The sequence below is a fragment of the Diadema antillarum genome, unplaced genomic scaffold, assembly GCF_040938485.1.
Source record: "Diadema antillarum isolate AM-2024a unplaced genomic scaffold, OU_Dant_1.0 scf00000036, whole genome shotgun sequence".
Taxonomy (NCBI): Eukaryota; Metazoa; Echinodermata; class Echinoidea; order Diadematoida; family Diadematidae; genus Diadema; species Diadema antillarum.
The window spans coordinates 4,730,059-4,874,237 of record NW_027270925.1 but is presented as its reverse complement, the minus strand read 5'-3'; the positions used below and the strand labels follow the sequence as shown (position 1 = coordinate 4,874,237).

Below are 144,179 nucleotides of genomic sequence, written 5' to 3'. Positions count from 1 at the left end.
TTGGAATCATACAGTGCAAACACGAGTCAGTTTCTCTGCTTGAGGCCTTTTATCAGCAACTCTTTCACAGAATGCATAGTAAATTTCACCTGAATAATTGAGTGAGAGAAATAATTGGGCATCTTGTTTTTTTCTCATCACATGAACAATGGCAAAGTCATACTGCTGCTGTACAAGAACTATCAGTAGCGTAGCAAAATACATAGCAACACTGTAGATACATTGTACGGTCAAAATCTCAAACTGGAGTCCCCCCCCCCCCCCCCCCCCCCTCCTAAAAAGGAGATGATTCTACCTGGTTGGGTTTTTCCAAGTGAAAAACGGTAACATAATGTCAACAACCACAACTGCTATCAAAATCACAAAATCACTACACCAGACAGACAAGGCACAACAGATGCTGGACAGAGCCCTTTTACCCTGGGCATGTGTGGCCTCTTTTTTTTTTCTTTTTTTTTTTTGGCGGGGGGGGGGGGGCAGAAGGTTCCCATGTCTCCATCACTATCAATGCCATCTCACCTGAGGGAGGCTCAAAGTTTTTAAATTAGTCAAAATAGGTCTTTGGGATTGGCAATATTGGTGACAGTGATACACTGTGAAAATTCAGTTGAAATAAGGTAGATGACTTTGTCTTGAAAACAGTCAATTTGATTTTGGCTCCGGAACCAGCTGAAATTCCACACAAACTATTCAAAACCTTCCATTTTCTTCCACTATCACATCAACATGAAGGTACTGCACAGCACCCACACCCAGTTTCAATACAAATATGTGCCTGTTTCCACAAATTGATAAGAAAACTGACAACTTGAAAATGCACTCGCACCTGCTGTACAAGAACTGTTCCACACACTCCTACTTTGTATCTGAGTTGGTACTCAAGATGTTAGGTCCTTCTAAACATGGTTCGAAGCCTTTTTCTTTATCATAGATGCAACTTCATACTATTTTATCCAAACAGAGATCATCTTTTTGAACAAATCAATTATTCTGTTCCCATGCTATTGCTGATTTGAATTTTGCATGACAGGAGACATGTACAGAAGGTACCAGTATTACATAGGAAAACAATTTTAAATGAAATAACGACTCATCTGCCTGACTACGAATCACTTGTTTCACAACAATAATTACAACGATAAATCTCACCTCTGCCATCAACCTTTTCAGTCCCTCTACCTCACCCTCACCAGCTCCTAGCTCTCCTCCAGGTCTGCAGTGAAAGTAATTTATATAATCGAAAGGTAATAAAGGTGGGTCCGTAAAATGGTTGGAGGAAAGATATTCAGCAACAAATCACGCTAAAATGTGACTGATCAAAGGAACACTTTCAATGTAGAATTACCTCATGTGTCTTTCACAACTTTTTTTTTTAACAGAAAGTTAATCACATACGTCAATTCATCACCATAAAAAACAACAATCATAATCTTTTCGTCCAAAAGTAAAAAGACAAAGAATCAAACTTGTGATGACCATAAAATTTAGGAGCATCATTCCATCCACAATCCATGTGGTTTTGCTCTAACATCACAAGCACGTACTGACTTCCAAATGTCATCTTTAGAATAACTTAGCAGACATTGGATGGTGATGCGAGAGACAGTTACTATCTACAATGGCTTTCTGATGCTGACAACCATAATTTCATGGCTACGTACAACAGCGCAGGCAAGAGAAAAATATAAACAAACTTCATCAGTTTTAGCAAGAAAAAATAGCATGTACAGTACAAATGGTCATGGATGGAAACATCTATGTGCTAAAATATGAACCTGGGTATGTGCACTTCAGAAAATGTGAAGAGGGAACCAGAAAGTCACTCACAGTTTGAAGAATGTTGTGCCAAGCTGCAGAAGTACATGGGGAAGATCATGCTCGTGGACAATGAGGACGCCCTCTACCGACCGCCGAGTGCCAATCTTTTGGAATTCATCCTGCATTCGCTGAAACCCTGCTGGCACACTGGAGTCCTTTTCATACAGGGGCCCCTTAGTCCCAAATGTGTAGTTGGGTAAAGGGTACCTGGAAAATAGTTGGGTCATTACAAGCATAGGAAGAAGTTAACATTTTTTTAAAGAGCAGAATGACAATAACAATAATAATCATAACAATGGTAACAATAAAATAATGGTAAAACTTCTCTAATTATCAGCTAGATAAATTACCCTTTGAACAACTTATCTATCACCTGTGTCACATACAAGTTGTAAGTGCTACATGTATGATTTGATGTATTATTCTGCAGAACATTAATTATTTCAATTGTACATAAATTAAAAATTGGGATATAACGTACTTCTTTAAAATTCAACTTTCAAATGCTGAACTCTTGCAGAATAAGGGTGATTGAAATGATTTCTTAAGTCGGTGAAAGCAGATGTCATGGTGAAACTAGAAATGTCGCTAAGGCGACTGGTGTGCCTCCGCCATAATGCATGATTCTCCTAATAGGGCAGTACAGGTACCCCCAGTGCATCCATCACCCAAGTTTGATTGCCATTGTAGCAACATGTGTCAAGTTACGTGTGATAAGAGTCTTGCAAGTAAACTTTAACGTATGACCTCAAATGCCCTTTGACCTTATCCTGTGACGTCCAACGGCACCATAACATGATGGTACCCCCAGTGCATCTATGACCCAAGTTAGGTTGTAATCCAAGCAACTTATGTGAAGTTATTTGTCAAAAGAAAGTCTTGCAGGTAAACTTTAACATAGAAAAGAGAGTCTTGCACACATACTCTTTAACGTCTGACCTCAAATGACCTTTGACATCATCACATGACCTCCGACAACACCATATGAAGATACCCCTAGTGCTTGTAACACCTAATTGTGGCTGCCATTGCTGTAACAGTTGCCAAGTTATGCATCATAAGAGAGTCTTGCAGGTAAACTTTAACATTTGCGACGGACGACGGACAACGGACGGACGCCATTTGGATCCCTTAGTCTCGCCTTCACGTTCGGTGGGCGAGACAAAAAAGTACATAATTGCTAGATTAAATATACATGATACGTTATGTGATATATGTGTCTAGAGGAAGTGACAGTGCATGTTGTTTACTTTGTATCTTTTTCGATGAATTTGACAGCATGCACAATGTGATGTGACCTGAAAGAGTACCAGTATTTATAGCTACTGCTTTAGTGATGTATGTTGACTTTCCATCCAGTGCATGCTCATCAAAGAATTAGTTTTTTAACAGTGTTGCACACAGAGATGTGATTTCCTAGATCTTTGTTGAAAGTACAGATTTTCGCTTTCCAAAACCATGCAGTTGATGTAATGAATGTGGGTGAAGTTTCTGTTTTGTTTGTTTTTTGTTTTTGTTTTTAATTCAGCGACCAAAGCAATGAAAGGTGATGGTGTTCAGTATGTAGAGGTGCTAGTAAAATTGTGGGGTACCCAGTGTTGAACAAAAGTTGCTTCTAGCAAGCTACTACCACACAAACAATCACAGAATCAATGAGTTCCATTGACATATTCATGATATTTGTAGCATAGTCAACTGTTCAGAAGTTGTTGAGATGTACATGTATGTACAATGTATATACATTGCAGCAACAAACAAATAATTTGGACTAGGTATACTCGTAACTTGGTATTGTATGCCAGATGAAATTATATTGCACCTATCTATTAATAAACGAATTAATCGAAATGACAGCTACTAGTATTTTCTGCTTTGCTGTAAATTTTCTGCAGTCTCAATTTGATAGTGATACTGGTACCTTCTACTTCTACTTCTACGAAGATACTCAGCAGGATTCATAAGTCAAGACGTAGTGCTAAGGAATTGAACTTAGGTGCTCATTTGCAGTGTATGCTTATTGGTGCATTAAAAATATATGGTGCGAGTAAAAAAGTCCAGTTCCTCGGTCTAGATGCCGAGTGGAAGAGCTCCCTTGAAGGCCTCCAATGAAGTGGCTTCAAGGGCGTTTTTAGGAAGCCCATTCCAAGTAGTTATTGTGCACGGAAAAAAATGAGTTCCGATAGAGTTGGGTCCGGGTAGGAATCGCCAGCAACTTGTTTGGATGGTACTGTCGTGTGTTGCTAACAATCATGGGTGATGTGTAGTGCTGTGCATTGATGGCTGCCATGTTGCGCTGAATTTTGTACCTACATGTAATCACTTACGATGACAATGATAACAGCATGGCAATAATGACGTTACGATTTCAAAGTAGATTTAAATGTATATAATGTACTGTGTTTTCATGTGTCACTGGTCAAAGAAATGATAGAAGCAGTAAGAATACAAAACACATCCCCCCCCCCCCCCCCCCATGATTCATTGTACCGGTACGGTATATAATGACATTAATGTATCAAGGGCTAGCATAAGAATACATTTACATTACACTTGCATACAGAGTTGTGCAGTCTTGTATAGTAACATGTGCAATCCAGTCTTTTTTAATTGGTGGAAGTTTAATTGATTGTAAGCTTGTGACAGCAGTAGCACAATACTGGCTGTATACAGGAAGCAAGTAGTCAAAGAAGCAAGTAGTTAACGACATAACAGATTCTGTTTCATCCCCAATACGACTGTTTGCCGATGATTGTTTAACGTATCGGGTAATAAACAATGATGAGGACTGCAGAGCTCTCCAGAAAGATCTTGATATGCTGGACTCTTGGTCAGCTAAATGGCAGATGAAATTTAATGCAGGTAAGTGTCATGTAATGCAGATCTCTCACCGACGCAACAATGTTGGCTTTGACTACCATCTTGGTGTGGATCAACTCTCATCTGTGACCGAATATCCGTACTTGGGTCTAACCTTCATCTCAAAGCTCACATGGAAAACTCATATAAATAACATCACTTTGAAAGTAAATCGGATGCTAGGTCTCATCAAAAGAAATCTCAAACGATGTCACCCACACTTAAAGGTGCATGGTCCCGGTGTTTTAGTCAAATGCGTACACCTGCGCACGGCGCAAGTTTCCTATACAGACCTACGCTATCGACTCCTCTTTAGCGCTTACGCTTTGGCCCACTTCCCCGAGTCCGAAGAAGTCCGATCCACTGTAGTCAGTGGTCCCATCACAGTTCGGCTCATGATTCGGCTGAGGGGGATGACAGCTTTAGCAAACCTCTTTTGTGATGTCATAATAACAAGCACATATGCACGCACCCTGGCATTACTACAGACTGCGCGATGCGCAGAGAAGACAACGAAGGCAATGTTACTTAGCAACACCTACACACTTTACTCTTGACGACAGCTCAACTTCGGTAATCTTCGTATCAATGCAAACGGTGATCGGCAGTATCATCAACAGCGCCCTCTACACTGCCGGGACTATGCCCCTTTAAAAGAACAGGCTTACGTCACTCTAGTACAACCACAGCTGGAGTACTGCTAAACTGTATGGAACCCATACCATCAGACCTCCATCAACCAGATCGAAGCCATAGAGAGAAGAGCTGCCAGATTTGTGAAGAACATCTACCAACGTACTGAGAGTGTAACTGCAATACTTGACTCACTACAATGGGCTCTGCTCCAATCCAGAAGAGAAAACGGCATCAAAATCATGCTCTATGTATAAGATATCACACAACCTCATTGCAATCAATAAAGACTAGATCTACTAGTACTGTTACTATCTCTCACTAATGTCCAACACAAGATTGAGAAGTTATCGTCCAGCTAGATTTCAGCTTCTAACAACATACTCCACCAAAAAACACAAAGATGTGTTTAAATACTCTTTCATGCCTACAGCTGTGAGGCTGTGGAATGATTTGCAGAGACTCCAACCCCAAGCTCCTTCTGATCTGGAGATTCTCCCGCCCGAAACCCCTAGCAAACGGGAGACTCCAAGTTGATGTGTGCGAAGCACGAAGTTCCTACCCCTGGTGCTATCTAAGGCTTATTTTTTTTTTTAACATACCATAGCAATAAGTGAGAAATCCTTTCCACCGGGAGACACAGAGCCAGAGCGGGAGAAATCAAATCTCCAGCGGGAGAACGGGAGATTTGGCAAAAATGGGTTTTCGGCGGGAGATCTCCCGTCGAAAACGGGAGAGTTGGAGTCTCTGGATTTGCCGGTAGACGTCATCACAGCTCTATCCGTGGACGTCTAGTCTTCAGCACAGGGCACACATCTCATCCAACTACAAGTAGCTCCAAGGGATGGTTTTTTACTTGCACTTGTAGTTGTAGGGTTGGGGGTACCACCTATCGTCACCCTATGAAGGATCTGTAGCTTGTTTATTCTAAAAATATAACACAAATCCGCCTAATTCTTACCTCAAATATGCCATAAATACTGCAGTTTTGAATGTCGTGACCGTCTCGTTGATTATGAATCTCCGTTTTAAAATAGCGCAATTTTAGTGTGTGCATTCCGTTTTCTTCGCGCAGCTAAAGAAAAAGGGTACCTTGCGATCGGCACCCCCTCCCCCTCCATAGGTAATACACGTGAATTTCACAGCATAAATACACGTGAATTTCACAGCCATGCATCAGTTACTGAGTGGATGTGTAATTTTTAGCTTGGTCTGTTTGAGTTTGATTTTCGTTTCTTTGTTTTTATTGTCTTTATAGCTATGACACTTAATCCCGCGCATACCTTTTCGTTCTATACGCAAACAGCCATATACGCAGGGTGCCGATGGGAAGGTGCACTGCCGATAGGTGGTGCCCCAAGGCCAACCATACATATTATGCACCACCGGCTTCACATGCACTCAAGTTACACCTTGGCGTAATATATACAGTCTTGGACGTTGCTGAGTGTATCCACGTAGAAGTAGAAGTAGAAGTGGGATGAATATTGCATTGGCACACTCCTTTGATCCTCCTCCCTCTAGTCTGCCCGCCCGCGCCCCGGGCCGTCCCCGCCCCGTCGCGCTCCGCAGCCCCGCTCCCGCACAACGACTGCACTCCCCATCCGGGCTCGAGCTCCGAGATTTGAAGTGTGAACGCTACCATAATACAGTTTTTTTAAGGATATCTGTTTTGCTCTCATATTCATAACTAGGGCACTTACAAGATCGCAGTACGATCACGAGGAACAGCACCAGCATTCAGCTTTTGGTTACCGGAATCTGAGATCGACCTGCCGCTGGACCAACCAGCAGAACTTCGCTCACGCGGAGTAGTAGCCATTTTTCTTTTGTTGATATCGCTACAACTATCTAAAGAGGGACGCTGATGCAGATGCTGTGCGACCTCACTTTGACGCGACTGTTAATGACAACAATAATTTTATGTATAGGATGAACAGATGAATAAATGACTGAATAAAATATAATAAGAGAAAAGAGCCTTGATACTTGTGCATTGAATATCTCTAGTTGTATTCATGCTAAAACGACAACATCTCCCAAGCGGTAAAAACATACGCGATAAACAAACAACAAACACAAACAATCCTGAATCTAAAGACCACTGAATCTGGTCTTTAATGAGGCCAGCGAGTTCTTTAGCCCTTTTGCTCGATTTCACACACTCAAAGAATGAAAAGAGGAAAATATCGACATGATTACAAGGCTAGGGTGGAGTTTCGTAACAGTCTCAAGTTTTCAATACATAGACTTTCAATGACGAAAAAAAATCTATACCTTCCTATAATCACGCTCAACGGAAGCGTTTCGTTTATCCCTATGGGCATTTCCATTGAGATCTCTAAATCTAAACACAAACAATACAAACAAATAAACAAAACAAACATTGTTGGAAAGATACCTCGAGACTGATGCCAATAATACATGATATCGTCATTATCTGTTTATTCTTTCATAATGATGTGGAGTATGACAATTGAAAACAGAAAGAATGATAGAACAAGTCATAAAAAATAGGTGGTAATTAGTCATTGAGGTAATTGTAATACTTTGTATATAACAGATATAATATGATTTGTGGAAAAAAGTATTCAAATACATAAGGTACTCTAAGATAATTTTTGTTTGGTCACTAGAAGTAACCCTTTTCTAAATTGTAAAGGCAGGATTGAACTGCCTACATTGTAAACACACAATAATCCTGCCCTTGTTACTATCCTATCACAATACAATACATGTTGCAGACAAAAACAAACAAACAAACAAACATTTAGCTATACACCTGTATTGCTAAAATTTTGAGTTGAGTCGAACGAAAGAAAAAAATACTACTTTCAAATGGATCGCATAAGAAACATTCAGTAATATCATAGTCGTATTTAGGCGCACGCACACACACACACACACACACACACACACACACGGCACACACACACACACACGACACACACACACTCACACACACACACACACACACACACACACACACACACACACACACACACACACACACACACACACACACACACATCCACAATATCAAGGTGAAAATCATTTGCGGATAGGACATGTATGATTCCAGAGATGTTTAGCAAATGTTTCACGAATAGAGAATAAGAACTAAAATATTTTAGTGCATGTATCAGTCATCATATGTTCATTTTTGTTGTTGTTGTCGAAGATTTGTTGTGCCTTTTTTTCTCTCAAAGATACCCATGCAGACATAACTTTATTGAATATATTCAAATTCTCTGTAATTTCTCACAAATCTGTTTTTCTGTGACTCGACTACTGAGTAGAGTTATGGTTCTCATTTTGTGTTTCGTTTGTTCCATTTGTCTTTTTCTTTGTTTTTTTCTCTTTACCTCTTGACAAGTCTTGACATCAGACACATCCCCATGTCGAACACTTTATATTTTTTTCTCTCTCTCTCTCTTTGGCGAAAAATTCACCTTCATTACCGTCATTTCTGCAATCTGTTTGGTTCTCTGCTGTTTTTTTTACCCTCGCCAGCCCACTGACCTTTTTTTTTAAAAAAAAACTTAAGACGCTTGTATCAATATTTATTCCATTTGCTATATGATATTGCATGCTATGGAATGTTATACAATATTCATTTGTGTTACAGGCACACTCGTCCCAAGTTTTTCTTACTTACAGAGATATGCCCCAAGCATTCTTTTTTTTTTCAAATTGATCTCATGTTATTTGTACTTATTTATGTTTATATTTGCTGTAGCAAAAAATACTGCTGAAAACGGCTTATCCAATAGCGGCGAGCCAATGGAGTAGAATGGAGTCAAAAGGGGCCTGAGCTTTCGATCTTAGCAGAATATTCGTCAGAGGAAAAAATTACCTACTAGTATTTTTGCCTCTGACGAAGATTCTGCTATAATAGGATCGAAAGCTCAGGCCTCTTTTGACTCCATTTATAGTTGCTGAAAATAAATGTCATTGAACCTGAACCTGAACCTGAATACTAAGTATTGAAATCAAACCTTGCTGGCTGGAGAAGAACAAAACTGATAAAACAATATCAAAATTAAAACATCAGCAACAACAATAATTCATGTGCCATGTCAATCTACAGTGTATCTCAAAGTAACGTCGTTCATCCATAATCTCTCCTCTGATATATTCGAGGTATTTATCAAAGTTCTAACTCCACTATCTGTCTGTAGGCCATTTAATTGTCCTCATCTCTCCTCCCTCACTCTTTCCCTCCCTCTCTCTCTCCCTCCCTCTTTCCCTCCCACTCTCTCCCTCTCCCCCTCTCTCTCTTTCTCTCTCTCTGTCTTTCTCCTACACCAACACATAGTCAAATACCATGCATGGGATCGAAGTTTACTGGTAGACATTTCTTTTATTCCACACAATGTAGAAAAAGGCACTGAACGTAATCATATTAAAGCTGATTGTTCAAGAAATACAATGATATAAATACACATACGTACTCATCAATCCAATAAAATCTAGAAAGGCACTTGACGTACAAAGAAGGCAAGTACAAGACAACTTTTGAGGCTGCAGTAGCTGTAGTACTATAGAACATGGTACGACCATAATATTGATCTTATTTTTTTTTTCATCGAAAGACGGAAATAGTATCCGTTGTCCTTTGTGAGGGTTTGCATGATTTACTACTTGCTTTACATTCCTGCATTGTGAAATTAAAGAAGAGTGGTATAAGTACAATGTAAGTGACTTTGATAATTTATTCGAAAGAACACGCGCACATGCACACACACACACAGCAGCAGCACACACCGTCACGCACAAACCGCGATGATGTAAAAATGACTATGATAAGTAACGTTTGAATACATTCAATTGTCCGTGGTCATCGGTACAATCTACCTAAGACCATCAACATTTTCCCCTGTTTCAAAACACCATTATTTTCTATGTCTACCTTGCTCGTTGCATAGTACGTGTTGAATTACATTACCATACTGCGACAAATTCACTCGCAATCTATTCTACATTTTCTTACTGTAACTATAGTTCTGTACATATAAGGCACTCTTGCCGGCAAGATGTTGTGGCAATTGCTATTTTCCAGATCATTTATCTCAAAAAAGAAGACATAATATTCAAGTTTTAAAAACAAAAGATCTAGAATCACAATCCACACAAACAACAATCGCGTTCACGACACGCATAGATGTATATGAGACACTAACTCCATGTAAACATGACTATGACTCCAGGTATACATAAAATATACAGTTGCATTTTCGATTTTTGATTAATCGATCATGACACATAAATAGTATCTACAGAAATATTTACAAAAGAAGCTCGCTATTATTTATATGTTGCAAGAATAGGCTCTCGCAACGGAAAGTAATTCATATGTAGGAACGTCAATGGATATTCATGGAAATGGTTTTTAAAGTTTTGACAAATTGACAAGATTTGAAACAATATTTGACAGAGCGATACAGCAACAGTTTATGTAAAAGAGTTTTGCTTTGCTTGGATGTTCTTATTGTCATAATTAGCGAATAAACAAGCACCTCAAAACTGTATTCAAATTTAGATGTTATCAAGATCCCCAAACTACCAATCTTAAACGATATTTTCCTCAGCTCAAACTATATATATACGTATATAAAGTAGCAACTCACTTGAAAAGTTTAGCTCTTAAAGCTATGATCACTGGTGTGAGAGATACAATTGATTATAACTATGTTTGAAAAAAAGAGGAATAGTTTAAGTATGATTTAAATCTATGAATGCAACGACGACGAAATCAATTAAAATAATTTATGCCTTTCAACAGGCGTGTGTTTGCATTTCTTCTGGTCCAAAATATGTCCACTGAAGAGCATAGATTAAGAAGTTTTGTTGTTGTTGTTGTTGTTGTCTTTCAAATCGCATGCCCTTAAACAGGTGAGTGTATATTCGCTATAGTGTGCATGTTTACCGTGGTGAAAGCTCATATTGATTTTACTCTGATCTACATAATACTGAAGAAGCATGCCTGTAGAAAATGCTGCATGAAGCTTGCATAATTTCTCAGACGAAACATCAGTATTTCCATATGAATTCAGCGTATTGATGGCCTTAAATGAACATAATAACTTATCAACCTGAAGTCACTGTTTTGCATAGACCGTTTAGACTTCCATCGGGATTTGCCACGGATTTATCCTGATGCCATAACTGAACAACGGTAATTTCGCCAAGGAATCTAAAATTTCCAGGTAACAAACTTTACCGGATGGTTCAAAAGGCACTTTGAAATAGATAAAACTGGTATAACCTTGCTCAACTTTGTGCATAAAGTACACAATTCCCTGCCAAAGATTGTCCGAGGAGATCGTATTATAGACACACATGTGTTTTGACAGTTATGTTGTGCTCGAACGAAGCTCTGAAAATCATGCTAATTTACAATGACTGGATCTTTGTTTATAATTTGAGATGTGATGGTCAGATAGATGTGTGTGTGTGTGTGTGTGTGTGTGTGTGTGTGTGTGTGTGTGTGTGTGTGTGTGTGTCTGTGTGTGTGTCTGTGTGTGGGTTTGATTGAGAGAATTTTGAAACAGCAAAGAAACATTGTATCATTTATTATGCATCAGTTGGCACACATTAAGTTGTGCGGTAGCATGCCGACTCTACATGCTTGTACAGGTAACTTTTCAGCGCGAAAGCCTTGTTGCACTTCTGGCAGACGTACGGCTTGACAGTCGAGTGTGTTTGAATGTGCGCTCGCAGGTTGGACTTGTCGGCGAAGGCCTTGCCGCACTTGGGACACGCGAAAGGACGCTCGCCCGTGTGCGTCCGGATGTGGCCCTGCAGCAACCACGGACGGCTGAAACACTTCCCGCATATGTGACACTTGCAGCCAAGCTTGTGGGTCCTGAAAAAAAGGGAAAAGGAGATAAAAACATTAAAGATTAACTTTGTTGCTTAGCATATTATCAGCAAAGCGGTGTGTTGATTTTGTGTTCCACAGACTCTGTAGTATGTCCTGAAGTATGAAATCGAAACCGTAAAATCGAGTGAATGTTTTGTCAACATTTTCTTTGACGCCTCTGTTCCATGGATATTCGTCACCCTGTCGGTTCTCCAGGAGCTTCATTTGCAATTTACTCAAGTTTGCGCTTGCAAGACGTATGATTTAGGGCGTTAATGAGAATGAATTAATTTCCTGAAAATAATGCATCATTATACGAAATATTGGGTTATACAAACTAAACCACACCTGACGTTCGTTCACAAATCACAGGGTATTTATGGCGAGACAGTTTCGTATATATGAATAAACTAGTTTCACTTATCTTCGCAGTTTCCATCTTCCCTCGCCCATAAAAACCCGCCGTACTCCATTAACTCTGAATTAGAAGTAACTTTAAATTTGTTTGTAATATATTTGAGATTGAAACTGTCTTCCAGTCAGCCAATGAAATGTCCAACAACAAAATTGAGGACTGTCCTGTTGATTGTCTGCCACGAATTACTACCTTTTTTAATTGAAAAGCTAAAATTGAAAAGCTAAAATTCTGGAGTGAATTTTATGCTTACAAATATTATGTCATATCTTCTTCACTTTCATTGACTAATATGTCTACAACATAACCGAAGATCCAGTACGATGAGGAAATACCGGTTCGAGCCCCTCCTGTTGGCCCTAGACTTCCCCATGACGCTTGCACAATTTAAAGATTTTCCTGATAGCTATCCCCGTAGGTGCAATGTGATTTTATTCCAAGGTAATATTGTTGTTGTTGTTCATGTACTTTGATCTTTTACCACTCTGACAAGAGACAAGTACCTGATGTGCATGCTCAGGGCAGGCATCGACACGTAGACTTTGTCACAGTGGGGGCACTTCCGGGCCTTTTGGTCGGTCACGCTCCGGTGGGTCTGCCTATGCCTCGCCAGGTTGCTGGAGGTGCTGTAGCTCTTGCCACACTCTGGGCAGGAGTGGCCTGGCATCATGGTGGCCCCCATCACCGGCGATGTCGCCTTCGCTTTGGACTCTGCCGACATCGGACTCACAGGCTGGCTGTCGATCTGAGTGGCAACGATCATACTCGAGGGAGATGTGGCCTTGATGGGGCTGGATGGGGTGGTGGCGCGGTCGTCTCTCGATGGGACCGAGCCTTCGGCAGGCTGAATGTTGCTGCCTTGGGCAGTCAGCGACACCGCGCCGAAGTTCAGCGTGACATTTGGCTGTCGCACGGACGATTGGCTGGTTAGTCCGCTGATGTCGCTGGGATAGAAGAGTCCATGTGCTTGGTCAAGGTATCGGCTCTCAGAGTTGTTCATTTTCTCTGCGAGACTGGAGAGGATAAAGAGTCCGCTTTGTGCCGAGTCCACTGTCTTGAGCAGACCCTCTGGTGATGGGATGTTGAGGGTCGTTATCGCAGTGGAGTGGGCCCTCTTTTTGCCGACAGCATCATTCCTAGGGCGCCCTCTACGTTGCCTCGGTTTGGTTGTCTGAGTTGGGACTGCGGCGGTGGCGTGGAAGAGGAAAGGTCGGCTCCGCGGCGACGGTACGGACATGATGGGAGTGGCAGACGGTATTTGAATGACATTGGAGTAACCATAGTAACCTAGAAATAGAAAAGAATCGAAATGGGAGACGGTTAATAGTCAGAAACATTGATTGCTCTCGATTGCAATAACAGGTTAAACCTGCAACACATGCCGATATGCTAGTGACTTTCCCTTGTTTATATAAAGTTGGACTCCCAGGGTCTGCTTCAAATACGAAGTCGTAACCTTCAAAATATATCTGCCGCCGACACTCATAACTTCAGCTGTTATGATTAGCCGAGGCGTATGTGTCCATGCCAGGAAAATCTCATCCTAGAACAATGCCTTTGAACCGAAAACTGAGGCACAAGACTATTAACCAGTTTTAAAAACAGGTTGTGATATAGTGACATCGTCACCCATATGTAACCAGGTTGAGTAACGCTGCCTGCTTGTGATAAACCTGTGCGATTTTAAGACAACACACAATGCTGAGTGGAAATACAAAGAAAAGCATGATCAGATGAACCTAAAGGGGTGTTTTGGGCAAAGTGAATAGTAACTTCCTAGTAGCTTTACTGTTTTTTTAATTGCCCTTTGATATACTCGAAGTTAGCTTTTTGCTGTAATTTGACAATTGAGATTATAAACCTGTGTAGGTAAATGACGGCGTCAGAGTAGGATAAATTCCATTGAATGAAGCTTGTAACTTATGTTAATCATGGTCAATCTGGATATTGATAACACTTTTCTGGCTAACATATCCGCAAAACCGGCGTGTAAGTGAATCGAGTTGTACTGTTTATAAGCCAATAGTTTTTCGTCTTGCATTGAGATAAATAGAGAGAGAGAAACGGGAATGTGCATTCTATCATGCTCAAATGTCACGACGAGGTTTCTGATCAGACGAGCGAAAACAAGCCATGACAACCACGAAAGTTTCTGTTTTGCCCGTATAATTCTCGCTGCTCCGTGGGCGGTTCTTCGATTGATGACGGGAGAGAGTCGGCGGAGTTGTAGCAGCGGGACCGCGCGGGTGTTAATCAAGCTCGCGTGCCAGCTGTCAGGAGCGTGGCGCTGCGCATCAATCAAATACACCGCACCCAGAAAACAAACTCCCCGGCTCGCGAACTAGGGGTCAAAGTGGGAGCCCTGGCAACGACGGATCGAAAAAAAAAAAGACAGAGAAAAAAAAAATGGATGGAGAAGAATAAGAATAAACCGAAATACTCGACATTCCATCGTTAGCAATAAACAAGGCGTATGATCCCTGCGCAGTGATTGGTTGAGGGGAGATAACGGTGATATGGGGGCACGCGAGTGGAACACGTCAGTCCAGAGTTAAGGGACGTCCCCTGCCGTATCTTACGGGGTCGCCCTGGGCAAAAGGGCCGTAAACTCTTCCCACTGTCCAGGTGACAAGGCGGCTTTCTCCTTTCTGTGTGACAGCATCAATGAACGAGTGTCGATAACATATCAACTCATCCGTCCAATGAAGGCAAAGGGGGAAGAGGGAGAGACTTATTGAAAGAGAGGGAGAGAGAGAAATGGGGGGGGGGTGGGACAGAAGAGTAATAAAATAGTGAAGCGGCGAGTTCATGCGACTTTTTTTTTCCAATATACATGCTGCATATTAAAACTTTACCAGAACTTTAACATCCAGCGACAATGGACGAAACGTTTCAGGAAGGTTGTTTATTTCTACGTCAAACTGATGAAGGTGATCATACAGCCAGAGCGCTATGAGGACTCAAAATTTTGTCCGTTCTGTTTACAGAGATGAGAAGAACAAAATTTAATTTGGGTTACTGAATTAAATATTGGAGTACACCTGTATCTATCTCGAATCCGTCAGGGTAAAGAACAAAAATCCATTATTTCTGAAATGCTTTGAATAAGCGTCAGAGAAAGTAGAGCTGGAGCAAATGTTGGCGACGTTATTTTGCTTTGTAGAATGGTTCAGAATGCCTCCGACGAATACTGTCGTTCCATTGCATTCATGTTTTGTTTGCCCCTTCCCTTTATAGTTAAACGCCAGAAATGGTCTGTTAGAGTTCAATGCTCTTGTAAGGTACGTATGTTTCTGTGATTTCATACTCAAAAATGCTCAGCACGCTGTATACATTTTCTTGATATGTTCTTCCTCATTGAGTTAATCGTTTACTCCTGTCATTTATGTATACATTGTGTATCCATCTTTGTTCATCTATCACACACACAAAGTTATATCATGGAGCTAATCTCTTCTAGCTCCGTGGCTATATTCTACACGTGATTATGGATCGTTATGTCCCAAGGAGATTGTAAAACAATGACGGACCACAGCCGATCGATTACTACGACTATAATTGCGATTGCATTAAGACCTGTGACGTTGCAGTGGTGTACCTACGTCACAATGCCGCCGGCAACCCTGTGTCTGATGTCGACGTCGATTATTCCCCCCCCCCCCCCCACATCCTCAAGCAAATCTGGTAAGTAAAAGCGACTATGACGTAAGCATCGACAGAGGGAGCTGTGTCGAAGGAGTGAGAGTCGGACACACGTTCAATCATTAGCTACCCACTACCCACTGCCATCTCGTTAAGACGACGAGTTCTCTGTCGCTCGTTAGGAGTTTGCCCTTCTCTCCTTTCTGCTCGGTCCTCCCGTTATTGTTGTTGTTGTTCTTTTTAGTGCTCTATAGCTCTCTTTCTATCATTGAACTGCATGCTGATACTCGACGATGCCTGGTTTACGTCACCGAAGGAATCAACTGCGCAAGCTCCCGTGACTTTCGAGTGGGAAGATTCAATACGAGTCGCACAGCTGTTGGAAAGGTTGATTGCCGAACCGAGGGGACCCAGCAAGGGGAGGCCGAAATAGAAAGACAGGAGATAAACATCCATCATCATCTCAGAAAAGATACATGGCTTCAGATGGTCTACTTAGTCTTAGAGTCCACATCGGCGACCATCTCGCCATCTTTAGTAACGACCGGTTTTTGAACAACTGTTTCTCATTAACACGCAACCCACTTGTCTCAGTTTTAACGAGTCAAGGAAGAAAAAAAACATATCTCCTATTTAATATCATGATAAGGTTCTCAAATCATAACAATCATGCGTTTGGCCGTAAGCGACGGCACGCGACTAAAAAGCCGAGACTATTGTTCTCTGTATCTATCCCAGTTGGCCCCAGCGCCCACCATCGCTATCATCGCGGTCCACCGTGGCAGACACCAGGCTGATGGACCTCGTGCCGTGGCATTCCAACCAACTGATGCTGCAAGCTCGTTGGTTGTCGCCACTTGTTAGGTCTTGCTTGTAGAATAATATCAAATCGTTTATTGCAGTGCCTGCTCCTTGTATATTACATATAGGAATATGTACATGACACGATAGCGTGAAGATAAAACAAACTAGACCCGTCTTGGGATGTAACACTATGTTTTAACAACAAGGTATTGGAAAAGACCATCCGGTAAGTTGGACGCCAGAAATGCAGACGTGATCTAGCCGATTCTTTCTCTCTCAAGTAAAACGCTTCCGTTTTTGGCCTGTTTTCTCTTCATGCGCGATTCTGCTGAAAAATGATATTACAGATGACTGGCAGTCGCAGATGGAACATTAGACCTTCCGCGATGCGTTGCTTTGGTATTTCCTGTGTTGCTCTTACATCCTAGAATCATTCACATTAACTGCTATCAAATCTCATAATCCATAACTTTATGAATGCTCGATTTCCATTAGAATTTGAGAATATTGCAAAGTAAATTGTGATTCAAGTGTCCGTGATTGAAGGTTATCATAAGCAAGCAAACGAGAGTCATCGCAGCTGCTTGCATCTGTAGTAGTTAAATCCTCTTGTACACTACCGAAAAGATGATGACTCACCAAACAAAATTAACAAAGAACAATTCATGAAAGAAAAAGGATAGCCCGCTTGTCCTAAAGATGATAGCTCCGTAAACGTATTGGCATAGACAAAAAGAAAATTTTCAGCCGGAATTTGTTAAATGTATCCATTTTGAATGCTGCCTGTTTCATACACGTCCGTTTTTAAAGTGCATTTCATCCTTAATAGATTAAACAGACAGGGGACTGATTAAAAGGGTTGTACTTCATTTGCATGAGGGTGAAAAGGCTCGTAATGGTGATGTTTGAACATTGCTTGAACTGTACGTACGTCAAAGCTGTTTTACGCATAAAGAGGCATGATTTGCGGCTGGATGGCCAATTCATTTGAAAAATTACTTGTTTTGATTTTACTTCTGCCTCAGTCCCCCGGCACTCACCATTCCGTAACTTATTTGGCGGGCAAGGTCGCGCGAAGTACAAGAGACAATATTGTCCCACAGAATACATGCAAGTTACATCAGGGTTCCAGCGGTGGCGCAAAAAAGCGTGTCAAAATGATTATCGAGCGCGGTTCGGCTGCACGTAGATGTCATTAGGTCCAAAATGTCTGATTGGAATTAATTTAATGAAACGTTTCCGATTGGAACCGGGCCGACCTCGTAAAAATGCCAACAAAGACACAAGTTGTTACAGTTACGAGAAGGGGAGGCACGTGGACACAGAGAGACAAAGTTATGGGATAGCTGCTTGTCATTATCATCTAGACATTTTCCATCGGCGAGACTGTCTTGATCTTAACGGGGGAAAGAGAGTAAAAATTACAATGAGCCGATGTTTCTTTGGAAGGAGAAGACACAATTTAGGGTAAGACGAGAAGGAGACGACGTCATCATGACCACCACGTCGCCAACAGTTCAAACGGGGATGATGGCAGAGACGTTAAAAGACCCGATTTAGGAGGATGCCGGAAAATATGTTGCGCAGACAACGCGGCCGTCGGATCAAGGACTTAACTTGAAGCTCTGGTTTTCAGCCACCACTGGCGCGCGCCGGTTGTACCCAAATATGGTCATGCTTCTTCACAGCCACGTGCCATGAAAACATAACCACACGCACATATACACACACTCACTTTCCATCTCTCTTCCTCTGGCTCTCTCCTCCTCTCTCACCTTCTCACTCTATCTCCCCTTCTCTTTCGCCGTTAACTTGTGTTCTCCTTAACGTAAGCAATCTCTCCCCAGCGAGGGGGGGGGGGGGGGATGGTAAAAAGTGACTGAAGCCATGACAGCGATTCTTCTTGCTTCTTTTTTTTTTCCATAACTCCTAATACGAAATTGAAAGCATGGATTGGGAAACACAGACTCGTTGATTGTCTGACAGGCGCACATATACATTTCACGTCACATTTAACTCGCAGATATCATCTTAACATAGCGACGGAAAGCGGCTCTTTGGTTTCACATTTCGCTCATCTTCCCTTCCCATTTGTGTCTCCCTTCATGCCCCAGCCCCTCATACTCCGAACTCTCTTTTAAGGTTGAGTGAGACAGGGGGTGGCGATTTTGCGGGTGCCGTTATTTTGAATGTCAGCAAAGGTTAGCGCGAAACACAAGAAGAGCGAAATCTCCCTCCTCCTTGAACTAAAAATACGTGGTGATATTTATTTGATCTGATTGATAACATTTCTCTGCCGGTCTTGGCAGGGGCTTTGGATGCATATGTGACCATTAATTAAAACATGGAGAAAGCTGGCCCCTCGAGAACTGATGAGATAAGCGCCCTTGGTGACAGATGAAAAAGTTTTCGGCGGCCAGGGAGTGGCACAGGCGAACGATACAGAGAGCAGTAAGCAAGGGCAACTGGAAACGCTTTTTTTTTTTGGTACGCCGTCAACATTTGCACGGTTTGGTAATCAATTCTTTAGACTGATTAATGTTTTAAAACCAGCTTACAATTGGAAATATCTCAATAAGAAAAACACTTTTTCTGTCACAAATAAAGTGAAACTAAAGTCTTTTTGTAATTTCTGTCACAAATAAAGTGAAACTAAAGTCTATTTGCAATACATGTTTAATATTCCGTAGATGTCAAAAAAAAAAATGATAGCTGACGATTGCTGACCGAGTAAACATTCTGGAACTAGTTTCCGTGCATGCAGCAAGTTTCTCAATGTAAGCCCAATATGATTGCACATTCCATTATCATCTTCAGCGGCAATTCATACTTGGTAATCGCTTACACTGAACGGCAAGTTTCTGTGTCGTGTGTGTTCGATGATCATCGTCGCTTAAAGTAGAATATCTTTGACTGCTTTTTTTCTTCTTCCTCTTTTCCAAAATCATTCATGAGTGAAGGACAAGGCTTCTACTGGAAGTAAAGCGTATCATCAACCCAGCTCCTTGAACTGAGACTACCAGAGTCTGTCCCTTGGCTTCACCAGTGCTCACTCGTGTCGTGCAAGTCATCGGCTTTATCACTCAAAATTCCATCTGACACCAAATACCGCTTTCTCTCTTTTTGCTCCATTACCATCGCAGAAAACAATCCATCTTGAGATTATTGACCGTATTGCGTTACGCCTGTCCTCACTTGACTTTGGAAAGAATCGTTTGGGGGATAACTGGTTTCGGGCACAAGTCTTCCACTTCGTTTTTCCTTCTCTCTTTTCTTCTTCTTTTCAACCGATGAAGAAGGGCTGAATTATTTTTCTGGACTTTTCTTTTAATCGTACTGTATTTCACTGGTTTTTCTTTCACTCTTGATATGGTTACTACTTGGTCAATTGATCGAGTGTTTGGTTGCCTATAGCAGCAACAAATACTAGTACTACTACTTCTACTTATATACTACCCACTGCCACACATATTCTCTATTGTAGTACCGGCGTGCAATTTTGTCTATGCACCATTCTACTTATCATATAATATTATATCCATTTTACAACCTATCACTATGACAAAAAAAAACTTTAATAAGGTTTATGACATCATATATCTCTTTTATTTCTCTGATTTTTCCTGTATAACTTACAGTCAGTTGTTTTCTTCCTTTATGCCACTTTATCCATTCCTCCCTTCTCTTCTTCTTCCCTCTCTTCTCACCGCTCTTCCTCGGCGAAAACCGACCGATGCAATAGTAAATACAGTCCCCTCGCCTGCCGTCCTTTCTAAACATCACTCCTCAATTTGTTCCTGACTTGTCCATGATTAGCTTGACATGCCTGACCCCGTGACCTCTGAATTTAGCTTCACTCTCTCGCGCGGGGGTCACGTCGGACTTTCAGTTTGGGTTTTCATTCATAATTTTTCCTCGGTTGTCGCTGTTTTCTTTGCCACTCCTACCCCCTCCCTCCCTACCTCACGCTAATTCGTTCGCCTCACAGGTGGTATGCAGGCCCTTAGGTTACAGAAGAAAGACGCTATAGGAATCTACATACCGCATAGCGTACGTCTGTGCGACTTCAGGCGTCTTGATATCCTCATAAACACGTTATAATCGTGCTTTTATTTGTTTCTTTGATTGTAGTTGTGTGTGTGTGTGTGTTTATAATTAAGGTCAATGTAATTGCCCAAGTCATATTTGATTCATGTCCATTGACTATTTTTTGTTGTTTGTTAAATAAACGTTTGTTGAAATAAGGATTCCTGCACTATATAGTTCTGTGCCAACAATATAAAAAGATAACTTTGTGAGATTACTAAAAGCCTTGCGATATGATTTGTGCGTCGTATGAAAAGAGACACCTAGTATTCATTCAAAGAAAACTGACTTTGGATGAACTCACATGATAGGAGTGACCAGTGACAGAGATTGTCGTTCATATGAATATGTCCAAGATAAACACCATATTGACAGTTTACTCGTATCATCATAATCTTAGCATTTCATCTGATTTTGAAAACCCGCGTAACCAACGCTCGCGCGCGTGCCTGCCATGGGTCGAATCAAACGACATGCGACTGTCGCGTGTCGCATTTCCCGCCCTCCCTCTCCCACACGTACTCGACCTAGCAACGCTCGCTCGCACAGGCGGAACAAAATTGGCCTATCGCCTGCTCGGAAGGACAGACATCGGTTTTGAAGGAGTTGATGGTTGAGGGCACCTAACTCCGTTTGATCATAGTAGCTCCATGGTTTGGTTTAGGTTTGTGCTGCTGATCAAAGGGCGTTATTTGCTACGGTTCACTCTTTATGATAAATTTTAAGTGCTGACAGTTTGTAGCATGCATTCAATTACGCTTCAATGGTTTCTTATCACTAGCGAAGTTTACTTACGTTTTATTTTAGTCACCGTAATTGACGTTGTTGGATTCACTACGGTCTTTTTAACTGTACTTTAACCATGGTGTAAAAGATGCTATCTAAAAAGATGACATTGGAGCTTCTTTATAGACCTTAATTTCTTGCTTTTATCCTTATTCTAGTACGGTGAAGATTTCCCGAAATAGCGACAATCACTGACAAACACAGAGATATGGCTACACGCAAAATATACATCAAATTTCACCATGTTCAGCATGGAAAATCAATTCATCACCACAATAGTTATCATTGCCTGAACTCAGAGAGCCAGAAATCGCAGTGGGGAGGGGGGGGGGGGGGGGGGAGGGAGGGGAGTTGCTCTGTTGAACTTGCGTGACAAACTCATAATCAGTGAAAGATGGGCTTGATTTTGAGTTTCCCTACGGGGTTTCTTCAAAAAGCTCGCAGCACTGGCACTGCCCAACACCTGTCGTACTCAGTGACGTCTGGCGAAGGGGCCCGCGAATCACCCAATCTCTGCTCGCACGAATCCCAACACGTTACCGGTAGTACAGTGGTAGAGCAATCCTATACACCTTTCAGCGATGCATGTCTTTCCCACCTTATACCAGGCTTCATATTATGTAGAATCCGATACATCATGAGGAAAGACACACTAATGATCGCGATTAAATTTGCTACTCAAGTCGTATATTTACAAGCAAGATGACCAGGGGGCACCTACGTTGACCATTACTGAACAAGTCTTGACAAAGACTACTTATCTGATTCTAACGTAATTACCGGACCCACGCGACAGACCATATGTATCTGTGGTCCCATCTCTGCTATCCAAATTCAATTTATATTTGTCCATACCTCCACCCCCACCCGAACCTTCACCACCGGTTGGTTCTTGTTTTTCTAACCCTCCATGCTACTCAATAAAAAAGAAAGTGTGCGGCCCGTCTCACGGCGTGATGTGCGCGTTGACAGCCATCGAGATGAGAAGCACGGGATAGCGACCGGAAGTCATGTGACGTGATTGACAGCGGACGCGTGCGCTCTTGTCAAAGCGTGGAAGGACGCTCATCAAGTTCAGCCGGCAGGTCCCGATTTTTCTTTCCCGCTCAGCACAAAGTTGATAGTTAACGCTGCACACCTAATGACAAATTCCTCCAACTAAGTTATAAACATTATCGACGAGAAATCGGACAGGTATACATCGCCACTGTGAACAATTTTCTTCGCTTGTCTATTCTACGTGAGTTCAAAATATTTTCGTTAAAACAAGAAAACTGTCGATTTTGCACTGAATTGTCTGGTTGGGTAGTCAAAACAAGTGCGTTATTCAAACGACTTTATGCCGACATGATGCTATATAGGGGGAGGTCACTGACTCTCGGACGTGACTTGAAACCATCGCACATTGCATGGTGCGGAGAGTGAGCTGCAAAAGGGCAGAAGAGTTTGATTCCATGCCTTGAATCAACAGCGCGGTCTGGTGAAGCTCGAACTTTTGTCGAGGTGATGACGAAGTTGCGCTCCCCAAAGGGGTCGCTGGGCGAATCGATACTCTTCCCCCTTTTGTCTCAAGACTTCGACCTCAATTTTGTCCACCTATTTCAAGCGTCTTTGTATATAATCGGTTTGTGTGGAATCAAGGAGGGGAAGAGGAACAGCAAAAAAAGGAAAAAAGAGGTGAAATGGGTGATTTCGAAATACAAATGTCTTCGTTCTCGGAATAATGCGCTGCGGAAGAGCTCGGATAGGGGCCATGACAGATTTACTGGTTTGGTATTTAGGAAGGAGGATTTCTGATCGTTGCTCTGGGACTGGAGGAAGTAGAGCGATTCAACAGCTAGGTACATTGTATTTGCTAACTCTGAAAATAAAGCAAACCCTCTAAAAATGCACACAGAGCAGACCCGCCGAAACATTGGCTGTATGATGAAACACGGAGGCGAACGGCGGTATGCATCTACCCTATGATGTATAAGAGTAATGGATTGGAAGGAGGGGGGGGGGGGGTTCAGGCGGGATGGAAGAGTTATATACCAACACCTTCACCAAAGTGCTAGCTACAGTTTGTTTTCGAGAGGGAGGATTCGATTTGCTTCCTGGCTTAGCCCAGTTCTGGTGCTGCCTGAAACCGACACCTGGAACCAAATTCTCCTTCGAACTGATAGTTACATACTAACCAATAATTATTTTGTCAGGAGAGTGCCATTTCAGGCTCATCTACGCTCAAAGCTAGTCGTCTTTAAATGTGAAGAGAAATAGGGCAAACATGAAAGTTTTTGTGACGTTTCAACAGGTTATATTTGAAGGGACTACTATGCTGTACAGATAATTTGTGCGTCTTTACGAGACTTTGAATGAAGCCGAGTAACGTGTACATGATAAAGATTCTGGCCATACCATTATTATAGTAATTTTCAATTTCATTTTTTACAATAATAATAATAGATTTATGAACATACAAATAAATAAACAAACAAACACCGCAACAAACATAAATGGGAGATGTGTGAGCAGAGGGAGATGAGTGACGACAATCTGTCGGGCGGTCCATCCTCCCCCACCAGCCACCACCCGTCGGCGGCCTGCTCCCCTCCATCAAAACGGCAACGAGGAGATGAGATGAGCGCATCAGTCGCTCGGTGCAGTGGCTGTGTGTTTCTCCCCCTTCAGCAGACAACTTGCCACGCGACCAAATGACCAAATATGGTCACAAGCGCGGCCACCCGTCCTGAGAGTAGAGTGCGTTGGAATCTAACAGGCCGTTTTTTTGCCGCGCCGCCGCAGACGATTCGATTGAGCGAGTGAAAAGCCTTCTAGATTTCTTGTTGTTTTGTGGTTGCTTTTACTTTCGTAAATGTCCTGTCCTTTTCAAAAGGGAAAAAAAAAGTGTGATGGGTGGAAAAACATGGGCTGAGAATAGAAGAGTAGAGAAAAGAAGGGAGAGGACCCTAATGTCAGTCAAATCCAAGATCTCATCAGCGAAGGGATTTGGGAGGAATTTTAGACTAAATTTATGGAGCCGTTCTGACGACTTCTTCACTCTCCTCGTTCGGTTACCTCGCAGTCACGAATTCCATCACCCAACCCACACGACGGTAGCTTTCGCTTACCATACCCAGGACGAATAAAAAGAAAAAAAAAATGATTCATTCGCGGACAGAATGGTTAATGCAAGTCTTTTCATAGGATATAAATATTTCAACATGCTTTTTCGCTTCTCTGGCCCAAACGGCGTATTCGTTATGTGTTGGTAAGCTTATAGTGAGATCATCTTTCGGCTCAAACAGGATTTTCTTTTTAGCCACTGAGTGCAAGTGTCGGCTCTGTTTGGACTTAGTATATTGTACGTGCAAATATTGTTTTTCCCCCAAATAAACTTCATGCACCTTGTAATGATTTTCAAAGATGCGAAGGGGGCAAAGAGGTAGTGGATGAGTCCCCCCACCCCCCCCCCCCCCCCTGTTCCCTGAATCAGTAAGTCAGGATCAGTACAGCACTGGAAAGATATTACTCCATTAAAGTAACTTGGATAGACAAAATATAGTACAAGAAATACGCAGGACCTCCCTTAAAATTATGCATTGAACCACACAACCCCCCTCCAAAAAAACAAAACAAAAAACAAACAAACACGAACAAACATGAAGTGACTTATGCACTATCATCCCACAGGAATGATCAAAGAAAAGTCACTGATATTGCTAATGTTTTCACGAACACGTGACACCGCAGAGCCAATCAAGCATCCCATCGATAAGATTTTCACATCCCCATCAGATATTGTACACTGCTCACCAGCGTCGCCAAGGAAATGACTTAACTTATGAAATGTATGATCATATAAAAAGTTCTCATGGCATTTCGCTCCGTGTCTATTTCCCTGTGGCAGCATGACAGTAAGGGGAAGACATGGCATGAAAACTGGCCCCATCTTTTTTTTTTTCATGTGTTTATGAACTGAAAATAATTAGAGCAACATCTTCCTTTTCGGAATCCCACTTGATACATCATCATCATGTCAGAGAAGATGCGGTTGCCAGTGGCAACGTTAACGTCAGTCTGAGAGAGCGAGTCAGCATCATCATCTTGGCCCAATGCCACGGGAGCACCACCGCCTTTCAACCTGCAACCGCTCCTCCTGGTGTCATCTTCCTGTAATCTCCTCCGCATCTATTTAAAGTTCTTCCAAGAAAGCTTTGGTTGATGAAAGGCTTGATGACGACACCGCAGTCGTATCAAGGGTTTTAGAGTTTACTCCTTTCTTCTTCTTTTTTGCTACCTTTGTTATCTCTTTATTTATGTCAACGAAGTCCAATGTCGAATGCCGATAATGTTGAATGAATTACTCTCGGTATAGCTCCTGGTCTAGACCACGTGATTTAGCAATGATTCTGAGGCAAAAAAAAATGTTTTTATAAAATGATGATAAATTAACTCAAAGGCCTTTTCATCCAGGTTAGTCTCTTCAACGTCCCCACATCTCTGTCGCAATGCCCAAATTATCATTATTCCCTGTAGGTTTGTGTCACCCATGACTTTCTGTATACTTTCCTCTTGGACAATAAGAGCATCTCCTCAACGCCTTAAAATCCACAAACTAATTCAGAATTTGAATGCTACCGCCCGAACGTGAGTGGAACACTGAGCTATAGGCCTACATTTCAACAGTTTCATTTCAACCATGAGCGCCCATTTCTTTGGAACCCAAGCCCTGCCGTTACCCCCTAGGTGACTCAATAAAGGGTTAACTAATCGTAGAGTCTCCTCTTACATCTTATGCAGCGATGAACACCAGTGGTATTAGGTTACAGAGATGAGAACAGATACAGTGAGCTAATCTGCAGAGATACGAAGAAGACTGCCCAGTCATATACCACTGAGGAGAGTTGATTAAATGTATCATTCGTCATTAATTGGTAAATCTTTCCTCATTTCTGTAAAATATCATCTGAAGACAGAATAAAGTATCGGCAGTGATCGGGGAGAGTCACAAATCAAAATTGAGACCAAACTTTATCCCAACTTCACAACAAAGTTCAGCAAGCCAGTCTTCAAAATATATGCCTCTACTGTGAGCTCGTGATAATATGCCATACATTCCACCTGCCATTAAAATCTTGAACATCATAACATATATTATGATGTCTCTGACACAGTGTTTTCATTCTCTGTAGTAATTCGAGCGTGCATATAGTTGAATTCTTTTCAGGATGACACATTTCGAATAAATTCTGCTTCTGTATATCAACATGATAAAAGAAAAGACCCGATTTACACTGCGAATGACTGCCAAGGAACAAGGCTTTTTTGTAACGTCAACATGGTCAACAAGGGTATACGGAGAACAGGTATAGATGCATTGCATTTCATGTACAAGCGGAAGAGGAATTCAAAATGCGACATCGAGGTCAAGCGATAAAGGCGATTCATAGTCATTTCGAAAGGTTCACTATATTGAAGTGTCATTCCAGAACTTTGTCTGTCTCCGCTCGTTGTTCCGTTATTTCAATGTGAACTGCTTTGGTTTAATATGAACGCTTGTAATTGGGCGTATTTCTCTTAAAATGGCAACCATAAAGAAGAGCAGGATGATGTAAACGAACTTCTATTTGCATACAATCACGGGCAAAGAGGCTCTTGGATGGTGTTAGACATAGAGGCCAGCCTTTGTCTTCTTGAACGAGGGGAACTTACTGTTGGGACTGTCATTAAGGGAGGACACTCGCCAATTAAGACCCCTGCACAGTCATTAGTCTTAACAGATGGCTGAAATATGTTGTCTGATTGCCAAGCCGAGAGATGTATGTGGTAGAATCTTGCTCTCTCTTTTTACTCTCGCAAAATGCAGTTAGATGCAACTCACAAGCTGTTTGTTAAGAAGGGTCACGTGTGCCTTTTTAAAACCTTCGAGACGTCTTAGAATAAAAGTGCGCACAGAGACTAAAAAAAAAAAAAAAAAAAAAAAAAACCTCGACTCTAAAAGGATAGAGTACAACTTCGCTGTAACAATCGTATCCAATGAAATGGCCGTTGGAAGTTTTGTGATCACATTGGTAAACTCATCACACATCGAGATCAGTATTACATCGTATCTTTTGCTTCATATTTGCACTTATTTCTGTGCAACATATTCACTTGGTACTATGTGTTCCCGCTGAATAGGAAGTATGACGTTGTTCTCAATCTTTATTATTTTTTTAGGTTCTATTTTTTTTTATAGAAAGAAGACAACGTTTTCACTCTGATATCATGCAGTTTCACTGCAAATATCACGAGTTGTTATGATAACTGATGCCTAAACCCACAACAATTTATATCACAATCCATGCAGTATAATGAATAGATCTATAACCTGACTCACTCTATGCGGAGATACCAAAGAGTTAAATGTCATATTATGAGCAATACATGGCTACCAACTAGAGCTCGGAACGAGTAGAGAAACGAGTGTCTTTAATGGTATTTAAGTATGGTATGCCTCTGTAACGTCAAAGTATATCAAGTAACCACTTGTAAAGAGTTATAAACTGAACGTTAAGCTTGAATGTTTCCCTGTATAGGCCCCTGCCCACTGAATTCAGGCAGCCATGGCAATAATGTTTCGTTGACAGTTACTCGACACACTAAAAAAATCACAAATACCACAACAAATGGATCCTCTTTGTTGCGCGTAGGCCTATCCACGAAAACACGGGGGGGGGGGGGGGGGGGGGGAGAGGACCAGAGACGCGGACATCGGCCGCGCATTCTCACCTATACCATGCCCACATCAACCAGGAGCTATCGGTCATCAACCAACTGCGCTGTTCAAAATAGTGCTTGTAATATAATATGCTCCCATGATTCATAGGTTCTGACCCAATGCTCAATTTTATCCCAATGTTGAATAGCAATGAGACATTGTTGAAGAGCTTTTCTCATGAGTAATCAGTGCATTTGGGATGATTAACTATTCAGGCATTCACGAGCTGAATGACGATCGTTAAGAGAGATAATGTCTGCTTTCTAGGAACGATTACACATGCGTTAGTTATAATATTACAAATGTCTTCGTTATTTTGGCGGGGGGGGGGGGTGGTCGGGATGGCATCAGCGCGCCTGACGGTGGTTACGACAGGTGCGCATGCGCATTTATTGTGCCATTCATTGTTTTCTCCTTCAACAGCACTTGGTGGCTATAAAGCAACTCCCCTTGGTTATTTCATGGTCATTGGAGCATCGTGAAGAATCGCTGTATTTACGAGGTTGTTGAACTGAGAGAGGTCATTATTAACACTGATTCCAACTTGCTGTCGTTGTTTAACGTTTGATATGTCGGGTGAATCTTAAATTTGTCTATGTAAACCTTGCCCTAATCATAGTTGGTCGTACACTATATAGGCCTATAACGTATTTAAAATATGGACATGAATTATGCAGACAGCTCATGTGCTGAACACATCGTGATAATAATATAAGACTAAAAACAAAAGCAATGGATGACATTTGAACACAAATAGGTAAACAGCATAGTATTTACTGGCAGTTTTAAGTGTGGAGAGCGCTTGTGGCATTAGACAAAATACCTTATACCTTTGTTTAATAAAACGCCGAATATTTGCTTTGGACTCGTTCTCCTTTTTTTTTTCTTTATTCCTTTCAGTCTTCCTAGCCACCCGTCGAGAGAGTAAATAAGACAAAGTAATTTCCCCCAAAGTAAGACGCTCTCCAATAAACAAGAAACGCCTTGAGAGGAAGCCAAAAGCAAGCCCAGAGAGAGGGACGTGCCGATCGTAATGTTAAACTCAACGGCGCGATGCTTTCAAGCCCGATTCTTTCTGGGTTAAGCATTTTCGACCCGGAGTAATCAAGGTTTGGAGACGAAGTTAGGCCGGCGATCACGTCCATTTGACACACACGATTTGCCGAGATAAATCTTTTAAAGCGCCGCTCCTCAAATTGATTTTGATAAATAATAATACTAAAAGAGTTAAATCAAATAAGCACCATGGCAGAGGTTTTAGAAGACTCGCACCTAAAACTTAGAAAGTTATGGAATCTTTAACTTCCCAAGTTTTCACGAAACAGTTATCAGAGTTACAATAACATATACTCAAATTAGATGAGCTGATTACGTCACGGCCCCACTAGTCTCTCATTTACATAAGATGATAACATCTCTTATTTTGACATGGAATAAACGACAACAACTATACAACTTGTTCCTGTACATCACGGTTTGTTGTGTTGCGATAACCGATGGCAGTTATATGGCTTACATGGGGAAAGGCTGTTTTTGTTGCTAAACTTGTTGACTTGAAAGCAAATCTTTTCAAATGATATTTTGTGCACATGCTAATGAGAGAGTTGATGTGAGCTGAAGTGGTATCATTATCTCTCCTGAATTACATTTGATTTTATTGTTGCAGGTAATAATCACTATTCAGGGGGAAACATGTTAATTAATTATATAAGCCCAAACTTCAGTGTCCAAATTTGACGAATCTCCTACAATTCTGTTCTGTTCCTTTTACTCCATCACTGCCTTTAGCCAACGGAACCATGGGGGTATGTGAAACTGCGCTTAAACCTCTCTCCTCCCTCCCCTGGACAAGCTCGATAGTGGTACTTTATGTGTCCCCTGCATCGGACGCTCTCAGTCCACTCCACTCTACTCCCCCCCCCCCCCCCCCCCCCCCCCTACTCCCTTAGGACCATGTGTCCCCTCAGAGCTCGGGTCAAATACACTTGTCATGAACCTGTAAGGACGCTAGGAGGGAGGGGCTTCTGTGTCTGTCCTTTGACTCAGGTGCCCCGAGACATGTCACGAAGGGGGCTCGCCCAGAGACGCTTGAGTAAGAAATAACATAGGACGCGAGTGAAACTAATACATTCCTTTCCACCTGTTTTGTATTCAGGCGCCGCGTGCTAGATCTGACGCCCGTGCACCAAACGGGGGGAGGTTAAGTGCTAAAATACTCCTTTCGCACTTCTCGCTCCACTTTCTCTGACGAGGAATCAATCAATTGAGAGTTAATTCATTCTGACAGGTCAAAGGGAATAAATAGGGTGTCGAGACTTCGCTCTCAACTCCAATAGGATAGTTCTTTCTTCAAAAATTTTATCAAATAGTAGGCCTACTGCGAAGACACTTCACGACTATATGCGTTCACACTGTCAAACAATGAGAAATAAATCTCCTTTATGATATTCCATCAAAAGTAAATACTTTAAACCTTTTTTTTGAAGTTTTCATCCATTCTTTGAATTCTTTCATTTTGCTCTTCTTACAGCACTCCGTGAAATAGTAATTAGAGAAGTTTTGATCGTAAGACTGTCATTAAAGACGCATCCCCAAGCGCTGTTTAACAAGCATTTCGTGCATATTCCGGCTCTGACATTACTGCATAGCTATAGATGACTATACAGTGAACAAAGCAACTGCTTTTACATTGTATGTTGGAGTGTTTGTCATCCCTTGCAGACATGGTGTCTGTGGAGTTCTTAATTTGTTATATCTGTATTCATAAACAGCAAATCATTATTGATATATTGACGTTTTTCAAGGAAAAGAGTTTAGCACATTACCATGGGCGGATGATTATCGATTTACGTTGAGAAACAATGACGAGTTTAGAGACAGAGGCAAGTTGAAAAATTTACCAATGGAGAACACAGTCATTTGATTGGAATCTATGATTTGCAAAATGAAATAACTACTGCAAGTAAACAACTATACGGTCAAGAATGACTGGTGTAAATGTGCATGACCACCTAGCTGGGTGGAGTAATCGAGTTACGTTGAGCGCCACCGGTTGGCTATTGTAAGTGATTGGTGAAAAACTGTCGCAGTTGTATGATGACAACAAAATACAGTAAGGAGAAACGAGATTATGACGCAAATGTGTTGGAATGTCTCGCTTTCTTTCCTTTTTTTTTTCTTTTCCTTTTTGCCCAAGGTGTAATCGCTCATTACACGAGAAGTTTTCTCACTTTTCAAAGCACTCATTAGGTCCGTCAAGGTGCACCCGTTCGGGCTCGCCCCAAAACGAACCGGCTCCCGGTGAGACCGCTAACAAGACGTAATCGAGAAACTCTCGTTCGAAGGTGGTTCTGGTAATCGGCGAGACAAGAAAAAAAGCCAAAACGTCGCGGGATACGGTGGGAAAAAATGCCGTCAAAACTTGTGCTTTCCAAGTGGTTAACGACATAACGACGCTTAATTTCCTCATTACGAACGCAGAGGTGAATTTCTAGAACCGTGAGATGCCAAATGACTCTCGCTACCCGAGTAAATAATCATAGAGGCCCATAACAAAAGAGACAGAATGTAAACTGTGGTATAGCCCTCATTACTCTATACAACCTCCCAATTTTTACAAAAAATTATATCAACAAAGCGTTCTTGAAAAAAAAAAACACTCAAACAAAGAAAAGTTAAGATCTTGATTTGGAAGAGTGAAAAAAGAAGAAGTTCCTCTTCATTTTTCTCGAGTACATACAAAATTCTCCAGCAATGTAGAAGAAAGACTATTTTTATTAGTTATATCTTTCGACATTGATAAAAAAAAAACAACAACCAGGATATATTGAAGAAGGTCGTTGTTAATAGAAATGATATTGGGAAATGGGGTAAAATGAAGTGAAGTTGCATCACAAGTCTGAAGATTGACTGATTTAAAGGGAAATGTACAGACATAGAGTGAGAAAAGTAAACAAAAGATAAAGGTGTGGGGAGAATAGAAAGAAATAGACAGAGAGAAGATAGGGAAAGAGAAGAGAGAGAGATGGAGAGGGAGAGAGAGGGGGGGGGGGAGATGAGTATCGGAGAGGGGGTGATAGGGTGCGGCGGTTGTAAAACAATTGTTGAAATTGTGACATCAGGGCTGTAGTTGTAGAAAAGACAAGAAGCGGTCCCTACCCTCGGGTCACAGTGATTACCCGCGGCATCAAAGTGGTTGGAAACCCGACCCACCCCGTGACTTGCGGCTGCTGAAATGGTTTGCAAGAGCTAGAAAGAGTATAGAGAGCCAAATCTGGTTGTACAAAGTCCAACGAGCCGACGTGTGACATTCAGGCCAGGGTGCTACTAGCAAGCTATATATTTGTAACGTGCACGCTGAAAAGCATTTGCCGAAAATGAGATATTATTACAATCGTATACCAAAATTCACGGTTCAAGTTTCTTCCTTCAGCATTTCTTCCTGAAGCACTTTCTCCGACATGTGAGCATATAGTAAGGCATTTGTTATCATTTTTTAGTCCCTTTGTATAAATAAAAGTTAGTCCAGTCTATACCTTTCAATATTTTTCTCTGTCTAACTCCGATTTCTATCTCTTGTGTAGGGGAACCGTTTTATTATGCTATCTAAACTTAACTTTTCAACAACATCGTAATCACTGAAATTGGACATGCATTTGAAAATGTATAAAGCCAAAATAAAAGCACAAACCCCCAAAACGTTATATTCATGTCTATGATTAACTTTAAACACACACACACACACACACACAAACAAAATAGACAAACATACTAATATTGAATGAATTTTTTTTTTAAAGAAAGAGTAGTAAGTTCTATTTAATTGCACAGACCCTTCAGTTATTCCTTTACATGTTTCTTGATACTGCATGTATCCACTGGATTGTAGGCCTATGTTTTATTTACTTACCCCAAAACTGCTTTATTATGGTATTGCAACTGTACTGTTATGGTCATCATAATAAGTGCTGTAATCATTATCATCATTGTTACTACATTGCATTACCATAATTATCCTTATCACTATAACTGTATCACAATGATAAAAAAAAAAGACAAGCATATCTACTGTGAATGGGTGTTTTTGCTGTGACAGGGATGTAAAAGAGATTACACGAGATCAGTCTATACACCAATGAAATGCGACCAAGCCCAGTCCCCCACCTCTCCCCTACCCTTCTCTTTTTTTCCCCTTTCTCTCTTGTGTTCATCAGAAATCGGGCGAGTTATGCGGGCGCGTGGCCGAATGTCTCGGGTCGAAATTGTGAAGGCCACGGGCTAGCCATCGTGTTACCTCTGACCGTCTGGACCTTTGTTCTGGATGAGTGGACTTGGGTAACAGTGACCATGGCTGCCTGCCGTGTCGGTGGCTCGTCGCGCGTCCCGTGGGGCGAACTCTCCCCGCCTACTTTCTCTCTAGTGCGACCCGATCTCTGGTCAAATCAAGCAAAAGTCGATCTTTCGGAACTCGCCCAACTACTATATCAATTCTGAAAGAACTTTTGAGGAAAAAAATAAAAGGGAACGTGATCTTTGTTTGTCGATTACCTTTTGTTTTCCCTCATTGTGGCCAAATGAGTTTCGAGAAAAGAAGTTAATTAGCAGAGTAAGTGGGTTTTCACTTCGGAGAGACGGAGCGAGAAGCGATTTCGGATCAAATTTGGAAAGGTACACCATCTGGGAGGTGAAACTTTGAATTTTAGACGATAATTGAGCGAAAAGTTGAAGTTTTCCTTTCGGAAACGCAGCCATTTGATCTCAGAGTTCATTCTAAATTTAGAACGAGTTTTTCTTTATAAGTTCTGCCTTCTTTCACTATTGTTGTGCGGTTGCATACTGAGACGGTATTCAATACTTTCATTATTACACTTTCTTGGTGTGCTGTTACGCCAGGCTCATTCGAGACTAAGAACCATTTTTTAACCTGTTTAAGTTTGGTGTAAAATGAAGACTTTCATGCCTTGCTATTTCCAAGCCTAGGAGTGACGAGAGTGCCCTGGAAAAAATGCCAACTTCGTACGAAAGATCTCATAAACAGAACTACCTGTCAAAACTCATTTCCAGAATTTGGCATCGCAACCCCTTGTCGGATTTACAACCATGGAAGAAGAGGGGTGGGGTAATACGTGTATAGTGTTGGAAGAACATCTGAATTGTAGAGGAATTAAAAACACTTACTCTGAATGGCTGTCTCCGCCGCAAAACAATCCCACATTGCTGTTTTTTCCTTTGCGGGTCGGGATACTCTGCGAACGAGGAATGAGCGCGGCATGATGAGAGTGGGATGCGGGGTGGATGATGGAAGTAATGTGGTGGTTGGTATCCAAACTCCTCAGTGGAAATGTGATGAAATCAAATGCAAAGTTCAAACTCTCGCAGCTGACTTATACCAAAACGACTGGTTAACACCACATTAAAGGAACGAGAAACACCTTCGCAGTCTAAATGAAGATTTTTGTTGCAATCTGGATGAATGTTTGTTTTTGATGGAATGAGATGTGGAATATAGACTGAAGACGTGAAGGGATCCAACGTTGCGTGGCGACGCCCTAGAAGATGATGTCGTTGAGATGCTGCTGCCGAGTCACTTGTGGAGCAGATCTGACTCATCGGAGATGATTGGAAGGATGAGTCGGCGCAATCATCATCACAAGGGTGAAACTAAGGTTGGGTCACCTTGCGGAAGATGACCAGGAACAGGCGTTTGGTGGTGGGGATGGATGATAGTCAAGTAAGTCTGAACTCGCGACTGGCCAGCAAGATCCTTTATATATGAAGAGCACATCCACCATATGAACGTACATGGGTGGTTTCATATGAGCAACAAGTGTTATTATCCCTTTGAACTGTCAGGCGCAGGGGCCGATCCAGTAACGTCTTCCAGCGTGGGGAGGGATGGGCCATCACCCCGTTGGTAAAGTGGTATCACCATCACTTGGAGTCCCCCCGATGGGCGCCGTAAACTCTCTATGCCTCACGCGTCGACCAATCAGATTCGCGCATGCTCCCCTTGCCTGCTCCATCGACCAATGGAGCGGCTGCTACGGGGACGAATGGCCCGTGGCCACACGTTCGCCTGCCTCGATTGGCTCTCGATAGCTGTCACGAACTTTTGACGGGCAGCGAACTGACGGAGTAATTGGTTATTCTGCTCGACCAGTTAGCCACGCCACGGGTCGTGCATGAAGACACAGCTACTTGTACTTTAAAATTATAAGTACGTGTTCTATCTTTAATTCTACACTACAAATCGCTTCTCCATGGAGAAGAATTATTCTATGGCCAAAGTGTTCTTCTTTTATAAAAAAGCTTGATGATACTTCATAGTAAATTACATGGACTTACTGTTTGTATGAAACATAATGCTCAATTTTGAGTACTCACATCATAATAATAATAACAGGGTCTGTATCGCCAGTCTAATATCAAAGGTCTATCATCATTAGGGGGATAGACCGAGAAGCAACGCTAGCGTACTTGCCCATGTCGGAAAACACGATTGAAACAATGTTAGGACCTTTATGATTTATACCAGCTGCGAACAGGGCAGGTATCCACTTAACATACCAATGCATCAACAAATATCAGTGTGCCCGGTGGCATGGACGGAGTAAAATAATTATGTAAAGAACAAAAGATATATTCCCTCCCAGAATGAGAGGAAACAAAGGGGGTCAGGTTGGCTTGGTTCAGGTTGCTACGCGCTGTGTTTGTGGAATGAATAAGAGGAAAAGACGTAGGTACGAAAGGAGAGAGAAACTTTGACAGGAAGAGAAGAAAAACACTCAGAGAGAGGGAGAGAGAGAGACAGAGACAGTAAGAAAGTAAGAGAGAGGGAAGAGGAGAGAAGAGGGAGGGAGCGAGAAGCGGAAAACAAAATGTAAGATGACGACATCATGGAGATGGAGAGAGAGACAATGAAACGAAAGAATAAGAGGGAATCATGGGGACAAGAAAGACCTAAAAATTCGGCACATTAATGACCTACGTGATTGTAATATTCTGAAGTAAAATTTTAAGCCAAACAAAAAATATGTTAATTCTCCCCCTTTATTTTTCGCTATTTATCACCCTGACTCCATCACTGCCATCGATTTTCTCTCATGTCTCCTTTATTAGTCAAAATATGTCACGCTGGTGGGAAAAAAAGCATGAAACATGTAATGATAAGCACATATCATCCAACCGCAGAAAACCTTTTAATGCTATCATTATTATAGATTTTACAGATTAAATAACTTGTTCTAGGTATTTACTTCATCACGGAGCTTAGAAAGTCTGAATCATTCTTGTCATCTTCATCATCATCATCACCATCATCATCATTATCATCAGCGCATTCATCATCTCTGACTCAATATCACCAGGCCGGTGACATGACATTTGCTTCTGCGACAATATTGCTCCGGTCTTATTTCCTATACGAGCACTTAAGGTTATGGTTGGGGTTGTGATAGGGTTTTTAGTTTGGTGTGAGGATTAGGATTAGGAGTAGGGTTGTGTTTGTGGGTAGAATTTATGTTTGGCTTAGCGAGCATATATTTCATGGGAGCAATTGTCGCAGGAGTAAATGTCATGGGACCCACAGACCTGGGCCTATCGGAATATCGTAATAATTACCATGATCGCCACCCTCACTGTCTTCGTATTCGCCATCATCGTCATTTTGTTTATTAATATTTCATAGTCACTGGAGTCATAGTGAGATTTCTTTTTTGTGAATATATTGTAACTATCTGGAAAGAATGCTGATGAGTGGTTGGTTTATTTGATTGTGCTAAATGTATTAATTCATTTCGTTTCCTTTGTAAGCAGTCGCGATCATGTAGCAATAGTCATAGTCAATCTGAGCATGATTACCATTATAACCAATGTCGTCGCCATCACCATCATTAGCGAGCTTTAGATCTGCCACACGAACGCTATCAAAGACGACACTAATTCGGACCAAAATGTTGTTCTGCACATGAGCGAGACAGCCGTTTCCATTGTTCAACCTAGGAGGCTGCGTCGTCGTAGCGTTCGCGTCGCACATCTGAAGCTCGCTATTATCATCATAAGTCATAAGTTATGTGTTACCGATTTCTTCTTTACCTCCGCTGCAGCTGTGTCATGAATTTTCTGTTTGTCTTCAGAATTTTGAGTCGCCATTAGTAAAGTTAGCAAACACGGTATAGGGTGGTTTTGTTTGAAACAAAATCACCATCTTTGTATACAGCTTGAGTCGGCCTATGTCCCAACTCATGGAGACTGGATGCTAAATTCTGCATTTACATCAGACAGAAATCCAATTGGAAGTCCTTCGGAACATCTCAATGAAAATGCATTTCATAAAGTATTTCCGTTTCTCTCAGGAGTAGACTGTAGTTTGCTTAATGTTTAATACCATCATTTCTGCCCTTGGAACCACGTATACATTTGAAATTTTATTAAGATTCAAGGAGCTTGCAATGTGTAACAGTAACTACTTTGGCATTTTTCGTCTATTTTTCGTCTATTTTCGTCTTGTTTAATCATAGCCGTTAATAATCATATTTTCGATGTTATGGGCTTCATAAGGTAAGACTGATGTAGAGGTTCCTACATAACATTCCTTGAGTATGTACATCATTCCAGTTTCCACGTACTTGGTTGCGGCCAATCAAAGTCCTGGTGTCGAATTGTTGAGGGCGAATGCCTGATTTTATTTCCTTGGGGAACATGCATTGCTCTGTGGAATATCCGTTGCTTTCGACGGCTTCACGCCTGCACACTCAGAGCGCAGTATACTAAGTAGGCCTACTTTGAATGTTGGCTACCTTTGATAAAACACACGGATACTAAACCAGCTGGCAGAAAACAGAACAAAACAAAAACCTCACTCCCGACAGCAGCAGCAGCAGCAGCAGCAGCAACAACAACAACAACAACAACAACAACAAACGACAACATCAACCTATGGCAAAATACAGAAACAAAGACGAAGTAGCCCCCCCCCCCATCTCCCCCCCCCCCAAAAAAAAACAACAACAAAAACAACAATCCAAACGATATAAGGAGATCCATAAGTATTTAGAGAAAACAAGTGATCATGGTGATTGTGTAAGAACAGATATCAAATCATGCCTTCCCATAATGTGAACAACGTAGGCCTATATCTCAGTAGATGTGCCTTTGTTCATTTGTGGCGAAAGACTGAACAATTTGATTTTTTTTTCTCTTGGACGAAAATGGAAGCTTGTAGGAACGGCACGTCTCCTCGACATTGAGAAGAAGAAAGTCATCTTTCTATACTATTGGCAAAAAGCGTGAACTTTATCTACCTTTATTTCAGTTCTCTTTGTCTCTCAAGTGACATTTTGTGGAATCATACAAAGAGGAAAAGAAAGAAAACCAGAACAAGATTCTGTTTATATTCTTCAGGGGGGGGGGGGGGAAGGTTGTACTCTGTCTCCTTCTTTCTTGTAGAGATGTCGTGTCTCAAAAATTTCTTTCAATTTCGATTTCAGAGACGGACGTGTCTCTGTGTGTGTGTCTGTGTGTGCGTGTGTGTGCGTTTGCGTAGCGCGTAAGTGTCTATTGTGTGATTGTAGAAAGTGCTTTCAAGAATGCAGTGATGTCAATACATTTGCTAAGAAAACATTGGTGCAAGCACACAGAAACACATAAATCTCACATTCTCGAAAACACAAGCACACGTACACACACAATTCATGGTTGTCTTTCTATACTTTCTTTCATTAGGTGTTAGGGTCCACTTGCCATTTTGTGTATATATAAGATGGATACTTTACTCGTCTGGTAGGTATTGTCTGTTTGTTTGTTTGATAATAATAGCATGAGTCCAGAGTAATGATGGCGATGATGTTGCTTATACGATGATGATGACTATAATGATAATCACCTGATGATACTAACACCACTATCATCATAGTACTGTCTCCTGTCCCTCGATGACAAGGATGACGTCGTCACTCAGTTTCAGTTTGGTATAGTTGGTGTCGATAAGTCTATTACTACTATACTGCTAATAATAAGGATTAATGTAACAATAAAGATGATAACAATAAATTGTATACCAACAATAATGATGATGGCGATGTTGTCATCACTGTCATCATTGTTATTATATATCATTATTCAAATGTTATCAGCACCATTATTATCATCATCATATCTACTATATTGTCATCTGTACTATTATCATTATACCGTCTTCCCATTACGAGTATGCAGAAATCACCTAAAATCTTTAAAATATTTGTCAAGCCAATACTAGATTCCTGCTGCTTTTTCGATTATTTGTGCTTACCAACAGCTTGCTTCACTGCGGGCATATGTGACTTTTAATGAATGTCACAAAACTCCAAATTTCGTTAGAAAAAAAAAGTTAAACTATTACGGAAATTGAAGCCCAATAAAGACCTATCATTTCCATAATGATGTGTCTCTAAGTGGACGCTGCGCTCACTTCTACTCCCTATCTGCAGCAGATCACGTCCAACATCTTGTCTGACAGAATAGTCATGTTCTCGAAGCGTTTTACCAGCCAGTGCAATGCACAGGAATGATGTTAACAGCAAAGTTATCCCCAGTGGCAAGTTAGTTCGCGTCTCGTACTCCGGTGCTCGCATACCACATGTGCACCGTCACAACTAACATGATGGAAGGGATTATGGTGACAAGCGATCAGACGAATTGACATCCTGGGTGAACTCGACACCAGACCGGTTCACTATATCATGGTCCTTACACAGAAAATGATGTGCGGGACTAGTGCATTTTATCATTTAATTTACCTAAAAAGACTAAAGTGAAATGTTTCCTCGAGCTACCTGACCGCATAATATTACATGATTGTAGTACATTTTTGTCCATACGCCGGAATTCCACGTTCCCATAATATCAATAGAATAGAGAGAATGCATGTTATTGGCTTGCTGTTGTTTTTGTTGATTTGTTTCTTGGCTTTCGTTTGTTTTGTTTTGTTTTGCTAATCATAATGTATATTTTGAAGGGTTTGTTCAATGATTGAATGTCCTGTGAAGTATGACGAATTTGAATAAAAACGGTAACTAGCGGAAATACAACTTTTCTGCAGCTGCCTATAGTCGAAGAGATGCGGTACCTCCACTGCAACTGTTGCCACATATGTCAACATTGCCGTAAATTTTCGAAGAAGCAGGGATTTGCTGAGTATAGTAACCTTGTGGACGTTCCGATTGGGTTGTAAATAGCGTGGAATTGCCAACGAAAACAAGCGGTTCAAGCGTGGAAATGTGCAAGACGATGGAAATTCCATAATGCACATACCACCCGTTAGCCAAGGTCTTTTAGGGCATTATATTTTTGTCAATTTCGTGTCAAATGCAACTCGCCTGTTCAAGCAGCCGCACAGGGAGGATATTTACCTTGGGTTTTGCCTAAGTGCACGCGCGTGTTACCTTCCGACTGGCCGATCACCGTCATACTTCCCTTCTCGTGCACCGTGCGGCGGGCGCTGCACGAGCGCGCTGGTACTGACGCATAATGTAGCCACGCGTCACTCACAAGGCCCAGATGCATGGGCATTTCGGCGTGCACGTACGTGACACGCGACCACTAAACTGTCTTCATGACATTCTACACATGACAACGTGTTGTCAAGGGTAAGGTCTACCACTCTCTCGAAAAAGGAATGCCCCGACGCTGCAAGGAAAAGAAGATTCATGAATGATGATAATGACAACGATGACGATCATAAAGTTGTAACTAATTTTTCCCCCTTTAGCATAATAGCCGTGTAAGCTTCAGATACTTTTCGGGTGGATTTTTGTTTGTGTGCTTCTTTTATCATGACCAAAGTAGAGCATAGGGAACTGATAGCTCCTAATCAGATGAAAGTCCACCTAGATCTGATTTGTTCATTCGTTTATGATATCTAAGTATGACGATTTTTGCAACATTCAGAAACAGTATTGAGATTGTTAATGGCATATTGAGGCTGGTAGTAGGGCCTTTAAGTCAGTATTATACAATCATAACTACAGCCAAAATGATCACGAAAGTTAGGCATCGTATAGGCCCTATACCACAGGGTATCTTTGCACTGCACTCCAAACCTGATCACATTCGAAACAATATGATTTTCGCAATAATTTCAATTCTTAAAGAGCTCAATGTTTAGTGTATGCTGTCATGTTTAATGCGAACAGTCCACTTTATAAAGAAAACTTATGTCTTTGCTATGTGATGTGGACTTATTTTGAATGCATCCTTGGGGAGAGAGATAAACAAGCATGAATGAGTTTGTGTTTCAGTGCGTATGTTCGTAAGGACATCATTGAGATGGGGTTGAGAGAGAGGGGGGGGGGAGAGGAAGGGGAGAGGGAGAGGGGGAGGTGGGGGGAGTAGGCGCTACAAGGAGAACGATTTAAAACAACATCAACAGCGAGTAGAAGGAAGTGGGATGACGAATTTAAAACAGAAGATGAAGAAGAAGAGTGGAGGTGAAATATTAACTCTTATAGTGGTGATGATAATGACATGAACGAAGAAAAAATAAGAAGAACAACGTAAAGAAAAGACAAGAAAAGCCCAAATTTGTCACTGGAAATGCAGTCTTTGTGCAGAATTGGAAAACCCACCCACGAACACCACGAGCTGCGACTACTGGTGCACTTAGATACCAACCTTTGTCATAATGTTTGCTCTATGACGGCGCTATCACAGACTTTCCTATGAATACATACAAGCGTGATACCATGGCGTTATTCTTGACGATTTTCACACCAGATAAAGCAAGCGTGCCTCTCGCACTTCTGATTTTCTTTCTTTCTTTCTTTCTTCTTCTGTTATAGTCCACACTTACAATTCAGACATTTCAGAAATCTGGTCAAGATAAAACTTCCCATCATATCTTCCATGGTCTTAGGTTCGTTGGAAAAATATCATGACTGCCTTTAGCGAGGACGACATCATTATTGTTCACGTGAACCCTCTCTCTGAACGCGCGTACAAAAAAGTCCAACAAAAACGACAACAAACAATTGACAAAACTATCATACATCTCTATCAGATCAGTTGCTCCAAAAATTACTCTGCTTTTGAGTGCTGAGCGTAATTAGTTATGAAGCAGAGAATAAGATAAGTAATTAAGTCAGTCTTAAAGACTCTCAGTTCAGAAAGGCACTTTTTTGTAACAATGCACACAATTGAGAATCTGAGTTGTATGATATGCTGAAAAATGTCAAAAAAAAAGAAAAAAAAGGGAAAATGTTTCTAATGTTCTTCCGCATTCATCCATGCATCTTTGCGCAAAAAAAAGTTTGTCACCATAGCAACGTACAATGCATATAACAAGGTGAGAATCTGGAGAATACCAGATTCACACCCCTCATGAAACTTCTTGATATCGAAGTCGCACACTATGCACCCAGTCCCATGATGATTGTATTTTTGTTGGTTTAAAGGGATGGTATACAGTATTGGTGGAGATGAGAATTGGGCTTTTAACTTTTTGCGAGATACCAAGAAAACACTTATGATATAGTACAGAGCACACAATTTTAAGAGGAATTCAAAGTTTATTTGATGAAAATCGGGTTTGGAATTATTGAAACATCCAAAAACAAAGTAAAACAAAGCGATCGTAATAAAGAATGGGCCCCACACTTTATTAGAATCGCTCTTTTTTAGATATCTCAGCCATTTCAAAACCAATTTTTATCAAATAAACATTGAATTCCTCATAGAATGACATGCTCTTTCACATTTCATAACAGGTTTCTCATTATCTCTCCCAAAATATGTTATAAACCTGAAATTAGGTCTCAACCAAAACTATACAATTCCTTTAAAAGTAGGCGCCGAGCCTCCCATCAATCGTCGAAGCTTTCTTATATCAATAACAAAGAAAAACACACAAAAAAGGCTCAATCGTCCCTTTCCTGTATGCTGTTTTACAATAGGCGTATAGCATTATCTATGTGGTATGTTTTTGGTTCATGAACTCGTAATTCGTGGGTAACATTATTGGCCTGTTTCTTACAATAATAGAGCGTAATATCGAGATCGTGTATCATCTGGGCTTGTTCGCTGCGACGGGGGGGGGGGGGGTGTGCTGTGTGAGAAGGACAAAATAAAGCAGAGGTTATAATGAAGGTAAGACAAAGAAAGAGGATGCTACATCTGGAGAAGGGAAGAAAAACGTCCCATGCTATCAGGCGAAGGACATGTCAAACATTTCTTGCATGTGCCCCGGTGAAACAGTAACCGCTTAGGAGCGAAAATGTAGGGGAGGGAGGGGAGTGGTGATGTGGGGGAATCAAAAATATCGAAAGCGAAAGTTGACCGTTACCATCGCCATGCGAACAGTCACGGCTCTCATTCCACTGCCACATAATACCGCCGTTCCGTATGGGTCGGCCCTCAACTCCGGGGGACATCGTTTATCCGCGGTAACTACTGTACGGTCATGGCGACTGTGGCCTTAATCACGCACACGCGTTGCATCGTGTGTCATGTAACAAAAAGTTGACCTCACACGAGACGACATCATGTGGGTTGTATATCCCTGGCGGTCTCGATCACAATTTCTTTGAATCACTTGTCACGTCAGTGTCTCGTTGACTTTTAAGAAGACGAAAGATACGAAAGTGAAAATAAAGACGACGCAACATCTTAGAAAAAAGTTCGTTTCATTCTATAGGCCTATCATGTGCTTGTTTGGTTGTGATAGTCCTTTTTGGTAGGAAAAGGTAGAGAACTTGGACGTTGGAAAAAAATGGCCAAAAGGGTAAAAAAGAAAAGAAATAGAAACAAAGGATGGCCACCATCCCATGGCGTTGTCAAACGGATTGCTGATCTACTTTCACTAGACAAAATAAGGCTTCCCGTTGCCGTTTCATATACTTATTATACAAGAGTAAGTTATACGATATAGGGAGTGAAAATAAAGTTATAGTTAAGATTGGCATCTGAAAAGACGCTTGGAAAATGACAGAGCAACGAAAGTGAAACCCAAAATAGAGATGCTGTAAAAGTGGAATTTTTCGCGCAATTTACGCAACCAGACACTAGCTCGAAAATAAAAGCACGCGAATATTTTTACTTGCCATAATGTTCCAGTAGTGAATGTCTTGATTCCGCGGAATTAAAAACCCGCGAAACTCTTCTTACCCGGCCGAGTGCGAAAAATTAGTCGCGCGAAAATATCCACTTTTACTACAGATATCTCAAATAGATATATCTTGATATACATCTATATATATATATATATATATATATATATATATATATATATATATATATATATATATATATATATATAGATAGAGAGAGAGAGAGAGAGAGAGAGAGAGAGAGAGAGAGAGAGAGAGAGAGAGAGAGATCAAGGAGGTGGGATCCCCTGGATAGATAGAAGATTGATTGGGGGAGCTAAGAAACACATTCACACAACTCTTCCCATTTACCCAGACGGGAATGACCCAAAAGCATTCCTTCACATGTCCACGTATATAGGCAGAGCGAACACAGAGAGGTTATAGCTGAGCAGACCAGCTTTGTTTGACTGGTATCTGGCTCGAGGGGTGGAGGGGGGGGGGGGGGGGGTAGGATGGGGGTAAAACGACTGTCAATTACTCACGCCTCTCGTTTGGATTTAGTGATAGGAGAGCACACCTTTTTCACTTATCTGGACCGTTAATTGATTAGCTAGCCCCTATAGGACCACCTAACACGTCCATACCACCACCCAGTCAAAAAGTCAACACGGGCTTTCGTTCTTTTGTTCATAGTATACATCGAAAGTTTCTGTAAGAAGCAAACTTAAATTCGACACGTTCTTTTCACGTTTTCATCAATACTGGTCGTATAGTGATTGATTGTGTTCGATCCACCGATGTTCCGCGATAGAGTAAAATACATGCCGCTTGTTGGGAGAAAAACACGATTGCTCAGCAGGGCACGATCGTTAATAACGTATAACCTATCTATATCACCACTGCTGAATGGGGAGAGCACATCGGGAATAAAAGTCTTCCAATACGGAAATTATTTTACGCATTCGACCTCAAAATATTAAAAAATAACGTATTACATAATCAGGGCAAAACCGTCAGTCAGACAAGTTTCTTGGTAGACCCTTTCGATGTATTGCAAGCAAGTTCCAGATGGTGGAAGATGAATTTTGAACCCTTTTGTGAACTATGTTTTGACTTTAATTGAGGAAAGTATTATTTACAGACACTTTGTGTGGGAGGCTTGGTATAATGCATGAGCGAATATTCATGATCTCAGAAACTCTGCAACTCTCACGTTAGAGTTAATTGCGAAAAGATATTTGAAATCAAGGAGGTGGAAACATCCCTGATCTAAACCATGCACAAGCAGTAAGCTGGATTAACAGTATGCTGGCAAAATGTATAGGTCCTACAATGCGCTGGTATTTCTTCGTTTTTTTTTTATTTTGTTCTCACCGTATGGAACATATTAAATACTCAACATCAATTTACAAGCATAACTTAGTACCAGCTGTGGTTGATAGTCAATGCCACTTACACGTCATGTGCACGCATCATATATATCTTTGGATAGATCAACTAATGCGTGTTCATTAAACCCTGCGGTTGAAAATCACTGCATACCATCAGAACAACGTTTTGTGGCATCCCTTTACTTTTGTGATTTTCTTTTTTTCGTTTTCCCCGAGACATATACCACGCAACCCCTGCGGTTCGTCCCCAGTCCATCCTGCTAACTAGCCATATTTGGTCACTGACCTCCTTCATGGCACGTGCCGGCCAAAATCGACACGCGAATGCCGATGACATCGCTGGAAGAAAAAAAAAAATCATAAAAAGGAAGAAAAAATAAATGAACCAACGTCCCCACAACAATGCCCCCTCGCTAATATTCCATTAAAAATTTCCGCCCCTCAAAGCAGGAACGCAGATTCTACGCATATTTCCACAGATGGCGATGCTGGTGTAGACGGTCGTATAATGGTGCTCGTGATGACTGGAAAATCTGGACTTTCACTCCATTTTCGGGAAAGGGGAGTGAGAGAAGGAGGAAGAGAAAGAGAGGGAGAGGGGGTGAGGAAGAGAGGGAGACAGGGAGAAAGAAAGTTGGAGAGAAGGAAGAAGAGGGGGATGACTAGTAGGATCCAGGAGACGTTGATAGACAAGTAATTGTACACAGAGGCGCAGTTTGCAAACAAACCAAAGCTCACGCTTCCCCTACGCCACCCATGACCATCTAGTGACAGTCCCTTCACAGTTTAATTGTTACCCCCTCCACCTACTTTCTCCTTCACCCTATCTCTCCTTCTGTCCTTCCCTCCCTCCCTCCCTCCCTCCCTCGCTCAATTCATCATCTCCCCTCCCCACCTCTTCTCTCCAACTGCATCACCTCACAACAACCCCCCCCCCCCCAGCCCAACAATGGTCAGAATCCCCACCCCTGGATCTCTTCGAAATAGATTGCTTCCGGAATGACAGTACAGTGATGGCAGTGTTTACGTTATTGGTAAATAAATTGCCGTCTTTGACGGGTGCGGGACCGACACACCACGCGGCCTTCGGTATATTTCACAGACGGATCAATCGCACTCTTAATGACCTTTGACATATTCATAAACGTTGAGTTCGGACGTAGGAAATTTGTTTGTTTCCTATATCGGTAGCAAAATTATACAACTTTCTTTTTATTACATGTTTGTTTCCCAACTCGTATTCAGTCCTGTCACTATTTGTTCTGCGATATCATAAAACACTAGATTTAATAACCGCAACATGCTGTTATTGTTTGTGCAAATGGTCCACAATGTCTGTATCAAGTTAAGTGACTGCAGAATGTAAACTATAGGTATGAAGGAAACAATATCCTCCGTATATTGGAGCAAAGTAGGCGTAGGGCCTACTTGTGTCACTGATAAATCCGAAACAAAGTACTTGCTAAACGAAACTCTGAGCTTAATCCGTAGAATGTCACTGAATATATACTCTCTCTGACTTAATCAAACAACCAAGTTCTGTATCATTTTCATTGCATATTTTAAACAAAACATTTTTTTTTTCATGTTGATATGGCACTTTGACGACCAGGTGACGTCACTTGAATTAACATTCCGACATTCAAATAGACAAAATTGTCCATTTGTCCATTATAGCTGAGCCTTTCACGGACCTTTAACTGCTTACAAGAGAACCTTTGTACTTATTCTAAAAGTCTTATTCCTGGACGGATAATTACATGCAAATCCTGCGCACGGCTGTATCCTGCACATTATCATACGAAGACATTATAACATAAACACACATACAGAATTCCCGCAAACATACACATACAAACTCACACACATAGTGTACACAGACACACGAGCAATCTGACATGCATGCGAAACGGTCCGAGTAATGAATCAGTTCCCGTCGATAAGGTTACAAGTGCCATAAACATCACATCGGTGATAATCCATCAAAGTAATATAACTCTGGAAACTGGTAGTGCAGTGTATTCCTCGTCAACGCTCCACGCGGTGTAAACAAAAAAGCGGCAGGGCATATTCTTTTGTAGGAAACACTCGACAAGCATGAGCATTTGAATTCCTATTATAAGCGTAAAATCTTTGTCCTGTGATAACAGAGCACGTAAAGTCAATGTATTGCAGCATGATGGTTTCTTTAAGTTGATGATCAATATAAACAATTTGATAAGCATTTCTAAAACGAATTATCAACTTTTTCTCTCTGAATACCTTCAGACAAGATACCCATAAAAAGTTAACTACCGTATTTGATGCCTTGTTGAAATTATGATAACATTAAACCTATCCTGCGTTATTTTGAGTGAAATATCAGTGGCTTGTAGGTTGAGGGTCGAATTCTTGTACTGTTCGTTATTCCGAAGGTTCGTTAATCCGAAAATGAAAAGAACGTGAGAGAACCTTCAAAACTACAAACCTCCCCCCCCCCCCCCATTTTTGGATTGACGAACTTTATCTCATTTTCGGAATTGCAAAGCTTACGAATAACGAACCCTTACTCATTTAAAGAACCTTCGGTAGTAGAACAAACTTTCGGTATAACGAACCTTCACAACAACGGACTGTAACCTCAAATTCAGTAATATGTCTTGTAGCATTACAGCTGAATTTGTGTGCCTGAGACCCAACATTTCACTGAAAACAAATCGATGACCCAGTTGGTCTATTTTACACCTTCCATTATAAGGAAGGCGCTCGATCGTCTCAACAAACTATATCGAGTCTAATTTGCCCAACTCCCCTCTTGAAATATCATACGCTGATGGGGCAAAGACAAAATGTTGATTTCCCCGGAGATATATGCCCAATTCCGTGGAGATATGATATACTTTACCGCTCTTCTCCATCCACTCTAGATATAACCCAATGCCCAAAAATGGCCAGAGCACGCGCCGCCGAGTGCCGGGGGAGGGGAGATCTGTCGAAACGAACCAAAGTCACCGGGATTGGGGGCAAAATATGGCATCGTAACCAACAGGGGGACTCCATCAGACATCGGTTCAGGCTTGGATTCCATCAGTTCGGTGCAAAGTTTACAATATCAGTGGTGACCGCTAAAGGCTAAATATAAGCCGTCTTACTTCATTTTCGCGATCATTCTTGCGAGTGCTGTGTGTGTGTGTGTGTGTGTGTGTGTGTGTGTGTGTGTGTGTGTGTGTGTGTGTGTGTATGTGTGCGTGCGTGCTTTTGTTTGAGCATTTGGGTCTTGGTCTGAAAGTCCGAATGAACAAAGAAAATATCCGTAGAAAATATTATGTTCCAGAGTTCATCCTCTTAAAGCATGTATTTAAATATTTTTATATGTGCAGGTGAGTTCATGTCCTTTCCCAGAAATGCTTAATGATAACATACAGTTATTACACCACGTCTAGGGATTTTTTTTTTCAGTTGTCACGTACACACGTCATCCCTATTGTTATAAGTGTCATTATTATCATTATTACATGAACCCCTTGAATTTGAAATTGGTGATGATGATGATGATAGTTATTATGTTTGTTTTTCGTCTATTTGTTTTTTCTTTCATTGCTAGAGTGGATGTATTTGCAACGCTTACCGAAATCATTTAAGTAATTATTGCGCTGTTGTTGGAGACTACGACTCTCGCACACCAAAGAGTCTTCACGATAGCTAGATCTGGAGTGGGCCTAAACAGATTTAAAGTAAATCCTATAATTAAGCTGTCATCTTTCTCATCTCATGCTTTTTCCCCACATTTGAGTGAATGTATTCATTATAATTTAATTCAATACACCACATTTATGTGTATTGAAACATTGCAATAGTTTGTTTCTCTTTAAAAAAAAAATTCTATTCGGTATTTAATTCACCTTTTCTGTTCTGTATCAATGCGCTAAGAAACGCCCGAATGAAGCGCCGCATTAATGTTATCTAGTATCATTATTTTCATGATTGTTATTCATTTGTTCGTATCTGTTAGTATTCATTCACTCATATTTAATCTTATTCATTCGTTAATTCACCAACTGAAGATTTTTTTTCTTTCCTGTGGAGACCTTACATGCGGAACAAGTTTTTACTTCCTTTTAAAGTTTCAGTACTTCTGGGATGAAACTTTTGTTTCTATCATTCATTCATTCATGGGTCAAATAAAAAAAATCAATCGGTTATACTCAATAATTTGATGGTCGACATTTTTAGGCGATTCCATAGACATTGCTATTCACTCAAATCGATTTGCATAGTAAGTAACTTTCGACTGAAATAAAACAGAATATTTTAACCTTTAATGCAGATGCCTTAAGAATGTTAACCATTTTCTCCCTCCCTCACAGTGAGCCTGTTTGATGGTCATCAATTTCAATATTGTTTTAGCCTACAATACTTTTATCATCTGGACCACTATCCTCCACAAGAGTGATTTGTTGACCTCCATGATGTCAACTGCATGACACCCACAAGGGGGTAACTAACTCGCCATGCTCATTGAGTGATTATAATTTTCTCGACTTATTTTCAACGCTCGGTGACCAAGGCGTTTACTTGGTATGTATCTCCGTTAATCATAGCAAGCTGCGAGTAGAAGTAGCTATCGAGTGGACCTCTGGCTGAAGGAGCCCCCACCAGTCCTCCTACTGGGGGATCGAACCTGTTGCTAGGGCATTCCTTACCGAATATGGGAAACTGGCATCGCAGAATGGCTGACCGGCCTCTCCCTGATTGCCCCGCAGGTAGCAGCAGCAACCACTCCGCTCCGCCGAGACTGTCTACTCGACGGTCACTCGCACAATGGAGCATAGATATACCTTTGCCTTCTTGCACACGAAAGTCCATAAGAATGTTCGTGTATGTAATGCAGGATTTCAGAATGAGGTGGCGCGAGTTTTCGTTTGTCACAAGATCTAGGCCCGAGTTCATTAAGAATATTGAAATCATTGCGATCAACAAAGGCCAGGTGACATGATATTGAGACTGTATTACTCTTTGCAGTTGATTTGATAGTTCATATCTTGCTACTGACACTTTACCTAAAATTATCATGAATTGTACCAAACTGTGAAACGCATAACGAAGAGGAACTCTTCATTACTTTTCGAGATCTACTCTCAATATTCAAGGCAGGGCTATTCCATTCATAACGCAGTCATGTCTTGTAAAAATGTGATTTATGAATTGAAAACGTTTCACAGCCTAAGCTTTCATTTTGGTTTCCGTGATATTCCTCATGATGTTGATTGTACATGCGCTTAAACAAAAGACATCAGTCTCAGAATCATTATGTTCTCTTTGAAAAACAAAACTCATCCATGGCAACATAAACACAGGTCACAATCATGTCTGAGTCTTTCCCGGTCGGTACAACTTCTTCATGAAGGTAACTTGCGATTTACGTCCTATTTTTGGTCTGTTCCCTGATTTTTTTTTTTCGAAATAAACATTATAGTTTTAAGACTGTATAGTTACAGGGAGCTTAGGATTAGGGTCAAGGATAACGGTTGGATTATGGGTCAAAGTTTGTGCTTTGGCTTAATCTGTACAGGCAACTGGCAAATTGACAATAGCCGGGTTCACACGTACACCAATTAGCGGGATACAAATCTCGAGATTTGCATCGCGATCGTCATCCCGAGTTTTTTGCACGTGTGGACAGAAAAAACCCGAAAATTAGCGGGATACCGATCGCGATCGCCATCCCGCTAATTTGGTACGTGTGGACGCTCGCAAAAAAACTCGGGATGAGCATCGCGATCGTCATCCCGCTAATTTGTACGTGTGAACCCGGCTATTGTATAAGACATGACATCAAGTTTGAAGGGGGAATGAATGGACTCGTTGGCATTAAGTTAAAGGGATGGTATAGTATTGGCAGAGATGAGGAGTGGGCCTTTAACTCTTTGTGAGATACCAAGACACCACTTATAAGAAATAGTACAGAGCATACCATTCTAAAGAGGAATTCAAGATTGATTGATTATTTTATCGTCCACTCTAGAAATGTACAAAGAATTTCCAGAGCGGACAATAAAGTAATCAATCAATCAATCAAAGTTTATTTGATGAAAATCGGTTTTGGAATGGTTGAGACATCCAAAAACAAAGTAAAACAAAGCGATTGTAATGAAAGGTGGGTCCCACCTTTTATCAAGATTGCTCTTTTTTTTATATGTCAGCCATTTCAAAACCAATTTTCGCCAAATAAACGTTGAATTCCTCTTGGAATTTCATGCTCTTTCATATTTTAAAAGGTTTCTCATTATCTCACCAAAAATATTAGAAACCTGAAGTTTGGTCTCAACCAAAACTATACGATCCCTTTAAAGCGGTGATCCACTGTCATATTCTTGTGACAGGAATTCTAAGTGTATCGAAATGGAATTCGATTAAAAGACCACATGAAGAAAGATAAATATACCATAGGTTGTCAACATGAGCCAAGAAACATAAACAAATCTATGTTAATAAAGGCACTGTCAGGCGGGAAAAACTATTGACTTGCTTGTCAATCAAGTTGACATAGTTGTCAGTGTATATACTCTATTACAAAAGTCAAGATTTTCCTCGATGTCTTTTATAATGTGGTCAGTTGTGTCATGATTATGTTGGAAGGTCATTTTCTTGAAGATGTTTGCCCGTCCTGTTTGATAAATCTTACAAATTAGTAGTGATCTGGGCCCCGTTTTATCAAAAGATACAATCGATTATAAATTTCCTTGCCACACAGGCTGCCATAGACTTATGATAGAAAATAACTATATAATCAATCATAATTCTTCATAAAACAGGGCCCAGGTGTTTTTAATTGGTATTTGACGCTCAATCTTGAGTTGAGCTTGAGTTTGAGTTTTTTTATCCAACCACCATGACCATGCACGGTAAAAAGCTTGCGTCAGCTCGTTTCAGCAGGACCCTGAAATGATCAAATCATAACAAAGTTACAAAAGAATAAAAAATTATAATAGAAATCATCATATAAAGAGAATACAACTTAAAGCATAAAAATAGTTAGTTCAAACAAAAACAAAAACGCAATAAAAGAAAAAAAGAGTTCCTTGGTTAAGTTGTATCAGAACAGCTACCCGGGGGGACAATTACCCCCGGCTAAATACTGCGGTTAGCGATACAGGGTTAGAGTTAAGATTAGGGTTAGGGTTAGGTTTAGAGTTAAAGTTTGGATTATGGTCAAAATTAAGTTCAAGTGCAAGTAAATGAATATGTAAAAGAACGCTAGTGACTAGTGAGAGACGGTTACTATGGCCATTATGGGATAATTATGATCGTGTCGAATGATTTACAAAGGAAAGGTGCAAAAATGCTTTTGAGATTGCGCTAATCAAAGTTACGGATATTGTTTCTCTTGATAATGTATTGAATAATGTCGATGCTGAATATAAAGTACTTTTTTTAGAATATTAGAATTTGGCCTACAGGTAAATTAAGGATATTTTCATGTTTACATAAATCATAGTGAATTACTCTCTTCTCAAGACATTGGCATAGGCTGAGTTTTTTTGTTAAAAAAAGATGTTGAGAAGTTTGAAGATGAGAAATAATGCTTGTTGTTTGCCAACGATCAACTAGGCAGTCAACTTTCATTGTGTTAAACAAACGTCTATCGATTGAAACGATTGACAACTTGCAAAACGACTTTCATAATGGAATGCTTTTTTGTATGATCCGATGTCAGCCCATTGTTCTTGATTATCCTGTATCACAACAAATGAAACGGCGGAAAATCAAAGTTCATTTCATATCCTTCTCCGAAACCTTCTGAAGCAGTCTCTCAGTAGCATGGTGAATGCGCCAAAACCAGTTGAAAACATCAACCCTCCAAATACATTCAATATCACTGACACAACAGATGAATTATTTTCTCTCTACATTGTTAATCGGACTCAAACAGTAGTTTGAAAACCTTCAGTTCTCATGCGCCACGTTACAAGCGAAACCTGCATGGCCCCTATACACACCTTTCCTGTCCAAGTACATTGTCAAGAAAACCTAATGCCATCTCCCATTGCTCGTAAAGCCTGGTAATTATATTTAGCGCTCAAATCGCCAGGCGATACAGTTTGTTTGAATTCGAGATCGGTTGGTGGTTGTGTGTTGATGGAAGTCAATTCAAACAAATTACCGACTAATTCACGGCCACCTTTGTTGGTTCACGAGTGCTCCGTTTCAACCCCTGCCCGCGGGTCTGACAAAGCACTGTTAATAACAAAAAAGAAAGTCCCAAACGATATTAGTGTAATTCTTTTCACAGTGTGCCATAAATGAAGGAAAACAGTTACTCAGGAGCTCAACGCAGCACTTTTTAGACGATTCTTTTTTTTCTGTCGTAAACCGCCTTTCGTGACCTTTTCAAATTAGACGTCATTTAGCAGTCGAATTTCGATCCCGCCGACACAGTTTAGTTTTGTTATGCGCAAGACAATAAAACTGGGTGATTTTTATAAGTAATTCCATGCCTAAATATGCTACCTTGCGCAGTGATTACGGCTTATCAATGCTAAAACTAAGGAACTTAAAGCCGTAATAATAGTGTGAGTATAGTTGTATAATGGAATAATGTGTTTGAGGTGCGTGGCATTTTATGGGCTCCCAACGCAGACTCGATGTGGAAGCGAAATATTTGCTGTTCAAAAACTGACCGGTTTTCCTCTTCTGTTTTCCTAAAAAATTTGACACAAAAACTAATTTTTCCCGTCATCCCATGGTAAAGCTCCCTTCTCATCCTCCAGCTGTCTTTGATCAAACGAACAGAGCAGTAACAGTATCATCAATATCAGACAAAAAAGGGGGAAGAAAACTTTGGCATTCTAACAAATCACATGGTATGACGACACAATGTTTGCCATGAATAACGAAGAATTGGCATGCCTCTTATTATGGCTCTGAAAAAAACTATACCGAGTTCTAGACGAAATTATAGAATGGAAACCGTTCTGATGTCATGGCTTTACGAGTCTTCCACCGCCCTGCAAACAGATTTTTTTTTTTTGTATTTCGAACATAAGAAAACAAAACAAAAGTCATTTCATCAAATCGTTGTACAGGAGTAACAGGATTGCAACGTTTTAGCAGTGACTAGTCTTTTTTTTTTCAGGGCTATTTGACATGGCTGAGGTGAACTGTAAGTTGATAAACTAGTTGATGAATAATTGATAAAGTTACATCATTCTTTTTAAATTCTAATAATAGATCGGGGAGACTAACGAGGAAGTTGTCAAGAAAACATCACTTCGTTCCCTCATCAAGATGCGTCATTGCTATGTGTATGTGACTACTATTCCTGTTTCATGTGAAACTTTCTAAAGCTCTGAATCTGCCGAGTTTGTTTGTTTTATTCTCCTTGTGCTGAGTTTGACTTATCTCTATTTAGAAAAAAAAATCTACTTGAACATGAGGCGGCGTTCTCTCTTCAGTTCGGGGGGGGGGGGGGGTTCCTTGTCTGTTTTAACTTTCAATTTAATAAGATGGCTTTATAGCCCATACTGTATTCAGCTGCACTATGAAAATAGCTGGTTTTCCACAATCCAGTGATATACTTTGGGCACACCACTTCACCGGCTATGTATGCACCCTATTCCATGCGTCGCGCATGAGTTGCGACTCTCTCACACGCTGGACCTCTATTTTACGTCCTATGCGAGGGACAGAGTGGTTTGCCTCGACTTTTAGACAGGGCAGAGCCAGGCAAAAACTGCCTTTTTTTCCAGTCAAGGTTTTCTCACTTGATTCTGGTACTTTAGACCATACTTAACAAAATAAGCTTCTGCGCCATCTTGAAATCTGTCCCGAATCCAAGATGGCCGCCAAAAATCCAAAATGGCCGCCAGAGGACCTAAAAAGTGCCTTCTGTGGTTAAGATTTGTCTGGGGATGGATTTCTTTTTACTCTAATTGATGATAAATGGTAAGAGAAATAAGATTCAGTGGATTTAGATTAGAATCAGTTTCTTTTTTATTGCGAAAATCCAACATGGCCGCCAGACGCAGCTCCCGAAATTAATAAATGTCATAATAACCGGAGGGCCAAACCCTAAAAACTCGCTTACTTAACGAGTGAGTTCCACTCTCTCTACAAACTAAGTAGACCATGCTTATTTTCAAATTTCTATTGTAACAAACAACATACCACTGGTCTACCTCAAAAAATTTGTTGCGAAAGCCTCCAAATCCAAAATGGCGTCCAAGATGGCCGCCATATTTACTGAATTTGCTATTTGAAAGATAGAATTTGATAGAAACATCAGATTTCAACAAATGTGATGTCATATGAAAGAGAATAAAATTTCCTACAAGTTGATACCATTTTTGCGGGAGATTGTGATAACTGGATTGAGATTTTAAGGAAAAAATACTCATTTTTTGATATTTTTCTGAAATAAGGAAAATCATGAAAATGCTTGATTCAACATAAATCAGAAAAAGACTGAAGGATTATCTTGAAACATCTTTAAGAATTTTGTTTAACATATAATTAATATTTGGAGAAAATTAGGGGTCAGTACCATGTGCGGTCCAGGAGTTATAATGTCTCAAACTTGAAAACTCACTATGTAAAAATTTCCACTTTAGCTGTGACAAGACCTTGTTGGTCGTAAAGAGAGTCTGCACGCGCCAAGACTACTACACGCACCACTGGCACTGACGCTTGTAGCAGTGCCAGTGGTGCGTGTAGAAGTCTTGGTGCGCGCAGACTTTTTTTTTGACAAACAAGAGTTTGTGCCTGCAAAGCAAACTAACTTTTCATACCAAGTGGTAGCTCAGGTGACGCCGATCGCTATCATTTCAAAGTAGATTGTTCTGGAGCAGATGAGATGAAGCAAAAAATGTCTTTCAAATAGAGGTAGAAGCTTGAAACAACCATGCTATAGAAAGTTTAAAACAAAATTTGGATCAATCACTCAAAAACTTCAAGATTGCAGGCCATCAAAGCTGACATAGTTTATTGCGCCAAATTAAATGAATTATTTTAATTTTGGTACAATTTTGTCTGTTGTGCTATCTATTTATAGTTTTTATATATTCTGAACATTGTAGTGCTCTTTCAAACCGTCATGGGTTTTTATGGAGATGTTTTTAAAACCAGTGATATTCTACTCCGAAAAAGAAAAAAAAAATCGAGTGGAAGTTTCATTTTTGAAGGAGTTAATAATGAAAATCAGTAAATTTAAAGTAAAATTGGAGTGAATTTTGAGTGAAAATTTTCATTTTCACTCATGTTAGAGTGACCTTAGGGATCACTCGTCACTCTTTGAGTGACCCCTGAGATCACTCTATAAAAGGAATGAAAATGAACATTTCCACTCTCGAGTGATCCTGACATCTAAAATGTAAAAGCATCTACCAATGGCATTAGTTCAATTCAATTTTGACACATGACACAAATCAGCCTACAACGATGTAAGAAAAATCTATTCCCTCTGAATACACTTTCAGCATGCTTATTTGTAAATTCAATTCAATTCAATTCAATGTTTCATTTCATTTTTCGAAAAGAACATATAAACATCACTTCTTCTTTTTTGGTAACAGAAAATCAGGTGCTCAAAACTATGTAGGATGAAAAGAATACAATAATTGTAGCACCTTACAATCATTACAGATTATCACAAAACTCGAGTGATTTGAAGTAAGTAAACATTGTGGATAATTCGAAAAATGGAGGGACCCACTAAAAAGACAAGTCTTGTAGAATGTGGGCCCCTCAGAAATGTGAATATACAGCATGAATAATCATTTTGGACAGTGTTATTTGAACAATATACTGAAAAATAATTTCGCACAACACATTTAAAAGCAACTTTGAGAAATTGCCGCCATGTCGGATTTTTCGGGGGGGGGGGGGCTGCTCGGATCAGAAGGGCTTTCAAGGACATGTCGGGATCAGATATTATTACACATATGCAATCATCATTCACGTTTCTACAACAGCAGAGTAACATACAAGTACAAAAGCATATCTTTGATACAGAAGCATTTCTTTTTCTAAATCAAAGATCGGGCCTTACCCAAACACTAAAATGAGCTCCACCCTCCCCCCCCCAAAAAAAAAAAAATAATTAATTAATTAATAAACCCTTAATATGGTTTGAACAAGGACAATATAATTATATGATAGACAGCAATACAAGAAATTCTAAAAATATATCAAATTATTAATCAAGATTTGACTCTGACGCAACACACTAAAGGTATCGTTTACCATTGGAAGAGATATGACATTCGATTTATATGTGCAGGTTAGTTGTATCACAAAACATTCTACCATGTAAAAAAAAAAATATATATATATATATATATATATATATATATAATGAAGCCTAAAACATGCGGAGATATCACCATTTCTTTTCAAGAAACCGTAACATTGATAACTGTTGACAGCTTAGTATAAAAAACTAGAAATGTCGCTACGGCGACTGGTATGCCTCCGCCATAATGCATGGTTCTCCCAATAGGTCTATAGTACAATGTCTTGACAATGTGTGATGACAGTTTCACACAATTGGCAAAATATTAAAATGACAGGTTTGCCACAAATGTGCTGAATGTTCACTTTCCTAGAACTAGGTTCAATTGGATGAATGATTAAAACGTCAGAGTGCAGGTATTTGGGGAACTGATGATTTTTACTTGACTTTTGACCCTTTCATAAGTTTATGCATTGAGTAATTTTCAAGGTATTGAGAAAAAGTATAACTTCAATATCAAATGGTAAAATAGCATTATCTAAACCTGGCCTTTGACCTAACAGTTCCAAAGAGAATCACTGTCAGGTAGAACATGCATAAATATCTAAGTTTCATGATGATACCTTGAGTTACTTTCGAGATATGGAGGAAAAAGTGCAATTAAGCACTTTCACTTGACCTTTGACCTTTTGACTTTTGACCTTTTGGCAAAAACTTCCCACAGAATATATATTTGGTAATACATGCATACATCAAGTTAAAAAAACAAACCTTCAGGTATTGCATAAATATAAGTAGTGATATTTTGAGGAGTTGACCTTGACCTTTGACACCCTGACCCCCTGACCTTTGACCCACGACCCCCAAATTTCCGAGATAATCACTGCCCATCGGTACAAGCATATATATACTAAGTTCCATGAAGATACCTTTAACCATTTGCGAGATATGGAAAAAACATGAAATTTCAACCTTTTTTCACAAAATAACCTGTGACCTTTGACCTTTGACCTTTGACCCCATGACCCTAAAATCCAAACAAAGTATTATCCCCCAGGATATACCCTCATACCAAGTTTGATGTAAAACCACCACACGGTTCTTGAGATATCGACAAAAACAAAACGGGACGGACGTCCGGACGTACGTACGGACGGACGGACGGACGGACGACCCAAAAACATAATGCCTCCTGCCACTTCGTTGGCGGAGGCATAAAAACATATCAGAACAATCTACTTTGAAATAATAACGATCAGCGTCACCTGAGCTACCACTTGGTATGAAAAGTTAGTTTGCAGGCACAAACTCTTGTTTGTCAAAAAAGTCTGCGCGCACCAAGACTACTGGCACTGCTGCAAGCGTCAGTGCCAGTGGTGCGTGTAGTAGTCTTGGCGCGTGCAGACTCTCTTTACGACCAACAAGGTCTTGTCACAGCTAAAGTGGAAATTTTTACATAGTGAGTTTTCAAGTTTGAGACATTATAACTCCTGAACCGCAAATGGTACTGACCAATAATTTTCTCCAAATATTAATCATATGTTAAACAAAATTCTTAAAAACGTGTCAAGATCATCCTTCAGTCTTTTTCTGATTTATGCTGAATCAAGCATTTTCATGATTTTCCTTATTTCAGAAAAATATCAAAAAATGAGTGTTTTTCCTTTATATCTCAATTCAGTTATCACAATCGCCCACAAAAATGGTATCAACTTGTAGGAAATTTTATTCTCTTTCATATGACATCACATTTGTTGAAATCTGATGTTTCTATCAAATTCTATCTTTCAAATAGCAAATTCAGTAAATATGGCGGCCATCTTGGACGCCATTTTGGATTTGGAGGCTTTCGCAACAAATTTTTTGAGGTAGACCAGTGGAATGTTGTTTGTTACAATAAAAATTTGAAAATAAGCATGGTCTACTTAGTTTGTAGAGAGAGTGGAACTCACTTGTTAAGTAAGCAAGTTTTTAGGATTTGGCCCTCCGGTTATTATGACATTTATTAATTTCATTTCATTCATTTCATTTATTTCATTTCCAACAACATTTTCATACACAAAATAACACAACATCAATACAATGTCGTAACAAAGAAAAATACATGAAGTTAACAATAATACGCATGAAAAAAAGCAAGAGAATATTGAATCAAAACTAAAGTTGCAGGAAATGGAGGAGACATGCTAAAAAGCTAAGCTTGTATTTTGCAGTCTCCTCGTGGACAAAAAGACTAAATAACATCGAAAGGCAATTAGCTGGACATAAACGGTGCGCAACACATGCAATCCTATACAAATAAACAAACAACAAACAAACAAACAAACAGACGGACAAACAAACACAAGCAACCTCTCTTGTAAAGAGAAAGATAGAGAGAGAAAAACAAAACACAGTGAGGGAAAAGGAGGAGAAGAGGAAATTATTTTGAAGGAAGAAACAGAAGGAGACAAGAAGACAGGAAAAGGCGAGAAAGGAGAAGAGATGAAGATGATGAAGGGTCTATACCAGCACACACGAGGTACATGGTGCGATGGATCACCGAGGTATATGTACATAATGTAGGAAGGAATAGATTAAAGAAAAGAATGAGTATAACGAATAAAAAAGGAAGCTCAAAATTAAGGGTAACTAAGATATAACTCATTCAACTATATAGGAATTTATGAACAACTTCTTCAATTTAAATGTAAATGTATTTAAACTTAGAACTTGTTTCATACTATCATCGAGAGAGTTCCAGAATTTGGGGCCAGTAAAAGAAAATATAGATTTAGCAAACATAGTCCTAGTTAATGGCAAATGAAATGAGTTGGATTGCCGGGTAGGATACAGATGAACAGTTCTATTTTTAGTGAACATGGATTCAAACACAATTGGGAGAGAATTATTGATAAATTTGTACATGAATTGTCCGAGGTGTAGAAAATACAAATCCTTTACCTTTAAGATTTTGTTTTCTTGAAATAACACATCAGTGTGACTTCTCCACGATTCATTGCAAATAATACGAAGAGCTTTTCGGGAGCTGCGTCTGGCGGCCATGTTGGATTTTCGCAATAAAAAAGAAAGTGATTCTAATTTTAATTCACTGAATCTTATTCCTCTTACCATTTATCATCAAACAGAGTTAAAAAAACCCATCCCCAGAAAAATCTTAACCACAGTAGGCACTTTTTAGGTCCTCTGGCGGCCATTTTGGATATTTGGCGGCCATCTTGGATTTGGGACAGATTTCAAGATGGCGCAGAAGCTTATTTTGTTAAGTGTGGTCTAAAGTACCAGAATCAAGTGAGAAAACCTTGACTGGAAAAAAAAGGCAGTTTTTGCCTGGCTCTGCCCTGTCTATTTGAGGGGACGGCAGGATGACACACAAGACTACTCAATAAGGCTCACCGGGATTCGAACCCTCTTCTGAAACCTCGCCATTCGATTGCACGGCTGATATGCTACCAACAATAACCCATCTCGATAAGGATTAAAAAGCAGGATTTATGCAGTATAACGCAAAGGGGATATTATAATAGACACAAGCGGAGGGATGGGGAGGGGGACAAGAAAGAAGACGAGGTGTTGAGCGTGCATACAATATGACAAATGAAGTACCTTAATTGAGGAGGAATACTAAACATGACAGATCCTAAATGTAGAATATGGAGTTGAAAGGAGAGGGTCACCCAAAAAGAAAGAAATGATATACCAGACAAAAACAGATGCACAAACGATGATTAGTGTATTGGGAAATGCTGAAGTGCGGGATGATATATCTGATGTCTTATAAATGGCAGATAAATAAGGTAAAAGTAAGATATTATTGGGGGGGGGGCGTGGTGAAGGTTTGAGTGTCGCTGCCCGGTAAGCTGGAGATGAGGTTCGATTCCCACTGGTTCCTTTTTTTTTCCCCGACATGTTTGTTAAAGGTACTGTTTACCATTGGGGGCAGTGATTTAAAAAGTGTTCGAGATATCACATTTGATGTATACGTGTAAGTCAGTTGTATCACAGATCATTCTATACCATGTAAAAGATTAGCAATTAAGCCTTAAATATAAGGAGAAATCTCTATTTTTCTCATGAAACCATAACTGCAGACGGTTTAGTGTAGAAACATGTCTATTATAACTACAATGTATTAATCGTTCATATTTTGTATATTCAACAATACTTAACATTAACTATACCGATTCAAACTTTTACATTGGTTTTTTCCATCGGTAACCCACATTTTAGAACTATTTTAGAGCATCAAAACTGGATTTTTGTAAACAACTGTATCTGCAAATAGTAAATTATGTCTTTAATTTATAGATCAGCAGTTGCGATCTTAACAAATTTCATTTGTTAAGGGACACAAATTGAAGAAACTCACACCTGAATAAATAAGGTGTTGTCAAAGTCAGTGAGTTTAATAGTTGACGACTCTCCTTGTCTTCCCTGCAGATTGTCGTAAATGATTGCCTTCGTGCAGATTCCGAAGGTGACCTCACACTGAACACAAACCTGCCTCAGACAAGCCTGGCAACATGTGTTTGAGCTGGCCACAAATATCAACTTGACTTTCGAGAAGCTTTTCGCTTACACAGGTGCGACGAATCCACCGTTCACATTATCATAATTGGACTCGCGTGCGTGTCTGAAAGTAAAACCCAAGATAATGGCGATGGATCTAATATGCTTGCCCTTCATCTTGTAACCATCTTGTGCGTGTGCACCGCCCTTGGTGGTATCTAGATCGGCAATCCCCCGCCGATAGTACCTCCCTGGTATCCGCTGGACACCACACAGTGTGCCGAAATCGGCAGAAGGTTTCACAAAGACCACTCGCGCAGGTGACAAAATATACGGCCCGCGCGAAGTTATTTGCCCGGCTCTGTCGGCGTCTTTAGATGTGCAGTGGATGGATAAAGCTAGCTGTATACATGCTTAGCATGTGTACTATCCAACCACCTCCTGTGTTCACGATTGGATGAAGTCTCCTCGTTTTAATCTCATTACAGGACATAATCGTACCTTCTATATAGGAAGAAAAATGCTAACGTGTAAGGACGATTGTTTTCATTGTAGTAAACTTCACCTTAGTTGATGGGAGCTAAAGTGACAGAAACGTTTGAGGGAAATTGCACTTCGGACAAAGACATACAATGCGATAGCGTTGTCAAATTTTTGAACGGAAATAAACTCTAGCGATAGTCATGGTTGGTTCGGATGAGAAAAATTAAACAAACATTGACAAAGGCAACGAATTCAAAATAGTTTCAGCTGCCATTAACATATACAACATCTACATCAATATGCGTGTATATTTATAATTATTATACATATAAATCTGTGTACATATACACAATAATTCAGGGCTCGACACTAACTTCATTTCTCTCGTGGCTCCAATGGGCCACTAAGATATTTAAGATTTGAAATTTTGGTAGCCCGAAAGAAGAAAATGATTCGCCCAAAATGAAATAAAACATGACCATCCATTTGAAATCATAGTTGCCCGTTCGAGCCACCAAACGATACTTTTTCAGAAATTTGGAGGCCCGACATGTGATTAGTGGCCCCCGGGTTACCGGGCCTCCGGCAGAGTCGAACCCTGTATGAAAATTACTACAGTGTCAGTGTCAGTGTCAGTGTCAGTGTCAGTGTCAGTGTCAGTGTCAGTGTCAGTGTCAGTGTCAGTGTCAGACGTAGTCTAGATTCTGGACCGTGTTCATATTTCCCTTGGTTCCTATGATATATTAGCGCAACATGCATCACGCAGAGGCGCGATCCCCGCGAAGTTTTATGTTGTGTCGAGCAGGTATAGTGTCAGGATCGCGCCATACACGCGTGACGAACATATAGTGCTCATCACGCTATTTCAGCAGAAAAAACAAAACAATACAAAATGTACTATTGTTGTAGTACATGTAGTAGTAGTATAGTACGGAGCGGACTCCATACATCTAACTTGGGGCAAACGCACATTCAAATGGTGATATCAGTCTAGAGCGACATTTAACTTCTCTCGCTTTTTACCTTGTTCATGCAATTTCACTATTTCTATTTTCTACTAATCAACAAAAACATTTTCTCTCTAAGTAATACATAAAATGTCAAGATGCATCACCATATTCATCAACGCGATCTCAAATCCGACAATCTACTCCTATACGAATAAATTCAAAATTACATAATTCGATTCAGGTTTCTAATCATCCCCCCCCCCAAAAAAAAAAAAAAGAAGAAGAAGAAGAAGAAGAAAGAAATGCTTTTCTACCATTTTGTCCGAAGGCAAATTATTATACTTGTGGCGTTTCTCTTACTGCACTATTGTTTGGGTTCAATGGGGGAAAAACGAGGTTGTATGTGTTAAATTTTCGGCGACACAGCCGAGGTACATGTATATCAGTCAGAGGGATATTTCTAGTTGATTTGTTTGTATATCATAACGTTCATTGTAGCTCTCATGGAAAAACAAAAGTAACTGTGATTGTTGTATTATTGTATACAGATGTCAATGAAAGAAATTTTAATGCCATAATTTACCATTTAAAAATGAAACAAAAACCCAGCATTTGTGCTTCAAAATAGTTTTAAAATGTGGGTTAGGGATAGAAACAACTAATGTGAAAATTTGAACCAGTATAATCGATGTTAAGTATTGTTAGATATACAAAATGTGAATAAAAGTTATAATACAAATGTTTCCTGACTAAACCGTCTATACAGTTATGGTTTACTGAGAAAAATTGTGATATCTCCTTATATTTTAGGCTTTATTGAAAAACATTTTATATGGTTGGATGTTTTGTGATACAAGTTACTAACCTACACATATGCATCAAAGTAATATTTTGAACATTTTCTGTTTTTTTTTAGATCCCTGCTCCCAAAGGTAAACAGGACCTTTACAAAACATTTCAATGTTCTCCCAAAGGTCAACAAAGATACCTGAATCCGGATTTCGCAATCGTTGCCCGTGAAACTGCGTAAGTTTGTTTTTGTTTTTTTTTTCCTCGAAATAGATGACTAATAACGATGAGGCAAAATTTATATAATCAGTTTTACTTTACATCGTTTGATAACACGATGGTTCAACAGTCTTGAAATCAGACATTATTGCTGCATTGAATGGGTGATCATGATACTGCTGGTTTGTTTGGTGTTTTTGGTGGTGTCGTTTTTCCTGGAAATCAATACTCATCTCTCACAACTATGCTTCTGATTTATGCTTGTAGATAGCTTCATGGCTGCAAATACCTCAGAGAAATGAAAGAGAATCAACAGCCGCAGTCACACTGGTAAAAGATCGAGGTGTTAAAGATCGCGATGATACACTTCGCGTTCTTTTGCCAGTGTGACCGCGGCTGTAGTTTAGTATGCGATACATGCAGCCAATAAGCATTTTCCGACTACTCTTACTACTCTTAAATACTTAGTAACACATCTCGTAACTCACGACTCTATTCTAAAAGTATTATCATCATCCCATTAAATTTGTGTGGCAATGTTTTCCTTGAATCGTGTGATGGCCGATGCAACTGGCCAAGGTATACGCAGCGAATGTACGTGCATTATACATTATGGGTCGAGTTGTGATGTCTTGAGATCTATCAAAAGGCCGGAGAAGAGGTTGTGAGGTTTGAGAAGAGATCCATGACGGATTTGCTCTGGGGAGAAAGGCATATCACAACTTCAAAGGGCATTCGTTTAGTCTACACTACAGACACAAGATATTTTGATACAACACACAATGATAGGGAGTCAGTGCAAGGCAGCCAACCTTTCCCTTCCACGCACAAACAAGTCTATCATGACCGTCACAACACAACTGATGAGCGCCCTCTACGAAAGTACAACTGAATAGCAATTCAACGGGCGGTGAGTTGGCTCAGTCGGTAGCGCGTCTGCCTCACGATCACGCGGCCCGGGTTCGAACCCGAGTCTGGACTGAGCAATGTTGTGTGTAAACATACCGTCCCCTCTAGCAAGAGGCAAAACACTCTGTCCCTCGGATAGGACATAAAATGGAGGTCCCGTGTATGAGAGAGTCACAGCTCATGCACGTAAAATATCCCGCTTCATTCATTCATCGCAAAGAGCAGGGTGTCTAACCCGGTGAAGTGGTCCTACCCCACATCCAACTGGACCCCATGGAAGACCAGCTTAGTGTAGCTGAATATGGGCTATCCAGCCATCTTTACAGATGGAAAATGAACAACAACAACAACAACAACCTTTGAAGCCTACAAATTAAAAAAAATTGTTAAAATGTGACTGATATCATGGAGCTTAAACATCGAGAAACGTTAATCATTCCAATTGCTACACTACTTCTGCAACTACTGCGATGATGATAAGAAATAATAATGCTCATACTAATAATGCTAATAGTGATAACAAGGTCATCAATAGTATTATTATTATAGTTATCATTATCATCATCATCATCATATTAATAGCGATTACAATCATCATCACCTTAGTGATATCCATACGGTAATAAACATGCATTACCAATGTTGCCTGATTTGATTTCATAAATGTAGTTCAGTTTGTACATGTACTATTAGGGAGGAGTACAATACACATACCATTAGTTGTAATGACTCTCCTCCTTTTGCCTTGACAAAATGCATACCCCAATGTGAATTGGGTTTTTATAACTATGCAGGCCTACTTGCTTGCATGTTCAGTGTATACAAATCTGTACATTTATGCCATTAAGCACCATAGTAGTAAATGGAATACTAGCTGCCTTTTTATATCTTTGATTTGCTGTAAATATGATGCTGATATTGAATGAAATTCAAATAACGAATAACATGAAAAAATACATTGAGACAAAGTTTGATATCATTTGTACAGTAGAGTGAATACCGCTAATTGCAATTACGACATGTACTTTAATTACCTGTCACTGTGTACCATGCACATTCCTTCTTTTTTCCCCTATTTTCAGTTCACCATTAACCTTGCTACCAGTCTTCCATAACATACCTTTCACTAGTTGACACACATGGACACAACAAAAATTCAAGGTCAATTTAGTCATGGTTCACATCTTCATTCAAAAATAATTTAATGCACATGTTTGATGGACAACCGTAAAGAATGATTGAGTATACATTCATTGCATGTTATAATACACTTTGAATTATACATGATTAATTGCTGGCAAAATAGAGCACATTGTATTTCAGGTAACAGATAGATGCAGGGTTTTCTTTAAATTTCTGCAAAGAGCAAGCAACAAGGACAAAACAGCTAGCAGTATCTTTCATGACTTCTACTACTGTAATACCATATTAGGATGCTATTGCATCACTTTACATGAGCACCCTAAAAACAAAATCTTAAAACAGCAGCACAAAACTGTAGCACAAGAGCAAATGTGTGACATTAAAATGACAAATCCAAACAGAACTTGGCTTTCAACCAACAAGAGTGCTGTATGAAAGACATAGGCCCGAATTCACAAAGGCGGTACAAATGAAACCTTGGTTTAAACCATGGACAAAAACCATGGAGCACCAAGTGTCGCACGGAATATTTCATTTCGAAATAGGTCATTTCGTCGACATAATAACCGTTTCGTTAATGAAATTATTATTTCATGGACGAAATGTTCATTTAGTTACAAAATGTTGTCATTGTGTTACAACATAACCATTAAATTTTCATCTATGAAATGACCAATTTCGTCACGAAATATACCGTTTGACACTTGGCACTCCATGGTTTCATTTGTACCACCTTCGTGAATTCTGGCATCAATGCTATGATTGACTGATTTCAGGAATGGCCTTTTCTGCATCATAGTCCATAGTAAGGCCTCCTGAGAAGAAATCAAATACAGTGTGTCCTACTGCATATAAGGCAGCACTTTACAGAGACAAGTTGTTGAATGCTACTCTATACATTCTCTCCATATACTGTAAAATAGGGTAGTATCATTGTATATTGCTTGCCCTTTTCTTTTATTTTCTTCTCCATTCTTTTTGTGTTTGATTTTTTTTTTTTTGTTCGCCTGTGGGATAATGTCGCTCATGAGATACTTCACATCCCTTCCTTAATACAAAAGTCTACAATGATGAAAACAGGGTGGGAATGATGATGATCACTACTGGCCTGCTGTTTTCTGCAGTGACAATAACACTGCCCTCAACAGGGCCATTTCCTGGACTAGTAGAGTGTCCACTTTGCTCATGCATTGAAATAAAATCTAAATAACATCTCAGAAGGCTAGCTAATACTTAGTACTATACAAAACAGATTCCATGTACAATGCACACTTTGTGTGTCCAAGGTCTACAACCAGTCATATCTACCAAGACATGAATATGCACATACCTCTCCAGAAGCACACATACACACTCACTACTACACAGTATGTATATCACAGAGAACAATGTTAAAATAGTACTCACATTATGACACACTTTTGCAAATACTACCTATGTATCATCCACAGAGCACACTTCAAGGTAAACCTGGCAGTACTGTACAAAAATAAGCCTTCTGCATCTTCAAGGCCAAGGAACAGAAACACAATGGCTCAAAAAGAAACGTTTACAGCCATCATGTGAGTACAGTTCTCTTTCACTTGTCAATGAATATTGCTTGGTGAATGATATTACAATGTACATGTATATGCAAACTATTAGCTAGGTTGTTCATTTGAGATGACACCTCATTTCAGAGTTCACAATATGCCAAAATATCTAACCTTTTAAGTTTGGCATCATCCGAATGAAGTAAATATCAACAAAGGGTGGCAAACCCGTAGAAGACTTCGCAGGGTGAGCCATGTACTATCATAATTCTCAGCCCGTTCAGCGATGGCATGATTTGCTTTGGATGTTAACAAACTTTTCAAGGCATGTTCTGAAAGTTGCACTGACATGCTTCGTAAATTGAGGCTCAGCGCACCAATGAATGGGAATTTGAAATCTTCTACCATAATGCCATAATATGTTCTACATTACAAAATGTATCATACAAATTAAAGAAGGAATATCACCACAAAATGCATCACTCCTGCAAAGGGTTAACACTAGATTGATGTCATCACACCATGAAAACAGAGTTCATGCATTAATGTGTATTTATCATCAAATGTAAAAGACACTGTTTTGCATGAAAAAAAAACCAACATTGATGGAAAATATTGACAGAAATTTTGCTCCTCAATCAGCCTGTACAACATTTGAATTTACATGTATATGATTCCACAAATTTCCTCAATTCACTTTTATGGATTTCAACATTGTTTTTAAGCTTTCAAGCCTGTAAGTTCACAGCCAAAATAAACCTTAACATGGTAAATGGTATAAGAGCACCTGGTGTAAGTTTTTGCTGAATAAAATTGACTGTTGAAAACAACAACAACAGTAAATGGCAGCAGATTACATTGTATGCATTCACTGAAAATGTTATAATTCTAATCAAATTCAGTTATCATGCGCTGCGTACATGATATGAAGGGCAGCACGTTATGATACTGTCAAGTGGGATTTTTCTGGTGGGATCTTTTTCAACGATGACCATCTGTGTCCTCTACTCCTCTGTCTCTAGGTAGAATGTTAAATGATGATCAATCGTGCCCAAGGATATTTTCCAATGAGCTGCATGCAATGCACTGTAGAATGGAATGGAAGATTGTTGGATACCGCTTTGGTCAGGTTTGTCAATTAACGGAGCAGCAGGTATTGCGGCCAAGAGGGAAAGTGTGTTGGAGACAGATCCTGTCATGGTTCGTACACAGTGGCACCAGCATGAAGTCAAGCCATATTTGAACATGAAAGTGTACTAACTACCAATACCCTGAAAATCAAAATTTGTGTACAGCTAGAATAGACTAAAAACAGCTATAATTCACCTGTGATAGCCCCTGAAAGTATTTTGATAAATCAGGCCATATCTCTATAACAATTTGACACTTGTGTTCTGTGTGTTTAACCACTGGAGAAAGGGTACCTTGAAAGTGGAAACTCGTATGGAATAATCATATCTTTTTTTTCTATCCCCTCAGCCAATGTCAACGAACGAAGAAATTGGCAGTAGTCTTTTGGAATACCAACTTCCTCATGATGTTCAAATCATGCATTGACGCATGCAAGAGATAGGGAAATGAATCCCTTGAAGTTTTCGTAGCTGCAATTACAACATTGGAAGCATTTCCAAATTATGATGCTGCAGGCAAGGAGGGCGAGAAGTTCAGAAGATCTGTGGCAGGTATTTGACAAGGCGCTTCAAATTAAAATCCATGCAATGGGAGCGACAACATTTGAAAATGCACTTGACATCGCTGTATGGGTGGAAAGAGGAAGTAGCATAGGCAAGGCAGCAATGCAGTGAGACCAAGTAGCTGCATCTACATTCGAGAAAGAAGATTACATGTTACTAAAGCTCGAGAGAATTTTGCAACGTTTGGACGAAGTCGAACTTAAGCTTGTAACACTTCAACTGAAATCCAGCCTTCATTGTTCCGGAAGTCCTCACCAACTACCAAACATGCCACACACTTTGAACGGTATTCCAGACCACGACACAGATATCTTGATGACCAGTGGCACCAGTCAGCTCGGTCATCTTGCCTAGCCCACAACGATCACCCAGCCCAGGGCAAATACATCAAAGTCATGTCAGGTCACCATCTTTGTAGTATCACTCACACCACCATCGTCATCCGTCTCCACGTGAATATTTAGTTTCAACCATTATGAATGTGAATTATGAACATGCGGGTGCAATCATTTTTTGAATCACATTGTGGTAATGCTAAGCAGCGACTGGTTTGATGAAGACTACAACAAGAACACATCATTCCCCGTAACAATGAATTTGGCAGCATTAATGTAATGTCACCTTTCAGAGTACATGTCAAATTTTTAGAAATATGGCATAGGATTCTGACTGTGTTTATGACGACTGCCTGCTGTTGAAGTCGTTCGGGAAGCCCCTTGTATCATTTCATATTACCATTAGATAATCACCCTTTTGGTCATCCTTTCTGTGGTCTCTTTGCTTTGATTTCTTGCATTTCTTTCTTTCCATTTGTACTCTAGAAAAGTCATTGCCAGTCATACGGCCAGTCCATTTCCTGGGCGACCTACCCCACTCATCTTGTACTGACGATGTATGATTGTATCTGAAGTATTTCGCAACTTTGAAATAAACATTTTAATTCTGCACTGACTGTCCATTCACAACACTTCTCTCTTTGAGTCATTTTATCACCGGGTTGCAGAACACAAAATTGGTGACGAGGATTTCCGAGTGGAAACACAATGGCAGAGTACTTGCACATGCCCACCCTAGCCCCGTTCCAGGTGCAGTCATCATCCCTTTCGTGGAAAAAATGGGACAAACAGTTCAAAGGCTCTTTTGCTTAATCTGGCCAGTCCCAGAGTACAAGTTGTTTTCAAAACACTTGATGTCTCAGTGATGACACAGAGTTCAAAACACTTGATGTCCCAGTGCCGACACAGAGTCAGACCGTGTACTACGTCACAGTAGCTGCCCTGACTAGGTACTACCAGTACCAGCAAAAGACTGAGCTCAAGGGAATACGCGCTGCCATCGCCGACAACCGAGATTGATGACATGCCGTCCACAGCATTCTACTGGCCTACCGTTCAACAACTCATCCCGCTATTGTGTTTATAGATATTGTATATATTTAGTGCGCCAGAATTGTACCATTCCATTCCACCATCATTCTTTGATCACCCTGTACTGTCCTTCCCAGGTCATTTACTTTCTTCCTTCTAGGTCATCTCTGGCCACATTGCCCGGCCATAATATAAACATGTTCATACAACCTCCCATTTACATGTCATCATCATCCATTAGACCCCCATCATAATTCACATTCATGTTCCCCCTCATGTCATCAAACCATGAATGTAAAGCTCATTATCCAGTGGTCAAGAGGGACCTGAAATTATAACCCGAGAATAAAGTTAGTTACCAAAAGTAAGTACGTCACTGAGTGTGCACACGTGTCTTCCCTCGGTCTCTCCACACAAAAACTGGCGATGAGGATTAAAGAACCATGGCTCACCGCTTAGACGTTCCCGCTCCGCCCTGTTTCAATACGACCACAGGACCAAATACATGGAAAAAGTGGCTGAGAAGCTTCAAAATTTATCTTGGAGCCGCGGATGTAACGGACGACAAACAGAAAAAATTCTTGCTCCTTCATCTCGCAGGACCCGACGTCCAAGACCTATTCCACACACTCGCTGTCCTCCCCGCTGATGAGAGCCACACTGAGTGGCTCTCGTGACCAGGCCGTCGAAGCACTCGACGCCCATTTCTGTCCAGCATCGAACGTTGCCTTTGAGAGACACAACTTTCGCCAGGCCATTCAGAAGGAGGGTGAGTCTGTCAATAGTTTTTGCACTCGTCTTCGCACATTAGCTAAATCGTGCGATTTCGGATCAGCTGCAGACGATCACATACAAGACTGGTTTCTTGATAAATGTTACTCGACATCGCTTAGTCCGTATGAGATGAGCGGGGTAGGTGGCAGAGAAAATGAGATGACCATAATTATGACCAGTGATGACTTTTCCAGAGTGTGGATGGAGAGAGAGGAGTGTCGGAAATCGGAAACAAAGAGACCGCAGAAAGGATGACCGAAAGGGCGATTACGTAACGAGAATGTGAGAAGATACAAGGAGCTGCTAACGACTTCAGTAGCAGACAGTAGTATAAACACAATATCCCTCCCATTCCAGACAGATAGCCAGAGGCGATAGATAGAGATCACGAGGAAAGGAAAACTATAACACTGTTAGCATGAGTAAAGCAACTGGAAGCATAGAGAGTGGAGAAACAAGAAGGATGAAAGGGAAAATCCAAACAAAACTGTATTTACAAGCAAAGTAGAATGCATAGGTAATACATTATAAAAATTTAACCCCTGCAATTCAATTTAATGGCAGAGCGTTTGCACGTTCCCGCCCCAGCCCCGTTTCAGGCGCAGTCATCGTCTCTTTTGTGGAAGAAATGGGTCAAACGGTTCAAATACTATTTGACTGCCGCCGCTGTGACTGATGACAAACAAAAGAAGGCTCTTTTGCTCAGTCTCGATGGTCCGGGGGTACAAGATGTTTTTGAAACACTCGACGTCGCAGTGCCGACGCAGTGTCAGACCGCGTACGACGTCACAGTTGCTGCCCTGACCAAGTACTACCAGCCGACTACAAATATTGTGTTTGAACGGCATCAGTTTAGGCAAGCGAGTCAACTGCCGGAGGAGACAGCAAATAAATTCTGCACTCGCTTGAAGTCACTCTCCATATCGTATGACTTTGGTGAAGCTGCCAACGATCATATTCGAGACCAATTCATAGACAAGTGTCAGTCATCTGGTCTCTGTCGTCTTTGCTTCGTGAACGACACTTAAAGTTGCACACCCTTCTGGACATCGCACGCGCCAGCGAGGCGGCCAAGAAGCAGGCTGCAGTGATGGAGAAGGGCGTGGAGTTTTCCCTCCACATCAGGACACAGAGTGATCAGAAGCGTTATCGTCCTGCCCATCGACAGGGAGAAAATCAATGTGGTAATTGCGGCCACGATGGACATCGTGCCAGTGATCCGGCATGCCCAGCACAAGGACAGAGTTGCAACAAGTGTGAAAAACTCAGGCATTATGGTCGGGTATGTCGCAGCTCGAGACAGGAAAAATTAAATGTCTCGAGGAAGGGAGGGCCGAAAAAGACGTCCGTTAATCGCGTAGACGACCACCGCAACGCCGAGCCTGTGTTCAGCTCGGGTTCCTTGGGGGATGAGTGCAACTTTCGCATCGGAACAGCGCATGCAGTGCTAACGCGAGCATCAGTGACATATTGATGGTTATAGATTCCGGGACATCAGTCGACATCATCGATGCCGTGACGTGCCATTTGATGAGTGAGAATGATTGCCGACCTCCTCGATTGAGCCCCAACCAAGTCAGACTCTTCAGCTACGGGGCGAAGCAGCCACTGCCTCTTCGAGGGGAGTTTGCAGGAACAATCCAGTCCCGCGACACCGGGAAGTCTATCAAAGCTAGAGTTGTCGTCGTCGATGGTGACGGCAGGTGCCTGCTCCTACAGATGCATCCTAACGTAAACACAGTTCATACGGATGCCAACAATGCAGATAGCCGATACAAGCAGGGGTTAATTGACACATATCCCTCTGTCTTTGACGGCATTGGAAGATTGGTGGATTACAGCATCCACGTCCATGTCGACCCAGACGTAAGGCCAATCGCCCAACCTCTAGGCGTGTTCCGTTCGATCTGTGTAAAAAAGTAGACGCAAAGCTGCACGAACTGCTTGACAAGGACATAATCGAGCCAGTGACGGGCCCAACGATGTGGGTGAGCCCGCTTCCGAAAACCAACGGCGACATCAGAGTGTGCGTCGACATGCGAAGGGCTAACAAGGCAGTCGTAAGAGAGAGGCATCCCATCCTCGTCGCCAATTTTGTGTTCTACACCCGGTGATAAGTGACTCGAGGAGACAAGTGTTGTGAACGGACAGTCAGTGCAAAATGCAAGTGTTTATTTCCAAGTCTCGGTATGCTTTATATACAATCAATCCATAGTCGGTATGAGATGAGCAGGGTAGGTGGTAGAGGAAATGAGATGACCATATGACCAGCAATGACTTTTCCAGAGTGCAGATAGAGAGAGAGGAGTGTCGGATATCCGAAACAGAGAGACCGCAGAAAGGACGACTGAAAGGGTGATTACGTAATGAGAATGTGAGATGATACAAGGAGCCGCTAACAACTTCAGCAGCAGACAGTAGCATAAACAAAATACCGAGACAGGTGTATTTCGCACAGACAAGACGACCTTCTTCGAATTCACTAGATCAAAGGATGGAGTCGCGCCAGACTAGTAGAGATCGACGCGATACGACATGCCCCTAAACTGACATCAGTGAGCGAGGTGTGATCATTTCTAGGCCTCGTAAACTACTGAGCTCGGTTCATCAAAAATCTAGCAACCATCGCCAAACCACTGAGGGAGCTCACAAGATCCAGCACGACATGGTCATGGACGCCACGCCACGACAAGGCCTTTGGCACGCTAAGACAGGCGCTAACCAGTAACACCATGATGGCTCACTTCATCACCGGAGCCCAGACCGAGCTGTGGGTCGACGCCACCCTATCAGCCTGGGAGCCATTTTGACCCAAACGATCGAAGGTATCACTCGCCCAGTTGCATACACGAGCCGTACATTGACTGACGTCGAGAAATGCTACTCCCAGACGGAGAAAGAAGCGCTCGCTGTGGTCCGAGGCTGCGAACAGTTCCACATCTACCTGTACAGCATTGAGTTCGACCTCTACACGGACCACAAGCCGCTGCAGGTAATATACTCCCCTATGGGGTAGCCACCGGCCCGGATCGAGAGATGGGTGATTCGCCTGCAAGTATAAAAAGTTTGGTCCCAAATGGACAAAGGGATAAAAAGTTAAGAGCCATAATCAAAATGCGCCGTAAAAACTTAACATTGGGCCCTAAAAGTTTGTTGACCCCTGTCTGTGACCTTTGAACTTGTGGTAACCTTCAACTCCCCAAGGGACATCTACCATCCAAGTTTGGTCACAAATGGACCTATGGATCAAAAGTTATGACCCATAATAGAAATGCGCCATAAAAACTTAACATTGGGCTCTAAAAGTTGGTTGACCCATGCTTGTGACCTTTGACCTTGTGGTGACCATCCACTCCCCAAGGGACATCTACCATCCAAGTTTAGTCACAAATGGAGTTATGGATCAAAAGTTATGACCCATAACAGAAACACGCCATAAAAACTTAACATTGGGCTCTAAAAGTTCGTTGACCCCTGCTTGTGACTTTTGACCTTGTGGTGATCATCCACTCCCTAGGGACATCTACCATCCAAGTTTAGTCACAAACGGACCTATGGATCAAAAGTTATGACCCATAATAGAAATGCGTCATAAGAACTTAACATTGGGCTCTAAAAGTTTGTTGACCCATGCTTGTGACCATTGACCTTGTGGCGACCATCCACTCCCCAAGGGACATCTACCATCCAAGTTTGGTCACAAATGGAGTTATGGATCAAAAGTTATGAACCATAATAGAAACACGCCATAAAAACTTAACATTGGGCCCTAAAGTTCACTGACCCCTGCCTGTGAGCTTTGACCTTAAGGTGACCTTCATATACGGTAAAATGTGAAACTTTGTATGACCCCTCTTCCCTCGAAATTTGATTGCAATTGAAGCCCAGAGTAAAGAGTTATTGAAGTTTTTGTAGCGTTACGGACAGACGACGGACGGACGGACGCCGCAGGCGATCCCTTAGTCTCCCCTCACCTCCGGTGGGCTCGACAATAAATGGTGTGGTGTTAGAGAGAGTTGGATCCACGACTTTTCATAATCTGTCGCACGTAAAGAGGGAACAGACACCTTCACGAAACAGCACAGACCTTCATGGCGAGATTGAAGATTCTCTTCACGACACTACCACAAACATGACCAGGGAGATAAGAACGCCATTGCGAGTTTCCATGTACATCGACACATGACCGCCAAACTCCCATGTGCCTTACATACTATCTTGGTGGACCTGCTATGTACGGCAGCGTGTTATCCTTTGTAAATTGTGTATGAACTGTAAATAATGTGTGAGTTAAAAGCGTTGATCAGTTTGTGATGCAACAAGCTCTACACGGCCTGGACGGTGTGAGAAACATCTCCAATGACATTGTGTTCAGTGATGACTACGAGGACGACAACGGCAGACTAAAAACCATGTTACAACACCTGCGCAAAGGCAGACTGACTCTCAATCCAGAGAAGTGCATCTTCAAAGCCTGCAGCTTGAAGTCTTTCGATTTTGTGAACTCAGGTGAAGGAGTAGCACCAGACCAAAGCAAAATTGACACCATTCGTGATGCCCGACTCCAACATCGGTTTTGGGGGCCTGATCATTTCTCGGCCTTGTAAATTACTAATGGAGGTTTATCAAAGATCTTGCCACCGTCTTGGAACCACTATGTGAACGGACATGCCAAAACATCCTGTGGAAATGGACATCGACACAACAAGAGACAGAGAGAATTCTGTTGGAATACAGATGTCAGCTGAGGCAGCTCATGACTGCCCCATTCACCGTTGTCCTCGGCTTCGCCTGTATCATGGACAGGGGTGCATGGATGAAAGAAAGGTTAGGTTATTTTTTTGGCAGCGGATTGTCAATGAGGAATTCACCAATCAAGACTTTGGTGACAATTTTCGAGTCAACAGGTCCACATTTTATTTCTTATGCAATGAGCTGACCCCAACAATCAACCCTTGAAATGCACAATGGGGATGTGCATATCTGTTGAGAAAAGGGTTGCTGAAACCTTGTGGAGGTTCTCAACAAATTGCGTATACAGAACAACTGGACATCTCTTTGGCATTGCAAGATGCACAGCTTCCATCATTGTCAATGAAACATGGTCATTGTCAAATAGTAGTGCCAAAAGATTTCAGGAGACAATTACTGGGGATGGCCCATGACAATTTGATGGCAGGACACCTAGGAGTAGAAAAGACTAAGGACAGCCTCCTCACAAACTACTACTGGCCAGGGTTATTCAGAGGTGTGTCTGAATATATTTGCACATGCGAGCACTGCCAGAAGTGAGTAAGAGGAAAGGTAGTAAGGTCCCAATGGTACAGGTGCCCATCATTAGAGAGATTTTTCAGTGCACTGCCATGGACAATAGTAGGGCCCCTTCCCAAAACCAAGGGGAACATGTACATTTTGGTAATCTGTGACTATGCCACCAGGTACCCAGAAACAATTCCCCTACGTAAAACAAATGCAGACAAGATACAAACGTAGCAGATGAGCTTGGTAAACTCTTTTCTCGGGTGAGAGTACCACAAGAGATTTTCACAGACCAGGGAACCAATTTCATGTCCAAATTAATGGCTCTAGTTTGTTAGAGTATGGGAATCAAAAAGATCAGGACAAGTCCCTATCATTCACAGAGCAATGGGCTAGTAGAGCATTTCAACTCCATGCTAAAAGGGATGTTGACACCATACATGTAGGTACGTGAAATCCCTGGTGCGCGAGCACTCATGAAACTGCTGGGAGAACGAGTTTCCTTTCCGTACTATAGTTCCTCTTATCGTGAGGGGGGCATCTTGAAAAAGCTTTCGCTGTCTGAAAATTTGAGATCGACATACACTGTAAATGGTATCAGCGAAAACCTGAGACCACAAGCTGTTGTAGGAAAAAAAAATTTGCACCGAATGATCACTGGAAGCATCTCAACCAGGAGCTTGAACAAGTCCAACTTTTTTGGTCCTAAAAAGCATCATTATTTTCCATGAAGGTGAGTAAATTCTGTCTTTTCAGTGGTATATTGAGTACATTTGTATAATATTGAGTACATTTTGAGATTATGATGAAAAGTTATCATGGAATATTTGTTTTATCCGTTTCGCAAATTTCAATGTCAAAACAGTGTACACACAGTATATGTGAATTTAAGAAGTTGCGACTGTTTCATTGAAACTGTAAAGCTAAAAGATGAGATTAAAATGAAGAATGATACCATAACTGCGTTGCAGTATGAAAATGTGAAACTTGAAGAAGAGTTAGATGCAAGAAAAGAGTCTTACTCCAAGACATTTCAACCAGAAGGAAGGAAATTCCCCCTCGAGGTTCGAAGATTCGTCTATGACTGCATCATTAATCAACTTCCAACAACAAATGTGACTGCTATTGTGAGGAAAGCTGGAGAGCGGTTTGGTTTCAACGTGAAAGCACCAGGAAGGTCAGCAGTGGCATTCATGGTCCGAGAATTAGGCATTGTGTCGGACTATATGGTGGCAGATTATATTCTGGGTCATGAGAACCTGACCTTGGGATTTGATGCCACGACCCAGGAGGGCGTTCACATCAATGAAATTCATATAACCAGTGTTAATAAATGTCTCATTGTCAACACAGACCAGCTTCCTGGGGGCACCACAGAAGATTATGAGATCCACATTGTTGACTCATTCAACAGAGTAGCAGAGGTGTATGCTGCGTTTGAGAGCAAGAACTATGAAGACATACAGCAAAAAATAATCTCCAATCTAAAGAATACCATGACCGATCGCGTGGCTGTGAACCATTCTACGATTTCACGTCTGGAGGAGACGTGGGGGGTGGCACTTAACGAGCTTAATTGTCATCTGCATCCCCTCGACACCATCGCTAGCACATGCAGAGCAGCATTGAAGAATGTAGAGGATACCAAAGGGAAGTTGTACGGAGCAGATTGTATTGCTGCAAACCTTGTGTTGGCAATAAACAAGGTCAGGTTCAAAGACGGAAAAGGCGACCCGAAAGGTTTTGTGGCGTTCTTGGGCCAGGAAGGTCTTCCCAAGGGATTAATGCCAAGGTATAGAGGAAATAGACTTCACGTGCTCTTCCATATCTCTGGCAAGCTCATCTGCTACTACGACAGTTTTGTGAAGTTTTTTTCCTCTACAACAGTCAGCTGTGGCGGTTTGCTTGGTCTTATCCTGTGTGACTTCACTTCAACAGCTGCACAAGTTGAACTACAGGTGCTGGGTTTGCTTGGGAAGCTCTTAACTGGACCATGGATGAGGGCATTCTATACAGCTGGTGGGGCCCAATCCGTAAGCCACATCGATGGAATCGATGTCGTCAGAAAGATCATCAGGAGAATCAAGACCACTATTACAATGCCCATGAACACCCTGACCATGAGGAAGGATCTTCTCGAACAGGAATTGAATGCTGATCAAGACAGAGTTCTGCAGAGACTCCAGAGTGAACCTGCAGATGAAGGAATGTTTGCCAAGATGATGGTGGCATGTCTGTCGAAGATTGTCGAGGTGCTAGAACGACAATATCAAAGGTATTTCGACTTGGACATAACGGACAAGCTGCGGGAAGAAACTGAGTCAACGAGATGCCACAACATCGATGCAGAGGAGGTGATGGGGATGTTCTCGGCTGCAAAAGAGCATGCCCCCAACGCGACTCTGTGCTTCCTCTCGTCTAAAATCCGCGCCCAGAAGAACAGGGCGAGCGAATACCTTGATGGTCTAAGTCAGGAGAAGAGGGAGCAACTTGTTGGCTTTTCTATCCCACGTGGCAGAGAGCAGCGCAGATCAAAAATAAAGAAGAACCATGAGATCGAGGAAGAAATCCAATGCCGCATCGCTGCCAAGGCTCACAAGCGTGAAACGTATCAGCGACATAAATTGGAAAGAAAACTGAAATGCGATGATTTGGACATTTCCGTGGAGTTCAAAGACCGGAATGCAGATTTTCAGGAGATCCTGAAAAACATTTTGGAAGGTAGAATCGTCGGACGTCGGATCTGCCATATCTGGCATGAAGATGCTGTGAAGGTCGTCTACAGTGGAAAGGTTGAAAAACTCAAAAAGAAGAGTGGAGGAACTTATTATGTTGTATCCTACTGGAACAAAAGCAACGGTGAAACGTATGAGGATGCCATCGATTACGATATTTCGAAAGTTGCTTTGGCAGCAGATTTCATAATGGAAGACCTGGTGGTATCATAGAACACATGACTGGAACAGGTGAATTGGAGCTCGCTTTGTTGGAACAGGATATCCTCTGCAATTGAACAGAAGAACTTCTTGGTTAACCTGTAAACAATGAAACAAGGAAGATGATTTATATGCATGACCAATAAAACGCTGGTATCAGTAAAACTGTTACTCATGAATCAAAGTTATCAGGTCTGAAAAACTTTTTTCAATAGTGCATGCCCTATTACAATATGTTTTTAAATTGATTTGTAGGGCACATTATTCCTTAGTTTCAGACAATGTTTTAAAAAAGTAACTTACATTGGCATATTTTCAATTTTGAGGAAAGTGTACGAAGTTTTACGACAATATGTTTCTGGTTGTAGTAATTCGATCTGGTCAGGTGATATGCCAATTAAGTAAATTATTAGAAAATTAAATGTGTTATAGAATTGGTGACAGGTATTCAATGACACACTCATACTCCAAATTTCATAAGCTTTCTTCTGGTACCAAATTTATTAGATTTGGATGAATATTAAGAAAGTTACATCATTTTTAAGGTCGGCCGGGAGATATTTCGGTCACAATATTTTTTCCCTCCCCCATTGAAATACTGTACAGTGTCCGCAACCAAAAAAAGGGGGTTTTTCGATTTTAAAAATGCTATAACTTTTTATAATATTTATCCTTTTTGAATGATTCAAAAACCATTGCATTTGTCTTTTCAAGCTCTTTCCTATGATACCAAATTTGTTTAGAATTAATGAAATTGAATTTTTTATTTCACATACCTACTTAGTGCGTTTATCTCAGTCACTGACAAAGTATATCCTGACGAGTATGACAACGCCAGCCTTCAAACCCCTGGTCGTCGATCCCGACCCGTCTGTCATGGCCAAACGATGGATAAGGGGGATCATGGCGTTAGAATTCTATTTTGAGGCAGCAGGAATGCCAGCTCCTAAGAAGAAGGCTCTTCTTCTTCACCACCTGGGACCTGATGTAATCTCAAAGTCAACAACCCAGCAGCAGCTCACCACATTGGCCGATAACGCTTGAAGCTTGGAGCATGATGACGACGCTTGACACCGAATCAGCAAGTGTCGTCACTGTGCTCCAACTGTGGTCGGAAACATACTGCCCGAGACACCTGTCCAGTTCGTGGAAAGACGTGCAATCATTGTGCGAAGCGATATCATTTCGCAAAGGTATGCCGCTCTTGGATTGCCTGGAAATTGCCACATCGTCCATGGAGTCAGCAGCCCGACAAATCCGACGACGACTCGTGATCATCTCGCTCTCGCTCTCAAGATTCGGCACGGCATCGCCGTAAAGGTTTGCGATCCTCATCTTCGAATGGTTGATATCGTCATCGCGAAAAGGAACATGCCCCTCACTTCTCCCGCGACTCATCATCATCAATGCAACCATCACAGTACAGTGATGACATGGCATTTTTTTGTTCACTCAGTACGCGAGAGAAACAACCTGCCGAAAGCCACAGTAAGAATCAGTGGTCAACCAATCGATCTCGTAGTTGACACGGGATCGAGCATTAATTTTCTATGTGAGCAAGACTTTGCCATCAAACAAACATTCAGCTATTCGCCTACGGCTCTACGCGCCCTCTCCCAGTCAGCAGGAAATTTCGAGCACTTGTCATTGCCGTCGACAAGCACCTCGTGGAAGCTCAGTTCTATGTCATGCCTGGATATTCGTATTCAACATCTTTTCTGAGCCATGGCACAACAACAGACATCGGACTCATGTCGTTACACTACACAGTACATAACATGGCAGCCACGGCATCGGATATCGACATCGCCACATGATATCCAGCCTTATTTGAAGGCATTGGCAAACTTCATGACCACCGTGTACGACTACATGAAACCGTTTTTCATCATCATTGTAACCATCTTTAAAAAAAACCAAAAACAAAACAAGGGAGAGAATGTTATGTCTACCACCATGCCTCATAAACATGTCTACTAACCATCTCAGGTATCACTCTCCGTCTCATTGTCCAGTGTCCATCAGCGGTACCATCTGGCAGTTTAACGCTAGGATTAACTCCTCGCCGTTTGGTCTACTACCTCTCTCGCTCTTCCTAATAGCTATGTGCCTCTTGGGACCACTGAGTAGTAATATACACTATTTGAAGTACTGCCATTGATGTACCCAGAGTCTGGCATGTGCCAGCTAATAAATATCACTTATCCTCCCAACACTCTTTCAAATGCAGTCGTGTTTGTTCTCACTCTCTCTCTCTCCAACCACCAATATAACATTGGAGAACACAACAGACAAAAGTCTGGTTCCCAGACATTGACAAGCGTGTAACCCCAGCAGTGAAGGACTGCCTAGCATGCCAGGCTAACACCGACAACAAAGTACGAGCACCGCTCAAAATGACCACGCTTCCGAATCGTCCCTGGGACCAAGTTACTGTCATGACACACATATGAAACAGCGTATGAAATACTACCCTGAGGCAAAAAGAAACATTGCAGATCATGCCACCAACCGTGACAGCATCCTGGTAAAGCAATCGACCACACACACACAAAAAAAAAAAAACCGAGCTCGCAGTATGAACTTTGTCCGCTGATAGTAAGAAAAGTTGAAGGAGATAGAGTAATGGCAGAGCATATCAATGGACGTGCCATTGAAAGAAACATATCTCACTTTACAAGCAATTGCATAGAGGTTTGCGTTAATGTTAGGATGAGGGGGCCAAGGTGTTGTGGTTAGTCTACTTGGAAAGTGGTCAATGATGAAGAGTGAGCGGGAAGACTCGACATGGGAGAGGTGATAATGATAGAATCATAGCATTCCGTGGTCAGTGGATATCACAGAGATGCATTCTTTGCTTTGTCTATAGCTGACGTCAGTGACTACGACAAGGCAAAGAAAGCTGTGCTAAAGGCATATGAGCTTGTGCCTGAAGCATATAATCATCAACCATTTCATGATACACTTAAAGAAGACACCCAGGCTCATTCAGAATTCACAAAATAATGAGAGCAGTCATTTGATATATGGTGTTCATCGGTTCAGGCAGGGAATTGCACTCAGTTTGAATGAAATGATTTCACTCAAGGAATTCAAGTGCAGTTTGCAGCAAGCTTCGGTTACATCTTGAAGAGAACCAGGTAGAAACGCTTTATGAAGCAGCAAGATTTGCGGATGACTATGCTCTTCACACAAAAACAGGCAAAAAGTGAAAAATGCTGGACAGAAAAGCAGAAACTAGAAGTAAAACCAGACAACTTGCGTATTGCAACAAAGAGATGACAGTAAACATTGTAATGTCCAGACCAACCTTCAACCGTCTGACCATTAATGGCCCAACTCATACCCCAAACCTATCATCTGTCAAACACCCAGCCTCACACATTCATCACTCATACATAACAACATTTTATTACGATAATGTATTTTCCATGTACATCAGATTTGTACCGACCACCAAGACTTGCAATAAACATACCAGTTATCCTCCCAACTATGGTCGAGTGAAGACTCATTTATTCCAGTAAGCATTTTTATGTAGCTATACACATACAGCTATATTACACTGGTGACGAGGATCAACTCCAGCATGGCACTATCTGCTTCGATCCCGCCTTTCTCCCCAGACCCCGACCCAGTCGAATGCTCGTCCCGGTGGGCGATCTGGCAGCAGAGCCTCGAGTTCTCCTTCGCCGCGGCTGAGATCACAGCCGAAACAAAGAAAACAGCCCTCCTCCTACACCACATCGGCCCAGCCACCCAAGAAATTTTCGTCAAGTCCATTCGACCACAGCTTGCACTAAAAGAACAGCGTGAAACGTACGCCAACATCACAGCCGCACTCAAGGCCCATTTCGACCATGCGGTCAACCTCGACTTCAAGGATTTTTGCTTTCGACAGGCCAGGCAGCGCGTCGACGAGTCGATGGACAATTACGCGGCTCGGTGTTCATTCTCGAACGTTGATGCAGAAATAAAGTCGCACATAATTTCCAGTTGCGTTGATCCTGGTCTTCGACGTCGGGCACTTTGCGACTCAGACCTAGATCTTCAAAAATTACTTACTCTGGCCCGGACTTACGACGCTACGGAGCAACAGGCAAGGGAAATCGAAAGTGGCCTAAAGGACCTGACACTCCCCAGCGGTGAAAATCAGGCAAATGCCGTCGAACCTAGGAGGAACAATTCGTCATCGTGCAACAACTGTGGCATGCAGCACTCATCGAGGGACTCGTGCGCGGCCTGTGGCTACCACTGCAAGCATTGCCAAGAACTTAATCATTTTGCAATCGTGTGCCACTCACGCCTCGCAGGCAAACCACCGGTAACAACTCGCGAGAATGGCGCGAGTAGCCGTCATAGCCATCGTAGCCGTCATCGAGATGGATCTCGCAACCGTCATGATCGCGATGGTGACAAGCCCCATTACGGACGGTCTTCCCAGTCTTCTCGAAGGGATCATCGCTCCTCCCGGGCCTCACGAAGCGACCACCGTAGCCGCAACACAACACAATCTCGACATGAGTCCCGATCAAGGAGAGATCGAAGCTCAACTCACTTGCAGTCCCCCTCTCCTAACCGTGATCGTGCTCATCTCATCTCCCGAGGCCGTACCCTCAGGTCAACTAGTCCTGACTCGCGTTCATCCTCTACCGAAAGCGATGGCCCCGAGGAGAGCTTCCATATTCAGGCGCTACACCTCACCCATCGCCTTCCTCGAGCTGAAGTTTTTCTCGACAACCAACCTCTGACGATGACGGTTGATACAGGCTCAAGTATCAACGTTCTCCGAGAATGCGACTACAAAAAACTCACTGGCCTTGGTAAGCTCCATTGGACCGACATCAAACTCTTTGCCTATGGATCGACGGACTCCCTGCCCATGCTGGGAAAATTTCGCTCATTCATAAGCGTCGTCGACGACGACTCTCGACTCATTGAAGCGCAATTCTACGAAGTGGCTGGTAGCTCCTATACAACCTCCCTGCTGAGCTTCAATATAGCAGTTGACATCGGACTAGTCAAAATGCATGCGTGCAAATGTTAGGAAGACATTTTCAAGCAGCAGAAGGTGGTAAGCTGATGAAATTTGCCACCAACCTAATTTTTTTTTTTTTTAAAGGATGAAACTTCTAGAGCGCAGTTCTATCTGGACCTGAAACAACTGACAGTTGTTTCTGCCTGAAAGTCAGGGAAAGGTATTCATTATGGCAGTGGCAGGATCACATTGCGCCCCCCCCCCCCCCCCCCCATGCTCATGAAGCCAGCACTCTCCCCATGTTCCTCTTCCATTATTTCTGATTATTAGGGCTCAGCTTAGACATCCCTGCAACATATACAACTCAATGGTCATCCCATGTTCACTGTGCCCCATGCCTAAAGACCAAAAACTCTGGTGGTCCTTTCTCAGTCTCCAAACTCTATATCACATGAAGTTCTTATCATCTGGCTCTGTGTTGGCATTTTGTTGGTACTTCAGTTGACGTCATTCATTCACACAGCCTGGTTAATTTTCATATACATTAATTCAAACTCTGCATCACCGTACAATGGTAAAGTTTCAGTATAGAATTCATCGGTTCGGAATAATAAGGGCGTTAAGTTGCTACTAAAGCCATGGTGTTCGAGGCACATCAACACCCTTATCATTCTCATCCAATGAATTATAGTGCGAAATAAAGAGAAACAAAAATCATCAATGCAATGATTTAGCTGACATGAGTTTAACCTGATACCATGATTAATACACACCTGGTAGCAGATGAGAAGACAAATTGCAGTTTGTCCTCTTATTAAGATTTGCACAACTTAAAAACACAACAACAATGCAACTACTGTCACACATGGCTGTTCAAATAATAACATGGTTCAGAATACCGGTGCTGGAATAAATGCTCACATAAAAGGTATTGCACAATGTTTACATCTGTGACAAGGCATCAGTTGGTTCCATTATTTCCTTGCTTGTTCAATAATGTCCTCAGACGATCATTTTCAGCATCTTTCTGCGACACTTGCATCTGGAGTTGTGCAACCAGTGATTTCAGGTCAGCTATCTCCTGTGACAGGCAAGACAAAGGCACATGTACAAAAAGATGATTGGGAATTTTGCAGCAGAAATTATTACAGTCTAACTTGCCTACATCTCTGAAGTTGACTGCACATCTTATTTTGAAGAAGGATCAGAAGGAACTGTTCAAATTCACATTATTTGCACAAAAATCTGAAAGATGTTTAAAAAGCATTCAAATCTGAAAGAAAACCAGGGACTCTGATCTTCTAAAATGTGTTGCAAATTTCAGAATCTATACAGCATTTAACCCTAAAAGGGCTGGGGGGTGGGGGTGGCGGATTCCGTCCCCCTCGATGTTTCGCGCTATAATTCTGTAACGCGAGAAGGCCTCATCGCCAGGCTTCTTGACTTTGTTTGTTCAAGTCTCGCGCAACTTTTGAGACCAAATTTGCAACATCCGCGCATACTTTTGCGAAGCCACGCCCATTTTTGTAACGGAATGTCGCCCCAAAACGGGCACAATTTTTTGTACATTTCCTATGGAAAACAGTGCTCTGTCATGAAAGTCATAAAAACCTGATTATTTTTACAATTAATCACTTTCATTGATTACTTTTAAGCTAATTATGGTAGAAAAGTGGTCAGTGACAATTTCCAATAAAAAAAACAAAGAAAAAACAAAAGTTGAAAAACAAAGAAATACATAAGAAATTCTGAAAACAATAAAATTCATAAGAATTGAAATGAGTTTTGGAAGTTTTTGTAATGTACAATAACAGCCTGAAGGGTTCAATACACCTCTGCTGAACAAAGTCCTTTCCTTCATGTTTTGATCAAGCTAGTACTCAGTCATACTTTCTGACCCATGACGCTCATGTGCGACTAAAAAAGTAAACTAGCTCTACATATTCATTCCAATAATTTTGATCTAAAGCTACTGTAGCTTGTATACTGTTTTAGGAAACCAAACAGATAAGTGAATTGCATAGTTGCTTTGTTTGTTTGTTTATTTGTTTTTTGACTAAGGCATCTTTTGACACTGAACATTGTAACAAGAAAACTCCTGCAGAAGTGGAAGTTAACAATCAACCCCGATGAAGCAATATTCTTCATGAACAAGAATAATCACTTTAGTTCCATATATCCAGATCTGTGATGGTACTCTTTCATAAGCATGTGCAGCCCCCAGCATAGTCCCTCACCATTATAGTAGAGGCTACTATGTAATTCCGTGAGATTTTTGTGCCAAAATTGATTTTTTTGGCTAACTTTGTCAATTTGGGGGTGCTGAATCCAAAAAACTTTGGTTCCATTTTTTCCAACCACGTCTTCTGCCGCCATTTTGAATTTCAAAATGGCCGCCGTAGCAAACTGTATTTTGACCCATATTTCATAAAGTGAGCATTGTTGAAGCTTCAAATTTGGTGCAAAATGCATGAGTGTGATGTCAGACACTCTGATAAATATTTTTCTGATATTGTGGATTGTTTTGATACAATTTGTAGGCTGCCATCTTGAATTTCAAAATAGCCGCCATGGGAAACTGTAATTTGACCCATATCTCATAGAGTGAGCATTGTAGAAGCTTCAAATTTGGTTCAAAATGCCTCGTTGTGATGTCAAACACTCTGATATATCTTTTTCAAATATTGTGCATTGTTTTGTCCAGTTTGTAGGCTTCCATCTTGAATTTCAAAATGGCCGCCGTAGCGTTTTTACCCATATCCTAGGTTGAAATTATTGTAGAGGCATCAAATTTTCAAGAATGCGCATGCTTGTGGTGTCCAACGTTCCAGTGCAGCTGTTTCCTTATTGTGGATCATTAGACAGGTAACCATGTTGAAATTCAAGATAGCTGCTATATAGAAAAACATATAATACTGTTGTAAGCGCCTTAGATGAATGCCAAAATAGTTCTAGTGAGACCGAATTCATTTCCATTTCAAGCAGAATGACAGCCATCTCTCAAAAATGGTCGCCATAAATTCAAAATGTAAGGATGAGGTTCCAATGACGTCATCAAGCCATGCTGAGGGGCAAAAACTGAGCATGGGGGGGGGGGGGGGCATACCCCTGTCCCATACATGTGGGCAAGCAAGCATGTAAGCGTTACATCCCATATAGCCAGGCGGGTATATGCGGTTCCCGAATTGCGCGCTAAAGCGGTTTGTTTTTGCCTCTCAGGGAACACGTCAGTTTGCATCGTTGAATCTCGTTAATGATTACATTTAATCCCAGTCAGTAAAATATTTGTACAAAAGCAACCATTCATACAATTGAAGGTGATCTTCAAAAACTTGATGCTGCCGCTCAAGAGATTGTAGACAAACAAGTGAAAGTCTCGCAATGGCAAGAAATGCCACGGTCACCCTACCAGGCACCCCATTCACAAGCTTGTTTGTTGGCCACAAACTGAAACCAGATTTGCTAGACAATAGATATATTTCTGGAATAATGCAGAATGAATAAGGAATGAGTAGCCTCTTTCCTGATTGCCCTTGAGTGGGTCATCTTCAATTATTAAGACTTTCAAGATGCTTACTGCTGTACAGCCTATGATTCTAAAACAACAAAGGAGCAATAATAGCTCAGTTCTGTGGCACTTTGTATGTATCAGAATTCCTCCTCAATTTAGAAGACCATCACATGAGGGTAATCTCCAAAATTGTCACTGCCTTGAATCTGATGAATGTGGTGTTTGGCATTCAGCTATCAGAAACATGCAAGGGGGATATTCTAGAAAGAGATGAAAAGGGCAGTTTTCATCTTCTGTACTAAGAATTCGTATCTAAGAGAATGAAAATATATTCATTTCTCGGATAGTATGAAAAGGCCAGACATTCAGCTCGTGCAATCAAAATACACCATGTAAGATTGGATCCAAAGTCATTAAGCATAAGAGGATCACCAACTTCTCAAAACATTTCTACTGGTTCTAAAGTCTAATATACCTGTCATTATCCAGTCATTGCTGGACGATACAATTATCGGAAGGTATAAGTTCTAAGTAATTCCACAATCACTCTTCATCTTATATTTCATGGCCTTCTCCTCATTCTCACTAACAAAGGTTCATTTTTCATACCCATGCCTTAGAAATCCACAAAACTGAGCCAAATAATCGGCCTGAAAGTTGAAATACTGAGCAGTCATTTCTATCTGACACAGAGACCACATCACGGAAAGAAAAGAAACAAAGGGCATTTCATCAAAGATGCCATGGGAGCTGTCACCCGTCACTCACAACGAGGAAACAGATAGCCTCATTCCATTGTATGTATTATATGCTACTTCAAGAGCAACGGGAAAATCAGAGAAATTGATGATTATTACGTATACACTGACATTTCAATTCTCCTGATGGATCTTGTAAGTTTGCTTTACTTACTGCATTGCATGATGTCTGCTCCATCACTGGAAAATTGTTAAAATGATAAAAGTACAATTTACATTATTGAGAGATTATGTTCTGCAGTTCGTTGTGAAAAAACAACTATAAAGGTTTGCTTTTTCATGCCTTTCATGGTGCTGGATGAAGTTGAAAATTTGAGGATGTTTCAAAGCGCAGATGGACCAAGAAGTATCTGAACCTGGACTCGTGCAAAATGTGAAATGACACAGTCCATGTCTTCCAGAAGTTTGGCGTGGATGCTTTCAACCAGGACAATCTCCCGCTTTACCCTAGTAGAGTCTTGATACAACACATCGAGAGAGCAAACCTCGTCAACTCTCACAACCTAATTTGTGCCTCTACTACAGGGAAATATGATATATTACATTGTAGCTATTTCCAGAGGGTATCCATAAACTGTTACATTGAATACTTGGAGCTTCCTACACCAACGGTGACCACAGAATTCATTATCATGCTCATAGCAAGAAATGCAAAAGTCATTGTTTCTGGAAGAATTTTATAGAACCAATCCTCACCGTGTACAGCCTTAAAGTGCTGTGACTTCAAAAACTCATGCAGGCAATGAGCCTAGAAGACATTATATAGCCTATTAACGTGACTATCCCACAAATTGTTATAATATAGGGCTAATATTGTAAACTCTACAACCAAATCGTCTAAACGGGGCATTTAGTCACTCAGACACAGTTATTAAGAGGTTCTTTTGAAAGTCATTTGTTTTGACGTCAGAATCACATGATTTCCCATTCACAATTTTTACCTAAACGCTACGCTTTTAAAGGAATGTTTCCCATGGCTGCCATTTTGCATTTCAACATGGTAGTGTGCCTACGGGACAGGAAGTAGTCCCGCCTACGCAATTCACTGAAGTGATTGACTTACACATGAGTGTTCCAGCATGCTTGGGTTTGCAGTTTAATGATCTTACAGCACCAAATATGGTCGAAATCCATCTTGAATTTCAAGAGTGGCGGCCAATGCGAATAATCCATTATTACAGAATGTACAGGCCCTATGTGTGTGTTTTTAAAAGAATGTACACTGTAAGCCACCATAGACATTCATTGTTTGTAACCAGAGATATTAGCTGAAAAGCAGCCATTTTGAATGTTAAGATGGTCGCCTCGAAAGTGATCTGCAATTTCAGGGAGGGGAAAAGTGCATCTGAATGTTCAACATTATAAGCCTGGTTTATGTCCGAAATGTGAATTTTCTTTATTGCTTACAACAGCCCCTAGCAACATGAGATATTGGTCAAAATATACGTTTTGGTATGGCGGCCATTTTGAATTTCAAGATGGCCACCATCAATATCAAAATGAACCATCGTTTCAGAAAAAGATGTTTCAGAATGTCTGATAGCATACGCATGCTCTTTGCCCCGAATTACAACCTTACTTAATGTATACGATATGAGATACAGGCTCAATTACATTTGTTATGGTGGCCATTTTGAATTTCAAGATGGCCGCCAATAAAATGATCAATCATTTAAAAGAATGTGTATGTTAGTATGCCTGATATCACAAGCATGCTTTTTACCCCGAATTTATACTTTCCATAATGCTTACAACCTTAGATATGGGTAAAATATATTTCGTTATGGCGGCCATTTTGAATTTCAAGATGGCTGCCTAAAAATTGTATTAATACTATCTACAGTATCAGAAAATGGTGTACCAGAATGTTTGACATCATAAACATGCTTTTTTCATCAAATTTGAGCCTTCTATGATGCTCACATTATGAGAATTGGGTCAAAATACAGTTTGCTATGGCGGCCATTTTGAAATTCAAAATGGCGGCTGAAGACGTGGTTGGAAAAAATGGAACCAAACTTTTTTGGATTCAGCACCCCCAAATTGACCAAATTAGCCAAAAAAATCAATTTTGGCACGAAAATCTCACGGAACCCAATATTTCGACATAGTAGACTGTACTATTACCTACTAGAGTGGAATCCCATTATAACGAAGTCCTTGGGACCGGCATTTTTTTTTTTTGGTCATATTGAAATTTCATTATAAGTGAACAAATAAACAATGAAAAGCATAGAGCGGATAATGTTGCGGCCTAAACTTTTATTTCATTGTAACCAGAATTTTGTTATAACCACGTTCGTGTTAACGGGAGTGCACTGTGTACAGAATTAAAATGCTGGTTGTCTGAAGACTGCAAAGATATATACATACATCTAAAAACACACACAAGAAAGCATCGGTTCTAGGTTTCACCATTTTTCCTATTTTGTGTCTGGAGGGAAAAAAAGTACTCTTAGGCTTTACTGTTTTCAGTGAAGCATGACTGATTAAGGAATTATGGTCATGTTCTTCCACTGGAGCATCGTAGCAGCACTGCTCTTTAAGAAGGGGCCTGCCATTATTACCACGCTGGCGTTGCCAGGTACCCAATGATACACATGGCTGAAGGGGAACATCACGACTAAGACACTTTGTCGAGGGGCGCAGGCACCAGCCTGGAATGGAACTCAGGGCTTCTGATTCAATAGTTCAATGCCTTTAAACCCTGAACCACAGTGTCCCAAGCCATTCCACCTCATAATTTGAAGAATATTTGTATATCAAAGTAGCAACTAACCTTGTCTTTCGTCAAGAAGAGATTCTGGAGGAGGTCTTCAGCACTGGGCCTCTCGCTGCTATCAGGCCTCGTTAGCTGCTGTATGGCAGTGTGCTGTGGATGGAGAAGACAGTGTGAAAGGTGGAAGAGGGAATGGTGCATGGAGAAACAATACAGATGGATAGATAGATCAGTAGATATAATGGACAGCACAATAAAAAGGACTATCGCTCAAGAAAACTAAATCAATGGACAGATTATTAGAGGTAGACTGCTGATGTTCAGTTGGAGAGACATATGATTAGCTGGGGGAGGAAGAAAAGAGAATGACAGTGGGATATGCTATTGTTCATTTTTGGGTACTTTTTGACCACATGTTCTTGTTGTTTAAATGTTTGTATTCACCAACAGTGTATTTTTTTTTTTTGGGGGGGGGAAGGGGGAAAGAAATTTCTTTTTTGAAGTTTCAAAAACATCCAGGAAGCACCTGTTCTCTGGGTATGTGCTACCTGTTAATGAACATCTTTGCAATTTGGGTGAAGCCATTACCTCACTAGGCCATCTCTTGTTGATTTCAGAAGGAATGTTGCCTTTTCTAAGCTCCCTCAGACAAATGTCCCTTTCCATCGTCGTACTGAAGGGATGGTAGAGCTCAAACAAGATGAACCCAACGCTGTACATGTCGGACTATGATGAGAACAAAGAGGAAAGGGTCACAAGCATGAAAGATGACAGCTAATTACCTGTTTAAGTCAGAACTACAAGATGTGTAGCACTTATATCTTATGCCATGTCATTAGTGAGTTTAATTTTTTGAGTATTGGGACTTCCCAACAATTTTGTGAGTGGTTAAATTCGCAATTGTGGAGTACAGTACTAAAGGGAGATATGTACAAGTGCACATCATCATTGCATTTATGTCCAGATCACAGCTGATATTCTTGTATGATGTTTGATATGCGAATAGCACCTGACTTGCAAAATTTACGAAAATGAATATGGAAATATATGGTGTATACAGTTAACGATTCTAGGAAGCTGCTTATTCAAGCTCAATATATCAAATTCTAGCACAATAAAGAAACTATATGACATCCACTATGCTGTACACTTGGATAGTATGACATAATTCATTCATCTTGGATGGGAATTCCTTGACATAAGACACACTTGTATCAAATTAATCATGTGGTCATACCTTGTTGTCATAGGTACTACCTTCCAGCTGCTCTGGTGCTGCATAAGTTGCGGTCCCAACGCCTGTGGTGTAGCAGTCCGGCTCGCATGACCCACAAGACCAATCTGTGAACACAATACAGAACAGCATTACTTGATGAAGACATGTACATGTGCAGTTGATGATCTTTTTAAACAGTCATTGCAGAGTTACTACAAACACACACAAACACACACATGTCTACATACACTGTGTGTGAAAAATGGTTATAGTTGTTCAGCAATGCTTAGAAATCGACAAATGTCTTACAAGAGTTACACTTGACCTTCTCTTTGAACATGTGCCAAGCAAAAGGAATGGCAGTCATGTTAGGTGGACAAACCCTGAGGGTACAATCATGCATGGAACTAACCTTTACTGTTAGTCTTCTGTGGATGTCTCCTCATCAGAGGCGTCTTGGGTTCATTGACAGCATCCTCCCGGGCAAGCCCGAAGTCACCGATCTTCACCTGAAGTTTGGCCCCACTGTCGGTGCCTAGGAACACATTCTTGGGCTAAATCAAAGACAATAGACAGTTTTAAAAAAGGCCACAAAACTATAGATATATATATATATATATATATATATATATATATATATATATATATATATATATATATATATATATGTATATATATATATCATTATATTGGCAAGGAGCTGTGGAATTCCTTCTTCAGTGTTCTTAGTCATTCTGTTAGTAATTTTCTGCTTATTCCTTACACAGATTGTTTATTAAGCTGGAATAAGCAACAGTGCCCCAAAATACTATTTGCTTAAATATTCCCATCATCTAAACTCTCATTTCATGGGTGTATTGCCGCCTGAATATTGGTCTGATTTCAGCTAAAGTCCATGTCTATTTTTTTCCCTTTCTATTTTCTAAGTTTTTATAGCTCTTTGAATTGCCAAGCAGGCAAGTATTCTAGAGAGAGGTCTGATCGAAATCATGGCTTTCAAAGTTGCACTGTCCACAGATAAGATTACTGCAAATAAATCCCAGTCATCATGAATATAACATAATGTTGGATGTTGTATCTGTCACCGGTTGGTTAAAACAACATGTCTATCACCTACATGCAGTTAAACCTGCTTCTTTAAGAAAGCAAATGGAAAACAAAGACATACAGTAAGGATGAATCTCATGTCACTGTAACACACTTCAACTTAAGATTGCGGGGAAAAAAGGTGACCTACCGTGACATCTCGATGCAGAATGCCCTGACTGTGGATATACTTCATCCCCTCCAGAATCTGCTTGTTGATGCACTGATTGTCGCTTTCTTTCACGGCATCAAAATTATCTGGAAGATCGTGTATCAGACAGATATTCATGTATTAACTAATCATAACTGATATCAAAACAAAATATGAAGAGCGATATGACTGGTATGCATACTTGGAATTAAAATGCCTCCACTTCTCATGAAACACACTACATTTGTCAATGGAAATTCCTAGATGAAGATACAGCTGAAAAATAAATGCTACCCCATGTTCAGTGACCTTTGACCTATGACCTTGAAGGATTTAGACCAAACTTAATCAGTGCATCTACACCTCCTGTAGCATACCTGGGCTAGATAGCAAGGAAATCCACTGAATGTTTTCACCTAACCGTGGTAAGACATGTGGAACAGACGGACTGACAGACAACCTGAAAACACAAAGCCTCTGGCACCCTTTAGGTCTGAGGCATACATATACTGGCCTTTGATAATAATTCTGGACCCTTTGGTTTAAGAATAAAAATTCAACAGATTGTTTTCGTACTGTTGACCATATATGTAATAAGTTTCATTGTCACACCTAAAGTCACAGTAGAGTTTACTAACATGGTTACAAAGTAAATAAGGGTGCACAAACAGACATGCCGGAAAGAAATTGATCCACAAAATATTATTTCTTCAGCAAGATGGCATTTCATATGCATGAATAAAGAGTCTTCTTTGCTTAACTATGGTATTCAGTGAGGCAGTAGTACAAGCACCGTGACTGTGACTGCAGCTGTATGCATGCAGACACTTCGTCAATAGAGAGCTCAGTACGGTAGGGCATACAGGATGGAGAGTTAATGCTAAATGTGGTGATCTTTCTCCATTCTAATTTGTTAGTTGTTTGAGTTTTGTGGAAGGGGATGCCTGTGTTCCCTGTCCAGTGTTTAGTTGTCACATATGTGCTTGCTGGACCTAAACATACAGTGGGTAGCTGATCAATAACATAAAGAATCCAGATATTTAGTTTTGTGCATGTGCAGATCTATCTTAGGCTCTGTTTCGAATCCTTTTTGCCTTCCATCCTGAAATTAAAAGCTCACTAAAGTCACTATAATATCTGAGTAGATACATACTTGCACCCGAGATGCACTCATTGCGATTGTCCAACCACTGCCTTAGGGTGCCGCAGCATAGCTCCATCTGGATGTACAAGACAGGCGTCATCTTAAACATCAGGGATTCCGCACGAGAACTGAGGTCGGGACTGGACTCCTGGCCGTCCCAGCTAACCGACCTGTAATAGCTACTTCTGGCGGTCGTAGGCTGGTTAGGGACGCCGATGGCACAGGAGGTGCTACGGACACTGGTCATTGTGTGGCTGGTCGAGCTGGAAGTGAACAGCACTTTGACAGCCTCGTCGTAGCCAAGACTGGAACCTTTGGTGATGACATGGTTGATCTCGGTAGAATCAATTTTTTCAAAACTCTCCTCAAAATAGCTGACGTCTGGTTCATCTTGGCCTTCTCGCATGCTTGAAGATTGACCACGGAATACATGTTTCTCTTTAAAGGTGCTTGTACTTTTCTTCACTTGTATGCCTGAACTCTCACTGCTAAGTGATGATATCACCAGCTGATCCATTCCACTCTCCTCTTCAGTGTCTGGTTTCCGTAAGCCCACAGAACTCCTGGATGACTCCTGTTTTGCTATCCTTTCTCTTATTTGGGCAGCACGCTCACTTGTGTCCGAAAGAAATTGTTCCACGGTTTCATCACTGTTGAATCTCTCCTCCTCAAAAGGGACCACAAAGTCTGGATCAAACACAATCTCTTCCACCTCTGCTGCATGATTAAACTTGGTCTCTTTTGTGAAAGACATTGGTGGGGATTCAATTTCTCTGATCACTGGGGATGACACCCGTGCAACACGCTTTACATTGTTTCTCAAACTCCACTTCATTTCCTCGCCATTTTCATCCTCTTCTGAGTCATCGTCTTCACTCGACCTTGAGTTCAATGAAAAACAAAAAAGAAACAATCATATGCAATTATCATATTGAAGAGCTTTGCATACTCTTGTCTTGAATGTGTGTATGTGAAATGACTGCTGGATAACCATAAACTACTGACTGGCATTTATATCTCATAGACACACAAATGTACAGTACTGGTTGAGGTGGGGATTCAGGTTTATAACATTTCTAAGTGAGATAATGAGAAACCTCATGAAATATGAAAGAGCATGTAATTTTAAGAAGGATTCAACGTTCATTTGATGAAAATTGGTTCTTTAAATGGCTGAGATATCCAAAAAAGTGATAATAGTAAAAGGCGACAGGCCACGCCTTTTAATAGGATCTCTTTGTTTCACCGTGTGTTTGGATATCTCAGCCATTTCAAAACAGATTTTCTTCAAATAAACTTTTGATACCCCTTAGAATTGCATGCTCTTTGACATCTCGTAGTTGAGTGATTTCTGAATATCTCGCAAAACATTAAAAGCTAAATCCTCACCTCAACCAGAACTATACACACTTTAAAAGTTCATCTGGAAACACCCGAGTAGAGATATCGAAAGATCCACTCTCACATGTATGACCTTTTTGAAAGTAAAGACCTTCTGACAAAACACTGCTTGTTTAGACTCACTGGATTCGAACCCATGCCCAAACCTCAGTCACACTATTGAAAGTAGATACGCTACCAACTGAACCCCTCGCTGCCCTCAAGAGTATTTTTGCATATGGCAGCTAAGCCAGATAATTTTCTTTATATAAAGACGGAAAAAAGAAGTGAAATAGCCCACTTACTCTAAGTCATTATCATCAAGGTGGTTAGGCATCAAGAGTACTTTTTTGTGCTGCCTTCTTGACCGGCGGTGCACCTCTTCGCCGACCCACGACTGATGGTAGCGGACCACGTTGGGGTGGTTAAGACAGGCCAGGGTCTGAATCTCTCGCTACAATAATGATAACAATAATAACAAAGATGATGATAATTATGAGATGATGCCACTATTACTATAGCTACTATCATATTTCAAATACTTAGAATCTTACTATAGGATTGGTCAAGAGTCACATGATAAAGCGTAGTTTTGCCCATCACATCACCTGAGAAGAAAAGTTCGTTACACTCTATGATGAAAGTCACTTTGTTTCGCTTATCTCTTAGTCCACACAGTCCTAACGTGTGATACAACTTACAATTTTAAGTACGCGCGAAATGAAAGTGCGTTACACTTTGGTCTAACATTTGACCTGGGTCAAGTGATAGACCACAGTGCAATGCACTTTTATTTCGGTGCCGCGCGCGGGGCGCGAAGCAAATTTGTTGTTTTGTCATCTACGTGCATACATCATACAGTGAACTACGTAGCCTAAGCCCTGAGGATACCCTAAGACAGCTAAAACGGTTTCAGATGTGGAATAAAATGGGAATATCCAGGACCCTAGATATGGAATATAAAGCAAATAATCAACTTTAAGTTTCAGGCAGTGAGACAAACTACTAGCATCACTTCCTCGGCGATCTGAATGTGTGCTTTATCTTTCCTCAGCTGCACTTCAGAAAGATAGCTACATCCAGATTGCCTCGAAAGTGATAGTTTGTCCTATCACCTTCACCAACATGGATTACTTGCTTACTATTACTATTTTTACTATCACTATTACTATTTTGTACTACTATTTCTATTACTATGATGACGCTGCTATCACTGAAGCCAATGACTACGACTACTAGTACTACTACTACTACTACTGCTGCTACAGTGCTGCTACTACTACTACTACGAGTACTACTACTTCTACTTTTGCTACTACTATCATTATCACTACTTCTCTTACTGCTGTAACTTCTACCATAACTACAGGGCTGCAAACATTTCCACATCAATATGAGGGGGATTCCAAAGAGCAATCTGTGTGTTACATGCATCCTCAATGGGCAAATGTCAATCTAAAATCAGTGAGGCATTTTCATTCTCTCGTCTGGACTTGAGGAAATATCCAGCTTTTCAGGGAGCCTCCTTTGGAATTAGGGAAACCAAGCAGCCCTATTACCACTATCACTACTAATATATATATTTTTTTCTTAATCATGGCAAGTAGATCTGATTGGGACAGATGGAAGAACTGAAAACCCAAACACCAATCCCAACCTCCACCCCTCAGGCCAAAGTAAAACAAAAAACAAACCATAACATAAGTCCAACACATCAACACCAATGATGCATCTTATTACTCTACACATACACGTGTATTCCATCATTTATATAGGTAAGCAGAAATGAGCATATTCACCTGTAGATTCGACTCCTTGCAAGTAATCTTTATCTTTTTGATGGCATAGCATTTCCCGTCAAGCTTGTGTTTGACCTGCAGATACAACAAGATTTTATCAACAAACATGAAATTTATACGTTGGGCCGACACATTACATCAATGAAAACTGGTGGGTGAGGAAATACACGTAATGTATCATCGGGAAGTGTGTGAAATATTATTGAAGTTGGTTGTAATTTTCTTGCTGTTGAGATGAGCTGCATAAAGTCGTATGTCGCAAACAATAAGTTCAGCTAGCTAGCAGTGGGCTTGATGCTGTGAATAAGGATACAATAAAAAACTCATGTTGAAAATATGTGTTATTCTCAAAGCACTTGGAATAGAAGTTTAAAGGGACTGCACAGTTCTGGTTGAGGTGAGGATTTAGCTTTTAACATTTTGCAAGATATGCAGAAACCACTCTATTAGATATCAACGAACATGCAATTCTAGGGGGAATCAAAAGTTTATTTGATGAAAATCGGTTTTGAAATGGCTGAGATATCCAAAAACAAGGGGAAACAAAGAGATCTTAATAAAAGGCGTGGCCTGTCGCCTTTTATTATCATCACTTTTTTGAATATCTCAGCCATTTGAAAACCAATTTTCATCAAATAAACCTTGAATCCTTCCTAAAATTACATGCTCTTTATATTTCATAAGAGGTTTCTCATTATCTCACCCAAAAATGTTATAAACCTGAATCCTCACCTCAACCAGTACTGTACTGTCCCTTTAAGCAATAAAATAAATTACGTTAGAATATACAGAGTATTCAAATCCATGGGTTTGCAAACCTTTTTTTTTTGGGGGGGGGGGGGGGGGGTGTCCTGAGACAAGGTGAGAGATTTGTTATCTCCCTCAATAACAGTACAAACCTCTTGGAATGGATCATTTTGTACAGTATGTTCTCTCCTGTACAAAAGATCATCTTCTGTATATATAAGGTAATATCAAGTAACTGTGTAAATTGCATGAATAGATGAAACATGCACACATGCAGAATATCATGCAATGCATTAATTTTTCAGCAAAGTTTAGTGTAAGTGTTACAAAATTCCTCACTTTGGTATTTTGGTTTTTCATCTGATTTCTTAAAGAAAAAAAAAAAGCCCTCACCCCTCCTCGCGTCCCCCCCCCCCCCCCCATGCACATACTTTTTAAGAATGATATTCTTTATTTGAATTCCATTCAATATCAGGCTCATTTTCACAATAATTAATGTATACGCCGAATATTTCGTGAGGTTTTTATTTTCATGAATATCACGAGTCAGGTGCTATTCGCAAAATAAGACACGCGAAGACATTGACTCTGATCCCGATGTGGATGTGACGTAAGTGCGTAAATTTCTCCGTTCAATACGGGACTCCATGATTGCGAATTTAACCACTCGGGAAATTGTTGGGAATTCCTGATTTGCCAAAATTTAGACTCGCGAAATATATGCCGTATACAGTATTATGAACAAAAATAAGCAGTCACTAAAATAACATACACACACAGACACACACAAAAGAATCTCAAATGCTTATGCCCTCCTAGTGATGTTAACTTCACCTCATACACTCTTCCATATCCTCCTTCACCAATTTTCTTCTGTTCAATGAAGTCTGCCTGGTAGCGCTGGGGAAAGAACTGAGACTGGTCTGCTGCCGGTCTTGGCATCCACTGGCTGTAGGTGATTGGTAGGAGTGCTCCACGTCCTGACCCATCCACGACATCCTGAACATTGTCGACGCAGAGAGAGGAACGGCAGAAATGCAAACAATTCCATGGTACTGTACGCTGCTATTTTCGCGAATTTTATGAATCACAGTTGGATTGCCGATTTAACAACACACGAAAATGCCTCCATGCGCTGTGTTAATAGAGCATTAACGTAAAGGTTGGCGTTGATTTGCAAAAACATCTCGCAAAAATGTCTATGACCTCATTATTCGCGAAAATATCTGTACGCGAAAATATAGCGTATACAGTATGAGTTTTCTTCACCCCTCTGCTTAATAATCTCTTGCTTTCAATTCTGTGGTTGCACAGCACGGGGAATTCCCCTCCAAATTTATCTGTTCTTCTGATTCATGGCGTTGTAAGCAGAGCAGCGATAAGGCCACAACATGTTGTAAAATGCATCCTGATAATTATTAAATAAAGGGTGGATGGTAAAACAAGGTTCAGGCTCTGGCACCCAGACTATTCCGACTCTAAGGAGTATGGGAAAGTTGTTACAAGAAGCTACAATTATACAGTGTAAATACATGTCAGAATTAAATCTTTGTTTTGTTTTGTTTTTGTTCGTGTGTGTGTGTGTTTTGGCTTCCACCTACCTCACTGTCACTTGAGAGTGAAAGGGATACAAGCTCCTTCAAGAGCAGACCAAAGGGTACTCCGCAACTCTTGATGGCCTCAGCTGAGGCCGGGTCTATGACCTGATACGCATAGAAGGAGCAAGAGATAAAACCTCATTGAGTTGAAAAGGAAATAAAAAGGGTAGACACACAGATATGGACTTGGCTTTGGCAAAAACTGACTGTCTTTTGTTAAAGTTTGTCTGTTTGTTTGTTTGTTGCTGGTTTTTTCCTGTAACTACTGTTCTTGTGGTACAGGCTTCAGTGAACAAAGTGCGTATCATCATCACAAAGAATGTGAATTCACACACTTCAACAAATTTCACTTCACATAACATCACCACATACAGTTCCTTGGTTGGTTCTGAAACTAGCACAATTCAACTGCAGTATGCAGTAGACTGGCATACTTCCAACTTCTCAAAAGTTCACTATGTCATAAATATGACCCTTCATTCACTTACAGATGAATTGCCCTGCACTTTACAGTTGACCTTTGATCTTAATAACCTCTTTGCACGACCAAAATATTTCTAAATACATTTCAATCCTAAACAAATTACATTACCCTTGACTATCCAAGCCTAAGTTATGACTGGAGGTGATTTCAATGAAATTTAATCTTTGACCCTGACATCTCACCCTTACCACGTTATATGACACATGCCACATTACCAGATTATTTTAGGTACCATTGCTTATATCCCTGAAAGCTGAAATTTTGGCAAGAAAATTAGTGTAACCAAGAGTGAGCGGTCATTGATCTTTGAACTAGAGGCAATTTTGCAAAAAAGAATCTAATCAACATATCTAAACCTCATGTTGCATAACTGGGGAAAGCATTAAAAAACAAAAGACAAGGAAAAGTAGAAATTACGCGGTGCGTAATACATGTCCCCGCCGGAAGTAGCATTTAGTAGCAAAACGTACAATATCTATAGGTAAAAACTCAAGGTCAAAGGTCAAAGATGTCAAAGGTCAAAATTCTGTGTAGAAGTTTTGAAGCCCTCACCTAGTGCCATCACATAAAGCAAACAGAATCGAAACCGGGTTAGAAATGGCGAAGGAGAAGCATTTTGTAGCCAATGTACAATATAGGTCAAAAATCAAGGTCAAAGGTCAAAGAAGTCAAAGGTCAAAATTCTGTGTAGAGGTTTTGAAGCTCCCATGTAGTGCTATCATATAAAGCAAACAGAATCAAAATTGGCTCATAAATGACAGAGAAGTAGCAAATTGAACATTTTGATCACACACGGACGCACACACAGACGGACGGACGGACGGACGGACGGACACGGACGGACACACACACACACACTTAGGAGCCCGTTTCATAGTCCCCTGCTCGAACTCGTTCGGCGGGGACAACAAAACCTTTAGACTAATAAACAAATTTGGTTTTAAATTACTTTAAAGGGAAGCAGTCCTGAGATTTTCACTGTACTGATAATTAAGAAGAGTAAAGAGTATAACCTTTCACCAATTTATACGCGTGGACATCAAAAATTGTCTCCGTACGCGATTTTTAAAAAATAATTCCTGCAAGCGATCGTGTAAGAGCCTGCCAAAAGGTGCAACGTCATTGATGCCCTACTCTCAAGTTGACAGCCGTGCCTCAGAAAACCAATTTAGGTGTTCAAAATGATCATATCTGATTTTTTCATAAAATGTGACAATATGTGGTTTTATTATTTCAAACAAAATATTTCAAGCTTATTTATATATACAATTAATATAAGAATAAATAGTAAACATGTATTTATAAATAACTAGGGATGACGAGCAGAACACCGCTGGAAAGAGTTGTGCATCGATGACGTATGACTCTCCTCCAAGACTTGCTCATTTGCAGAGTCACACTTTTTAAACCGAAATGTACGAGCTTATTTGGTGATTTGAAAGTTTGTTTTTGATGAAAGTAGTTAATTGGAGGTACAAACAACAACATAGTTTTTTTTAATTTCGTGAGGACTGCGTCCCTTTAACTTATTAATCACCCATAACTGGGGGTGGGACTACATAAAAAGAACAAAAGATTATTGAATGAGTTACGCATTCTTCTTAACTTAATGTAAATGAGATCTATGACTTACCAACAGTCAGAAAGACTAGTAACCCTTCAGGGGCAACGGCATAACAAATCACACATTGCCACATGTATATTAGTCTGGGTGCCAGAGGCTGAACCTTGTTTTACCGTCCACCCAATGTTTTTTGATGGTTTTAACCTATTTTGGGGGTGCTGAATCCGAATCTGGATGATGCAACTCTTGCATCCCTGAGGGTTTTGAGATATTCAAGATGGCCGCCAATATGGCCGCCCAAACCGGAAATTCCCATGTATTTCCTTCTAAATGGTGAGAAATTGAAAACAATTGATGGTTTTACCCTATTTCAAGGGTGCTGAATCCGAATCTGGATGATGCAACTCCTGCATCCATGAAGTTCTTGAGATATTCAAGATGGCCGCCAAAATGGCCGCCAATTAGAACCGGAAATTCCCATGTATTTCCTTCCAAATGGTGAGAAATTGGAAACAATTGATGGTTCTACCCTATTTCGAGGGTGCTGAATCCGAATCAGGATGATGCAACTCTTGCATCCATGAAGTTTTTGAGATAGTCAAGATGGCCGCCAAAATGGCCGCCCAAACCGGAAATTCCCATGTATTTCCTTCTAAATGGTGAGAAATTGAAAACAATTGATGGTTTTACCCTATTTCAAGGGTGCTGAATCCGAATCTGGATGATGCAACTCTTGCATCCATGAAGTTTTTGAGATATTAAAGATGGCCGCCAAAATGGCCGCCAATTAAAACCAGAAATTCCCATGTATTTCCTTCTAAATGGTGAGAAATTGAAAACAATTGATGGTTCTACCCTATTTCGAGGGTGCTGAATCCGAATCAGGATGATGCAACTCTTGCATCCATGAAGTTTTTGAGATAGTCAAGATGGCCGCCAAAATGGCCGCCAATTAAAACCGGAAATTCCCACTGTATTTCCTTCTAAATGGTGAGAAATTGAAAACAATTGATGGTTCAACCCTATTTCAAGGGTGCTGAATCCGAATCTGGATGATGCAACTCTTGCATCCATGAAGTTTTTTGAGATATTCAAGATGGCCACCAAAATGGCCGCCAATTAAAACTGGAAATTCCCATGTCTTTCCTTCTAAATGGTGAGAAATTGAAAACAATTGATGGTTCAACCCTAATTCGAGGGTGCTGAATCCGAATCTGGATGATGCAACTCCTGCATTGTTGAAGATTTTGAGATATTCAAGATGGCCGTTAAAATGGTCGCCCAAAACGGAAGTTCCCATGTATTTCCTTCTAAATGATGACAATTTGAAAGCAATTGGTGGTTTTTATCTTATTTTGAGTGTGCTGAATCCGAAGCTGCAGGATACAACTTTTGCATCCTTAACGGTTTAGAGATGGTAAAGATGGTCGCCAAAAATGACCGCCAAAAAGGGAAATTCATAGGTAGACCCCCTATGTCCTTCTAAATGGTGTAAAATATAAAACAGTTGGTGGTTTTACCCTATTTTGAGTTTGCTGAATTTGAAGCTCCAGGATACAGCTCTTGCTTCCTTGAGGGTTTCGAGATAATAAAGGTGGCCGCCAGAATGGCCCCCAAATGGCCGTCAAAAACGAAATTTTCCATGTAAGCCCTATATTACCTTCTAAATGGTGTAAAAATGAAAACGATTGGCGGTTTTACTCTATTTTGAGGGTGCTGAATCCGAACCTGGTTGATGCAACTTTCGTGTTCTTTTTTAGGGTTTTGAGATGTCCAAGATGACCACCAAAATAACTGTCAAAAATTGGAAAATTTTAGACCCTATTCAGCACCGTGACCCTCGAAACTTGGTTGTTTAAATTTGTCCATTCTTTACGGTTTTTAGATGTCCAAGATGACAGCCAAAATAAGTGGCAGAAATTCCATTGTTGATATATTTTTTCTCAGTGGTGAAAATTTTAAAATAAATTGATTGTTTTACCCTATTTCGAGGGTGCTGAAGGTCTTTGAAGGTTTTGAGACATCTATAAATGCCCTGTATAAGTGGAAACTCCTCAACATTTTCTTATACTTAAATGGTGAAGTCTTGTGCTCTAAAGCGAAGCGGGGGATTAAACCCAGGGTGAAAAGCAATAATTCGTATTCTTACATTCAACTCAGTTGAGCAGATTTGTCAAATCAGCCAAAAGTTTTTGGCATCCAAAATGACTGTCACAATGATATTGTGATAAACTGAGATATTCCGATATGTCTCAAACGGAACTTTAACACGTACTGGAAAAAAAAAAGTGATATTGACATCATACTGAAACGTACAAACACAAAGATATGACTGAAAATTCCTTTATGCATAATTGTGATAAAATAATGTTTGTGGTCGCAAATATGGCTTAACAGATGTGAAGTTAATCCTTTTCGGCTATCAATAGAGTGAAATTGAATTATAGCATGCTGGTATTTGTTGTTGAAACTTGTCTTGTATTCTGACGAGTCTCGCCTCGTATTTGTATGAAACTTGTCTCATATTTTGATTACGTCATTGGAAATTGTTGCATCCATGACCACTATAGTAGATATCACTAAGGGTAATTTCAAAAGCACTCTGCGCGATTATGATATTCGTAAGTATAACCTGGATTATCAACTATTACCTTACATGTTGTTGTTTGGTTTTTTATTCAGTTTTTTTTAAACAATGCGTTACCTGTGATTTGTCCATCCCCTCTTGTGTGTTTGTAATATATGAATATATATATATATAATGTTACATCATATTGCCGAAAAAAATAAATGAAGCATAACTATAAAAATGTTCAACTAGTGTCTCCAATAATGTCATCAAGACCACCAATATAAACCAGTTAACCAATTTAAGTGTTCATGGATGAAGAGATTTGAATTGCTTAAGAATTAAGACAGGTAATGTTGGGAAATTTCAGTAAACTTCTCTACATCACTATCACAATACGATTTAGATGAACCGCTTGCACACTTGTATCGTACCAACTCAAAGATATCCGGTAGAGCTGGTTTCACTGTATTATACAGCAATTTCAAACTGTTCCATTGACGAAAACCTGAAATCTATCAGTCAAAACTAAGATAGGGTAAAACCATCAATTTTTATCAATTTCTCACCATTTATAAGAAGGAAATACATAAGAATTTCCGTTTTGGCGGCCATTTTGGTAGCCATCTTGAATATCTCAAGGTGAATCATCCAGATTCGGATTCAGCATCCTCGAAATAGGGTAAAACCATCAATTGCTTTCTATTTCTCATCATTTAAAAGCTAATTCATAGGAATTTCCGGTTTTAATTGGAGGCCATTTTGGCTGCCATTTTGGCTGCCATTTTGGCGGCCATCTTAAATATCTCAATACTCTCAAGGATGCAAGGGTTGCATCATCCCGATTCGGATTCAGCACCCTTGAAATAGGGTAGAACCATCAATTGTTTTCAATTTCTCACCATTTAGAAGGAAATACATGGGAATTTCCGGTTTTGACGGCCATTTTGGCGGCCATCTTGAATATCTCACATCCCTCAAGGATGCAGGAGTTACATCATCCTGATTCGGATTCAGCACCACCGAGCTAGGGTAAAGCCATTAATTGTTTTCAATTTCTCACCATTTAGAAGGAAATATATAGGAATTTCCGGTTTTGGCAGCCATTTTGGCGGCCATCTTGAATATCTCAACATCTTCAAGGATGCAATAGTTGCATCATCCAGATTTGGATTCGGCACCCTCGAAATAGGGTCAAACCATCAATTGTTTTCAATTTCTCACCATCTAGAAGGAAATACATGGGAATTTCCGGTTTGGGCGGCCATTTTGGCGGCCATCTTGAATATCTTAAAACCCTCAAGGATGCAAGAGTTGCATCATCCACATTCGGATTCAGCACCCCCGAAATAGGGTAGAACCATCAAAAAACATTGGGTGGACGGTAAAACAAGGTTAGGCCCAAAAAGTGGCTTTGGCACCCAGAGTATATTAAAGTGGGCTATTTTTTATTTTTATTTTTTTGACAAGAGCAAAGTTCTCTAGATTGACCCAACCTGCAGCTCTCTGAGTTTCTTGAACATCCTCTTAAAGATCCTCTGCCGCTTGCTGCCGCTCTTGATCTGAGCTTGACACCAGCCCTTGAGGAGGGTGATGAGGATAACATCCTTGTGCAGATTGGCAGGCTGGAGCAGCATGAGGGCTTTCCCAGTGTCAGCTGACACTGCATCTGAAACTACAAAATGATTGAAAGAGATTATTGCTTCCTCTTTTTCTTGAATGATCAATGTAGAGCTGATGAGACTAGGTTATCCACCAAAGTAAAATATCAACTAGAGCATTTCCACTGTGCTGACTGAACTGTGTTTTTGCCTTCTTACACAGTCACCAAAATGTACATTCCACAAGTATGGCCCATCAGTTAGGCTCATGTAAGCAGGGATAATCATGAACTTTGACCCCACAGATTGACCCATAAGCCCTTTGAATAAAGGGGATATTTTCCACTTACACGCTCTTATAAATTATCATTGGACCTCCCTGATCCCCATGCTAAAGTGCATATTAACTTTGTGCCCTGACTATTGACACCTCTCATTTCATCTCATTATAGTCCATTTTTACCTGTCCGATCAAATCAAAACACTATGGGACATTCCTGGCTATATCAATCTACAGTGATCACTGACCTTGATCTTTGACTCATACCATCACTACCATCAACCATAACATGTTTAATAAACAAGCTTCACACAAATAATAATAAATATGTATACAATTTATGCAAATTCCCAACTACTGGGTCAGCTGTTGTGATTATAATATGAGAAACAAAATTATACAAAGTTGTAACTGAAATTTTTTCCACCTTAATAAATGAGGGCAACATGCAGAAACATGTGGCTGAAATCATTTCACTAACCTTACCTTGGCAACGTTGAGACAACATTCAGAGAACAAATTCCTAACCTCAGACAATAAAGCACCAGGAAATTACATGCACACCTTAAAAAAAAAATGAGGGTAAAAGAATATTAATTACCCGCACGCTACCCAGACGTTGTCACAGTAACTGTAGTTTAGAGAAGAAAAGTCATAGATTCACTCAAAGGGTGCGTTCGAGCGCTCTCCTAAAGCGAACTGTACCGTACCGTACCCGCGCCAGAGGAGCGTTTGAACGCTCCTAAAGTGTACCGTACCGTACTGTACCGAGCCAAAAGTGGACCACTTCCCGATGTGCTCCAAAAGCGTACCAAAGCGTACTAAAAGTTCGTTGTAAAGCATGCGCGTATCAAGCACATACGTCACAATGCAAAAAATCATTCTCTTTGTTCGGGACAGCTGTAAGTAGTTCAAGCGAGAGGTGAATGACATTCCTGCTGTAAACAAGCGTGACCTTTTCTAAAAATAACTCGTGAGGTACGCTTCCTCCACAGAGCGCTCGAACGCACCAAAATTGGCATGGTACGGTACGGTACGCTTTAGTTCAGTTCGCTTTGGTTCGCTTTAGAGCGCTCGAATGCACCCATAGACAGATAAGGACCATGTTTTACATTCCAGAATTAAAGAAACAAAGAAAAAAAGAAAAAAGAAGGGAGAGTAGGTGTTCTTGGATTCAGCTACATACCATCTGGACTCTGAAGAGGCGGAGGAGGAGGACGACGTCCACCAAGTCTCTCCTTCATCTCTTGCTGCATTTCTCTTTGGCCCCCCATATCTCAGCAGGATGGACACCAGTGGCAGTTGCTCGCTCTGCAAACGACAGTCATGACAGTGGACAGAGATAAATATACTAGACTAATCAAACTCCCTGAAAACAAGTGCCTACACATTTTTTCATTTTTCTGTTCACGTTAAGCCCGTTGCCTGTCGCAATTTATACAGCGACTGGGCGCATGGGCTGTAACGTAGTTAGATACTCGTCTCTAACAAGCTGAACAAGTAGCTAACTAATGTTACACCTGTCTAGGCTATTAAAGGCCGAGTACCCCGAGTCTGGACTGGCGGCTGGCAAGTTATGTGTTGTGTTGAGTGTGTTAGGCTGCGTTCACATAGAAGTACATATATGTATACAATTCGGGCATACGGTGCGCGTTTTTGAGGGCACGCGAATAGCTTGAATCGAACGATAGGATTTCCTAACACTGGGTCATATAAGAGGGCACTATTCGAAAATGCCGGATAGCAAAGAATAGTATAGGCTTAGCATAGTGCTTAGTGGGAATCGCGCTTGTTCAATTTTCAAGCAGCCTAAACCATCTTTCGTTTATGAAATGATGAAAATTTTGGTCTGGATTTGCCCTTTAGCAAAAATAAGCGAGTAGACTGACATTCTGATGCAGTTTAGAAATTGTTTATTTAAGATTGCTGGGATGATTGTGTAGGAGCAGGAGGAAGAAATCCTCACTGCATGGGATAGGGAGTTGATGGTGCGGGTGATGCCATGGTGTACTGGGTCGACTTGACGGCGCATGCCATAGCGAATAGCGAATAGCGAATACCGTATACCGAATACCTGGATCTGGATCTGGATAAATACGCTGAAAAACTCTGGATAGAGTATCACTCAGCACTGTGGTGTGATGTGCAGCTAATCACAACGGAGGTGACGCTGGAGCGCTTCTTTTATGTGTCAAATTTATGAATCTGCTTTATATTACTCGGCAGAATTATGGAAAAAGGAGTTGGCGAGAGCAGTTGAAGAACCGTGTGAAGTAGAATAATTATCAGGATGATAACCCTGTAGGCCCTATACTTCTAAAGTTCTATGTGAACGCAGCCTATGGTGGCGGACCGAGGAGGGTGAAAAAAACCCAACCCAAATTGGCCAAACAAACAAATAAACATTAAACAAAAACAAACCCAACTAAGTGCTAAGGCCAAGAGGAATACTACTAGCAAATTTTCAGAGTTTGCGTTTAAAATTTATGAATGTTTATTGTTTGTGATCACTTACCTAGAAACTCTGGAGTGACTGGGAGCTCAGTGCCCAAGTCTTGATAACAAGAATGTTTAAGCAGTAAAAATGCGCTGATCGAGTAAAAGGAGCTCCTGAACGTTACAAGTATCCAGATTTCGCGGCTCAGCACGAACTCACTTTATCTGTTTAGGGCCTACTACGAATCTAAGATGACGGTCTGAAAGTCCGTCGTATCACCGGCTCGGCTCGGCTTTCATGCATGCTTCGCGCGCGCTGTTGTATGCCATCATCATGTTGCGCAACTCACGTCACCTCTATCAGCTATCAGCTCCGCTCGCTCGGTGCACGGTGTGCGAAGAATCTCACGGGAATCCCGGCCTGTTGGTGTAATCTACATGCGCTAGCGTAGCCTGGATTCCAGAAGCGCGATCGGTCAGTGCGCATAGAGGGCGAACACCGCGAACACGGACGTCCGACGGACCGCTTCACGATATCGCGATGGCAGCGCTTAGGGGAAGTCCAGTGATAGACAAAGCTAAAAAATACGACCGGCAACTTCGGTAAGTAGAATTTACCGTTAACTTGAGTGTCCATTGCCATGCCGCCGTGCAAACCAATGCCGGCATTAAAATTTGTAACGTTGTTAGTGCCTATATTATATTAAAGGGTTTTTTTTTCTTTTATTAGAGAGTCCTAACTTTATGAAGGTAAGATTATCTTAGTCCCATGTATGCATTTCGATGTCCTGCATGTATATAAGTAACTATACACAGCCCCAGCCCAGCCCAGCCAGTCGCTGTATTCGCACAGCACAGCGTATTACAGCGTCTGGGATCTGGTCGGGCTAGTGCTAGTAAATTACATGACTGGTAAAAGGTAAAAACAATCACATAATTTACATGTAACTTTAATAGGTCTCTAGTCTAGAGAAAGGGAGGGAGTTTTCGGCCACTTAAGTATTTTTATCTAGGTCTATAATGACAATGTATAGGTAAAAAGTAAATAACAGAATCAAAATGATGAATAAATTTTCAAAAAATAAAAAGTGTAACTGTTAAAAGTTTAACGTTAGATTAAAATACCCGTTTGCGGCAGTTTAAGGGTTTTTCCACACTGTAAACAAATCAAGCAAATTATTTTCAACCACTTCATATATCATAGACAAATCAAGCAAATTATTTTCAACCACTTCATTCTAGACAAGATTATTTATAAACGCTAGTATTGTTTTCATGATTTACCAGGGCAAATCCCGGCACAATTATCGACGATATGCACCGTAGTAGCTCTGCTTGCGGCACGATGTACAATCCCTATGCAATACGCGCGTGCTCCGCGATCTTCAGCTGAACGCCTTCACATGTCTCGCAAACATTGCGTAAGCGCCAATTCCCATTGCAAAAGCATGTGAAAATTAGCCCGACCAGACGCTGTTAGTACACTGTGCGAATACAGCGTCTGACCAACGAGGCATGCACCTTCAAAGTGGGGAACCACAACACAACTACAAAACTTATTAAAATTTATACGTTTCCTATAAAAAATGTATATGTTACTCGCGTTAAGTGCATGCTTGTATTACAGAAGGTTCATAAGTCCATAGAGAGCCCTCACGATAAGTCCAATGAACAAAAAAATGGCACTTTCTAGCGCAGTAGAACAGTGAAGGAGTCTTCGACCATCGAAGTGTCAAAAAATGTCACTTTTGTCGGAGATTGTGCCCATTTTATCGGTTGATTTTTGTTGATTGGTAGTGTGCAAGACTATATGTATAGTGTGCATGTACAGTGCAATGCCTTTTCCAGGCAAAAAATTAATGTGGATATTTAGGACCCTACACTTTTAGACATGGCTGTTGTGTTCATGTTTTCTTCTCCATCATTCATCTTTGCTCACCTGCTGCAGGCTGTGGGGAGACCATGGACAGGCAGCCCTGGAGTCTGCCCATGTCTGCCTGATCAACGCCACCGCCACTGGGACCGAGACCTTGAAGAATTTGATCCTGCCAGGTGTGGGCTCTTTCACCATAGTGGATGGTAGCAAGGTCAGAGGCGAAGATGTCGGCAACAAGTGAGTGTACTTATCAGATGAACTGCAGCTATGATTTTCCTTTTATTTAGATGATACAATATTTGGTACCCTGGGGTGCTAACTGATAATTCGCCATTTTGCTGAATTTTTTTTTTCAGCGCTGTTCCCTGGGCTACCAAAAAATGTGTAAAAATAATTTTTATTATCATTATGCACCAAAATGTTTTCTTGTTGATGATTATGCAACATAATTGGCATTGGGATCATTATCGCTGTGCCGATTTATGCCAGCGCTGATGACGAGAAAATAGTCGCCATGACAACATTGCACAACTGTATGATAATGGACACGAGATGGCACTACATGACGCCATTCCCGGGTTATGACGGTACCCCGGGATAAGGCTTGCCGAGTCAAATTCTCCCTGCATTGTACTCCTGTTCTAATGTGCGAAATGGAAAAATTGAAGTGGACTTTGCAACAGATCTGATTTTTCATTTAAAAAGAGATGAACAATGCCAGTCAAGTGGGAAATTAAAGCACGGAAAGCAGATTTGTTTGTGTGTGTGTGTGTGTGTGTGTGTGTGTGTGTGTGTGTGTGTGTGTTTTTGAGAAAGGGTTTGTAGTATATTAAACTCTGCAAGCTTTTCAGGTCAATTACTGGAATGGTTATGATCGTATCAAATGTGACCGAACTGTCGATAAGGACATCATCAGTTATGTCATCATTAATTATCACGTACGGTGATACACTTTTGCAGGTCCTGACCTTTTCTGCCTTGTGTAGTTGAAGTTCTCCCTCTTGCAGAAGTGATTGCAGCGACTGTCTGATAAATACAGAGCCAGAAGTCTTGACTCATTTCTTTAATCAAGTACACAGACATCACTGTATGGGACACCATGTAATGAGTTAGATTACTCTTTGTTTACAGTAGATATCATGCCAGCTCTTCTGTTACCAAAGATTTCATCCTAAACAGATTTCTTCAAGACCATTAGCTTTGGGTGATGTGCAGTACTAGTTTGATGTCTCTTGTAGGGTATTCATGAACTATAACAAGGAGATATATTACAGTATGTATTCTGGTTGTACCTGAGAATCATTCACAAAGTTCTTATTTAATTTGGTCCTGTCTAGCTTCTTCCTCATGAAGGACAGCATTGGACAAGCCAGGGCCCAAGTAGCAGCAGAACTTCTTCAGGAGCTAAACAGTGATGTCAGGGGAGACTTTGTTGAAGAGGTACAGTTATTGTTTTATTGTCTTATGTTCTACCTCTTCCATATTGGTCTGACATAGATCATGTACCATACTCTTTTTGTCTCACTATTGTGACATTTTCACATTGTAAAAGTTATCTTTGCTATTGGTTATAAGAACTTAGATTTTTCTGATAATTCTTTTAAACTTTTGAAAGTATGCAATTCAAAACTCATTAGATTCTAATACAAACCACGGGGGATCTGTTTCACAAAAGTCTTATGAGAGACTTCTTGCTCATAAGACACACTTATGAGAGACTTCATGAAATGGATTTGAAAGTCTCTTAAATAGCTACATATGAGCAACTTTGGCCATTCTGAGATTTACAATGTATGTAAAGTCTTTAATGTGATATTAAACTTTATGGAACTGACCTCTTGGCTGTTATTTCTTTTGCTGTTGTTTGTTTGTTTGTTTTTTAAATGTTTTTCCTTCAATGTGATGTGGGTATGCTACTGACCCAGACATTTATTTCTTATGACAATAACTGATGACATAATTTGGAATGGGAAGAACCACACTCCTACTAAAGCCTATGGTGCCTCTTGTCCTTTTCCTTGTTTTTCTGTATAATTTGAGAGTATTTCAAAGGGAGACTCCTGAATTATGTCACTATGAACATTTTGCTGTGAAGCTATCACAGAAGAGATCACAGTGGCTTGCTGTGAATTTAGCATATGTACCTATATCTTATGATGTAGAGATAACATCTGCGACATTCTAGGTTACTTTGAGGTAGGGCTGGCTAGATGCAGCAGCCAGCTGTATTGGGCTACGTCAATTTTGAGATGAATGTCTCTGAAAGCCCAAGAGAAATATATGTAGATCATGAGAGTGGCATGCATGTGTGTATACTTCTACTTTGTAATGCTCCATATGGCTTTGAATTTGTAACACAACTGTGACCAGAATACTCAGATGACATACTAATTGTGAGTATATCTGTGTTGCATTCATTTTTCAGTCTGTTGAGCAGCTGCTGGAGAACAATCCTCGTTTCTTTCAGACTTTCAGTGTGGTTATTGCTACTGATCTCCCAGAAAGGTACTGTGAATAAATGACCTGTGCATAGGACTAAGCAATGCAGATTCTAGTGTGATCACCAGTATATCATATAGGACTTATAAATAGTTCTTGTGAAAGTTATAGGATGTCTAGTTCTGTGTTGTACATCCTGTACAAAATGCACTATGCACTATTTCTTAACTTGCCATGTGATTGCAAAGGATATATTTACACTATAATATGAATGCATATTTGTGTGTCTGACACTTTATGCAAATTTAAATTTTTCCATATTTTATTTATTTATTTATTCATTTATTTCTATAGAAAAAGCTTTAAGTTAGGAGCTCTTTAGTACTCTTTGAAGAAGTTTTTGTTGTACTGTAGTAATTTCGTAGTAATGAGATGCTCATGCGTAAAATTTTTACTCTATGAAAATAAACTGACATGTATTAATGAAGAAAAAATTGTGCCATTTATCCCATTTGCAATGTGTGATCAATTTCTTAATGTTATGTTCTTTACATTTCTTTGATGAATTTTGCTACCTCAATGATTGCTCTGTGAATCATATAGATCCATGCTTCTCAACCCTTTTTTCAACTGGAGGCCGATGTTGGCTCCTTTAAGTTTTTTCAAGGCTCAGTTAGATTGGGATACAAATCTTTTTTATTTGTTTTTTGGCCAACATCGTGGCCCACCTGAGAGAGCTTCATGGCCCACCAGTTGAGAAGAGTGGATAAAGATAATCCATGAAGTGCAAAATTTGTATGGTCTTTATGCAAGGAACTGACATCATTTAAGCATGCTAGTCCAGTCAGAGCTAATTTGCCATGCTCTGGTTCCTTACTAAGGGATCTCTTTGTTCACAGTCACTACAGCTACTACACATTGCAATTATGTTTGAAAATGCTAAATGAAATGGTGGAGGGGGGCAAGGTTATATCTAACGTGGTTGATCCTTAAAGTTCCGGAAGAACGCTTCAAGAGAGGGTAATTTCACATACTGTGGCATGCATTTTAATCCAAAGGACCTTGTTGGACTTGGCTGGCGTGCTATGGAATGAGGGTATCCCTCTATTGGTTTGCCGTTGCTATGGTTTCATCGGCTACATGCGTCTGGCTGTCAAAGAACATACTGGTAAATAATACATTATGCATGTGTGGTTGCGTATGATATGCGTTGTCGATGGTTTGACAAATCAACAGAACATGAAGCAGCATGCATTCATGACAATGTTTTTGTATATCAGCCATTGTCTAAAGATTTGTAGGATAGTTCAAGCAAAGCTATGCACAGAAAGCAGGCAGTACAATGCCCATAATTTGTAAAGCCTCACTTTTATTTTGTGTTCAATGAGTGAAAAAAAAAGCCTCACCAATGCATTTTGATAATAAGCTGGTAAGTTCAACTCTTAAGAACATTATCACATGGAATCAGTGGGCAGTGTCTCATGTTCTATTGGTGAAGGAAGTATGACAAAATTTTTCATCTAATCTACCATTCAGAAAACTTAGAGAGAAATACATTTGCATTGCTGATATTTGGTACCTTCTCTTCTTCTCCTACTGTTCGTCATATTGCCATTCAAACATCCAGTTGTGGAATCCCACCCAGACAGCGCCCACGATGACCTAAGGCTCGACCGTCCATTCCCAAGCCTAGTGGAGTTTGCTGACACCTTTGATCTCAGTGCAATGTCAAAGCAGGTAAGACTGCCACACAACCAGGTACACTTGCCACCCAAACAGTTAAAATTTCCACCTGCACAGGGCAACTTCCCCATTACATTTACTTTTCCCTCAAATGAGGACAGTTCAATTTGAATCCAAACTGAGACAATCATCATGCAGTTGGATGAAATATCACCTTAAAAATTGAATATGCAGTATATCCAGGCAGATGTAAAATCCCCTTCAAGTGAATGATATTCTCCCACAGAGTTGCAGTTATTTCCAAATTGTCACTCTACCACACCACATATTCCTTTTTTGATTAACAGGTCCAGGATCTTGCCCACCCTATTCCATTCAATTGATCGATTCTTTAGACAGAGGATTCATGCCCATGTGCAAAGCACTAGAATTGCTCATTATTAACATTATTTTTTAAACAGGAAATAATGTTTATAGCATCATTATACTGGAAGACATGTCACATCAATTCAAAATGTGATACTATAGTATTGTACCATCCGCTCCAAGATTGTTGGTTTGACTGTGGACTGCATAATCTTTGAGATGATATTGATTTGAATGGTTGATTTAAATTCATTTCCACTTTGTGTCCACAAAAACAGATATATTACTATAACTGAATTTAATTGAAGGAGATCTTAGCAGCCTTTCCATTTTCAGTCACCAAATCAGGGGACAGTTCTAACAAAAACTTTAAAGGGTTGTAAAATTGATGTTATCTGTGGATGAAAAATTTAGAGTGCTTGCTGTTGTTTAATTTGAAGCATTTATGAATATTGTCCTTTAAATGTTGCTGATATGTAATTACTAGATTAGAAGTTCTCTCCCAAGTTATAAATCATTTTGCATTCACACTTTACATAAAAATAGTCACAACAACTTCTATCTGGAGAGCATCACAGATAGAAATTTGTATTTATTGTGGCAAAATATGAATCATTAAAAGGCCTTGAAATCTAATAATAATCAAAGATTGCTATGCGTTGGTGTGAACAGTAATCAATTTACAAAATGTATTGCATGAAAGCTGTATTTTATCATGACTTCACAGTAAAGTCTAAATTTGCTGTTGATGATTCAAAACTATCGTATTTCATTGTTTGTTTTTGTAGGACCACATGCATACACCCTACCTGATTCTGCTATATAAATTCTTGTCAAAGTGGAAAGAAGAGGTAAGTTCCATCTTTGTCAGGCAGCACAACTCACTTGATCCTTTTGCCTGCCCGCTAATATGTTCCTATACAATTTTAAGACATTAAACTGGGGAGGTAAAAGACCTCATAGAGAGATGCCTAAGATTTGATACATTTTGACTTTTGACATAGTTAATGAAGGACAGGACAGTTGATCTATGTGTGCTATGTGGGAAAGAGGAAGTGCCAAGAGAATTTATATAAATGTTTGATAAAATCAACCTGTGGATACCTCAACCATGAATTTTGCCAGAGGGTTGTTATGTTTTTGTTGATATTCAATGATTATTTTATATTAAAGCAGATTGCAACTGATTTACTTTCTCTTTTGTCAGAATAAAAGAATTTTCTAGTTAAAATTAGGTTATGTGTTTGTGTGTGTGTGTGTGTCTGTTTGTATATGTCTGTGAGAAAGAGAGAGAGAGAGAGAGAGAGAGAGAGAGTGCTTAGAATAATAGAAATGGACATATATTGCACTCTTGTGACTGTGACTGTGGTCTTCTTCTTCTTCTTGCTTATGAGGCAGCAGCAGCTAAATAATGTCCATCAATTGTTGTAGCCAAGTTACAGTCTCTGGAGTAGGGTGTGTTAGGTCCATGTTGTCAGGAGCGCGGAGATCAGGGCACTCACTCAAGATTTGTTGAGCAGTCTCTTTTGGTGCACAACACTGGCAAGCTGCTGACGAGCAGCAGCAGCAACAGTAAAGCTCTAAACAAGATGACTGTGGTCAATATCACACTTCTAGAAAAACTTTAAAGATCCAGCACTTTTGTACTCTTTGTTGAAATTTCATGATTTTTTTTGTTGCTATTCTGATTGTTTGATTCTTGCTTTTTAGGCTTAACATGAACATTGAGTGGATTTTCATTTGTTCATAGGTTACTTACACTTGGATTCTTAATTGTTAGAGTTAACTTGCATATTGAGCCTGGAATGAACTTTCACTTGGATTCCATTTGGCCAAAAGTGTGGAAAACAAAATCAGTGAATGATGTACCCGCTCTGACGCAACACCTCCTTTCTGTCCGTACCTCAGCACGGTGGAGAGATGCCAAAGAACTACCGGGAGAAGACGGCATTCAAGGAACTCCTCAGGGACGGAATCCGCAAGAATGAAGACGGCATCCCCGAGGCGGAGGAGAACTTTGACGAGGCCATCAAAGCCGTGAATGCAACTCTGGTGGCTACCCGGGTCCCGAGTCAAGTTCGGGATATTTTCAACGATTCGTCCTGTTCCAATCTCAATGCTGAGGTGGGTTTAGAGAATTTGCCATCTCTTACTTTGCTTCACAGCTGCAGTGTATGTCTAGCAATATGTATGAAAAGGTTAGAAAAGATTAGAAAATTATCAACCTATGGCTGCATATGTAGTTCTGTTATTTGGGGCATTAATCAATGCCCAAGATATCAGATGAAACCATACTAGTAGCTGTGTAGTTTTGTTTGATGTTTTTTTTTTTCCCCCAGGAAAAAAGTGATAGTAATGTTAGTTATTTTGTGCTAGGTTTTTCTGCAGCAAGTTGAATGTTAAAGGACAAGTTCACCTTCATAAACATGCGGGTTGAGTGAATGCAGCAATATTAGTAGAGCACATCATTGAGAGTTTGAAGAAAATTGGACAATCCGTTCAGAAGTTATGAATTTTTGAAGTTTCTGCTCACTCAAGGCTGGATGAGAAGACTACTATAGCTTGTGATGTCACATGAGTACAACGATATAAAGAAAGAATAAAGAAAATTCAACATATTTTCACTTTTCTCGCATAATAAAAGAACACTTGACTTCTCTCTTTCAGAAGGCAGGGGGAATAATATTACCCTTAACATATATCAGTAACAAATCGAAGAAATGTGCACTTTATTCAAAAAGTAAAGTTTTGTGAAATTCTCTTTTTATTTTCTTTATATGGTTGTACGCATATGACATCATACACTGTAGTAGTCTTCTCATCCAGCAGTGACTACGCAGATACTTTAAAAATTCATAACTTTTGAGCGGATTGCCCGATTTTCCCCAAACTTTCACTGATGTGTTCTACTAATATTGCTGCATTCACTCAATCTACAAGGTGGACTTGTCCTTTAAGGTGTGCTTGTATGCTCGATTTCAAGGTCGAAGGGAAATCATCCAAATGGGATGAAACTGTTTGATTAAACAAGCAATGACAAGAGGTAATTGGTTATAAAATGTTGTGCAGAAATGCACAGATGAAGTAGATCCGGCTGTGTGATGGAATGATCAAATAGTGAAATTCTAGAGTATGACCAGTTGCTATTGCTGTCAAACAATTTACAGATTATTATATAGAGTGAGGTATATCATGCACCTGTAATTGCATGATGACATTCTCTCTCAGATTTCCAAAAGATTTTAACTTTCTGTGACATTTTTACTGCCTGATATATACTTCACGTCTTGTCAACGTGGTCAAGGGTAACATTGAAAGGTAATCAACATCACTGCAATCCTGTGAGTGTTCATGTTTTTAAAGTGGCTTAAAGTTTAAGTAATTTTTTGTCTGAGTTTGTAACGTGAGCTTGATATTTACATCAATATCCAAATGTTATCGCCTGCTTCCTTCCCTGCCACGAAAAGAGTTCCAACTTCTGGATCCTGGCGCAGGCAGTGAAGCAGTTTGTGGAGAACGAGGGCAGTGGAGCCCTACCACTCCGTGGATCTATCCCCGACATGACGGCTGATTCAAAGAGATACATACAGCTGCAAAATGTGTATGTAATATTTTGGTTGTCACTTCTAGTAATCAACATGATATGTATTGAATTGCAAGTGATTTTCTTGTAGTTGCAGAGTTTAGAAAAAAAAAAAGAGAGGGAAATGAATGAAGTTGTGATGGCTGATGTAAGATTAGTATTGTGAGGTACGTTGATTCATTTTTATTGATATGTGCTCATGTTAGCCCATGTATGCGAGAATTATTTTTTATGCCATTTACTATAGTGAAATGGCAAGACTTTGCTGTTATCACATATGAAATGACAGATGAAAATAAAATCCATGCATGCGTCTTTGTGATTTTAAAGCTCTGCTATAACTTTAAAATGTATTGCTTTGATATCATACATGAAAAAAATGTGAATCTAATTTATGACAAACAATTGCTCTGCTTTGTCAGCAGTATTTTGGTATCTTCAACGAGTTTGAACATTTTTCTTTTACATCTGCCAGCCTGTAGAATCAAGAATATATAGGACATATATAACATGGCTACATGCTTATTAGATGTTTTCAAGTTTTGAGTATGCTGGACTACTGTAGTGCTGCTGTGATGAATGTGGATGGGGGCCATATAGCTAGACTTCAGTGTGTTCAAACCTGAGCGGCCCATGTTGTGCCTAGGGTAAAGCAAGCGAGTGTGCATATCCACTGCTCAGACAGTTACATTGGCTGCCTGTTTATGAGGCAATCACATTGAAATGTGTTTGTTGGTTTCCATTACTGACATGATTCTGCTTCTAAACCATTTTGTGCAAATATGACTGATATTGTCTGCAGACATAGCAGTGGCGGATCCAGAGAGGGGCGTAAACGGCGCACGCCCCCCCCTTTATTTTTCGTTAAAAAAAAAAAAAAAAAAAATGAAATGAAAAAAAAGAAATGAAATCCGGAAGTGGCACCAGAAATATTAGTCACACCCCCTCTTTACAGAATTCCTGGATCCGCCCCTGCATAATATTGATTCTATATAGTGAGCATCATGATGTGTTTCTTTGACAGATATTTGGAACAAGCAAGGCAAGATGTGTCAGCCGTGTCCACAAGGGTGCAACAGATTCTAACCTCCCTTGGAAAGGTCAGTCTTCCCGACAGAGGCAAACTTCTGCTTATGCGTGCAAAGCCTTGTGTGGTACAAGTTACCAGAAAAACAGTCAGATACAGTGGACTCCCGTTATGACGAAGTCCTCAGAACTGGCAGTTTTCTTTCGTCATATTGAAATTTCGTTATAAGTGACCAAATACACCACAAAATTACATAGAACCGATAATCTTGCGGCCTGAATGTTTATTTTGATATAACCGGAATTTCGTTATAACCATTTTCGTTATAATGGGAGTCCACTGTATCGCAACAATAGATAAGGCTTGTTTGGAAAATTTCTATATGTCTAACCAAACTGCCTGCCTGATTATCCAATGAAGATAGCACGAATTGGAACTATCTCTTCGCTTTGTATATCATTTAAGTGGAGTACCTGATTGAGTGGTACCCGATTATGCAGAGACGTCTGTATTTGCTGCTGTTAATGCTGTCATTCATACCTAACAAATGACATAAAGCTGTCAGATATGTATGAGAATTGCAGAAGGCATGGCATTTATTTGTTTGGTCACTTTCTGAATAGTAAAATGGTTATAAGTGTATTTTGATGTGTAGCAACATATACAATAGTTATGAGTTTTCCATGTCTTTGGCATCATCTATGTCATTGTTTACGATACTCCATATTTCATGTACTTTAAAGCTTCACTGTAACTTTGGCTAACATATCCATTCATTATTGCAAATACAAAAACAAAGTACACCAATAAACAAAACAAATCTCAAATTTAGAAAACTTGAATCATTTTTCCCATTAATATTTCTCTCAATACACACAAAGTCCCCCGACTGTGTGCCCGACTCGGAAGTACGCATGTTCTGCAAGAACGCGTCGTTTCTCCGCCTGGTGCGATGCCGCCCACTGGAAGAGGAGCACATGGCCCAGAATGCAAATGTAGGGGACATAGGTAAGAGTCCTCCCCTCGACAGTGGGTGTGAGGGATGCACTGTAAGCTCCCTGAGCTGACCTTGGCATTTCATTGAGGCAGATGAGCATTGTGGAGACACAATGTATAATAATAATAATAATAATAATAATAATAATAATAATAATAATAATAATAATAATAATAATAATAATAATAATAATAGTAATAATAATAATAATAATAATAATAATAATAATAATAATAATAATAATAATAGTAATAATAATAATAATAATAATAATAATAATAATAATAATAATAATAATAATAATACATACATACATACAATTTCTGATAATTACTGATTACTGATAATAATATTGAATTTGTCCAAACGTGGATGTTCACTTTGAACACATGTTACCTTGTGGGCCTACAAGTAGTTCAGCATCATCTTTTGTACTTTCTCTAATACATGTTATGAAGGTTGAAGTGAATAAAGCAATTATAATGTACAGTATTTCACACAAAATGATATATATTTGCAGGTTTTTCTCTTAATATGTTTGTCTATCTATGTGTATGCATGTCTTTGTGCTTGGTTATGTGGGTTTACATGCATATTTGTGTCTTTGCACCTGTGTATTGCACTGCAGATTTGTAAGTGCCAACTGGGACCATTCAAAGTTTCTGATAATATGCAGTGGACCGTGAATCGTAGAATTCTTTGGGATTGGTCCATGTTGTAAGGGTCAGATATGTCCACTGTATTGATTTGTAATTTTGTGATATATGTGGCTTGGAAAATGGATAAGATCCTCTGTGAAGTGAGAGGCCTGATCTTTGTGTTATTTTGGCTGTCATTTTCTTTCTATAGGAACATATCACGTCTGAAAACCTGAATTACATGTCAGCAGGACTTTAACTGTATTAAACTAATGACATAGACTTCACAATGCAATATGTTTATTGATATTGACTTCATTTTCAAAGATAATGAAATGAAAGTGTCACCTTGTGTTTGTATGTATATCTCTATCTATGTGTGTGTGTCTCTCTCCTCCATAGCTATGAATTTAGAAAATCCTGACAGTGAGATGTGCCTGTATGTGGCGTTGAGGGCGGTAGACAGGTTCTTCAGGCAGTACAACCGCTATCCCGGCTGGTATGATGATCAGACTGAGGACGATTTTGGAAGGTTAAAGGTCAGTACATCGTGTGGGCTAAAGCCAATATATCTTCATTTCCATTCCGTTTGAAATTGTCTTCCTGTCACCTGTAATGTAAAACTAACTAGTTTCTTATGCAGTTGTGTTAAAATGAAAATATCAGCGAGTTTAAAGTATTGGTTCAAATTAAGTATTTAGTCTAAAGAGCAGTAGGCTTTCCCTTCTCTGTTTGATATGCAATAGCATGGCTGATGGAACCGTGGGGGCCATGGGGGCTCGGACCCCCACACCTTTTGTGCCCCATACAAAGGAATACATTTGCAGAAATAGAACACCCGGAAGTACATGAGTGGCACTAAATAGAAATAAATAGAGATCTCTGCTAAGGTTATGTTTTTGCACTGAAGACCTTTTATTTTTTTTTGCTTGCTTGTCATCTGAAGAAACCTGGAAATGGAAGGGGAGAGATGAGCTGAGGACCTGGAAGTGACTTTTGAAAACGCTCCGCCGGTCCTGAATAGTTATAATTACTAGATGAGTCCTGTGACTGTTATGACCTTCTTGTCTTAAAGTGATGTGATAGTGATATGAATAATATAACTAAGTTTAAAAGCGAGAAGGATTAGTGGAAGTAAAGCCCTGGTCACGCAGCACTCCATCTCTAAATCACATACAAAAAGTTATGAAATCTGGTGGGCGCAGTCGTAAATGGTAATTTTTTGGTCAATTTTGGTTTGGCCGTGCTTTGTACGGGGTATGGCCGTTGGCAGCTGTTCCACTGCTGAAGCACTGCCTAAGCACAGCTAACCACGTCCAGCCACGTGTATGTACGCGGAAAAATCCATTTGTCAGTGATAAGCCGCTAAACACACGCTATTTCCCGTGATACCAACGCGTAACACGCGTCAGATGACCGTGCTCTACCCGTGACAGACCGCTAAACTTTCACGTCTTACCCACGTCTTACCGCGTCTCCGGGCTCCCGAAGTTTTAATCACTGCCGGAACACGGATTATCATGTGTGTTTCACGTGTGTTGCTGGTCTTTAACCATGTGTGCCGCCCGTGGTTGTCCGCGGAATAAAATTTTGAGCAGTTCAAAACTTGTTACCGCGTCCGATGCCGTTCCGATTTTTCCCCGCATCCTGCTATGTCTATAAATCGACCTTAGCTCGTCTTATACTCGACATCAACGCGAACAACATCGTCTGCTTCATGAGAGACCACTTTTTGACGTGTTTTGGCCGTGATTAAGCCGCAAAGCGATGTGTGACCGGGCTTTAAAGTTTGATTGTCGAGGGGGCAGAAAGAGAAAGGATGATGCAAGAGTAAAAGTATGATAGTCCTGATAACAGTAATGATTAGGGTTCCATGACATTTGCTCCTGCGAGAATTGCTCCCATAGAATATCCATAAACTATTGAAACCCAAACGTACATTCTACCCACGAACAGAACCCTTAGCCTCTTCCTAATCCTCACTTCATACTAAATCTATAACCATATCACAACCCTACCCCTAAACCTATTAAGTCCTTGGAGAAAATAAGACCGGAACAACTGTCATAGGAGCAAATGTTGTGTCCATAAAGACATAGTGCTTAGCTCTTTGATCTGACTGCAAAAATGCGGATAAAATGGAGTGAAATCAATGTAATTACTGATATTTTAATGTTAGATATTCTATAGGATTGTCCATCTTCATCATTGTCGTTTGGAGCCCATTTGTTTGTGTATGATCACATGTTACCTGTTTTAATTTTTGATCCAGGCATGTGCAAACAGTCTCCAACATGAGTGGAATGTCACTGCAAGCATCAAGGAAGATTACTTCAGAGAAATGTAAGTAATTCCTTATCACTGCAGCAGAGACATCTGTGGGACATGATGAAATCAACCCTTTAACTACCCTGATGTTTCTAGTAAATACTATAACCTCTGTTCACTAGAGAAAGTACTGCAGTCAATTTCACACTATCATCATTTTATATGATATCTGTGGGCCATGTGGGAAAACATGCAAGGTGTTTTAGATTCAAGAGCTCATATATCTCTACATGCCCATTATTTAGCTGAAATGAAGTTGCCTGGTCGGAGGCATGGTTGTGTTTTGATAAAAGGTGAAGGAGCAAGTTGTCATAATGACAGACATGATAACTCCTCAAGTCTTGTACTAATTTCTTTGTAGAAATTATCATTGTGTCCTCATTAAACTCTGAACGTTACTGTGCATCCTATACTGAAGAAAGACTAGATAGAATTGATTAACTTTTTTTAATCTTCTAAAAATTTGAAAAATCCAAACATTACCAATTTTAGAGAGAAGTATTAGCTGTGGTCTTCTAAGATGTGTGTTAGAAATGTAAGGATCAGTTAGAAAATTGGTGATTTACATGAGCATTTTCAGAAAAGTTTTCAAAATAGGGCTAAAATAAAAAAGAAGTATATGTATAGCCTATGATGAATGAATTGTCAAAATCATAACTAGAGAAGCACTCTGAGAGCGCAGACCTCCGCCAAGCATGCAGCTCATTTCCACCACTGATTGTGTTCTTCCATAGAGATATCAGTGATTTCCACCCATAGTAGTACTTACAGTATAGCATTGTGTGCTGAAAGTCGCCCAATTTCCCAATATAGAAGCCTTCGTTACGTCATAAACCCTCAGCTGCACCGCGCGCCTCGCCCTGGCAGGAACTAGAGCACGCATGCAAACCTTAGATACGCGCAGCCTGAACTCCCAAGTTCATTAACCCTACCTGCCAAAATATAAAAAATCCTTCATGAATTCCCCCAAAATCCTCGGATCACTACCAAAACTCAATCATTTGTTACTTGCGTCATTCTCAACCTTTCCTGCAAGTTTTATCCCAATCCGTTAACTATTTTTAGAGTTATTTTGCACACGGACAAACTAACAAACTAACTAACTAACAAACAAACCAACGGTAACGAAAACATAACCTCCTCCTTTGGCGGATGTAACAAGGAGATACAGCACCAAATCACAGAAATGTGATGTCTTGTACTTGCTAGGTTAGGCTTTCCTCCCTCAAATCATGTCAAGTCTCCTACTCCTTTTCAATTTTTGATAATTAATCTGACGCTGTGTGTGATTTGACTTGTGAGTAATTAAATTTGACTTTTCTTTCTTTCTTTCTTTCTCTCTGTTACTGTGTAGATGTCGCTATGGAGCTGCAGAGCTCCACTCAGTGGCGGCGTTTATTGGAGGCGTGGCTGCTCAGGAGGTCATCAAACTTGTTACACACCAGTTTGTGCCGTTTTGCAACACTTTCATATACAATGGCATCAACGGCAGCTCAGCCACTTACCAACTCTAATCTAGCCGATGAGAACTCTGTTATGCTGCTCGGTGAGAGCAAGGATTTAGGGAAGATGTGTTTACTGTTGTTACGGTGACAGCATGCATGTTTGTCACAAGAACACAGACGCATTAATCACAAACATTTGTGCTACCGTGCAGAGTTCTGACCTCATTCGCACTGAATTTTCGAAGGAGGATGATCTCGTCGCAGATACAGGATTGATATGGTAACCGCGCAGTCACAAAAGCAGCAGCCTGTCCACATGGAGTTGAAATGATTTGGAAATTAGTTGCAGAGGATGCCTCAGTTGTGTGATATGAAGTGACTACAGCTACGGTGAAACAAAACACTGATAGATTAATTACATATACATGTATCATGTGTTTGTGAAAATGCTACCGCCGATGTCCGCTGAACTCAAATTATTCAAAGTATAGGTATGTGCGATTATAAACTGAGAGCACACTGCCTTAATTGCAAACGTCAGTCCATTGAGAGTGATTTTTCTTCAAGTCTTATCGGGTTACCACCATACGTGGGCGTCCAAACCCTGTGAAAATTTTGTTACTGACTGGAGAAAAATTCACCCACCGCAAAATGCAAATTTTTATGTTGACCAATGGTACAGATGCGAGCCATGTGAAGCATCAGTGTGGTGACAATGACCATGGCAAATGCTGCTGATCTATACTGTAAAACCAGAAACATTTGCAGCCTGAAACTTTTGTAAATTGGATTCAACGACCTTTTTGGCGGCATGGAACTTTCACGAATTGCCACTGGCATTCAGTGCATTATGTAGACGATAACTTTTATGAATCTTGGCTCCTTGCAAAATTCACGAAAGTTTCACGTATGTGGTTTTACAGTACCTATGTCATAAAAAGAAAATATATGTCTCGTGACCTAATTTATGTCATTTCAAGTACATACACTGTATCCGAAAGTATTTCGATGGATATTTCATGCTTAGGATAAGATGCACAAGTGTATCTATGCTGCTGAAATTTGTGGGAAATTTTACCAAACAAGACTGTACGGCACATACAAAATTGGCTATCATCGAATTTAGAAACTGCATCCCCAAACACCTCTTCAAATGGAGAATTTCCTGCTTTGACCCTCTAGCAAACTGGAGACTGTGATGGTACAAACATGTGCACAATATCTTACGTGCTATCACAAATGCGAAGTGTGACATCACTTGTGGCCCTGGCCCAGCCCTTTTGTTATACAGTAGAAGCTCTCTGGTGCTGTCTTAGCTTTATTGTTGAGCATACATGACAAAACTGAAGTTGGATGAATGATGGCAACCCCTCATGATTTGCCCTAGGTGGCTAGCAGTAGTTGGCAAACCAGACAACCAGACACTTTGTGCCATAGGAAGAAGATGATCATGTAGAAGTCTTCACTGACAGGGTACAACTTACTGCAGTTATAGCTCTGATACAGTTGACTCTACTGATGTCAGTCATTTGAGTCAAATTTATGCCATAGTCAAAGAAATTTCATGAGCCTAAGATACGACAGATGTGTGTCAATTACATCATGGTGGTCAAATACTGTAGTTATTTTCAATACCAGTCCCAACTGTACATAAAGTTGACTGAAGTGCTGACAAATACCCATATAAAAAACAGCAACAGGTGAATAAACTCTCCAAAACTTGCAGTGAGGAAATATGTAGCAGTCGTCATAATTAGGGTTACGGGAGTCGAAGGTTTTACATCTATGTCTTGGTTATATTGTCTATTGAAACAACATGTCAAATAATTTTGCCAAAATATTGGTTGAATGAGCGAGTCATTTCATGAGTATTTGTGGCCAGTGGTTGATTCCACCCTGTTTGTAGCCTGTTATGTTAAGTATACAGACCCGCCAGTTCGTGTTTTATATTCAGGTTTTTTTTTTCAGTGTCCTGATATTATTTTGTGGCATCATATTGGGAAACTTCTCAAAAGTATCTCCAGGTGTCTGTGCTAACACAGTCTTCATCAGTACACTCAAACCTTTTATTTTTGATGCACAGCACTTCACAGAAACCCTCTGTCCAAAGGCACTTTTGAAAGGACAGGTTCCTTGTAGCCTATACAGTCAACTCTGCATAAGTCCGTCTTGATACGACTGTGGAAAAGGCCCCGACTTTACGTCTTCAGAGGAATAACACATGTACACACCGTGTAAGGCTTTGAATGTAAATTGGAACTTTGTACTTCCATTGACTTGGTAGATTTTTTTTTCACATAGGGCCTATGCATTGTCGACTTATGCGGAGTTGACAGCAGTTCCATACAACAGATCAAGTCAACCCACTACATCTATGGTCATCTCTGGCTTGGTGCAGAGAGAGGGAACTCAAAGGAAAAGACTGAACTGTTTGTAGATTTGTTTGTTTAGTACAAAATCAGTGCATGCACTGTGATTGTATTTATTTTGTTGTTACTTGTAAGGGTGTGATGTAATGTGTATGCATGAAATGATTTGAAACATATCACTACTTTGCCTCCAACTCCTCATGGCGACGTAGGTATTGTGTAGTTGAGTTGTCCGTCCGTCCATCTGGTTACTGTGATTTCAGAAAAAAAAAAAAAAACCAGAAACAAAACTCTGTGATGGATTTTGTTCATGCTCAGCATGTGTTTTGTCATATGAGGTGCAATTTGTGCTGATTAGAATGTTGGCAAAATCTCTGAAAACAAAGGTCAAAGACCTTTGGCTAATAACATCATTGACAGTTTTGAATCTCCTGTGGTTCAAGTTTGTGAGAAGGAAGTACATAAATAGCAAACATTGTTAATATACAGTAAAGTGATTGCATCAAACATCGAGGTCAAAGATCACTGGAGATGATTTCAGTTTGATTGTACGATTTCATAGAAGGGAGGAACATTTACTGAGTAGTGTGTATACTGTATACAATGATGTCGAGATAAAGGAGCATAGGCCAGTAGTGTTCATCCTATAATACAGTCCAGTTACAATCCAAGGGATAGTAATAACTGATGAATTATCTGTTTCTTGTCTGCAAAAGGATTAATGGTCAATCATCAAAGTCAAACACAACATCAAGGAGCATAGATTTATATGCTTATTACAAAGTCACATTGCCCACGCAAGTGCTGATTGACGGTGTAGGGTGCACGCTTAACCAGTCGGGGTTCTAATATTCACACACGCACCGCCGTGTATAAACTATGTCAGGACTATGAATTTAGCTACATGTTTTGTTTGTAATACGAAGAAAACGACAGTGCAAGGTAATACCTGATTGTAAACATGATGTAATCATATGCAAACAGACTGGCAGAAAAGATTGCCATAATGTAGATGAAAAATACAATGTTTAGTAAATGCAAGTACATTGGACTGCTTTGTCTCATATGTTGGTACATGTGTCAGCTATATCACTGGTGAAATGTTTATTTGTACATGTATGCTTGTCTGTATTTTGCTGGGATTAGACATGAATGAGAAATGTGAATGAGAAGGTAGTGCTTTTTCGTATGTTTTGTATCAATATCCCATTTTATGACCTATAAGTAAGTACTGGTGAGTTTGTATTGTGGCTGCTGTATCTGACTTATATGGTGTTGCAAGAGAGTCAAGTTGCATTACACATTTGCAATTTCAAGACTTGGAATTTGATTTAGGGATTTGCAATTGATCCCAATTTGAGCTATAAACAGCTCTGATTGCAACTCTTGCAATGCCCCCTTCGGTCCACAGGTGTGGTACGTGTACATGCAGTAATGAGTTGTGTTTTTGTGGTCAAGTGTAGTTTGTTTGCATTTGCAAAAAAAAATATATATATATATATGTATATATATATATATATATATATATACAATATATACTTTATATACAAAGCCTATCTTAGATGGACCTTGCATGCTTCAAAAACATTCATTATAAGGTCTTTTACAATAGTGGGACATATGCACATCAATTTAATGTTTAGATGAATGTTTATACAACACAGAGCAATTTAAATTGGGGCAGAATTTAGTATATTTGGCAACTTAAAAACAAAGTTCATGTAATGTGCTTTTTAAAAGTAAACCTATTGTGTATATATATATATATATATATATATATATATATATACATATACTGTGTATATATATACACTCACATGCACACACACACACATAGATAAGATAGACAGATAGAGCGTATTTCAGCGATGAATACAGTACGCTGCAATGTGGATAATAATTTCATGAGTTCCTGAATGAAGACCATAATGCCATTTCGGATTATAATACGAGATTCCATATGGAGACCTCTCATCATGAGCAATATATGAATATGAGCTCCCTCATGGAGACATCCTATCAGTATGCTACGTATAAATCATAGCATTTTTTGATTTTTTTTTTCCAACATTTTTTTATTTGATATCAGAACCAGCTGGGACTAATAATTTTCAACAGGGCCCCATTTTTTTTTTTCCAAATAAAGAGAGAATTCGTTTCATCATTCATGCCAGATGTATCAATATAATATACCGTATCACAGGAGGGACACTAAAATACACACACGCACACACACACACACACACACACACAAAAGGGAGAGAAATGGGAGATCCACTGGTTCTTTTACAACATCTCTTTTAATACAATAACTCTCAATCTTTAATTCAACTCTTGTACATAGATAAAACACACAGTGGGTGTCGTAAAATACCTACTAGTCATGATGGGACAGCAAATTCTTCACCATGCCAAATTGCAGGACTCCTCTCCTCTGTTGCACGTACCTCACAATAATCGCCTACAAAAATATTCTAGGCAAGTATTCACATACTGCTCTGCATATGGTGCTTAATATAAACCAGTCCACTGCCATGATGAGGTGAGGTATTGTCTATGACAGAGCGCCAGGACTACACGTAAAACATTGTTCAAAGCCTACACAAAGTGGACACTGAGGACTTTCTTACTCGACCAATGATGATACATACAGTTTGTAAAGCAGTCAATGCATAAGATCCTAATGTTCCTCTTTTTTCTTTATTCACAAATGGTAATAAATAAAGCATGTCAATTTTCTCACCAATATCTAAAACATTTCCATTCTATATCAGTGTGATATTGAGCTCACTACTGGATACACTACTTCCAAGAAAACATGCATATCACTGCAGGTGGTACACAGTTATCCAATAGTAAAGACATCTTTATTAGATTTTTTGTATATTGCATAACCTATATTTCATAAATTCATTAGATGTGGTCTTTGTTACTGAATGATAAAAGCGAATTTGTGTGAGAGTTTGAAAAAAAAGACTAGGACTCATTCTGTATCAAGATCGCTTCTTCAAAGTGTACAGTTTGTCGAAATGTAGGCTTGTGTCTTGACGATCACAAAGCAATGTGATGGTTGTGCGGGGGGAAAGGTTTGATGGCTGTTAACCAACAACGAGAAGATCATCGGATGGGAAGACATACTCTGGGATCTCGAGATTGAGGGGGGCGGGGCCCTTCCTGATGCGGCCAGAGGCGTCGTAGTGGGAGCCGTGACAGGGGCAGTAGTAGCCGCCGAACTCACCGGCGTTGGCAATGGGCACGCATCCCAGGTGGGTGCAGACGCCGATGAGTACCAGCCACTTGTCATTCTGCACGCGCTCCTTGTCGGCCTGGGGGTCGCGCAGGGATGCCACGTCAACGCTGTTGACGTCGTCGATCTCCTCCTGTGTCCTGTGCCTGACAAAGAGAGGCTTGCCTCTCCACTTGAAGGTCATGTTCTTGCCCTGTTGCAAAAGAAAGGAAAGGAAATATTAACCCGACGTTCTCTCTCAACACATTCAACTCATTAGGTGCATGAATTGTCAAATTTCTCTCATTTCCTTGATCGCCAACACACTGACTTCTGCCAACAAGGCTATCAAATTTATATTCCTGACACTATATGACATCAGTCATGAATGCATTGTACGACAACACGTGACTAATTCTGTTTATCCCCATTCATTAAGAGTCATGATACGACTGGTAAATAAAAAAAAGAAAAAAAAAAGAAAGAAAAATCACCAAGTCAATAACACAGATTAAAACAGATACATGTATTACCATTTTGACAACAAAAATCACAGGAAAGTTGCTTTTAAACAAGTAAATAATTTGACTGGGGAGACAGTAGCCATGCTTTACGTAATCCTAAATTCAGTCAAATACTTTCACACTTTGACTAGGCTTATGAGCTGCTTATATGAGACAAAGCTGCTGAGCCTGTTTCTGAAATTATATGAAATATGGACTCCAACCACAGAAGAAAACTAAAAATTTGCATTTGCAAATGAATCTGAGCATAGGCATGCTGTTCAAGAAAGGTGTGAAACAGGGCATACATAATTGATAGCACTAACCTCTGGAATCTCATCCAGCTTAATCTCAATCTTGGCCATGGCCAGAACGTCAGCAGACGCATTCATGGTCTGGATGAAGTCTGTCACGATGTTCTTGGCACTGTAGGCCGCGGCGATACTGCCGCCGCCAACCAAGAGGTAGGTGAACATCTGCCGGTCGATGGATGATGTTCCAGCCGGCTTGTTAGGGTCCTGAGATGTGTCCCGCCTGTACTCTGAGAAATCTGGAACCCGGACATCTGTGTGCGCAAACCTGACATGGCCAGGACCTGCACGACAAAGGTACAAAAGTGTATTTACAGCAGATTAACAAATACATTTCAGTGTATGTATGTGAACAATTCTACTGCAAGACAGTGTACTGGGTTGCCTCCTCTGTGCTGGAAGTAGCTGGTACAGTGAAACCCTGTTATAACGAGGTCTGTGGGACCACCAATATTACCCTGTTATAACCAGTACCTCGTTATACTGTAACCATAAAGAAAAACACAAGCACAAAGTCATCCAATCAATCTAACTGAAAAGTCTTTGCCTTGTTAAATCACACAAGTATGGATCATTATTATTGAGAGAAAATACAAAGGAATTACTTGTGAATCAATGTAAAAAAAAAAGGAAAATGAAAAAGAAGTAGGGTTGAAATGTGTTCTTTATTTTTTGTCTGAACATCTCTTCGCATGTATGTCGTACATGCGTTCTTGATAAGTACTCATCAAGGTGATATTCGAGATGCTTTCTACACCTATCTCTTCCTCGTGTATTGAATCATTCTGAAATAATTACATTTTTTCGTTTGTAAAAAAAGCATAGAATGATAATGAACAAAATCAGATTGTATAAAATGCGATAGTTCAGTTTTTTTTTTTTCTAAAAGCATGTGCAAATATAATAACATGCATACGTTGTTTACTGTAACCTGAAATGATTCCCTGTACACAAGCACAGTACAAATACGTTCAGCGCATGCACTATGTATTGGGTCAATTTGGTCTGAATGTAACAACACAGTGGCTTTTTCTATGGTGTCGTTGAAAAGCTAAAATTTGTTTTTCTCTTTTCCTCAGCCAAGTCTTGAGTGAGCAGTTGTAGCTTCAAAGCATTTGAGTGCGTGCGCAAGTGTGTGCTGCCACTTTTATCTTTATCTTCTTCTTTCATTTTCAGGTAGTATCTATGCCTAAATGTTCCTTTCCTTTTAATCAATTACTTCTTTGTGAGTTTCCCCTTGTCTAGCTTTCTAAATTTCCTATTTAACTGAACTTTCTGCCTAATTGTTGTTTCCTTCCTGGGTTGTTTTTCCCTCTAACTACAAGGGTCTTTCCTTTTTATCCTCGAGAGAATCTCTTTATGTGTCGTTCCAACGAATCCTTTTCTTCATTCATTTTTAAACCTGTATTAAATTCTTTCTTTCCTTCCTAATCATCTTGGCTTTCATCAAGTTGATTCATCTCTCAGTATTCTATGTAGTGCTGTTCTGACATTTTCAATCTATATTTTTCTCTTTGCCTTCCTCTTTTCTTTTCAAACATATCAATCTCTCCCTAGTGTTTTTTTAAAATGCAAGTTTCTCTCGTTTCTTTCCTTCCATTTTCTTTCAGCGAACTCTCTATTTTGTAAACCTTTTGTTTCATTTTCTTTAGGTTCTTTTCTTTCATTTCCTTTTCCCCCTTTTCCCAGCCTTTTTTAAAAGACTTTATGTGTATATTCTTTCACCATTGCATTGTCTTATATTGAATATCCACATTTGTCACAATCTTGTTTCATTCACTACACACAGACATACACACACAACATGAACAAACCCATAATCCTTTTTTGATAAAAACTAAAAGGCACAGAACCTCAAAAGATTAAAAGTGCACAAGTTAGCGCCAACATTCAAATAGGTCTAGATCTAACAGTAACACAAACAGTTGATCGTTGTTTCTACTTTCTGTATTCTGAAGGGGGGGCAGTTTGCTCCGAGAGGAGGCATCCAGCATGCAGGGCTGAGGGGCCCTGGGCTGGGGGGGGGGGGGGGGGGGGGGCACTTTCTCTACAAGCAACAAGCCGGTCGACTGTGGACGTGGTGCACCCATCCCCATGCCATGACCCCGTACCAGGACATTGAGTCTAGAGTAACTGCGTCAGTAAGCGGCCGTGCAGCTGTTCGCGGCAGGTACAACATACGTGGTAATATACCGCTAAACACAGCATTGCACTGTTACATGCACACTACACATATACTAACACACTAGCAATCAACAAAAACCAACCGATAAAAAGGGCACAATCTCTGACAAAAGTGAAATTTTCTCACCTAAATGACAACATATCGCATCCAAAACAAAATTTTCGGTACTTCTTAACATAACAATTAAGAAATAATGGTCCAAGAAACTTGATTTTTTGTCGTTTTCCCGATGCTCATGGATTTTGAAAACATATCCTCACATAAAATAGAACTTTCGCGAGCCGATGTGGGCCGCCACTTTTGTTCGAAAAGTGGATGTTATTACCATCGAAAAAATTCAGAAAAACACGAGAAAGACATCAACAACACCGCCAGAATTGCGATCTTGTTTGCGGCCAATGCATGTGCGCCCGCTATTTTCACGTGCTTTCGCAATGGGAATTGGCGCTTACGCAATGTTCGCGAGATATGTGAAGGCGTTCAGCTAAAGATCGCGGAGCACGCGCGTATTGCATAGGGATTGTACATCGTGCCGCAAGCAGAAATACTACGCGCATATCGCCCTTATCGGCGAAAATTGTGCCGGGTTTTGCCCTGGTAAATCATGAAAACTGCGTTGGTCAATTGTAAATTTCTTTTATGAAAACAATTGCGTTAATGAATAATCTTGTCTATGATATATGAAATGGTTGAAAATAATTTGCCTGATTTGTTTACAAGTTGGAAAAACCCTTAACAATGCTTAAACTGCCGCAAACGGGATATTTTACTCTATAGGTTACACTTTACACAGCTTACTTTTCAGAATGTGATATGTGCAGTGACACTTGACAGTGACCCAGTGAAGTGTTGTAAATATCCTGTTCAATTGCAAACGCTTGAATCTTAGGACCAGGTCTCAAGGTAAAGTACATTTAGTACAGTAAAATTTAAATTTACTGTACTAACTTGTTAGTGGTAAAGTAGTGCTAGTGGAATACACAATTTGGGACAAATAAAGTTATATTCCCCTCATCGGCTGAGTGTAGGTTCTTTAGTACACTATTCACTAATACTTAGTAATAGAATAAGTCACTATACTTAGTAGTCTATACATACCTTGCACACCGGACGTTGATCGCGTAGTGTGTGATGTGGGAAGGAGGGCAGTAAGCTTGTAGTTTGAGAGCCTATCTTCCTTTTCTGGAAGTGGCATAGCAATTTTATGGATCACAGTTGATGTAACAACAGCTGGTCTAATTTGACACGCCACATTGTGTGCTGTTGCGTTAACAAAAGGAGCAACAACTCCAAGTTTACTGACCGCCGAGTACATTTTCTCGAAGTGGATTGATTTTAAGACGACTGCCGGTCCCTCTAACACTCAGAGTATCGAGTGATGTGAAGCTATTCAATGTATGGTACTGTGTATGGTACACGTACGGTATTACTTGTACGTAGTCACGTAACGTGTGTGAAGTGTACGATCAGTAATTGCATGCCTGTCTGTGTATGACCATGGGAGGCTGCGATACGTAACCGGCGTTTTGTACATTATTATTACGCAGAAAGCTTGGGATCGACTGAAGAAACCAATCATGATTTGCGTTGCCAATTTAACGTTAAATGTTTCTTTTACAGAGTTCACAAAGACTGTACCTGAAGCTAACGATAATCACTCGACCATTGTTGCAACGTACATTCATTCTATTTTTGTTTTTGTTCAGCATTCATACCTTTTGTATGTAATAGCTATAGATCTAGTTCAAAATTATGTACTTCAGTATTATTTTAATATAATCATTATTATTATCATTATTATTATTATTATTATTATTATTATTATTATTGTAACAAATAAAGACAGAATAAACTGACCAGAAAGAATATAAATTATTAGTGGAAAAGTGAGCAAAGAAAATGGGATTCCATCGGGATTCGAACCCGAGACCTCCGGATTGCTAGACCGGTGCTCTACCGACTGAGCTATAGAAAGCCCTAGTGCAGTGTTCGTCCCAGAAACCCTTAATTCTCAATGCTCGGGTGGTCAGAAGCTATAGCAGTGTGTTTGTGTGTGACACACACGCACACACTTGAACCTGGCATAAACCCGAAGGATAATTCAACTTGGGGATAAATGCGAGGGATCACCGAAGTGATGCAGCTTTTTGAGTTTGTAACAAATAAAGACAGAATAAACTGACCAGAAAGAATATAAATTATTAGTGGAAAAGTGAGCAAAGAAAATGGGATTCCATCGGGATTCGAACCCGAGACCTCCGGATTGCTAGACCGGTGCTCTACCGACTGAGCTATAGAAAGCCCTAGTGCAGTGTTCGTCCCAGAAACCCTTAATTCTCAATGCTCGGGTGGTCAGAAGCTATAGCAGTGTGTTTGTGTGTGACACACACGCACACACTTGAACCTGGCATAAACCCGAAGGATAATTCAACTTGGGGATAAATGCGAGGGATCACCGAAGTGATGCAGCTTTTTGAGTTTGTAACAAATAAAGACAGAATAAACTGACCAGAAAGAATATAAATTATTAGTGGAAAAGTGAGCAAAGAAAATGGGATTCCATCGGGATTCGAACCCGAGACCTCCGGATTGCTAGACCGGTGCTCTACCGACTGAGCTATAGAAAGCCCTAGTGCAGTGTTCGTCCCAGAAACCCTTAATTCTCAATGCTCGGGTGGTCAGAAGCTATAGCAGTGTGTTTGTGTGTGACACACACGCACACACTTGAACCTGGCATAAACCCGAAGGATAATTCAACTTGGGGATAAATGCGAGGGATCACCGAAGTGATGCAGCTTTTTGAGTTTGTAACAAATAAAGACAGAATAAACTGACCAGAAAGAATATAAACTAGAGATTGTAATTTGTCATCACTGACAAATTAAGGTGATCCGATTTTTTTTTATCAATGATTCGAGTCCTGATCGCAATAGGCATGACCATACAAGTTTCATCTGTGTTTAGAGACATTGGCAGTGTTATGTTTGCATTCTCATTTAGCAAAGGGAGTCATATCTGCCATGTTTGGTACCAAATTCTGCATACACTATAACGAAGAAACAGCAACAAATACATATGACCTTTGACCCACCTTTGCACTCCCAAGATTGCATCTGATGAAATAGTGGTTATTTTGTGAAATGATTTTCGCGACATCGTCTATACGTGTCAAAAATATGGGAAAGATAGGACAGGTATTCACCAAGATACAAGATGAAACATTTATGACATTTGACCCTAATTTACATAACCAAGATGTTGTCCCATCTAGTAGTTGTTATTTTATGAAATAATGTACGTGACATGAACTAAACATGGGCAAAATAAGGGGGTGATAGGACGTGTTTTTCTTGAGTTATTGCAAAGAAAGTTGCAGAAAAAAAGAAATATCTCAATACATAGAAGATAAGCTTTAATTTCAACCAAGTTTTTTATCGTGATCCCGACATCGTATGAAAAAACGAAGGGCAATTTCACGATAGTGCAAAGTCTCAGCTACAACATATTAAAATCTGGGAGAAATTCACCGAAGGGTAAGTGAGCTAGTGCTCGATAAAGACAATCATGTCAATTTTCACATTAAAAAAAATTCCCTCCCATAGAGATAACACGTCATAACGAAGATACAAAAAGAAGTACATATGACCTTTGACCTCAATTTGCACAGACAAGATGGCATCTGAGTAAAAAGTAGTTATTTTGTGAAATGATTCTTGTAACATGGTCTTTGCGTGTGCAAAATATGGGAAAGATAGGACATGTATTCACTAAGATACAGGATGAAACACTTATGACCTTTGACCCTAATTTACATACCCAAGATGGTGTCTGATCAAGTAGTTGTTATTTTTTGAAATAATTTACGTGACATAAACTAAACATGTGCAAAATATGGAAGTGATAGAGGCCGTTTTTCTTGAGTTATTGCAAAGAAAGTTGCAGAAAAAAAGAAATGTCTCAATACGTCGAAGATAAGCCTGAATTTCAACCAAAATATTTGACGTGATCCCGACATCGTATGACAAAACGAAGGGCACACTTACGGTAGCGTAAAGTCTCAGCTACAACATATCAAAATCTGGGAGAAATTTACCGAAGGGTAAGTGAGCTAGTGCTCGATAAAGATAGTCATGTCAATTTTCATTCCCAGAAAAACTGCACTCCCATAGAGATAACACGTAAACTGGTCAAATTTGACAAGATTACTTTCAATCCATTTTTACGAGGTGATACCATTATCCAATCAAAATATTGTTATATTATGTTTGAAAGAACATTTCATAAGCTACAACATACTGAAATTTGGGTTAAAATTGACAAAGGACTAGTGGGATACGCTCGAATGAATTTGAAATTTGATGACGTCATTATGAAAATTTACTTTTTTTACTTTATTAAGAAATTTGATATCTTTTAATCATTTTGTCAGCATTGCCACCTCATGAAATGACAAGTACAACTCATCAGCTTTCAAAATATGTAAAGAAAATGGGGGGTCACCGTCCATCCTGACGAGTAAAATCGGATTTAAAATTGATAGTTTCTTGGCATAGTTGCACTGTATATCGCCATTGACGCGCGCGCGGAATTTCAACTTTGACGGGCCCGTATGACGTCATAATGAGTTGGATTGACTTGAAACTTGGTAGAAATATTCCTTGACATTTTAGACATCTGATCAAAGTGAAAAAACTGGAAATTTCAATTACATATGAGCTGTGCGTGCGTATATGCGCGCGCGCGTACGCGTCCGTCCGATTTTTTCAATTTTTCAAAAAATGCTCTAAATGGTCTGAAACGTGTGCAAAAAAATTTTGAGCTCGATTGGAGCATACAAATATTTCAACGCGCGCGTACGCGCACGTTTTAAGAGAAAATATGAATTTTGAGAACATGAGTAGAATGCACATAAGTTGAAATATATGTGACGTAAATTTCATTGAAAAATTCCATTCCATTAATGAGATATGATTGAGAATGTGTTTTCATATAATGACGTCATAGTGACGACACGGTTGACTGATCACAATGATACATTAGATTTGTCGTCTTTGGGACATGATGCATACATGGTGTAAGTTTGAACATGATAACCATAGCACTTTCTGAGCTAACCTCTGCACAACTTTTGGGGAGAAATAAAGAAAAACTAGAGATTGTAATTTGTCATCACTGACAAATTAAGGTGATCCGATTTTTTTTTATCAATGATTCGAGTCCTGATCGCAATAGGCATGACCATACAAGTTTCATCTGTGTTTAGAGACATTGGCCGTGTGATGTTTGCATTCTCATTTAGAAAAGGGAGTCATATCTGCCATCTTTGGTACCAAATTCTGTATACACTGAATAACGAAGATACAGCAATGAATACATATGACCTTTGACCCACCTTTGCACTCCCAAGATTGCATCTGATGAAATAGTGGTTATTTTGTGAAATGATTCTCGCGACATCGTCTATACGTGTGGAAAATATGGGAAAGATAGGACAGGTATTCACTAAGATACAAGATGAAACATTTATGACCTTTGACCCTAATTTACATACCCAAGATGTTGTCCGATCTAGTAGTTGTTATTTTATGAAATAATGTACGAGACATGAACTAAACATGTGCAAAATATGGGGGTGATAGGGCATGTTTTTCTTGAGTTATTGCAAAGAAAGTTGCAGAAAGAAAGAAATATCTCAATACATAGAAGATAAGCTTTAATTTCAACCAATTTTTTATCGTAATTCCGACATCGTATGAAAAAACGAAGGAAATGAAACGATAGCGCAAAGTCTCAGCTACAATATATTAAAATCTGGGAGAAATTCACCGAAGGGTAAGTGAGCTAGTGCTCGATAAAGACAATCATGTCAATTTTCACATTAAAGAAAATTCCCTCCCATAGAGATAACACGTCATAACGAAGATACAAAAAGAAGTACATATGACCTTTGACCTCAATTTGCACAGACAAGATGGCATCTGAGTAAAAAGTGATTATTTTGTGAAATGATCCTTGTAACATGGTCTTTGCGTGTGCAAAATATGGGAAAGATAAGACATGTATTCACTAAGATACAGGGTGAAACACCTATGACCTTTGACCCTAATTTACATACCCAAGATGGTGTCCGATCAAGTAGCTGTTATTTTATGAAATAATTCACGTGACATGAACTAAACATGTGCAAAATATAGAAGTGATAGAGGCCGTTTTTCTTGAGTTATTGCAAAGAAAGTTGCAGAAAGAAAGAAATATCTCAATACATCGAAGATAAGCCTGAATTTCAACCCAATTTTTTGACGTGATTTTGACATCGTATGAAAAAACGAAGGGCACACTTACGGTAGCGTAAAGTCTCAGCTACAACATATTAAAATCTGGGAGAAATTTACCGAAGCTTAAGTGAGCTAGTGCTCGATAAAGATAGTCATGTCAATTTTCATTTCCAGAAAAACTGCACTCCCATAGAGATAACACGTAAACTGGTCAAATTTGACAAGATTACTTTTAATCCATTTTTACGAGGTGATACCGTTATCCAATCAAAATATTGTAATTCTATGTTTGAAAGAACATTAAATAAGCTACATCATACTGAAATCTGGGTGAAAATTGACTAAGGACTAGTGAGATATGCTCGAATGAACTTGAAATTTGATGACGTCATTTTGAAAATTTACTTTTTTTACTTTATTAAGAAATTTGATATCTTTTAATCATTTTGTCAGCATTGCCACCCCATGAAATGACATGTACAACTCATCAGCTTTCAAAATATGTACAGAAAATGGGGGGTCACCGTCCATCCTGACGAGTAAAATCGGATTTAAAATTGGCAGTTTTTTGGCATAGTTGCACTGTATATCGCCATTGACGCGCGCGCGGAATTTCAACTTTGACGGGCCCGTATGACGTCATATTGAGTCGGATTGATTTGAAACTTGGTATAAATATTCCTTAACATTTCAGACATCCGATCAAAGTGAAAAAACTGGAAATTTCAATTGCACATGAGCTGTGCGTGCGTATATGCGCGCGCGCGTACGCGTCCGTCCGATTTTTTCAATTTTTCAAAAAATGCTCCAAATGGTCTGAAACGTGTGCAAAAAAATTTTGAGCTCGATTGGAGCATACAAATATTTCAACGCGCGCGTACGCGCACGTTTTAAGAGAAAATATGAATTTTGAGAACATGAGTAGAATGCGCATAATTTGAAATATATGTGACGTAAATTTCATTGAAAAATTTCATTCCATTAATGAGATATGATTGAGAATGTGTTTTCATATAATGACGTCATAGTGACGTCACGGTCCACTGATCACAATGATACATTAGATTTGTCGTCTTTGGGACATGATGCATACATGGTATAATTTTGAAATTGATAGGCAGCGGACTTTCTGAGCTAACCTCTGCACAACTTTTGCGGAGAAATAAAGAAAGAAAGAAGAAGAAAGAATCCGTACAGATACAGAAGGTGATCCGAAGGATACTCGGATCACCTAACTAGAGATTGTAATTTGTCATCACTGACAAATTAAGGTGATCCGATTTTTTTTATCAATGATTCGAGTCCTGATCGCAATAGGCATGACCATACAAGTTTCATCTGTGTTTAGAGACATTGGCCGTGTGATGTTTGCATTCTCATTTAGAAAAGGGAGTCATATCTGCCATCTTTGGTACCAAATTCTGTATACACTGAATAACGAAGATACAGCAATGAATACATATGACCTTTGACCCACCTTTGCACTCCCAAGATTACATCTGATGAAATAGTGGTTATTTTGTGAAATGATTCTCGCGACATCGTCTATACGTGTGAAAAATATGGGAAAGATAGGACAGGTATTCACTAAGATACAAGATGAAACATTTATGACCTTTGACCCTAATTTACATACCCAAGATGTTGTCCGATCTAGTAGTTGTTATTTTATGAAATAATGTACGAGACATGAACTAAACATGTGCAAAATATGGGGGTGATAGGGCGTGTTTTTCTTGAGTTATTGCAAAGAAAGTTGCAGAAAGAAAGAAATATCTCAATACATAGAAGATAAGCTTTAATTTCAACCAATTTTTTATCGTAATTCCGACATCGTATGAAAAAACGAATTAAATAAAACGATAGCGCAAAGTCTCAGCTACAATATATTAAAATCTGGGAGAAATTCACCGAAGGGTAAGTGAGCTAGTGCTCGATAGAGACAATCATGTCAATTTTCACATTAAAGAAAATTCCCTCCCATAGAGATAACACGTCATAACGAAGATACAGAAAGAAGTACATATGACCTTTGA

At 40.2% G+C, this 144,179-nt stretch overlaps 5 protein-coding genes across 5 annotated transcripts in view; 1 reads left to right on the top strand and 4 right to left on the bottom strand.

The window, feature by feature from the left end:
- LOC139745546 (uncharacterized) overlaps positions 1 to 1,922 on the bottom strand; it is a 5,582-nt gene extending 3,660 nt beyond the window's left edge. The window contains exons 1-2 of the mRNA XM_071655940.1: positions 1,828 to 1,922; positions 1,150 to 1,213 (exon numbers count right to left, since the gene is read on the bottom strand). Coding sequence (XP_071512041.1) covers positions 1,150 to 1,158 — 9 coding nt within the window. The 5' untranslated portion in view covers positions 1,159 to 1,213; positions 1,828 to 1,922. The remainder of the gene's footprint in view (positions 1 to 1,149; positions 1,214 to 1,827) is intronic.
- A 9,982-nt stretch (positions 1,923 to 11,904) lies between these two features.
- On the bottom strand, positions 11,905 to 34,918 carry LOC139745535 (uncharacterized). Its single transcript, XM_071655929.1, has 3 exons — positions 34,825 to 34,918; positions 13,091 to 13,874; positions 11,905 to 12,175 (listed from the first exon to the last, which is right to left on the bottom strand). Exons 1-3 carry the CDS (start codon positions 34,916 to 34,918, stop codon positions 11,905 to 11,907), a joined length of 1,149 nt encoding a protein of 382 aa, XP_071512030.1.
- A 51,389-nt stretch (positions 34,919 to 86,307) lies between these two features.
- LOC139708657 (eukaryotic translation initiation factor 2-alpha kinase 1-like) lies at positions 86,308 to 111,117 on the bottom strand. The gene is made up of 14 exons (XM_071620595.1): positions 110,972 to 111,117; positions 109,643 to 109,767; positions 108,072 to 108,250; positions 101,962 to 102,063; positions 101,195 to 101,359; positions 99,614 to 99,688; positions 98,120 to 98,268; positions 96,444 to 97,315; positions 95,291 to 95,397; positions 94,466 to 94,607; positions 94,075 to 94,178; positions 93,426 to 93,563; positions 92,898 to 92,990; positions 86,308 to 86,930 (listed from the first exon to the last, which is right to left on the bottom strand). The coding sequence occupies exons 2-14, from the start codon at positions 109,728 to 109,730 to the stop codon at positions 86,811 to 86,813; spliced, it is 2,334 nt and encodes a 777-aa protein (XP_071476696.1). The 5' UTR covers positions 109,731 to 109,767; positions 110,972 to 111,117; the 3' UTR covers positions 86,308 to 86,810.
- A 251-nt stretch (positions 111,118 to 111,368) lies between these two features.
- Positions 111,369 to 130,360, top strand: LOC139708668 (NEDD8-activating enzyme E1 regulatory subunit-like). Its single transcript, XM_071620606.1, has 14 exons — positions 111,369 to 111,495; positions 112,841 to 113,005; positions 114,106 to 114,208; positions 115,194 to 115,273; positions 116,266 to 116,375; positions 116,835 to 116,944; positions 118,045 to 118,107; positions 119,165 to 119,380; positions 120,724 to 120,857; positions 121,864 to 121,939; positions 122,748 to 122,874; positions 123,904 to 124,040; positions 125,774 to 125,844; positions 127,184 to 130,360. The coding sequence occupies exons 1-14, from the start codon at positions 111,434 to 111,436 to the stop codon at positions 127,341 to 127,343; spliced, it is 1,614 nt and encodes a 537-aa protein (XP_071476707.1). The 5' UTR covers positions 111,369 to 111,433; the 3' UTR covers positions 127,344 to 130,360.
- Positions 130,361 to 131,947: 1,587 nt separating this feature from the next.
- LOC139745525 (cytochrome b-c1 complex subunit Rieske, mitochondrial-like) lies at positions 131,948 to 137,243 on the bottom strand. Its single transcript, XM_071655918.1, has 3 exons — positions 136,967 to 137,243; positions 133,699 to 133,967; positions 131,948 to 133,083 (listed from the first exon to the last, which is right to left on the bottom strand). Exons 1-3 carry the CDS (start codon positions 137,181 to 137,183, stop codon positions 132,742 to 132,744), a joined length of 828 nt encoding a protein of 275 aa, XP_071512019.1. The 5' UTR covers positions 137,184 to 137,243; the 3' UTR covers positions 131,948 to 132,741.
- Positions 137,244 to 144,179: the final 6,936 nt, after the last annotated feature.

Coding starts and splice junctions, on each gene's coding strand:
- LOC139708657 (XM_071620595.1), bottom strand. CDS start 109,730: ATGGGGGGCCAAAGAGAAATGCAGCAAGAGATGAAGGAGAGACTTGGT. Junction 94,179..94,465: donor ACAGAAGACTAACAGTAAAG/GTTAGTTCCATG, acceptor TTGTGTTCACAG/ATTGGTCTTGTGGGTCATGC. Junction 93,564..94,074: donor GTAGTACCTATGACAACAAG/GTATGACCACAT, acceptor TTCTCATCATAG/TCCGACATGTACAGCGTTGG.
- LOC139745525 (XM_071655918.1), bottom strand. CDS start 137,183: ATGTACTCGGCGGTCAGTAAACTTGGAGTTGTTGCTCCTTTTGTTAAC. Junction 133,968..136,966: donor ATCAACGTCCGGTGTGCAAG/GTATGTATAGAC, acceptor TTTGTCGTGCAG/GTCCTGGCCATGTCAGGTTT. Junction 133,084..133,698: donor AGCTGGATGAGATTCCAGAG/GTTAGTGCTATC, acceptor CTTTTGCAACAG/GGCAAGAACATGACCTTCAA.
- LOC139708668 (XM_071620606.1), top strand. CDS start 111,434: ATGGCAGCGCTTAGGGGAAGTCCAGTGATAGACAAAGCTAAAAAATAC. Junction 114,209..115,193: donor GGGGAGACTTTGTTGAAGAG/GTACAGTTATTG, acceptor TTCATTTTTCAG/TCTGTTGAGCAGCTGCTGGA. Junction 121,940..122,747: donor TTCTAACCTCCCTTGGAAAG/GTCAGTCTTCCC, acceptor ATACACACAAAG/TCCCCCGACTGTGTGCCCGA.
- LOC139745535 (XM_071655929.1), bottom strand. CDS start 34,918: ATGCCGCGCTCATTCCTCGTTCGCAGAGTATCCCGACCCGCAAAGGAA. Junction 13,875..34,824: donor GGCGGAGACAGCCATTCAGA/GTAAGTGTTTTT, acceptor TTCTATTTCTAG/GTTACTATGGTTACTCCAAT. Junction 12,176..13,090: donor GCCCTGAGCATGCACATCAG/GTACTTGTCTCT, acceptor CCTTTTTTTCAG/GACCCACAAGCTTGGCTGCA.